General features: G+C 43.8%; 1 protein-coding gene across 5 annotated transcripts; it reads right to left on the bottom strand.

Moving 5' to 3' along the window:
- TAF2 (TATA-box binding protein associated factor 2) lies at positions 50,374-143,260 on the bottom strand. Of its 5 annotated transcripts, XM_018058152.1 has the most exons (28): positions 142,888-143,260; positions 142,216-142,270; positions 132,576-132,736; positions 119,779-119,897; positions 117,902-118,043; positions 116,224-116,455; positions 113,481-113,665; positions 112,379-112,492; positions 111,261-111,360; positions 109,419-109,504; positions 106,141-106,276; positions 103,349-103,503; positions 102,580-102,694; positions 102,165-102,274; positions 100,515-100,580; positions 98,953-99,205; positions 96,936-97,076; positions 94,269-94,379; positions 91,304-91,497; positions 90,167-90,306; positions 86,164-86,233; positions 82,995-83,104; positions 75,411-75,640; positions 73,952-74,107; positions 73,370-73,475; positions 70,891-71,013; positions 51,630-51,905; positions 50,374-51,579 (listed from the first exon to the last, which is right to left on the bottom strand). In XM_018058152.1, exons 1-27 carry the CDS (start codon positions 142,968-142,970, stop codon positions 51,643-51,645), a joined length of 3,756 nt encoding a protein of 1,251 aa, XP_017913641.1. In that variant the 5' UTR covers positions 142,971-143,260; the 3' UTR covers positions 50,374-51,579; positions 51,630-51,642. The 5 variants fall into 5 exon arrangements, with proteins under 5 accessions (XP_017913641.1, XP_017913640.1, XP_017913642.1 ...); XM_018058151.1 differs by having other exon boundaries at positions 50,374-51,905; XM_018058153.1 differs by lacking the exon at positions 73,952-74,107 and having other exon boundaries at positions 50,374-51,905.

The following is a 144,179-nucleotide window of genomic DNA, read 5'->3' as shown; positions in this document are numbered from 1 at the left end:
CCTGAGAGAGGAAAACATTAGGGATTAGAGTCCAGCTCTTCCTGATACCTTGCTCTTTCACGGCAGGGATTTTTCTCCTTTTGGTTAAAATAGCAGATTTTCCGAGTGTCCATGTCGATCCCAGACTCCCTCACCATCTCCTCCCCCCATTCTTGCCCCAGCAACCATAAGTTCATCCTCTAAGTCGGATATGTACACTCTGCTAGATTTAGAATGGGTAGCCAACAAGGTCCTACACAGGGAACTCCGCTGAGTGTTAAGTGGCAGCCTGGATGAGAGGGGAGTGTGGAGGGTAAATGGAAAGATGGATTTGTGTGGCTGAGTCCCTTCTCTGTCCAAATGTCACAGCACTGTTAATCAGCCATACTCCAATATAAAATAAAAACTTTTTAAGAAATTAATAAAAATCAAGAGACCTAAAAATATAAAACAACAGATTTTTGAACATGATTAAAAAACTAGAGAAAATGTGAACGATTATTTTGTTCATTAATGGTTTTTCCAGACCAAATGCTAGCCCTCAAGCACCCCTGAGTTGGAGCCAGAGGACATGAACACAGACCAAGGCCAGTCTGCAGTGTGGCTGATTCCATTCCTGTCTGACTCCCTGTCCGCCTCACACCCACCCTGCAGGCTCACGTTTCACCCGCGCCAGGCCAACCAAGGGCCTGTAAAAATTTAACTTGGTGCGATTGCACAACTGTGAAAGCTCAAGCTGCTTTTCGGGATAATGAACGAGATTCTTCAATTGCCTCGTGAAAAAGTTTCCAGGGGGAGGCCAAACAGCACAAGCTGTCACAAACGTCGGTGTCCTCAGCACAGGTGAGGTGATGATACCTCAAAAGGCCGAAGGGGACACGCATGTGGGCCTGCGTGGGGGACTCAGAATCCTGTGCTGTTCCTCTGTCTGCTCCTTTGCTGAGTTTCTATTGTTAAGAATCCTTTTGGAGGGGATAGATGTGTCTGTCGCTTTGAATCAGGCTTACATACACGCATATGTCCCCGCTTTGTACTTCCTTCCCCTTCAGGCCCCCACAGAGCGCTGAGCAGGGCTCCCTGTGCTCTCCTGAAGGTTCTCACAGTTATCAGCTTACACATAGTATCAATACTACGCAGGTATCCATCCAAATCTCCAAATTCCTCCCACCCTCCCACGTTCCCCCTTAGTTCATATATTTGTTCTCTACGTCTGTGTCTCTATTTCTGCTTGGCAAATAAGATCATCTATACCATTTTTCCAGAGGCATATGGCCAAACTCATCAAATTATATACATTAGATATGCACAGATTTTTAATATCAATTATACCTCAGTTCAGTTCAGTCGCTCAGTCGTGTCTGACCCCATGAATCGCAGCACGCCAGGCCTCCCTGTCCATCACCAACTCCCGGAGTTCACTCAGACTCACGTCCATCGAGTCAGTGATGCCATCCAGCCATCTCATCCTCTGTCGTCCCCTTCTCCTCCTGTCCCCAATCCCTCCCAGCGTCAGAGTCTTTTCCAATGAGTCAACTCTTCGCATGAGGTGGCCAAAGTACTGGAGCCTCAGCTTCAGCAACATTCCTTCCAAAGAAATCCAAAGAAATGGACTGGTTGGATCTCCTTGCAGTCCAAGGGACTCTCAAGGGTCTTCTCCAAAACCACAGTTCAAAAGCATCAATTCTTCGGAGCTCAGCCTTCTTCACAGTCCAACTCTCACATCCACACATGACCACAGGAAAAACCATAGCCTTGACTAGATGGACCTTAGTCGCAAAGTAATGTCTTTTGAATATGCTATCTAGGTTGGTCATAACTTTTCTTCCAAAGAGTAAGCGTCTTTTAATTTCATGGCTGCAGTCACCATCTGCAGTGATTTTGGAGCCCAAAAAAATAAAGTCTGACACTGTTTCTACTGTTTCCCCATCTATTTCCCATGAAGTGATGGGACCAGATGCCATGATCTTCGTTTTCTGAATCTTGAGCTTTAGGCCAGCTTTTTCACTCTTCTCTTTCACTTTCATCAAGAGGCTTTTTAGTTCGTCTTCACTTTCTGCCATAAGGGTGGTGTCATCTGCATATCTGAGGTTATTGATATTTCTCCCGGCAATCTTGATTGCAGCTTGTGTTTCTTCCAGTCCAGCATTTCTCATGATGTACTCTGCATAGAAGTTAAATAAGCAGGGTGACAATATACAGCCTTGACATGCTCCTTTTCCTATTTGGAACCAGTCTGTTGTTGCATGTCCAGTTCTAACTGTTGCTTCCTGACCTGCATACACATTCCTCAAGAGGCAGGTCAGGTGGTCTGGTATTCCCATCTCTTTCAGAATTTTCCACAGTTTATTGTGACCCACACAGTCAAAGGCTTTGGCACAGTCAATAAAGCAGAAATAGATGTTTTTCTGGAACTCTCTTGATTTTTCCATGATCCAGCAGATGTTGGGAATTTGATCTCTGGTTCCTCTGCCTTTTCTAAAACCAGCTTGAACATCAGGGAGTTCACGGTTCACGTATTGCTGAAGCCTGGCTTGGAGAATTTTGAGCATTACTTTACTAGCATGTGAGATGAGTGCAATTATGTGGTAGTTTGAGCATTCTTTTGCATTGCCTTTCTTTGGAATTGAAATGAAAACTGACCTTTTCCAGTCCTGTGGCCACTGCTGAGTTTTCCAAATTTGCTGGCATATTGAGTGCAGCACTTTCACAGCATCATCTTTGAGGATTTGAAACAGCTCAACTGGAATTCCATCACCTGCACTAGCTTTGTTTGAAGTGATGCTTTCTAAGGCCCACTTGACTTCACATTCCAGGATGTCTGGCTCTAGATGAGTGATCACATCATCATGATTATCTGGGTCTTGAAGATCTTTTTTGTACAGTTCTTCCATGTATTCTTGCCACCTCTTCTTAATATCTTCAGCTTCTGTTAGGTCCAGACCATTTCTGTCCTTTATCGAGCCCATCTTTGCATGAAATGTTCCCTTGGTATCTCTGATTTTCTTGAAGAGATCTCTAGTCTTTCCCATTCTGTTCTTTTCCTCTATTTCTTTGCACTGATCGCTGAAGAAGGCTTTCTTATCTCTTCTTGCTATTCTTTGGAACTCTGCATTCAGATGCTTATATCTTTCCTTTTCTCCTTTGCTTTTCACCTCTCTTCTTTTCACAGCCATTTTGCTTTTCTGCATTTCTTTTCCATGGGGATGGTCTTGATCCCTGTCTCCTGTACAATGTCACGATCCTCATTCCATAGTTCATCAGGCACTCTATCTATCAGATCTAGGCCCTTAAATCTGTTTCTCACTTCCACTGTATAATCATAAGGGATTTGATTTAGGTCATACCTGAATGGTCTAGTGGTTTTCCCTACTCTCTTCAATTTGAGTCTGAATTTGGCAATAAGGAGATCATGATCCGAGCCACAGTCAGCTCCTGGTCTTGATTTTGTTGACTGTATAGAGCTTCTCCATCTTTGGCTGCAAAGAATATAATCAATCTGATTTTGGTGTTGACCATCTGGTGATGTCCATGTGTAGAGTCTTCTCTTGTGTTGTTGGAAGAGGGTGTTTGCTATGACCAGTGCATTTTCTTGGCAAAACTCTATTAGTCTTTGCCTTGCTTCATTCCGCATTCCAAGGCCAAATTTGTCTGTTACTCCAGGTGTTTCTTGACTTCCTACTTTTGCATTCCAGTCCCCTATAATGAAAAGGACATCTTTTTTGGGTGTTAGTTCTAAAAGGTCTTGTAGGTCTTCATAGAACCGTTCAACTTCAGCTTCTTCAGCATTACTGGTTGGGGCATAGACTTGGATTACTGTGATATTGAATGCTTTGCCTTGGAGACGAACAGAGATCATTCTGTCATTTTTGAGACTGCATCCAAGTACTGCATTTTGGACTCTTCTGTTGACCATGATGGCTACTCCATTTCTTCTGAGGGATTCCTGCCCATAGTAGTAGATATAATGGTCATCTGAGTTAAATTCACCCATTCCAGTCCATTTTAGTTCACTGATACCTAGAATGTCGACATTCACTCTTGCCATCTCGTTTGACCACTTCCAATTTGCCTTGATTCATGGACCTGACATTCCAGGATCCTATGCAATATTGCTCTTTACAGCATCGGACTTGCTTCTATCACCAGTCACATCCACAGCTGGGTATTGTTTTTGCTTTGGCTCCATCCCTTCATTCTTTCTGGAGTTACTTCTCCACTGATCTCCAGTAGCATATTGGGCACCTAATGACCTGGGGAGTTCGTCTTTCAGTATCCTATCATTTTGCCTTTTCCTACTGTTCATGGGGTTCTCAAGGCAAGAATACTGAAGTGGCTTGCCATCCCCTTCTCCAGTGGACCACATTCTGTCAGACCTCTGCACCATGACCCGCCTGTCTTGGGTTGCCCCACGGGCATGGCTTGGTTTCATTGAGTTAGACAAGGCTGTGGTCCTAGTGTGATTAGATTGACTAGTTTTCTGTGAGTATGGTTTCAGTGTTTCTGCCCTCTGATGCCCTCTTGCAACACCTACCATCTTACTTGGGTTTCTCTTACCTTGGGCGTGGGGTATCTCTTCACGGCTGCTCCAACAAAGCACAGCCACTGCTCCTTACCTTGGATGAGGGCTGTCTCCTTACCACCGCCCTTCCTGACCTTCAATGTGGGATAGCTCCTTTAGGCCCTCCTGTGCCCGCGCAGCCACTGCTCCTCGGGTTGCTCCTTCCGGCCGTAAAGGTGTTTTTAAAAAAAGAAACTGCTTCCTCACTGAGTCAAATCATGGTCAGCAAATCCACTGTTCTCTCTCTGACTAACGTGGGCTTCCGGCGAGAAAGAGTAAGAGACTCCAGTTCCTGCCTGGCTCCCCTCAGGCTGTTGCTTAGCTTCTCTCTGCTCACGACAGTGCTGATTCTGATGGATGCCACTCCTTAAGACCAGGCCTCCGCTTCCTCTCAGAAAGACCCTGACAATTCCTCTTGACTCCAGTTTGGAGTCTTCAATCTCCCTTCCAAACTGCGGTTGGACAAATCAGCCTAAACATCGAACCTGAGCTAATGCCTCTGCTTGGTGCCCTGCAAGGCTTTCCACTGCTGCAAAATGAAGTGTCAACTCCTCAACCTCACTGAGTGATAATCTGGTCAGAGTTGCTGGCTGTTGACAAAGGTTTCAAGCTAAGGATTCTAGTTAGCTGGATCCTGGTCCATGTTGCCCAAGCCAAGCCGTGCGCCCAGCCCTGGCCATTCTGCCTCAGAGCCAGGAAGGGCTGGGGGTGCCCCGAGGACCTGCTGCTCCCTGCTGGCGGTGTATGCTTACTAGCCCCTCTGCCTGCTTCCTTCTTGGCCTCAGCATGGTGACCCCGCCTACTTAGCATCACGGAATTCCCCTCTGTCTTGCTGTTGACTCTACCCATGTTCTCTTTCACATTATTTTCTTCACCTGAGTAAGTTTTTCTCCTTAAATGGCACCTTCCCTGACCCTCTTGGATTAGGTTAGGAGTCATCAGCATGGAGAAGACTCTTGAGAGTCCCTTGGACAGCAAGGAGATCAAACCAGTCAACCCTAAAGGAACCCTAAACAAGTCAATCCTGAATACTTATTGGAAGGATTGATGCTGAAGCTCCAACACTTTGACCACCTGATGAGAAGAGTTGACTCATTGGAAAAGACCCTGATCCTGGGAAAGATTGAAGGCAGGATGAGAAGGGGACAACAGAGGATGAGATGGTTGGATGGCATCACTGACTCGATGGACCTGAGTTGAAGCAAACTCAGAAACCCACTGGAACATTCAGGCAAGAGATGATGAAGATGTAGACCTGAATTATGGCAACGGAGATAAGAAAGCAAATTTTTTTTTAATTGCAGACAAAAAAATCACTTGGACTTGATTAAATATGGTTATAAGGAAGGGAGAAGAATCAGAGAAGGTCCCAGGGTTTCTAGCTTCAGCACCTGGGTCACTGGCAGTGTCATCATCTGAGCTCAGAACTATGAAGATAGTGACTTCACTTTAAGATGTATTCAGTGTAAGATATGGACTTGGCTAAGAAAAGGACTTACCTCTGTATACAGTTTTGGTCATACCTCATACATAATAGGTGCTTAAAACACTTCTTGAAGGGAATTGAAGCTGCTGTCCATCCTACCTGTAGAATTTTCAGTATCTACTTTCAATTGTCTTTTGTCAGATTCCATACAGACTCATCCAACCATAATGCTCTCATGTCACCCATATGACAAGCTAAGAAATCTCACCCCCTGGAAACTATGACTAAGAAGTTTTACTGCAATAATAATTTTCACTAAGTGGTGGAAGGAGTCGGGGACAAGGGGTATTTACGAGAGCAACCACAAATCAGTCCAGGCCTACACTTGGCTTTCGATTTCCCTACAAATTTCAGAGAAGCCATAAAAAACTGGAGCGAAATCTGGTTGGTTGATTAGAAACATGTGAAGGAACCCCAACCAGGCACGTGTTTCGCATTTCCTACTCCAGAGCTTGCCAAGTATTCATCTGCGTCCTCCCGGTGTTATTCCAGAAAGCGTCACCGCTCCAGCTGGCCTTTTGGAAGGACAGGGCTGGGTCAGGAGCGCACCCACAACCCGGGCTCCCCTGGAGACGGGAGGGCGAGCCACGTGGAGGGGGGCCGCTCTCCCCCCGTCTCCTCAGCCCTGCTTCCCGGGGCTCCCCTGGGGAGGACAGGACGAGCCACGCGGCCGGGCAGACGGAGGCCGCTCTCTCCCCATCTCCACGCGGAGGGGGGCCGCTCTCTCCCCGTCTCCTCGCCCGGCTCCCCTCCGAGGACGAGCCACGCGGGGGGAGGCCGCCCCCCATCTCCTCGCCCGGCTCCCCTCCGTCCCCTCAGCCCGCCCTGCTCACCTCGACGGCAGGAGAGAGCGGGAGCTTGGAGACGCGCGCCCTCGAGGGAGAACTCGGCTGCTTCCGTCTCCAGCTCTCCCTCCCGGAAAGCAGATTCCAGAACTCAACGGGAATACCCAGAAAGTCCCAAGTTTGACACCGAACTCCATCACCCGTCTGGGGTAATTTACTTAATCTTCTGAGCCGTGAAAGTGTTAGTGGCTCAGTCGTGTCCGACTCTGTGCGACCCCATGGAGCCCGCCAGGCTCTTCTCTCCATGGACTTTCCAAGCAGGAATACTGGGGTGGGTTGCCAAGCCCTTCTCCGAGGGTCTTCCCCACCCAGGGATCAAACCCGATCTCCTGCATTGCAGGCAGACTCTTCACCATCTGAGTCTCTGAGCCTTAGATTTCCACGTTTCCAAAATGAGGATAACATGACTTGCTTTGAAAGGTAAAGAATAAAAGAGGTAACTCATGTAAAACACGTACATGCATGTGACATGAACACCCCTGTCTGGTCCCTTCTTGCCCTTCCTCTGTGGGGTGACGTGCCCGAGCCAATGAGGAGCCAAGACTGTCATCAGCAGAGTCCCCACCACCCTAACCCTCTGACATCTGGTGGGAACTGGCCGGTGTGCAGCTGCTCTGAAGAGGGCCCAGGTTCATCTAGTCCTCCGGTGGCTCACAGAGCAGATGGGATGAGGACGCACCTGGCCTCCCTCAGATTAAAGTCCTCCCAGAGCACAGACGACAGAAAAGTTAATTTTGCCTGAAAGTGTCAGATCAGAGCTCATAAAAGAGGCATCCTTCCAAGTGGGCCTTAATGGATGAGGAACAATTCTCCAGGAAGGAATCAGAGACATTCATGCAAAAAAAGATAAAGGAAGAAAGACACTGAGGTGATGATGTGCTCAAGAAACCATAGCTACGGCTATGGTAGGTATGGCTAAAGGAGCAGCAATGTCAGGGGAGGGTTCAGTTCAGTCACTCAGTCGTGTCCCACTCTGCGACCCCATGGACTGCAGCACGCCAGGCCTCCCTGTCCATCACCAACTCCTGGAGTTCACTCAAACTCGTGTCCATTGAGTCAGTGATGCCATCCAGCCATCTCATCCTCTGTCATCCCCTTCTCCTCCTGCCCTCAATCTTTTCCAGCATCAGGGTCTCTTCCAATGAGTCAGCTCTTCGCATCAGTTGGCCAAAGTATTGGAGTTTCAACTTCAGCATCAGTCTTTCCAATAAACACCCAGGACTGATCTCCTTTAGGATGGACTGGTTGGATCTCCTTGCAGTCCAAGGGAAATGAAGACATCTTAAAAAGACTAGCATCATTTCATTTGGAAACATCCATCAAAACTGCAAAGAAAGGGACTTCCCTGGTGGTACAGAGGATGGGAATCCGGCCGCCAACACAGGAGACACAGGTTCCACCGCTGGTCCAGGAAGATTCCATACACTGAGGGGCAACTAAGCCCATGAGCCACAACTCCTGACCGGGCTCCAGGGCCCGTGAACCATAGCAACTGAGCTCACGCGTGCCTGCTAAAGCGTGTCAGTCCTGTCTGACTCTTGGTGACCCCACGGATCATAGCGCGCCAGGCTCCTCTGTCCATGGGCTTCTCCAGGCAAGGACACGGGAGTGGGGTGCTGTGCCCTCCTCCAGGGGATCTTCCTGACCCAGGCTTCGAGCCCACCTCTCAGGACTCCTGTGTTCTTTACTGAGCCCCCACTGAGCTGCAATTACTGAGGCAGGGCGCTGGAAGCCCCTGCTCCGAAACAAGAGAAGCCCCCCTCACCGCAACAGGAGAAAGCCCGTGTGCAACAAGGACAACTCAGCGCAACCAAAAGTGAATAATTAAAAAACTGTAAGAAGAAATGAAGACGAGCTTTCCATTCTTCTCTCTCTTTTTAAAAAAAGACTAGTGTGTAAAATGGGAAAGCGGGGTTTGGGAGAGTCCAATATGAGTTAAAGTATTCAGTGAAGGTAAGAAAAAAATACACTGAAGACAATTACAAGACAGCGGATCATAAGATTTCAAAGCTCATTTAGTCAAAAATGTGATGTTCATTGGAAACACCTGTGCAAGCTTTTTAAAAACATTTGTATACATCTATCTATTTATTCCCTCATTTTTTTGACCAAGAGAAATGCTGGGAGACAGGGTGAGCAAGGTCACCTATGTCTCTTTACCAGGTTTCCAAGCCAGGCGGGGCTTCTGGACGTAATCCTGAAAGTCATGCAGGGTCATTAAAGAGATTTGGAATTTCCCCTACTGAATTTGATAGCATTGTGTATTTAGCTTTTTTTTATTCTCATTATGAAAGCCACATACATTTAAAATATTCTAAAGGATATAGTAAAAAATGAATCCTCTCTTTATCCCAGACCACTGGGTTTACCCTTGCTCCCGAGTTAAATCTTTATTCTCTCTTCTTCCAAAAATTTTCCATATAAACATTCTTATAAGTCTTCCTGCGGATGAATATTTATATACTGTTCTCTGTACGTGCTTCTTTCTCGCTTTACAGTGAATCACAGAGATCTTTCTGTTTCAGCATATGTAATTTCACCTCCTTTTTTTAAAAAAAATAGCTGTATGGTATCCCACACATTAGATTGTTGCCTCATCTTTTATTGAAATAATTCTCAGTGTGTAAATATTTAAGTTGTTCTCAATTGTTTATTATTACAAACAAAGCTGCAATCCGTCCTTGTACTTTTATCTGTGCAAACATATGAGAGTATTCCGGTAAAATAAACGACTAAAAGGACAACTGCTGGATCAAAGGGTGTGTGCTTTTAAACTCTGAGAGCTATTTTCAAGTTGCCCATTAAAAAGAAGTACCTCCTTACGTTCTCACCACCAGAGCATGACTGTATCTGCCTCCACGTACCCTTGACTTTACTGTTATCAGACTTCTAACTCTTGCCCGCTCTAAGTTAACCTTTTTAAAATTTCCTTGTTTGGACTTACATTTCTTTAACTGAGTGAAGATGAGCAAGCGCTCTCATGTTTATAAACCATTTGTACTTCTTTTTCTTTTCCTGTGAACAGTTTTTTAAATTTTCCTTGCCAAACTCTCTATTAGTTTGTGGTCTTTTCCTTGCTGATTTATAAGACTCTTTATATACTAAGAAAACAGGTAAGTTGACCACAGTGTCATTCACAGCTCCTGGGCTCCAGCCAGTTCTTAGAAATGTCTCTTCCACTCCAATATTATTTTAAAATCCAAACGTTTCTTTCATACTTCTAGGACTTCCTATTTTATGTTTACATTTTTAATCAATCAAGAGTTTGTTTTGCTATAAGGTGTCAGATGTAGAGGCCTTCCCCGGTGGCTCAGTGGTAAAGAATCCACCCGTCAATGCAGGAGATTCATGTTTGATCCCTGGGTCGGGAAGATCCCCTGGAGGAGGAAACAGCAACCCACTCCAGGCCGGTTGCCTGGGGAATTCCATGCACAGAGGAGCCTGGTGGGCTACAGTCTGTGGGGTCACAAAGAGTCAGACGTGACTGAGCACGCACACGTGTCAGATATAGATTTGATTTTTCATTTTTTGTCTTTCTCTGAAAAGATTTTACCTTCATTCTTACAAATGTACCTACTTACAAAACAGAAAGAGCCTCACAGACTTAGAGACTGCATGTGTTGCTGTCTGTGCACACTGCTGTATTTAAAATGGATAACTGACAAGGCCCTGCTGGAAGCACGGGGAAGCCTGCTCCGTGTTATGCAGCAGCCGGGATGGGAGGCGGGTTTGGGGGAGAGTGGATACATGTGCATGTACGGCTGAGTCCCTGTGCTGTCCACCTGAGATTATCACAACATTGTTAACCAGTGATACCCTATTACAAAATAAAAAGGGTTTTAAAAATGCAGAAAAGAAAAAAAAAGATTTTACCCTCATTTCAATTTATTAACATGATAGAGGTGTGAAGCTCCCTTCTACTTTTATTGCTTCCTCTGTTTTCTAACCTTCGCTCCACGGTCTCTTTTTATCTTCTTTGATGCAACTGCTTTTCTTCTCGTCTTTTTTCTTTTAAGCCATGCAGCTTGCCACTATCTTAGTCCCCCAACCAGGGGGGACTCCTGCCCCCGCAGGGGAAGCAGAAAGAACTAACCGCTGGAAGATCAGGGAACTCCCGTGCATTTTTAAAGGTTTTTTTTGCTGTGGACTATTTTTAAAGTCTTCATTGAGTTTGTTGCAATACTGTTTCTGTTTTGCATTTGGGGTTTTTGCCCTCAGGTGTGTGGGATCTTGGCTCTCTGAACAGGGATCAAACCCGTAATCCTGAGCTGGAAGCTCAGAGTCTCCACCACTGGACAGCCAGGGAAGTGCCCCCTCTCCATTTTTGTAAGGGGCACTGTCAGATAGAAGAACGAGGAGTCTGCCTGGCACACCGTGGAGGCTCTCTGTCAGCAGAGCTCGTGTGTGTGATTATATACACTGTGTATGTGGGTTGGCCCCGATATCATTACCCCCTACCATCTCTACTGTGCCCCTGTACCCTCTCATCCTGAGAGTCCCTGTAGAGACGCCCCATCTGTAGGCTTGTCTTTTCACTCCACTCCCCACAACACTCCAAGGAGGAGACTGGGACTTAGATACCTCCTCAGTCTGCCCGGAACCCCACGCGACTCTCTCAGCCACAGCTGGCTCATTAATGACGTCCTGTCCCCTTTTAAAGACCACAATGGACACGTGGGGCTTCCCACGTGGCCCAGCTGGTAGAGAAGCCGCAGAAGAGGCAGGAGACTCGAGTTCCATCCCCGGGTGGGGAAGATCCCCTGGAGGAGGAAATGGCACCCGCTCCAGCGTTCCTGCCTGGAGAATCCCGTGGACAGAGGGCCCTGGGGGTCTGCAGTCCACGGGGTCGCAAAGGTCAGACACAACTTTGTGATTAAGAGCTCATGCCTATGGAAATGTGAACTTTCCGCAGTTTTCTTTCCTCAATTAGATTCAAGTCTTACTGTGTTTAGCAGTTATTCTTCAGAGTTTGAGGTTGGGGGTATTTCCCAAGTTCTTTGAAGATAAAATTTTTCTTCCTTTTTTTTCCTTTCAGTTGGTTTGAGAACAGCGGTCCCCAGACCCCAGGCCCCGGATGAGCACTGGTCCCTGGCCGGGTGGGGACCGACCGGCGGGGCGGGGGTGAGTGAGCGAAGCTCCATCTGCCTTGCAGCCGCCCCCCACCGCTCGCATGCCGCCCTGAGCCCCCTCCAGTCAGACCAGCATCTGCTCACTCACCCAGGCCTGTCCGACTCTGTGACCCCGTGGACTGTAGCCCGCCAGGCTCCTCTGTCCCTGGGAGCCTCCAGCCGAGAATACTGGGGTGGTTGCCGTGCCCTCCTGCGGGAGATCTTCCCGACCTCCGTCTCCTGCATCAGCAGGCAGGTTCTTTGCTGCTGCGCCCCTGGGGAAGCCCATAAATAAATAAATAAGCATTAAAACAAAAAAGAATTGTAAAGGCCGGAAGAAAGCAAGAGACGGTGGCATTGTGGAAACCACAAGAGAGAAAGGGTGTAGAGTCAGCAGCATCCAGCATCGACAAGGGTTACAAACACACACCAGATACAGCTGGCCGTTGGGTTTGGCAACTGGCAACGGCGATCTGGGGAGGAAGGAAAGAGGGTGGGGGGAGGATGGCAAACTAATGAGTGTCTGACAGACCCAGGCGACGACTGCTGCTCAGTCGCGTCAGTCGCGTCCGACTCTCTGCGACCCCATAGACGGCAGCCCACCAGGCTCCCCCGTCCCTGGGATTCTCCAGGCAACACTGGAGTGGGCTGCCATTTCCTCCTCCAATGCATGAATGTGAAAAGTGAAAGTGAAGTCACTCAGCTGTGTCAGACTCTTCGCGACCCCGTGGACTGCAGCCCACCAGGCTTCTCCGCCCATGGGATTTTCCAGGCAAGAGTACTGGAGTGGGGTGTGTTTTGCATATATCGTTCCAGTTAATCTTCACAAAAATCCCCCAAAAGAGGAAATAGACGCCAACAGACATTAAGCAACCCTTGCGCCATCCCGGAGAAGCCAAGGAGACAGCTAGGTTTACACATGAGTCTGTCCTGCACCAAAACACCATTCTGTTTCCACTCTATTCATTTCCAGGTCAGATTAGAAGCAACTTAACAAATGCTGGTGAACTAGAAAATGTAGCATGTTTCAGATCCTAGTTTCCTGGTGACGTCTCAGAAAACCGGTGCTGGATCCCTTTTACAAATTCTGACTGTCTTGCAAAACGCGATCACTGTCCCCAGGGCTGTGTTGGTGTAACGCTGCTCTACCAGCTCTTCTCGTAAATCGGCCAGATAGCACGGACCTCATTCCTGGCCTTGGTAACCATCCCAGAAAGGGTAACGAAACCAGCAGAGGTCACAGAGTTAGTGCTGCAAGAAAGGCGATTATGCAAATATCTTTATTTTTCCCTGATCATTCTTCAAAACAATAAATTGGAGGGTAATTGCTTTACAATGCTGTGTTGATTTCGGCTGTACAACAATGTGAACAAGCCCTAAGTGTGCCTATGTCCCCTCCCACTCAGCCCCTTCCCACCCCTTTAGGTCGTCACAAAGCACTGGGCTGGGTGCCCTGTGTTTTGTTTGTGTGAGTTTAGCCTTTTTAGATTCTACACATAAGCGAGCATTATGTAGTCCTTGTTTTCCTGTCTGATTGATTTTGTTGTTGTTTTCAGCCACTAAGTTGTGTCTGACTCTCTGCAACCCATGGACTGCAGCACGCCAGGCTGCCCTGTCCGTCACCGACTCCCGGAGTTTGCCCAAACTCACGTCCATCGAGTCGGTGATGACAACCAAGCGTCTCATCCTCTGTCGTCCCCTTCTCCTCCTGCCCTCAGTCTTTCCCAGAATCGTCAGTTCTTCACATCAGGTGGCCAAAGTGTTAGAGTTTCCGCTTCAGCCTCAGTCCTTCCAGTTTCATAATACCCTCAAGTTTGCAATGGAATGTTATTCAGCCACGAAAAGAAAAGAAATTCTGCCATTTGCAACAACTTGGGTGAAACCTACTCATTCTCGAATAGAAACGTCTCCAATCTGAGTTCTGTATGCGTTCTCATTCCCAGTTAAATTGTCCACAGATGAATATGCAAGCTTTCTTGACCTCAGAGCTTCTGTTATCATTGCGCTTTCTCTGTGTATCATCTCTTGCTTGGATTCTTCTCTCTCACAAGACACTGGCGCTGTTCAGCGCTCAATGCAGTGCCTGCCGCGTCGTGAGCACTCAGTGACTATTTGCTCTACTGAGTTGCTTTTTCCAGGCCCAGGTCACTACAGGTGGCTTTATAACCTCTTTGCCTCTGTTAAAAAGAGCCTAAAAACCCCAGAGGTGGGGTATATAACTCAACTTGACTGTTCAACTAATTCGGTACCAACCAACCAACCAATGAAATTGGCTAGAATGGGTACCAGCAACTTTACAGTTCCTCAATATGGGAAAAAGATATGTTTAATAGACATATTTATAAGGGGAACATAGTTAAAGAATCTGTGTGCCATTTCCTATCTGGGGCATCTGGCCGGCAAACACAGAGCATCCTACAGGTAAAGCCATTTCCCACGGGGCTACAGGACCAAGGCCCTCACATATAGACTATTCTCAGCGATGAGTCCCCAGACCAACTCAGTTAGAAGGGAAAATAGCTCCTTGTTTGGGCACTCTGGCGACTGAAGCTTATAAGGCATGCATCCCCCAGCTGATAGATGGCATATCTTTCACTAGACGTGTTTTGGGGCATATATTTTCTCAACAGGGAAATTAGTAAGAGAAAAATAACAGTAAACACCATCATTTATTGCCCATCGCACTCGCGCCAGGACTGTGGCTGAATTCTCCCAACAGTCCTACGCGTCATGTTCGTTACCCTAAGTCCCACACATGCAGGTGTTGACAGAGCCAGAATACAGTCAGATCTGTTTATTATTAATTCTACAATCTTAACGTGAAGACTAGAGATCATGGACCTTCCCCTAATTAGAAAAAGTAAAAAATACTGAAATATTGCAGTGAAACCTCTCTCTTTAGAGCTCGGGGTTTTGAATACTCTGCCAGCTTTCTCCCTGATCTTTCTTCTCCTCCAGGAATCCCTGATATTTAATTGAATTCTTATGGTGTTCTAGAAAAAGACCACAGTTCCCATCTTCCTTTGCAGTTAGCTTTGGCCATAACTAAATTTTGACTAATGTGATACAAGCAGAAATGGGGTATGCAATTTCTTTGAAGTATTCTCAAAAAGAAGGGGGCAAATCATTCTTCATCAATCCCCTCCATTCTGCTGGCTAGAATTTATGTCATCCCTATAGTTCCAGCAGCCGTTTTGGAATGGGAGCCGTAAGCAGCAGGGCGATAAGAAAGGCGTCTAGACCAGCTGCAGCGTGGGGGGCTGGCTTCCACCCACAGACCCTCGAGTGCGGGGTGAAAACACGTCTCTACTTGTCTAAGCTGCTGCCCTTTATTTCCTGTTTCCCACAGTTGGGTCTAGTTGCCTCATGCCGTCCTATGTATTATGAAATCTTTCTCGTATTGTTGTTGCACTTTTTTCATGTTCAATATTAAGTTCATCGAGTTAAACTGGTATTGGGTGTGCTAAACACACAGGTAGAGATGACCAAGAGCGGACTTCCCTGGCCAGCCAGTGGAAGGACTCCACACTTCCAACACAGGGGTGCGGGTTCAATCCCTGGTCAGGGAACCAGGGTCCCACACGCCAGTTAGTGTGGCCAAAATTTTTTAAAAAAGAAAAACGAGAAATGACTAAGGTGCAGTGCTACTTCCAGGAAGCTTCCATTCAGAAGAGGCGAGGAGGGACTTCCCTGGTGGCCCATGGTCAGGACGCTGAGCTTCCAGGGCATGGGGTAGGGTTCAGTCCCTGGTCAGGAAACTTAGACACCAGGCTCTGCTCAGCTGAAAAGGTATTTAGAAAAGACGAAAGAAGCTGAGGAGAGGAGACATGCCCCTGAGACTAAAGCAGATGGAAAGCCTGGCCTGTGAGCAGAAAAGTCTTATGTACACTGTATTTGAGGGTGTTTGTAATGTTTATATTTAGTTCCCTGCATGGATGAAGGAGAAAGCACAGAAGGAGTGCTTTTCCTGAGGCCTTTTTGCTTTTTACCCTGGCGTACCGCAGGTGCTCAACAGTTTGGCTGATAAACACAGTCCTCAGTCGGTCCACTGCACTGAAGCAAAAGTGGAGCGCTGGCTGGGGTCTGGTCGGCTGTCCAAGTTCCATCCCTTCATCCTTCTGTGCAGAAGGAAGACGAAGATTCCTGACGAGGCGCCCCAGGCCCCCTGTCCCTTCTCCGGGGAGAGAGAGAGGCAGGGCCCTGTTCCTCCCTGGGCACAGCACACTCGCAGGCTGTCCTGAGAGGTCGTGGCGGGGTGCTCCTCGGGCCTGAGGATACAGCTGTGGGCTCTGGATCCAGCTCCTGTCAATTTCCTGTGCCCTCAGTTTCCTGGGCCATGAGTCCCTTAATCAGCAACAATGAATTAATCAATTATACCAAGAAGATTTGATCCATACAAGATGTATTATTTAAAATAACCCCAATCTAATATTGCATGCAAACAATTAGGATTTTTTTAAGCTACCATCATGTGATAATCTAAAAGTTGGCTCAGGGTGGAATTCTGCATTATCTTTCATCTTTCTGCACAGGCGCTTGCATGTCGTGCCTAAGGTCATAAATGAAAAGGGCCTCTATGGGAACAGAAGTGCCTTTAGCAAGCACAGCGGATCCTGTTGATAAGCATAGCCAACACGCTTAATGTCGTGTGGTTCCCCTTGATCCCAAGTCAAAATGCTTCCTTTTATCCGCGTCCAAACAATTTGTCTATGTCCACTGGAAGACAGGGATTCAGCACCATCCATCCCCTCTTTTAACACGCTTGAAATCCTCTTTACAGTAAATCTCTGCCTAAAGCCAGCAAAGCATCATGTTTTTTCCCCTTTAGAGCTTTTACAATGTGTACACATTTCCAAAATAAGACATTCTACGTCAACTCTAGGCTGTAACTAAGGGCTTAGTAAACAAAACAGTCAGGGCTGGTGAACAGAGTTCAGTGCCAAAAAATTTAAAAATCACTGTCTTTATCAAACAATGAGACCCTGAGTGAATGCAAAGTTTCAAGGTTTTGGATTCTTCAAGCTGGTTTTCATTTTGGTAGAAGAACTTGTATTTATTTACCTATTAAAGGTAAACTGTAACAAAATAAACACCCCCCAGCTTCTCCCCTTCTTGAATTGAGTCGACTGTCTGAAACTTCACATTATGGGCTGAATTTTGTCCCCTCAAAATTCACATGCTCAAGTGCTAAGTCCTCAGGCCTCAGAATGGGACTGTATTTGGAGATGGGGCCTTAAAGGAGGTGACAAAGGTCAGACAAGGACAGATGGGTGGGCCCCAATCCAACATGCCTGGTGTCATCGTAGGAACAGATCAGGACACAGGCCGCACAGAGGGATGACCGTGTGGAACCAGAGAGAAGGCGGCCGTCTGCGAGCCCAGGAGGAAGGCCTGCGAGAAACAGCCGTGCTGACACCTTGACTCTGCACTTCTAGCCTCCAAAACGGAGGAAAAATAAAGCTCTGTGGTTCAAGCCACTGAGTCTGCAGTGCTTTGTTATGGCAGTGGTGATAAACTAATACACTTTGAATATTCTGACTCAGATTTACACGAATGGTGAGTCTCCAGAGTCTCTCGGAGCTTAGCACATTGCCTTGGACATAATAAATACCCCATCTGTGTTTGTCAAATGAACGAATGAATTTAAAACTGGAAGCAGCACTCACCAGACTTCCTGTGCTTAATCCTCTGTGTGGTGATGTGTGGGAATGAAGACACTGGGCTGCCCTCTTACCCTCCCCTTTCCCCCTCAGTCTCAGCCCAGCATTTCCATCTGGGTTTGTTCAGTCTGTGATGAGAACCAACACTCTCACTGTGTTGTTTGCATACATGTTCTAGATTCATCTAGAATTAGATACACTCACACCCCAAAGATGGTGAAGGACATGGAAGCCTGGCACGCGGTAGCCCATGGGGTCGCAAAGAGTAAGACAGGACTCAGTGGCTGAGCAACAGCAGCAACACCCAGAGTCATGACGTGACCTGAGCCTCTTGCACGCGGTCTCACACGATGCTGGAATAGCGGCGGAAACGCAAGAATCGATATCCAAGCGCGAAGGGAATGGATCCTTGGATTAGTTCCAAGGGAACTAGTTTCAGAGTTGAGGGACTGGCAGGACGGGAAAACTCACCCAGCTCTCTGGGCTGTATTCCGCCATCCCATTACTTCTCTTTAGGCTTCATGAGCTGAAAATTCACTGGCCTCCTTCCTTCTGGTCCAAACAGGAAGAGTCTCACTTGCAACACGTCTCTTGAGGAACTCTTCCCTTCCCACCTTGCATCTATGAGCACATCTCCATGGGGCTGTGTAGCTACGTGAGAATAGGACCCATCTCACATTAACCTTTGCGTGTGGTGCCAGGCCCACAGAGTTTCAATCGAGCTGCTGGTCTTGTTTATATGGATGAACAGGGACTTCCCTGGGGGTCCGATGGCTAAGCCTTGGCTTCCCAACATGGTGGGGAAGATTCGCTCCCTGGTCGTGGAGGTATGATTCCACGTGCCTCGAGGCCAAAACATGAAATAGAAGCAGCATTGTAACGAGCTTGATAAAGACTTTAAAAAACGGTCCACACCAAAAAAAAAAAAAAAATCATTAAAGGAAAATAAAATTGATGGATGAACAAAGATCTATTCAAATATAACAACATCCATTCAGCCAATTACTTGCTCAGGGCATTGTTGCTCAGGCACTGAAGCAGGTGTGCTGAGTGAGAAGGGCCGTCAAGGAGCTCCAGGCCATGGGAAAGCGGTCAGGGCGAGGGACAGCACGCGACGTGGCGTCAGTCACAACGTGTGTGATTGTTAATGAGAACACGGCAAAAGGGAAAACCAAGCTATAGCAGCGTAAGGACTCCCATCTACTTCTCTCCCCAGCCTGGCTGCCCTTCGGCTTCAGTGCTGCTGGTGGTGGTGACGGCTTCGTCTCCAAAGCAGGTCTGACTCTCTGTGACCCCATGGACCGCAGCCCGCCGGGCTCCTCTGTGCATGGGACTCTCCAGGCACGAACCCTGGAGTGGCTGGCCATTTCCTTCACCAACTTCAGCACTCCTGCAGTACATGACTCCTTACAAAGAACATATACTCAACGTGCAAATTTTTGTAAGTCCCATTGCTTGAACATTTTACAAGCCCAGCTTAAGTTTTACTTATCCTCTTGGGAAGATATTCCCAGATGGCCCCAGGGCTGTATTTTCTCCACACCTTCCTGACGGTCTTCACCACTCACTAGCAACGACTCCGAGCCCACCTGCGGGGGCGCTTCAGTCTCGCACTTGAACTCCTGCGTGAGCCATGCGCTGCTTCTGTGCTTACACCTGCCTTAGAGACCACGGCTTCTTGAAGGCAGGAGCCATACAGACTCACAGAACGCTAGAAACAAGGGCTGCAATGGTGATTTGATTCAGCTGCATCTTTTACAGATGAGAAAACCCAGGGTCAAGGATGTCACCAGTCAGGCCCTTAGGAACAGAGAGGCTTAGCGGAAGGGCGAAACTGGAATCCAATATCAAACTACCTGAGACACTCTCGGGAGGCTGATGGCCCTGATCTCCTTTCCTGATCTCTTCCTGGGCGCTTTCTTTTGGCTTCTAATATCCTCTCTCTCTCTTGAATCTGCTCCCTATAAAACAAAATAAAGAAAAATTTTGTCCCTAAGGAAAAGCCATCCTTCTGTGTGTGTTTTATGTGTACGTAAGTGCGCATGTCCATGGCAAAGTACTATAGACACTTAGGGTTTCGTCAGGCTGGGATTCCCTCCACATCCTTTGGAATCAGATGGCCTAGCTTCAAGTCACGGATCATTCTCCAGGGTGAGGATTAATTCAGGTCGTCTCCAAGTCTCAGTTTCCTTATCTGAAAAATAAAAATGAGCATACCTACCTCTTTTGATTTCTTAAAAGACCAGACTTTTAAAGCATTAGTATAATGCTTGGCAAAAAGTAAATGCTCACGACACTTACAGCTCTTCTGAAATTAAATGCCACCCTTGCTAGGACTTTGATTTGAATCCCATGAAAAGTAGAGGAAACCGCTGTAGGAAAGCCCATGATGTGTTGAATCACCATGGAAACTACTCACAAGCACTCACAGTTCAAACCTCAGCACTCATTTATTTATTTTTTTAAGTGTTAAGTTACGAAACTCCTTCCTTTCCAGTTAGAACTGAAGACTACCAGAGATGCGCCTTAACTTGGTTACACTGGTTCTCTCAGAAAGTACTTCAGGGCGTTTATTTTTGTTTTCATGTTTGGAGGACATGCGTCAAGGTGAAAGCACTATTCATCACATCCATTGCCCTTTCCACTTGTGTACAAAAACAGGAATCCATTAATTTCCTTCAGATCCCAACCAGTCGAGTCCTCCTGGCAGCCCGGAAGTTTCTAAGGACTTTCCTTTGTCAATGATGTCATTAAAAGCCTTGCAAGTTTCCTTCCTCCTGCTTGTCTTTCTTAAGAGCAGAACATTCAATTTATTGCCCTTTTTCTTCCCTGCTGGATAAATAAAAATTTATGGTAAAACTATGGAAAATAACCCCCATGACTGTCTTCCTTCAGGTCTGCCAAAACAAAATGAAAGGTCTCCACAGAACTTACGGAGCATGCAAACGAGTCCTACAACGTGGGCCTGTGGGTTAGCGCGAGTCTGGGTTAGAGCAGATTGTGGCAAGGCTCTCTCGCTGGAGATTTCTCTCATGGACTGATGATCTTGTAGGGAGCTGCTAAACCCTTTTCCTCTCCCACCTGAAGCTCCAGACAATTCAGAGGTGCTCACGGTGGTACTGTACTGAAAACAACTGGAATCAAGGGACCTGTGTGTTGCTACCTGGGAGTGATGACTTTGCTAGTGTGGAATGAGGAGTGTGGAAGGGGAAGGAAGGCGATTTCTCCTGCTGCTCCTGTGTCCCCATCTCAGCCGGGTGGTGTGGGCATCCTTTGCCTGGTAGGGAGAGAGTTCCAGGATAAGCTCTACAAAGACGATGAGGTACAGTGGGGGATTTAGTCTTTGAGGGCAATTATCAATATGTAAGCAAATCTCTCATACATTTGACTGCTTAAAGCTTCATGCAGTTCACCCTCAGGTCCCTCCACCAGGGCAGGGACTCTCAAAAATGTGATCAGATCACTCAGATGTTTGCTAAACATACAGATTCCCAGGTCTTGCCTCTGAAAGACGGATTTGGTGGGGCTCAGAAATCTGAATTTTTGCTAAGTGATCTAGGTAAGATTTGTGGTACAGGTGCTCAGACCACACTTAGGAAAGGGCTTCCCAGACAAGTGTGGCAGGCTTCACGCCTCCCCTCACAGATTGCACAAGCCCAGGTCCTCACCCTCACTCTTGGCAGCCTGTCTCCCTGGAAATGAGCCTCTTGACGTGGCAGAGCGGGTAGCAACTGGAAATCTCTCCTGGAAAGACTTTTTATTTTCACGGAGGACCAAGGGTTCACTGGTTTAGGAAAACACCTTCACGTGAAAGGCCGTTGTGACCATTTCAGCAGGTGAGGGGGCCCCATGGGGGGCTGAGCACGTTGTTGGGGAGCTCCACTCAGGGGTCGCAGCAGGCCAGCCCCCCAGGCAGGGCGGGGCAGAGAGGCCGCTCCAGGCAGTCTGTCTGGACCCCGGGAACCCCGAGGGAGCCCAGTGCCCGGCCCTGGGCATTGCTGCCTGTCTGTCTGGGGATCTCAGGCTTCCCCTCCTTAAGGCCCACCGTCTCTCCGGAGAAGCCACTTCAGCTTCACACGGAAGGTGCGCCCCTGCTCACGGTCTGCCCAGCAGCGCTGAGCCTCAGGCTGGGCTCGGCGGCGGCGGCTATGCGTGGGTTTCCTCTGCAGCTGCTCTTGTTCTGGCCCCCCTGGGTCTCAGTTGCCGCACTCACGGTCTCCGACCTTCCGACCTTCCGTGTGGCTTGCAGGATGTTTAGCTGTGGCACGTGGGGTCAGTTTCCGGACCAGGGATCGAACCCTGGCCGCCTGCGCTGGGAGTGTGGCGTCTCAGTCCCTGGACACCAGGGAAGTTCCTGCAGTTTGTGTGTGTGTGTGTGTGTGTGTTTAATTGGAGGATAACTGCTTTCCAGTTCTGTGTTGGTTTCTGCCCTACACCAGCAGGAGTCGACACAGGCGTCTGCAGTCCCCTCCCTCCGGAACCCCCATCCCCCACCCCTCCACCCCCCAGGGGGTCACGGAGCAGAACACCACTGATCCCTGGAAAGCCCAGGAAAGGGGAAAAGTGACGGCGTCCTCTGTTCTGTGCTTGACTTTCCCCCGGCATTTGACGTAGGACACGAAAACTACTGAAGATTACTCCCCCTGCACTGAAGACACCTAAACTCATGATTGGTTAACACGGATTGTACAGATGTGATGTGTTGCTTTTGCACATCAAAGGCTGTTAAGATGTGCAGGGTTCCAACTGGTGTGCAGAAGCACCCACTAACTCCCACACTGAGCTGAGTATTGAAAACCCATATTGCAGTTTGAACTTTCTAACAGCCCTGTCCTGGGTAGGAGATGTTATTGTGCTCATTTGAGAGACAAAGAAAGAGAAGTTTCAATGACTTGATGAAGTCACACACCTGGAAAAGAGCTGGAATTTGTCCTTGTGACTTCAATGCCCATATTCTTACCATTATACCATGCTGCCCCTCCCTTAAGCATGTTAAAATTTATTTAATTACGAGGGACTAACTTGCAAGTCCCCAGGCCTGAACTGCTGGAGTGGACCCTCTATAAAAGCCTTAAGTACAGAAAACCTACACTGCATGGCTACGTCAGAGACAATACTTCTCCAGAATTGTGAGCATAATTTAATCAAAACCACACTGTACCCAAAGAGCAAACAGATATTCACAAAGTGTTTAACACTCTGGAGAAGGGTACACTGCAACATAAAACCCATCCAAGCAATATGCTTAAAACCGCATTTGCAAACATCATTCTGTATTCAACCAGAAACAGGATGAGTTTTAATTCCAGGGCATTAGTTCAGATCTGTTCTAGATTTGAGCTGATGGAAAATCGTTCCCTCCTGACAGCCACTCGGTGGCCGCGTTCACTCTCAGTAAATTGGTGCTCCCAGGAGGCGGTACTGCTGCGCACAGACCCCCAGGCCTGGCCTCTGCAGGACACATGGCAGGGCTGGGGAAACCCAGGACAGAAATCCGCTTCCTTGCAAAACATCCCCTAAAGGGACCCCATGCTTAAGGCAAAACAGATGCTCCCGAGAAACAGCCTCAGGCCCAGGGAAGCTCCCCGAACCCTCCATTTGCCCAGGTCTCCGCTCTTTCCAACCCTCTTCTGCGTCTACGCAGCCACCTCCGCGCAGACACACGCGCGCAGAAACCAGTCGTCCATGACGGACCTCCTCGAGGTAAAACCTCAGAAGGACGGGCAGCCTTGGCATTGGCACCGGACTGGTCGTGTGGGACCCTATCCAAGAGTAACACAAACAGCTGCCCCTGCTGAGCACTGGCCGTGCCAGACCCTGGGCCGTGTGCTTCCTGTGGGTGGGAGGGTGAGGAAATGGAGGCGCACAGAGGGCGTTACTGCCAGGATCCCGCGTCTAGCAAACAGTGGTCCCAGGATGCAAACCAGCTCTGTCGGACTCAGAAATCTGAGCTCTAAATCCCCAGACTACACAGCCTCTCAAGCTACGGCACCTCTATTAAGGCTCCTCTGAAAAATGGGCAAGTTGGACCAATTTGAGATTCCAGAGAGCCAAAAACACAAAAGCCCACGAGGCACTGGGGAGTGCTGTCGTTTGCTGCCTTGACCTACTGTCATTGTTTACTGGAATTTTTAAAAATTCTGAATTCGAGTGCCTTGAGCCAAGACACCACACTTCTGGGCCCATCTGCCTTCGTGCCCGGTCTCCCCTCTGCCTGCTGCCCTTGTCCTCTGGTTTGTTTCCAGCTCCTACTAGCTCTGTACTGCATCGTCAGCTTGACCTTTCTTTGATCTCTGCATGGGGACGGTTACCCAGCCATGAGTGAAGGGTGGTGAAAAGTAGAAACTGGTAAAGCCAGAGCGGGAGGTGCCGAAACTGACGGCTGTGTGATAAGATGGCAAGTTTGGGCTTCCAGGAGGCATGACAAATATTATCCATCTATAGTGCCGGTTGTGGCCTGGTATTCGCAGACTACTGTGTGGAGGATTCGGAGGCCGCACCTTGACTCAGCAGAGGGCCAAGGTTGATTCCCGGGCTCTTATCAGCCACAGAATGCTTTCTCTGGACAAAAGCTTTGAAAGACTTTATTAATGAAACAGGTAAAAGTGAAGTTGCTCAGGCTGAAGCAGCGATGGGCCCCTGCAGTGCCACCCTACTGGTGTCCTTGAATCTCTACAGTCACTGACATACTGTGTTCATGGAAAGCCTCTTATTCCTTAGAGGATAATGTAGAAATCACTGACAAATTACTGAGTCCCCAGTGTCCCTTTACCCTCTGACATACTCTGATCCCCTGAGACATCAAGAGATGAGGGAGGCGCCCAGCAGCATCACAGAGGACGTAAAGGCTTCTGCTTAAAGCCATTTATTTCATCAGCTTTCACGTGGTGGCAAGACGACAATAGCAAAGATGGATCCCATTTCTGTTGTTCCAGAGATATTCATCTGGCAAGCCAGATCCCTTCTATCTCGCCTCTGTGTCCAAGGCTGCTGTCATTTCCCGTGTGGGTGATTGCAGCTGCCTTCTAGCTGACGCTCTGCTTCACTCTCAGCCTCCATAATCTGTTCTCCACGAACACAGAGACTGAACTTCGGAAATGTTACACCAACTCACTTCTCCACTCAAGACCCCATGACAGCTTTATGTTTCACTTGGAATAAGCTTTCAAGTCTGATCACAGCTCCTGCATGAACTCCGTGGTGACATCCTCACCCATTATTTCCTGTTACTCTGCTCTAAAGCAATGGTTCTCCAAGTTTAGATCCTGACACCCATTTTAGACTTTGGAGGCCAAGCTTGCTTTTATCCTATTACTGTGATGTTGTTTTCATGTCTATGTTCTCAGAGAACAAATATTTTGTTGATATGGTTCCAAATCCCACATTGCAACTTCCCTTTAAAAGACCATCACTTGTTGAGTTTTGATGCAGTATCAAAGAAGCATAACCACAAACATCTAAAAGGGCTGTTTAAATTCTCTTGTATTTTCCAACCGTGTATCTGTATGAAGCCAGGTTTTCTTCATATACTAAAACCAGAACACCACAACACAACTAACTGGACACAGAAGCAGCTATGAGGCTCCAGCTGTCCTCCAGCAAGCCAGACATTGAAGAGATTGGCGAAAAAATGCAAAACAACATTTCCCTTCTCATTAAAATGCTCTTATTTTGGAAAATATAGCTATTTTAAATAAAATATTATTTATATTAATGCGACATGTTTATTATCATACTTTTAAATGAATCAATACCTATTTTTAAATGTCCTCATTTTTAACTTCTAATATGACAAATATAGCTAGAATCCATACAACCAAAGCTTTTGGGAATCCTCAATAGTTTTTAGGAGTGCAACAGGGTCCTGAGACCAAAATGTTTGAGAATCACTGCTCTCAACTTATTGTCCTGTTCTTCCCCATGCTCAAAAGAGATCTATTCTAAGGAATGGGCCCACGGAGAAGTGCGGGGTCTGGAGACTCAGGAGAGAAGAAGGTGGATGCTCCAGTCTGAGTCTGAAAGGCAAAAGGAAACGGAGGGCCCAGCTAGAAGACGGCCAGGCTGAGAGAGAGCTCTTTCTTGCTCAGCCGTTCGTTCTGTGCAATGACGTGGATGACACGCACCCACTTAGGGAGGGCAGTCTGCGTCACTCTGTCGTTTGACCCAAAGGTTAAGCTCATCCAAACTCCCTCATAGATGCCCGTGTTTACCTGAACATTTGGGGAGCCTGCGGCCCAATCAAGTTGACGTAAAATTAACCTTGACTCCTTCCTTTCTCCAGTCACCGCTCCAGTGTTACGTGGTCAGGTATCCCCTGCGCCAGCCTACGCAAACTAATACCAGCACACACATCCCCTCTATCCTTGACCATCTTATTTTCTTAGCATGTTAACACCATTTATAAAGTCTGTGTCTGTTCTTTTATTTCTTCTTCCCTGTCTAAAATGTAAACTCCTTAGACTAGCGAACAGTTTACGTCCCTGTTGCTCAGAACTGGTACATAGTAGATCTCAAGGAATATTTGTTAACTTAGCGAATAGCTACGTCATACGACTTATTTAGATTAAGACCATAATTAGGATTTGAGGAAGCAGTTATTAGGGAGAAAGTATTGGACTGCTCTGAAGTGAACTGTGGTGTGCACATGTCAAGCATAGTTCTTGAAGCAAGGCAGATGATTATTTCACCTAAAATGTTGAAACTAGACCTAGAGTCTAGGGGAGGCTGGCTGCTCTACTTTTCAAGGTCCTCAGGGGCTCTACAGTGTGGCCCTTGCTTCTTGATCCAAAACGGTGGTTTGAGACCCAGCTATGCGTCTTCACTCCGAAAGAAAGACAGAAAAAAACTAGTAAGAAAAGTGAGAGATGACATAAGCAGATGGAGAGATAGTCCATATCCCTGGGTAGGAAGAATCAATACTGTGAAAATGACTGCACTACCAAATGCAATCTACAGATTTAATGCAATCCCTACCAAATTACCAACGGCCTTTTTCACAGAACTAGAACAAAAACTTTCACAGTTCGTATGGAAACACAAAAGACCCCGAATAGCCAAAGCAGTCTTGAGAAAGAAGAATGGAGCTAGAGGAATCAAGCTTCCTGACTTCAGGTTATACTGCAAAGCTGCAGTCATCAACACAGTGTGGTACTAGCACAAAAACAGAAATACAGACCAATGGAACAACATAGAAAGCCCAGAAATAAACCCACGCACCTTTGGGTACCTTATTATACAACGGGGCAAAGACAGCCTCTTCAATAAGTCATGCTGGGAGAACTGGACAAAACTACACGTAAAAGAATGAAATTAGAACACTTCCTAACACCATGCACAAAGATAAACTCAAAATGGATTAAAGACCTAAATGTAAGACCAGAAACTCTAAAACTCTTAGAGGAAAACAGGCAGAACACTTGATGACATAAATCAGAGCAAGATCCTCTATGACCCACCTCCTAGAGTAACAGAAATAAAAGTAAACAAGTGGGACCTGATTAAACTTAAAAGCTTTTTCACAGCAAAGGAAACTATAAGCAAGGAGAAAAGACAACCCTCAGAAGGGGAGAAAATAACAGCAAATGAAACAACTGACAAAGGATTAATTTCCAAAATACACAAGCAGCTCATACAACTCAATACCAGAAAAACAACCCAATCAAAAAGTGGGAAAAAGACCTAAACAGACATTTCTCCAAAGAAGACATAAAGATGGCTGGCAAACACATGAAGAGATGCTCAACATCGCTCATTATTAGAGAAATGCAAATCAAAACTATAATGAGGTATCACCTCATACCAGTCAGAATGGCCCTCATCAAAACGTCTACAAACAATAAATGCTGGAGAGGGTGTGAAGAAGAGGAGTAAAAATGCTAGGAATAAAACCACCATATGACCCAGCAATCCCACTCCTAGGCATACACCCTGAGGAAACCAAAACTGAAAGAGACACATGTATCCCACTGTTCACTGCAGCACTATTCACAATAGCTAGAGCGTGGAAGCAGCTTAGACGTCCATCGACGGATGGATGGATAAAGGAGCAGTGGTACATACACACAATGGAATATTACTCGGCCATAAAAAGGAACGCATTAGAGTCTGTTCTAATGAGGTGGATGAACCTAGAGCCTATTATACAGAGTGAAGTGCATCAGAAAGAGAAAGAGAAATATCATATTCTAACACATATATACAGAATCTTGGCATATAGTACTGAGGAATTTATTTACAGGGCAACAATGAGAAACATAGAGAATAGACTTATAGAGAGGGGAGAGGGGAGGAGAGGGTGAGATGTATGGAGAGGGTAACATGGAAACTTCCATTACCATATGTAAAGTAGACAGCCAGCGGGAATTTGCTGTGTAGCTCAGGAAACTCAAACAAGGGCTCTGTATCACCTAGAGGGGTGGGATGGGGAGGGGAAGGGAGGGAGGTGCAAGAGGGAGGGGATGTATGTGTACCTATGGCAGATTCATGTGTAGGTTTGACAGAAAACAGCAAAATTCTGTAAAGCAATTATCCTTCAATTAAAAAATAATTTTTAAAAAAGTGAGGCAAAGGGTACATAACAGATACTTTAAAAAGAAGATTTTCAGAAGCTGTCATATAAGAATTCTATATACATTCACTTTCAGCTTTAGTCAAATGGCTATACCTGGTTGCAAATGAGTCTGAGAAACATGCCTTTAATCTGGGTAGACAGGTACACAGCTAAAACACTGGGGCAAAGAGAAAGGGAAGTGGGACTCCCGCTAGTGGTCCAGGGGCTGAGACTTTGTGCTCCCAATACAGGGTCCTGGGTTCAACCCCTGCTCGGGGAACTAGACCCCACATGCCTCAACTAAGGCCCAGCATAGCCAAATAAAGAAATAACTAGCAGGGGAAGAACAGATACTTGGGGGACCGTCAGTCTCTGCTACGGCAGCTGTTGCTTTTGAGGCTGCTCAGTGGCTCAGCCGTGTCCAACCCTCTGGGGCCCGTGGACTGCAGCCTGCCAGGCTCCTCTGTCCATGGGGTTTCCAGGCAAGAGCACTGGAAGGGGCTGCCATTCCCTTCTCCAAGCTATTGCTTCAGTCTGCCCTCTTCTTCTGGAAAAGGGGCTCCTCCTTTACCATTAGGGAACGTCCTCACCCTACAGCGTTTCTTGGGGCCTTGGCAAATTGGTCTAGATGGCGCTTCCTTCACCAGACGTGGAGACGTGCCTCAGAGTCTGCATACCCCGCCCCTTCGGCCCCTGGACTGGGCAGAGGTGAGCACGCGGCCAGGCAGGCCCGGATACGCACCGCCAGACAGGGCGTCCTCCGAGAACCACAGATGCGTGGCAGAAGCAAGCAGCTTTGTCCTGGGGTTGCTGAGCTGGGATTGGTGAATCCAGGGCTGCCAGCATCCCCTGTACCTTGGCCAAGTCCCATCTGCAGCAGGGAGAAGCAAGGCTGACCCGAGGCAAGCCGCCCCACAGGGTGGAGTGAGTGAGTGAGTGTTAGTCGCCAAGGCGTGTCCAACTCGCTGTGACCCCAGGGACTGCAGCCCACTAGGCTCCCCTGTCCATGGGATTCCTGGGCAGGAAGACTGGAGTGGGCTGCCTTTCCCTTCTCCAGGGGATCTGCCCCTCCAGGGATCGGACCCGCGTCTCCGTGTCTCCTGCGTGGCAGGCACTCTTTCCCGTGTGAACCACCAGGGGGGCCTGGAAGGCGGAGAGATGGCGTCATTTGTTCTTTGACCTGCTGGTGCCCGAAGTCTGACGTCTCAGGCTCCTCTTTTGCTAAAGCTGGTTCTGGTTGACTCTCTGTCCCTTGCATTTGAAAGGCCTAGAGACTGTCTCCTTGAGTGAAGTCAGTCAGAGAAAGACAGATGCATGATATCGCTTATATGTGGAATTAAAAAAAAATGGTACAAGTGAGCCTATTTACAAAGCATAGGTAAGAGTCACTGATGTAGAAAACAAACTCGTGGTTACCAAGTGGGGAAAGGGCAGGAGGGGTAAACTGGGAGCTGGGATTTTGTAAACAGCCTCTTCCATTTAGCATAATGTTTGCAGTGTTCACAATCCTCGTTTCCGGAAGCTTGCTAGTAATATCTCTTCTTTATTTCTGATTTTAGTTATTTGAGTTTCCTCCCCCTTGGTCAATTTAGATAAAGACGTTAACTTTGTGGACCTTTTCAAAGAGCCAATTTCTAATTTTCTTGATTTTCTCTATTTTTTTCCCCTATTTTCCACTTTATTTGTGCTCTAGTGTTTACTCTTTCCTTCCTTATGCTTGATTTGGGTTTAGAAGGTGAGATATTAACATGAGCTCTTTCTTCTTCTCCAGGCAGGCATTTAGATGTAAATCATCCTGTAAGCAATAGTTAGCTGTGTCCTGTAAGCTTTGGTATGTGAGCCTCCATTTTCATTTATCTCACAGTAGTTTCTAATTTCCATTATTTATGAGTCTGTTATTTCATTTCCACTTATTTGTGGAAACTTCTTTGTGTTTACTGATTTCTAGTTTTACCCCACTGCATTCAGAAAACTATGAATTCCACCCTGTAAATTTATTGTGACTGTTTTATGGTTGAACATATGGTCTATCCTGAAGAATGTTCCATGTGCACTGGAGGAGAATTTGCATTTCACTTTTCAGGGGGATGGCCATTAGATCTGGAAGGTTTACAGCGCTGTTCAGGTCCTGTCTTTACTCCTCGGTCTTTTGCCTGAAGGCCACGTGCCCTACTGAAAGTGGGTGTGTACGGCCCCACCTTTACCGCTGAGCTGTTTCTCCAGTTTTCCATTGTGCTTCATGTAGCTCGGGCCTTTGCTGTTCGGTACATGCACACTTATAACCATTATATCTTCCTGATGGATCGAGCCCTTTATCGTTATAAAGTGTCTCTATCTCTAGTAACAGAAACTTTTGCTCTAAAAGCTCTTTTGCCTAATATCTGCACAGCCACTCAGCTTTTTAAATTGACTCCAGCTTCCTGTTTTGCATGTATTTTTAAAAAGATTTTTTGATGTGGGACATTTTAAAAATCTTTATTGAATTTATTACAATATTGTTTCGTTTTCATGTTTTGGTTCTATGGCCCTGAGGCACATGGGATCTTGGCTCCCTGACCAGGAATTGAACCCACGCTCCCTGCATTGAAAGGCAAAGTCTTAACCACTGAACTGACAGGGAAGTCCCTACCTGGTATTTTTAGCCATCCTTTTACTTTAAACCTATTTCTAGCTTTGAATTTAAACTGTGTCTCCTCTGGGCAGTATACAGTCAATCTTGTTTTTTAATTTTTAATCCAGTTTGACATCTCTGCCTTTTGACTGGATTGCTTAATTCATTCACATTTGTTACTAATACAGTTTTTGTTATAGTTTTTGTTACTGATATGGTTAGACGTATATTTGTCATTTTAATTTTTGTTTTCTCATCTTTTTTTTTTTTTTCTTTATTCCAAAATCACTGCAGATGGTGACTGCAGCCATGAAATTAAAAGACGCTTACTCCTTGGAAGAAAAGTTATGACCATCCTAGATAGCATATGGAAAAGCAGAGACATTACTTTGCCGACTAAGGTCCGTCTAGTCAAGGTTATGGTTTTTCCTGTGGTCATGTATGGATGTGAGAGTTGGACTGTGAAGAAGGCTGAGCGCCAAAGAATTGATGCGTTTGAACTGTGGTGTTGGAGAAGACTCTTGAGAGTCCCTTGGACTGCAAGGAGATCCAACCAGTCCATTCTGAAGGAGATCAGCCCTGGGATTTCTTTGGAGGGAATGATGCTAAAGCTGAAGCTCCAGTACTTTGGCCACCTCATACGAAGAGTTGACTCATTGGAAAAGACTCTGATGCTGGGAGGGATTGGGGGCAGGAGAAGGGGACAACAGAGGATGAGATGGCTGGATGGCATCACTGACTCGATGGATGTGAGTCTGAGTGAACTCGGGAGTTGCTGATGGACAGGGAGGCCTGGCGTGCTGCAATTCATGGGGTTGCAGAGTCGGACACGACTGAGCGACTGAACTGGACTGGTTCCTCCTTTAAGGTTTCCTTTTGCATTAAGTGTAACATTTTATTTCCTTTAATTGTTTCCACTATAGTTTTATGAGTTATTTTCTTAGTGGTTTCTCTAGGGTTTATCATATATATCTTATCAAAACCTAGGATAACTTAATTCCAGTGAGATATAGAAACATTATTCTTAACATGCTGCTGCTACTGCTGCTAAGTCGCTTCAGTCGTGTCCGACTCTCTGCGACCCCATAGACGGCAGCCCACAGGCTCCCCCGTCCATGGGATTTTCCAGGCAAGAACACTGGAGCGGGTTCCCATTTCCTTCTCTGATGCAGGAAAGTGAAAAGTGAAAGTGAAGTTGCTCAGTCGTATCCGACTCTTAGCGACCCCATGGACTGCAGCCCACCAGGCTCCCCCGTCCATGGGATTTTCCAGGCAAGAGCACTGGAGTGGGCGCCAAAACATAACTATTTCTTATTCCCTTTTTGGGGCTTTTATTGTTGTACATATCACATCTATGTATTACTACAAAACCAACAACATGGTGTTATATATGTGCCATAATATAACTATGTCTATTAAAGAAACTGAGAAATGAAAGCAAGCATATACGCACGGAGCTTGATACAGTCGCATTCGTATTCACCACTCCGGTTCTCTTCGTTTGTTCCTATGGATTCAGACTGTGCTCTAGTGTCTTTCCCTTTTTTCAGTCCAGCCTGACTCCCACCTACTCTGATTGCGCTGTTATGTTAGATGGATTCCATTTCTATATGTTTCAGGCCTGACAATTGCTTTTTAAAATCAATTAGGAGTAGAAAGGAGGGGACATATGCATTTGTGTTTTATGATTACATAGTCACTTTTAGCAGCGTTCTTTGTCTCCCATGAAGGGGGTTTGCACCACCGGCTGCAGTCACTTGCTTTCAGCCTTAAGAACCCCCTTTACTGCTTCTAGTAAGGTGAGTCTGCTAGCAACACATGCCCTTAGCTTTTATTGAAAACTGTCCTTATTTGACTTCATTTGTGAAAGCTTTGCTGAACGTAAGATTACTCTGATAGTTTTTCTCTTCAACACTCCGACTATGTCATACCCGTCTTCTCGCCTCCGCTGTTTCTGAGAAGTCAGGTACCGGTCTTGGTGGGATTCCTTTACATGTGAGGAATCCCTCCTCTCCTGCTGCTTTCAGATTCTCCCCTTTGCCTTTGTTTCAACATCTTTCCTGCGATGTGTCTCCTTGTGGGCCTCTGTGTGTTTTCTGCTTGCAGTTCATTGGGCTCTTGAGATGCAGACTGACTTTCATCAAACTTGGGGTGTTGTTTCCAGCCATTCTTTCTTTTGATATTATTTTGTTCCCTTCCCTCCTCTTCCCCTGGGACGCCCATTATCTGTACATTTATGCAGAATGGTGCATAATTCTCTGACACTGTCCATTTTTCTTCATTCATTTTGTTATCTGTCCTTTGGGTTGCAAGGTCTCCATCGATCTAACTTCCACTTCACTGATTCTTTCAAATGTGTTGGTCCGTCTAGTGAATTTTTCATTCCAGCAACACTTTTCAGCTCCAGAGTCTCCCTTTGCTTGCTTTTCTAGCTCCCGCATCTTCACTCACATTGTTCGATGAGACTGTCGCCACAGCCTCCTCTACTCCCTCAGTGTGGTTCCTGCAGCTCTTTGAACGTGTTGACAATGGCTGCACAGCAGACTTTATTCAATTTGGTATCTAACCTGCTCACAGCTTACGCACACCGGTTTTCTTCTATGTATGAGTCCTACTTCCGTTTCTTCCCATGGCTTTTTTTTTTTTTTAATGGGACATCCTAGGTAATACACGGCAGCAATTCTGGATGCAGATTTCTTCCCTCTCCTCCGGGGGCTTTGTGTGTGCATGTGAGTGCACATGTCTATTTGTGTAGTGGCTTGGCTATACTCTTTTAATGAAACCTGTTTCTCCTTTCCCACCCGCACCCCCACAATGTGAGGCTTCGGCATGAACACAGTCATCCTGGGGTGACGGTGGTTTGAGCAGGGCTCTCTTTGACTTTCTTTCCCTCTGATCTATGTAGTTGTCTGTCTCTTTTTATATCACAGTTGGCTGTTAGGCTCCGCTAATTACATGGGATTGTTCTCTTCTTTTTGACAATATCCTGGGACATAAACTGCTCCTCAGTGTTGTTAGGTAGGTAAGATAGGGAAAAGGAGTCCAAAATGGCGGTGGCTACAAGACAAGGAAGGGAGAAGCCCGCGAAAACGGTCCGAGGACCGGAGTGAGGACCTCAGGCAAAACGAACACCACCCTGGCTGGCCCAGTTGACACGGGACAGGCCCAGGGGCAGAGAAACATACAAACAGAGGAGCCAGGGCCAGCCCGCTCTCTCCCGCGCGCGCTGCGGCGCTCTTCTCCTCGTGTCTTTGGATCGATGTGCCCTCACGCCTCGAAGATGGATTTTCCTGCTATCTTCTAAATAAAATAGAGCTGTCACTCTGGGCTGTAACACTGACTTGTCTAGGAGCTATAACACGGTCTACCCAAGGCCTGAGAGCTGTGACGCGGCGAGGGGGCTTTCATGTCCCTCACTCCAAATCTTAGTTGCGACGAGACAAAGAACCGAGGAACATACCCTCGCGAGACAGTTTCATCTAATCAAATATCATGGATCGTCCGAGGCAAGGCTTTGAGGTGTTTTTCTCACATCAGGAAGGCTCTTAGAAGCTCTTTCTCTGATTCCTTCTGATAAAGCAGCCGGGCCACCGGTTAACTTGATGCTCCCAGAGCTACCCGCCCCTTACCTTCTCGCCACCGTCTCCATTCCTGGAGGACACGGCACGCCTTCCAGTCCTGCCTGGAAAACCCCATGGACAGCGGAGGCTGGCCGGCTGCAGCCCACGGGTCGCAGAGAGTTGGACACGGAGCCGCTTAACTTCCTTAAGCCTCCGTCGTTTTAGAAAGTGCCCTTGGGCTTGAATTTCCCCTTGTTCTGTTTCAAATAAAGTCAAGGCTTTTATGGGAGCGCCTCAGAGCGCTTTGTTCCTATTCGCCCTGGGCAAACTCTCTGAGGCACAGCTCCAGGCGTGGCCCGGGACTGGTCTGCCTCTCCGAGCCGGACACCTCTGCTCTGCGCGCGGCGGCTGGGCGAGGGGAGCAGCCCCTGGCCTCAGCTCGCCTCCTGGGCATGGTCTTCACCCGACGAGCTGGCTGCGGTGGCAACGACTGGGGCTGCATTATTTATTCCCCGGCTGCCGGCTCAGCCTAAAGCTCCCACCTTTACTCCGGGGTGGGGGTGCGGGTGGGGAGGAGCCGAGGCTGCGGCTGCACCCACCCCTCTCCCAGGGCTGAGCTCTGACCCGAAGCTGGCCGGGGCTGGGGTGCTGCCCCCCGGCTTGGGAGGCCGGGACGCTGTCACCGAGGGCCACAGCAGCCGCAGGCGACGCCTGAAAAGGAAGCATGGGAGACGGTTTCACCCGCACAGAGTGAAGGTTCTGTGCGGGGGAGACGGGGAGGATGGGTATTACTAGGTGGGCGCCTAACCAGTATTGTATTGGGTTGGCCAAAAAGGTTATTTGGGTTTTTCCGCAGCATCTTACGGAAAAACTCAAACAATTTCCTGGCTAAATACATCATAGTGACAAGATTCACAGACAGCCTTGCGGACCCCGAAGCCGGCGCAGTAACAATGCAAGGAGCCAGCCGGGCAGAGGTGTTTAACCGGCTCCATTGCTCCCGGACTACTTTCGTACACTCCTTAAGATTCACGTCCTTTTTTCCTTTATAGACATGCCTCAGCTGGAGCCCCTGCAGGAATAACTGGAAAAAGAAGTGAAGCAGCAGCCAGCTCTTGTGTTAAGTCTTCTGAATCATCAGGCAGTCACCTAAGACGCAGCCGAAGGACATCTGTTTTAACAAAAAACCCCTCTGTCTTCAATAGGAAACCAGTCATGAAGCTCCATTGTTTGATTAAGCATGGAAACTAAATGCTGACCTTTTAGGATAATAGTTGGCTCCTCTTGGAATGGAAAACAACTGCATGAGAATCAAAACCTGATGTGTGAAGTGTCCCCTCAAAGCAAGATAGTCAAAAGATGTTAGAAGTTTTCGCCAGGAAAACAGACATCTCTATTTTTTCAGTTAAGAAAAATACTTACCATTGCTAATTAAAACCACAATATTTAGAAATGAGGCCTCCCCTACCGCATGAAAGGAGCTGGTCCCATAGCTGCAAGGTGTGAGGGACATGTGAGCCCTGGTGACCTCACATAGGATAACTCTGCATAAACGACTGTGAACAGAGGTGTCTGGAGAGCAGACTGTTAATCCACGCCAGGACACGCCTGTATTACATTAGCAGAAAACGCAGAACACATGCTTGCACGTCTGCTCAAACACAAATCGAGCAGAGTATCACCGGCTTTGCCTCCTCAGACTGGGCGCAAGAGCAGAAGAGGAGTTCCATGGAGGCACTGACGGCCGTGGCTGCGACACCTGGGAAACTGAAGGACTGTCGGCTTTGATCTTGACAAGTAGGAACCTTAAGATGACAGTCATAACAACGGTCTGTCGGCCAACCAACAAACCACCTACTGTGGTCAACAGCATTTCGAAAAAGGCCTTTTCATCAGCAAGCTACTAGGATGGACACGCTTACCCTCCAAGCCCGAAAGGAATGAGCTTCATTAAGACTTCACCCTCTCAGCTCATGTGCAGTGATCAGCACTGATGAGCCACAGGGCCAGTCCTGGCATTGTTCTGTCCCTGGATCTCAATGGTAAGACAGCTCTCTGGTACAGGATTACAGGCAAGGTCCAGGTGCTTTAGCAGCACACAATCAAAAATCTTCCATCAGATTTGAGAGCAGATCTGTAGTTAGAGAACTTGGCAAGGTGTCCCCTAGATCCCTCATGGCCTAGGGATACAGACAGTCCCCAACTTTCAATGGTTCAACCTTTTTTTTCAACTTTATGATGGTGCAGAAGTCATAAGCATTCAGTAGAAATCGGACCTGTGTTCTGATCTCATCTCGGCCAGTGAGATGTGGTGAGGGCCAGCAGGGAGCCTTGACTCAGCGTCAGCCACGTGACCGTGGTGGTAAACGACCCAGACACTCACCATCACCCTGAGCTCGGATGACCACACTTGTTTTCACTTTCAGCTCAGCGTTCAGTAAACTACATGAGTTATTCAATAGTAGGTTTGTGTTAGATGATTTTGCCAAACTGTAGGCTAACGTTAAGTGTTCTGAGAATGTTTAAGACAGCTAGGCTATGATGTTTGGTACGTTAAATCCATTCGTGCCTATAATATTTTCAACTTAACTATGGGTTTACTGGGACATAGCCCATAGTAAAGCAAGGAAAATCTGTCTCAAGAGTTTAGCTTTAGACTCCAGGTTAAAGCTCCTATTATTCCATTTGTTTATTTATTGTAACTCTACTTATAGAACCGAGCCACCCCGAGAGCAGGGCCCTTATTTTCTCCACGAGATCTCATGCCCAGCAGGCATCCAGTGATACCTGCTGACTTGACGAGACCCTGATGACTATAGAGTCTGCAAAAGTTCAAAAACGAATTATAGTGGCTGATGAGCATCATAGGGAGCTGGTCGTAGGAAAAAGATGAGTCTGTCCAAAGAGACAAGAGTTTACAGTCAACTGAGAATGTTCACGTTCGCACCTCTAACTACATAATGTCTAACACATATGTCCGAGCAGATGCAGAGAGTCTATAGTTGAAACATAAGTTCTTTTTAGAAAGTGCAGATAAAACTAATAAAGGCTGTTTATTTCAAGAATGGAAATAAGGACTTTATAACCTGGGTTTCTCACACAGTGTGTAAACGTGCATTTTCTGTATAGTGAAAGTGTTAGTCACTCAGTCGTGTCCGACTCTTTGTGATCCCATGGACTGTAGCCCGCCTCTCCAGGCTCCTCTGGCCAAGGGATTTCCCAGCAAGGATACTGGAGTGGGTAGCCATTCCCTTCTCCAGGGGATCTTCCCAACCCAGGGACTGAACCTGGGTCTCCAGCACTACAGGCAGATTCTTTGCCACTAGGGAAGGAGTGACAGAATCATCACAGGAGTGGCAGGAGACGGTCTTAGCCAGACTTCTCGTCTTTCAGGAAAACAGCCCCACTGCAGCTGGGTGATATATTTGAGGCCCCAACACTAGATACTCTAGCTGGGATTCGGAACCCAGGTTTCCAGTTGTCTAGAACCAGGATCCCTGCACAACATTACTCACTCTCTGGCTGATGAAATCACCTTCTGCTTTCACGGCCAGTTCAGTGCAACCTGAGCCCCTGAAAGTGAAGTGCCGGCAGGGACTTGCAGCGACAGCAGATGGTCATTCGCAGGACAGGCACGCGACCTACGCCCTCTGACTCACCGTCCAACAGGAAGGACCTCACATGGCCAGGGAACACGTTGTAGAGGTAACAGTTTATCTTGAGAAATACATGTTTTTTTCCAGACCTTTTCAGCCTGTCCCATCGGCCGAGCCCTTTCCTCTCTCTCCACTGTGTTCATAGTAACTAACATGTGCTGGTCACAGAGAATATCCGTACAGTCAACTAGCTGAAAAAACAAAGCCCTCTAGAGCCCGTTTCTCAATGTTTGAAAGTAAGAAAATGAAGGAATATATTTGATGCAGTTCTCCTTTGTACTGAACCCTGCACGTCAGCCTGTATGCTGGCGTGCAAGCTTGTAACACTCATGCCAATCAAAATAAGGAAGTCACCTAAGGGGACACCCATCAGAGTCACTCTCGACAATGTTCCAAAGAGATGCCGTCATCACGAAGCACTGATGGACACACTAGGAGCCCGTGAACCACAAGCACCGTATGAGGTTCACATCCAAGAGAAAGGTGGGGGCGAGGGTTAGTGCTGAGCGCTGTGATCTCTGAGGACAAGGACTGCCGTCTTATCGGCAACGTTGTCACAAGCCTAGAGCATGGGAAAGGAGTGGGTATTCAAGAATACTGTCGGCCACACATACACCACCCAGGGTAAAACAGGTAACTAGTGGGAGCTGCTGTGTAACCCGGGGAGGTCAGCTTGGTGCTCCATGACAACCTAGACAGGTGGATGGGAGGGGGAGGGGAGGCTCAAGAAGGAGGGGAGATATACATAACTACAAAAATGCTGTCTAAAGGGTGAAATGCAGGAAGGAAGGGAGAAGAGAAGCAGGTACGTTGATTCACTTTAAAACACGACACAGATGACTGTTTGAAAAGTATCTGCAAAGGAATTCCATTTATCCTGATTTTGTGTCATCCGCATTGAAAAAACAAAGGTATATCAGGCCCTATGAACTATGGAATAAAGAAGAGGGCGACAGATGATGAGCTGGCTGGATGGCATCACCGACTCAATGGACAGGAAGTTGGGCAAACCCCAGGAGATGGTGAGGGACAGGGAGGCCTGGCGTGCTGCAGTCCATGGCGCTGCAGAGAGTTGGATGGTCTTGGCGGCTGAGTGGCGACCGTCAGGGAAGGAGGAGGGGAGGGACGTGGGGTGGGGGATTAAGCGCAATACAAACTATTACGCAGAAAAGCAGTCAGAAGGGTTTACTGTGCAATCCAGAGAGCACAGCCAACACCCTTACAGATGGAGCATGACCTTTAAACGTTGTGAGTCACTGTATCGTGCAGTTGTGACATATAATGTTGCACCTCAACTACACTTCAGTGAGAAAGAAGTTAAAATGTCATTAGCCATCCAAAAAAAATGTGGCACTGAAAGCAGAAAATGTGTTTGCAAGAAGCCTTGAGAAGAAAGGATTTTATCTTGTCAAAGAAGCAACCACAATTTTTCTTAAAAGAATCAAAGAAAGCAACTCTGAAGAACTCTTCTTCTCACCCTTTTATTTATTGTCTCCTTCTGGCCCTGGGTCCCACACAGTAAACATCTGTGTCCCCTTAAGATTTCAGCTCCCCTGCTGAGCAAGGGGCCTGCTGGCTTCTAGCTTTACAGTTCGCTTATTCTTTTGCAAAGAGGCGGCCAGAGGAAGGATAATTTAAACAGCAAGGCACCAGGACTTCCCTGGTCCAGTAGCTCAGACTCCTTTTTCCCCTGCATGAGGCACGGGTTCAGTCCCTTGGCTGGGGAAGTTCACATGCTATGTCATCAAAGACAAAAGAAAAAAAAATTTAATAAAATAAAGGAAGGCGCTGAAGAAGAGGGATAAGCAAGTGAAATGTACAAGGTCAAAGGTCTATAGCAGAGGCCTTTCAAGTAGGGCGCCCTGTACTGCAAGGCGCATGCGAGACCAGAGGACTCGTTAAAACCGCTGCTTCTATGGATCTGCGCACAAATGACAGAGACTCTCACTTCAATCCTATGTCAGACACGTGAGGTACTCTCAGCAGCAAGGAGCTGGGGACGGTGGTCATCCTGGGCCTCACCGATTCCTGTGTTTCGACATATTGCAGTTGAACCAAATACCACAAAGTAGACAATGGTCTTTCAGAGAGTCCTGCCAAATGGACTGAAGACAATACACGTAGCATAAGCACCAAGAGCTGAAAAAGAGCCACGCCCACGCTCCTTTCACAGCATGAGCTCTTCCAACACCACATTACCGGACGGAAACGCGGTGGCTGACTGTGTCGGTCAGCGCTGTCCAGCACAACTCACTGGGATGATGGAGACGCTCTAGACCGGCCATGCCTAACAAATTACCCAACACCTGAAATGCAGCTGGTGCAACTGAGAAACTGCGTTGTAATTTTTCATACCTAATTTAAATACTCTCATGTCCCAATGGCTACTATACAGACAGTACAAGTCTGAGAGAGAACACACTCAGGCTGGAATCCAAATGCTTTTCCTTACAAACTGTGACCTCCTGCTTAATGTTTCTACACCTCTATTTCTTCATCATAGTCATAACAACTATCTCATATGGTTAAAATTAAACTAATGCACAAAGGTACTTAGACTACTGCATACAATATAGAAACTTTATTATCTCCTAAGCAGATTAGAGAAGAAAAAAATTATTAATTTGAAAAATGGAGAAACAAATACTTCTCGCTAATGAATCTTGAACAAAGCTTACATTTGAGATATTAAATAGTTTCTACAAGACTACCGCAAGTTGTGGGACATCTACAAAAATTTTATTTCTTCGTTATCTTATGCATTCTTGTATACATCTTATAATGAACACTGTAGATATCAATACTACTATATAAACTATGTAATTTCTTTGTGAATGATATAAATAATTATTGAAAAGACAAAGACTGGCAGCATGAATAAAAAAAAAAATCACCAACCAGACCGAACTATGCTGCTGCTGCTGCTGCTGCTGCTGCTAAGTTGCTTTAGTCGTGTCCGACTCTGTCCGACCCCATGAATCGCAGCACACCAGGCCTCCCTGTCCATCACCAATTCCCAGAGTCCACCCAAACCCATGTCCATCGAGTCGGTGAAGCCATCCAACCATCTCATCCTCTGTCGTCCCCTTCTCCTCCTGCCCTCAATCTTTCCCAGCATCAGAGTGTTTTCAAATGAGTCAGCTCTTCGCATTAGGTGGCCATAGTATTGGAGTTTCAGCTTCAACATCAGTCCTTCCAATGAACACCCAGAACTGATCTCCTTAAGGATGGACTGAGGGGGTTGGATCTCCTTGCAGTTCAAGGGACTCTCAAGAGTCTTCTCCAACACCACAGTTCAAAAACATCAATTCTTCTGAACTCAGCTTTCTTCAGTCCAAATCTCACATCCATACACGACCACTGGAAAAACCACAGCCTTGACTAGACAGACCTTTGTTTGCTAAGTAATGTCTCTGCTTTTCAATATGCTGTCTAGGTTGGTCATCACTTTCCTTCCAAGGAGTAAGCATCCTTTAATTTCATGGCTGCAGTCACCATCTGCAGTGATTTTGGAGCCCCCCCAAAATAAATTCTGTGACTGTTTCCACTGTTCCCCATCTATTTCCCATGAAGTGATGGGACCAGATGCCATGATCTTAGTTTTCTGAATGTTGAGTTTTAAACCAACTTTTTCACTCTCCTCTTTCACTTTCATCAAGAGGCTCTTTAGTTCTTCACTTTCTGCCATAAGGGTGGTGTCATCTGCATATCTGAGGTTATTGATATTTCTCCGCAATCTTGATTCCAGCCCAGCGTTTCACACGATGTACTCTGCATATAAGTTAAACAGGCAGGGTGACAATATACAGCCTTGATGTACTCCTTTTCCTATTTGGAACCAGTCTGTTGTTCCATGTCCAGTTCTAACTGTTGCTTCCTGACCTGCATACAGATTTCTCAAGAGGCAGGTCAGGTGGTCTGGTATTCCCATCTCTTTCAGAATTTTCCAGTTTGTTGTGATCCACACAGTGAAAGGCTTTGACAGAGTAAATAAAGCAGAAATAGATGTTTTTCTGGAATTCTCTTGCTTTATTGATGATCCAGTGGATGTTGGCAATTTGATCCCTGGTTCCTCTGCCTTTTCTAAAACCAGCTTGAACGGGTTATAGAACTTGGAAGTTCATGTTTCACGTATTGCTGAAGCCTGGCTTGGAGAATTTTGAGCATTACTTTACTAGCATGTGAGATGAGTGCAATTGTGTGGTAGTCTGAGCATTCTTTGGCATTGCCTTTCTTTGGGATTGGAATGAAAACTGACCTTTTTCCAGCCCTGTGGCCACTGCTGAATTTTCCAAATTTGCTGGTACATTGAGTGCAGCATTTTCACAGCATCATCTTTTAGGATTTCAAATAGCTCAACTGGAATTCCATCACCTCCACTAGCTTTGTTCATAGTGATGCTTCCTAAGGCCCACTTGACTTCACATTCCAGGATGTCTAATTCTAGGTGAGTGATCACACCATCGTGATTATCTGGGTCATGAAGATCTGTTTTGCACAGTTCTTCCGTGTATTCTTGCCACCTCTTCTTAATGTCTTCTGCTTCTGTTAGGTCCATACCATTTCTGTCCTTTATCGAGCCCATCTTTGCATGAAATGTTCCCTTGGTATTTCTAATTTTCTTGAAGAGATCTCTAGTCTTTCCCATTCTGTTGTTTTCCTCTAGTTCTTTGCATTGATCGCTGAGGAAGGCTTTCTTATCTCTCCTTGCCATTCTTTGGAACTCTGCATTCAAATGGGTATATCTTTCCTTTCCTCCTTTGCTTTTCACTTCCCTTCTTTTCACAGCTATTTGTAAGGCTTCCTTAGACAGCCATTTTGCCTTTTTTTGCATTTCTTTTTCTTGGGGATGGTCTTGATCCCTGTCTCCTGTACAATGTCATGAACCTCCATCCATAGCTCAGCAGGCATTCTGTCTATCAGATCTAGGCCCTTAAATCTATTTCTCACTTCCACTGTATAATCATAATGGATTTGATTTAGGTCATACCTGAATGGTCTAGTGGTTTTCTCTACTTTCTTCAATTTAAGTCTGAATTTGGCAATAAGGAGTTCATGATCTGAGCCACAGTCAGCTCCTGGTCTTGTTTTTGTTGACTGTATAGAGCGTCTCCATCTTTGGCTGCAAAGAATATAATCAATCCGATCTCGGTACTGACCATCTGGCGATGCCCATGTGTAGAGTCTTGGAGTTGTTGGAGGAGGGTGTTTGCTATGACCAGTGTGTTCTCTTGACAGAACTCTATTAGCCTTTCCCCTGCTTCATTCTGTAGTCCGAGGCCAAATTTGCCTGTTACTCCAGGTGTTTCTTGACTTCCTACTTTTGCATTCCAGTCCCCTATAATGAAAAGGACATCTTTTTGGAGTGTTAGTTCTAGAAGGTCTTGTAGGTCTTCATAGAAATGTTCAGCTTCTTCAGCGTTACTAGTCGGGGAATAGACTTGGATTACTGTGATATTGAATTGTTTGCCTTGGAAACAAACAGAGATCATTCTGTCATTTTTGAGATTGCACCCCAGTACTGCATTTTGGACTCTTCTGTTGACCATAATGGCTACTCCATTTCTTCTAAGGGATTCCTGCCCGCAGTAGTAGATATAATGGTCACCTGAGGTAAATTCACCCATTCCAGTCCATCTTAGTTCGCTGATTCCTAGAATGTCGACGTTCACCCTTGCCATCTCCTGTTTGACCACTTCCAATTTGCCTTGATTCATGGACCTGACATTCCAGGTTCCTGTGCAATATTGCTCTTTATAGCATCGGACCTTGCTTCTATCACCAGTCACATCCACAGCTGGGTATTGTTTTTGCTTTGGCTCCATTCCTTCATTCCTTCTGGAGTTATTTCTCCACTGACCTCCAGTAGCATACTGGGCACCTCCCGACCTGAGGAGTTCATCTTTCAGGGTCCTATCTTTTTGCCTTTTCATACTGTTCATGGGGTTCTCAAGGCAAGAATACTGGTTTGCCATTCCCTTCTCCAGTGGACCACATTCTGTGAGACCTCTCCACCATGACCCGCCCGTCTTGGGTGGCCCCACGGGCATGGCTTGGTTCCATTGAGTTAGACAAGCTGTGGTTCGTGTGATCAGATTGCTAGTTGTTGCGACTGTGGTTTCAGTCTGTCTGCCCTCTGATGCCCTCTCTTAGCACCTACCATCTTACTTGGGTTTCTCTTATCTTGGACGTGGGGTATCTCCTCACAGCTGGTCCAGCAAAGCGCAGCCGCTGCTCCTTACCTTGGATGTGGGGAACTACTGTTTGTCAAGAAACTTCAAAAGTGGCCATACTCCAGTGTGGTAAAGAGAGGAGAATCTAAATAATTAGATTTTGCTTTGTTAAACAGTAATGATGTTTTTAATTAAATAAAACCTGACAATTAAGTTAAATAAAAACTGTCAAAGTTTCTAGAATAGCTGGTTGTGAAAAGCATATTTTGGTGACAAAATACTTCACACAGTAAAAATACCAGGGTAACACTGAAAATACCTATGGAATAAATAAATTTTCTAAAATTCACAGGAAAAAAATCCACAGTCCAGTAAGTTTGGGAAAGAACAGTGTTAAACACATTTCTTTACGACAAGACTTCTTGGATCTTGTGGTAAGCTACTGAGGGTCATAGTGAGTCTCAGAGGAAACACGTAGTTTCTCAACTGTACCCAATCATAAAATCTCCATTTTCTTATAGCATCTAATTGGAAACTTTAAAAAATTTGCTTTTTGGGACTTTCTTGGTGGTGAAGACTCTACGATGCCAATGCAAGGGGCCTGGTTCAGCCCTTGACCAGGGAACTTGATTCCATACGCCACAACAATGACTGCAGACGCCATGTGCTGCAAGCAAGACCAAGCACAGCCAAACAGACACACAAATAAATTAAAAAAAAAAAAAAAGTCATTTTCAAAGGCTAGCTCCTCAGCCTTCTCTTCTTTAGAAGGATTTTTTTTAGAAACCGTATTCCTCGTGTGTCTCATAGTTTTCCGTCTTTGGGTCTTTGACCTCTCAAATAGCCCTCCATGAAGTGCATGTATTTTCTTCTAAAATCACAAGGTGAGGAAAATAAACTTTTATAGCTCTTCATGAAGTAAATAATCAAGGTCATAGAAGTGATCGAAAATACTCAGAGTTTAGGGTTACGACTGGATCAGTACATTTTCCCTCTTAGCAAGTAGTTGCATCTATCCTTCATCCAGTTACACCATTGTCAGCATCCTAAATCACCACTGTACACTGTCTGAACTAAGAGATCAACACTGTTACGTTAACAAGACGCCAGAATGTATCTAGATTTCACCAGCTTTTCCACTAATGTCTTTCCTGTTGCAAGATGCCATCCAGGAAATTCCGCTGATTTATCGTCGTATTTCCTTGGTCTCCTCTTGTCAGTCAGTTCAGTCGCTCAGTTGTGTCCGACTCTTTGCGACCCCGTGAATTGCAGCAGGCCTGGCCTCGCTGTCCATCACCAACTCCCAGAGTTCACCCAAACTCATGTCCATTGAGTCGGTGATGCCATCCAACCATCTCATCCTCTGTCGTCCCCTTCTCCTCCCACCTTCAATCTTTCCCAGCATCAGGGTCTTTTCAAATGAGTCAGCTCTTCGCATCAGGTGGTCAAAGTATTGGAGTTTCAGCTTAACATCAGTCCTTCCAATGAATATTCAGGACTGATTTCCTTAAGGATGGAATGGTTGGATCTCCCTGTGGTCCAAGGGACTCTCAAGAGTCTTCTCCAACACCACAGTTCAAAAGCATCAATTCGCTCAGCTTTCTTCACAGTCCAACTCTCACATCCATACATGACCACAGGAAACACCATAGCCTTGACTAGACGGACCTTTGTTAGCAAAGTAATGTCTCTGCTTCTTCATATGCTATCTAGGTTGTTCATAACTTTTCTTCTAAGGAGCAAGCGTCTTTTAATTTCATGGCTGCAATCACCATCTGCAGTGATTTTGGAGCACCCTAAAAATAAAGTCAGCCACTGTTTCTTCTTCCATTTCCCATGAAGTGATAGGACCGGATGCCATCATCTTAGTTTTCTGAATGTTGAGCTTTAAGCCAACTTTTTCACTTTCCTCTTTCACTTTCATCAAGAGGCTCTTTAGTTCCTCTTCACTTTCTGCCATAAGGGTGGTGTCATCTGCATATGAGGTTATAAAAATTTCTCCCAGCCATCTTGATTCTATCTTGTGCTTCTTCCAGTCCAGCATTTCTCATGATGTACTCTGCATATAAGTTAAATAGCAGGGTGACAATATACAGCCTTGATGTATTCCTTTTCCGTATTTGGAACCAGTCTGTTGTTCCATGTCCAGTTCTAACTGTTGCTTCCTGACCTGCATACAGGTTTCTCAAGAGGGAGGTCAGGTGGTCTGATATTCCCATCTCTTTCAGAATTTTCCAGTTTGTTGTGATCCACATAATCAAAGGCTTTGGCATACTCAATAAAGCAGAAATAGATGTTTTTCTGGAACTCTCTTGCGTTTTCGATGATCCAGCAATGATCCAGATGTGACAGTCTATCACAATTATTTTTCATAAGTTTAATCATTTTCAGGAGACTTCCCTGGTGGCTCAGATGGTAAAGCGTCTGTCTATAATGTGAGAGACCTGGGTTCGATCCCTGGGTTGGGAAGATTCCCTGGAGAAGGAAATGGCAACCCACTCCAGTAGTCTTGCCTTGAAAACCCCACGGACGGAGGAGCCTGGTGCAGGCTACTATCCATGGGGTCGCAAAGAGTGGGGCATAACTGAGCGACTTCACTTTCAGTTTCTTCACTTTCAGTCTGGGTTTGTGTGATTATTTCCTTTCCCTCATATGTAGCCTGGGTAGGCTGGGGCTGTGGCCTTTAGATCAGAGTGTATCTCAGCACAGAACATGATGTGGGCGTGCCTTAGCACTGGGTTGCCAGGGTCGCTTGGTGAAGGCAGTGTTGGTCGCCCTTCCTCACTGAAAAGCAACCACTGTCCTGTTTCCATAATCTGTTCTTTAGAGATGAGTCACAAAGACCAGTCCATAGTCAAGGGCAGGGGTGCTGGAGGTTGAGAACTTTGAAAGCCAGTTCTGCTAGGACTGGAGTACATTCGACACGGAAAGTTTCATTCATTCACAGTAAACTGGAAACTGAAGAGTCAGGAGAAGAGGATGGGAAAACAAAGTCACTTTCCGCTATTTACCAGACCAAGATTTCACTGTAAGAATGATACTTTGATCAAAATGTCTTTTTAGGGAGTTTACAAGACTTGGGTAGTGAAACAGCTTCTCTATTCTCCCAAGAATCATCCAAAAGCCGTAAGGAGAATGTGAAACGAACTGTAAACTTCAACTTCTAAGAAATTAGAAGAAATTAGGAACACAAATCCGCAACACATGAAGAACGACCAAATGCAGAGAGAGGGAAGCGCGGGGCAGGAGATGTTGACAGAGACGCCCTCCCCTGCAGCTCTCAGGCAAACTTGGCATGAGAAGTCAGACCAAAGACATCAGAAAATTTAATGCACAGACATTAGAAAAGAGGTCATACAACTAGCCATCCTTTACGGATAGGAGCATTGTCAAGTAAAACCCAAGTAATGCATTTAAAACATGACCCATGGGTGTATGGCACAAACCAAAACAATATTGTAATTATCCTTCAAATAAAAAGAAATAAATTAAGGAAAAAATGCTGAATATTTAGTAATGTGGCTGTGATGTTTAATTTTACACGTCAACTTGATGAGAGATGCCAAGAGACGCATGACTAGCTGGTTAAACATTATTTTTGGCTGCGTCCAGGGGGGTCTCAGGAAGAGACCAGCATGTGAATTGCTGGACTCAGTGAAGCAGAAGGCCCTTCAGTGTCGGTGGGCGTCATCCAAGCCGGTGAGGCCTGAGCAGAACAAGAAGGGGAGGGAGGTTAAACACCCGCTCCGCCTGCATGTAGGAGGTCTGGCACCAACCATTGGGCCCCTGCGTGTACGAGGTCTGGCCCCGACTGTTGGCCCCTGTGTGTACGAGGTCTGGCCCTGACTGTTGGCCCCTGTGTGTACGAGGTCTGGCACCAACCATCAGGCCCCTGCGTGTACGAGGTCTGGCACCAACCATCAGGCCCCTGCGTGTACGAGGTCTGGCCCCGACTGTTGGCCCCTGTGTGTACGAGGTCTGGCACCGACCGCCTGCCCTCTGCGTGTACGAGGTCTGGCCCCGACTGCCCCTGCAGTCCTGGTTCTCAGGCCTCCACACTGGACTGCACTCTACACTGTGGACCCTCTGGCATTCCAGTCTTTGAACTACACCACTAGCTTTCCTGGGTCTCTGGCTAAAAAATAACAGGTTACACAACTTGGCCTCCATGGTCATCTGAGTAAATACTTTTTAAACATATACGTTGTTTCTCTGGAATTGATTAATACAGTAACAAGGCACAATATTATAATAAAAGACTAGATAACCTTATAATGAAAAAAAACACTACTTACCGAACACCAAATGAAAAACAGTACTTCATAATAAAGCTCAAAAGAAACAGTATATTAATACTAATAGACAGTTACACTGATATCCCTAATTAGAATAATCAACACTAAGCTATCAATTCTAAGTTAACTCCTGATTTAAAACACAGCCAATATCAACCTACAAATGCAATTTCAGGGAAAGGCCGGGAAGATTCAAATATTAACACAGAAACAAATCCACAACAATGGCAAAATTACAGGAATGGAAAATCTATCAGTGGAAGCCAGGGGGTGGAAGACGGGAAAGCTGAAACAAAAGAGCGACGTGAGGGAGTTTGGAGTCATGGGCCATGGTGGCTGGACACACAATTTCAGACATTTGTCAAAATCCACAGAAACGTACACTACAAGGAATGAGTTCTACTGTATATAAGTCAGTCAACCAGAAAAAAATGTCTAACCCACAAGAATAGCCAAGAAATTCTGTAAGAGAAAATTAATGAGACAGAACTTCAAAACATCACACGTTACAATGATCTGAACAGTGTGGTGCAGGCCCCACGAAACCCGCTACAAAGCCCCCGAGTGAGCCCAAATGTATACAACGCCTGCAAGTCAGAGAGTAAATCTGGAGTTTTAAGCACGTGGTATCGGGTATACCATATTGGAAGGAAATAAAAAGCGGGTCCTTACCTCCTACCTTCTATCAAAATAAATTCCAGATCGACTCTACTTGGATAAGGGATATAAATCTGAAATTCAAGACTTTAAAGCCAAGAGAAAAACTGGGAGAATTCTTTTATAATTATGGAATAAGAAAGACCTTTGTTGGCACAATACAAAATGCAGTAGCCATAAGTGACTGTTGAAGACCTCCAGGGACTTCCCTGGTGGCTCAGGGCTGGACCCCAGGGTCCCAATGCAGGGGCTGGGCTCGGCCCTTGGCCAGGGAACAAGGTCCTACTTGCCCCAACCAAGATCAAAGATCAAAGATCCTGCATGTGGCAACTAAGAACTGCCATAGCCAAATGAACAAATTAAAAAAAAAAACCAAAAACCTACATAAAAACTATACAAAGATAAAAATTTCTGCAAGTTTATCAGTAGTTTTAAAAACAAAGCTCTATACATGTAATACTGGCCACAGTAATTGCCTCTGGGGGAGAAGACTAAAGAAACTTACACTTGAAGTTTTATTATTTATATGTAGTTAACTATAAAAATGGAGAAGGCAGTGGCACCCACTCCAGTCCTCTTGCCTGGAAAATCCCATGGACGGAGGAGCCTGGTGGGCTGCAGTCCATGGGGTCGCGAAGAGTTGGACACGACTGAGTGACTTCACTTTCACTTTTCCCTTTCATGCACTGGAGAAGGAAATGGCAACCCACTCCAGTACTCTTGCCTGGAAAATCCCAGGGACGGGGGAGCCTGGTGGGCTGCCATCTATGGGGTCGCACAGAGTCCGACATGACTGAAGCAACTTAGCAGCAGCAGCAACTATAAATATGAATTTTCATTGTTTATATCTATCCACCAGGTTAAAGAACAGAAAGCTCAGCATAAAAAGTGTGCCTCATGAGAAACATCCAATGTAGATAGCCAATTTAGAAAAATGCATAGCAAACAGCTCCTAGCACCATGCTTGCTATATAAGAGGCCACTAAATTATATTACTCATTGCTGACTTCATACCTCACATAGTTATTTTGAAATGTATCCTCCAATCATCTGAAAATACGTCTCTTCTGCTGAGAAAACTCTGTCCCCTCTGCCTACTGAAACCATTCTTCCTAACAGGGCCATCTCAAATCCTACCTATCCAACAGCTCTCTTCAAACTTGTGAACAGGTATATTATATACACACAGAAAGAGAAAGGCAACAGAAGCTATGAGAAAACACAACGGCAAAATGATCGATTTAAAAAGTTATTTATTAAACAAGTATATTTAAGCCCAACATTACCAAATCCCTTTGAAACATCTATTCTGGGAAGAAGTATTCAGTCACACTTTCTAAATGATAAGGGGAATGATTAAAATAGAACAGGTATGAGCAACATTTTTAGGCAAACAACAAAGCACATGGTAAATTTGGAAATTAAAAAACCCACACAAGCATTCAAACTATTGAAGTAGGAAACCAAAATGTTTCGTATGTTTTTTAAATACTGCTGGTATACTCACGCTGAGGGTCAAAATGTCTACATTTACGCTTATGAACAGCATATAAACACCTTTTTAAGGTACCATCGTTAAGAGAAATAATTTTAGAATATGTATTGGGTGTATTAATTGTGCACATTTGGTAAACATGTTCTACATATGAATGTATTCACTTATACTTAATGAAAAAAAGGAAGTTATAATTTAAACATCTTGATTTGAGAACCGTGGATTTGGTAGTTTTGTTAAAGTCCAACAACATAATGACCAAATGTGCTATCAAAAGAGCCTTTTTTTTTTAAGCTGCCTCTGAAAACTTCAGCATTGGCTTCTACAGTTAACAGATACACACAAAAACACGCAACAGAAGAGCCCTCTAGAAAAGGCTCCAGCATTCAGTAGTTCCAAATGGTGCTATACAATCTTTCACTGGAAACAGTGGTTTTACCACAGGCTTGGCAGTAGCTTCTGTTTAAAACATAACTTTGTACCATCGTATCAATCAAAGGCTTTAAAACATAATTGACTTTGGCAGTGCACACGGAGACCATGATGCGATGGGGGCTGCCCGTGCACACGAGGCCCTGAGGGAGGGTCTGCTCTGTGTGTGTGTCCAGGAAGAGACCGGATGAGGTGGTTTACTCAGGACGATAAAACACATTTTCCTAATTAGGTTTCAACTGCATAAATAATATAAATCAAATATTTAGAACTTGAGTCTCTACAAGAGGTGACTTTTTCTATCATCTTCCCAGCTGATGAAGGGCTGGGTCTGTATACTGTTCTGTATGCAGGGGAGCGGCCCCCGGCCCGTCTCAGTCTGCGTGCTGTCCCGTCTCAGTCTGCGTGCTGTCCCGTCTCAGTCTGCAGTCTCAGTCTGCATGCCGTTCTGCACGCAGGGGGAGCGGCCGCCGGCCCGTCTCAGTCTGCGTGCGGTCCCGTCTCAGTCTGCATGCCGTTCTGCACGCAGGGGGAGCGGTCCCCCGGCCCGTCTCAGTCTGCGCGCGGTCCCGGCCGGCTCAGTCCGACAGGGGCGGGGAGCGCGCGGACCTGCCGCCGGCGGGGCTGGGGAAGGCGAGCGGCGCCCGGCCCCGCTCCCGGCCGTCCCGCTTGTGCTTGTGCCTGTGCTTGTGCTTGTGCTTCTTCTTCCTCTTCTTGTGCTCGCGGTGGTGGTGGTGGTGGTGCTCGCCGTGCCTGGAGGACGCGGGCTCCTTGCCAAACACCGACAGCGGAGCTGCTGCGGCCGGATGGACACTCATCTCCAGAGGGGGCTGCTCTTTACCTTCAAGGTGAAAAACACTCAAATGAATTCCTGTTGTAACAAGGAAAGGGAACTCAAAGGGAGCTGGTGGCGGGACAGAAAAGATGACGGGCTCCTCAGTGTTCACCGCGTCCATGGAAAAAACTAGGAATGGGAGAAGTATCCAACTGAGACATCCAATCAGTTACACAAACGTTAACTTTTCAGCACTGTGAGAAGGCAATATTTCAATTCCTTGCAGTCTATACAAATTATGACATAGACCAGTGTGCTATCAAACCATCTTCTGGAAATTAACACTTAATAGTTCAAAGTACCATGAAGCAACATGACCAGACGTGTCTCTTACAGATCAAGACCGACGCTGGTCAACGGAGACACAGCTCTGGAACCGCAGCTCTGCTCTGGGCTCGGGGCTGGGAAGGGCAGCTCTACAGGCAGGCGTGGTCCCCCTGCGCTCTGCAGACACAGGGCTGCTGGCTAATCAACCACAAGCGAAGCTTTGCAGCAACCCTGCCTTCGGCGAGCCTAGTGGAGCCCTTCCCACCAGCATTCGCTCACTGTGTCACTGCCACGTTTTGGTAATTTTTACAATGTTTCAAAATATTTCCATCAGTGAAAAGACTGACTTGCTGAGGGCTCAGATGGTGGTTAGCATTTTTTGACTGAGGTATGTACACTTTGAAAGATACAACCCCAGTGCACACTTAACAGACAACAGTATAATAAAACATAACTTTCAGATGAAATGGGAAAATTCAGCATGTATTTTATCCCACCTAAAAATGGAGCAAACGTCTTTGAAGGTTCTTTCTGTTTCCAACGTTCTATGATCTATAATAGCGAGTAATGTACAGAATTTCCTGCTTCCTCCAGACCGTGCAATCCTGGGGCCATGCCCAGAGAATCCTCTCTCTGTGTGTTATCCTGGCTAATGGTACCACTTTACATGCAGCCAACTAAGAAAAGGGGCTTCCCTTTTCTTAGGGAAGTAGCTCAGTGGTAAAGAATCTGCCCGCAATGCAGGAGATGCGGGTTTGATCCCTGGGTTGGGAACATCCCTTGGAGGAGGAAATGGCAACCACTCCAGGGACAGAGGAGCCTGGCGGGCTCCAGCCCATGGGGTCACAAGAGTAGGATGCGACTTAGCAACTAAATTACCGCCACCAGGAAAATAACGTGGAAGAATCATCTCAGGGCCTCTCCCTTGTAGACTAGTTGGCTACCGAGTCTCGTTTATTTTTACTTCCCAGAATCTCTTAAATCTGCCCCTCTATCCTGTCTGTGCTAACTCAGACCACCTCATCTCACTTGGATCAGAGTGCTCGCCTACTAACTGGCTTCTTCGCCTGAAGTGTCTTACACTTGAATCCACACCTTACACAGCTGCAGAGCAGTGGTTCTAAACCAGGGGCGACCTTTCTCCCCAGGGGCTGTCTGACAACGTCTGGAGACACTCTGGTTGTCAGAATTGGAGTGGGACAGCCCCCAAATGCAGACAATTCTCAGGGCCCAAAATGTCAATGGAGCTGGGGTTCAGAGGCCCTGCTGCGCAGCTCTGCTCCTAAAAACCCTGACCGTGATTACTTGTCTAAGAACTCAGGCAGCTCTACTGACAGAACAAAATCCTTAAGACTTCAGTGCGGGAATTCCTGTGCGAACGTGTATATATATCCACTTTAATATGTATATACATATGTACACACACACACATATATATTTACCCAAACTAGACCAAGTGTTTCACTAAAATGGACTCTAATGCAGGAGTTTCTTTTCTTTTTTAAAGCATAAATTCTCAGAGCTAATTTTGATCCAATTCAGCCCCAAGCCATGTTTTTTGTTTTGTTTTGTTTTTTAACCCAAAGCAGCATCACCAGAGAATTTTTCTAAAGATCAACTTTTAGCACTATGTTTACTGACAGTTTATAATCCGAATCTTGAATCTATCTTATCTTTCACCATTCCTTTCTATATGCTCTAGACTAGCCCTTTCACAGCTCTGTGTGTGTGTCTGTAAATGCTATCCCTGGGCTTGGAATGGCCTTCCCTTATTTCTGGCCTGACCTGCATGTTCGTGTAAAAAGCAGCAGGAACTACATGGGGACTGGGAGCGGCGGTGAACTGGCCCTGATCTCAGCTCTCCTGGAGTTTAACAGACTCGCAAAGAGAAGCAAGCATCCCCGGGAGGACCAGCAGAAAGACAGAGGCAGAATCAAACAGGCGCACAGCTGGAGACCTCAGTTAGCAGGGCAGCCGGAGCGAATCAGGGACGCACTGCTGCAAGGAAGTCACATTTAAACTGCAATCTGAAGGAGGGGGAAGGAGAGGAAAAAACATTCAGGTTCTTCAGTGATTTAAAACAGCTCAAACATCATTTTGGAAGAAAATTTTCACCAAACTTCCCCAAAAGAATTAGCTTCTACAACATAATACAGATGAGGAAATTAAGACCCAGAGAAAGTAAGCAACTTGCCCACGGTGGTGCTAGGAAATCTGAGCCACAAAACCTAACAGCCCTAGGGCAGGGCCAGGGCCGAGCTCGGGGCCACTGCGCACACCCGCCTCTCTCTGGCCCCTCCCACGAGACGCAGCTCCTGGAGGGCGGGGCCTCACCGCTGTCTCTCAGGGCACCGCGCAGTATCCAGCATCCTCCACTTCCCCACACCTGCTCAGTGAAGGAATTAGTGTCACAAATTCATGTAACTGTTGTGTTTCTTTTTAAACAGGATGTCAGGTGAACTCAGCTGACAAAATGCAATTTAAAGGCCACTGATTTTGAAGGGAGAGGACTAAGCGAAAACTATTAGTTCAGAAACAGAAACAAGCTGTTAAAGGCAGTTCATTAAGCTGGTACTGGCGACTGTGCTTTCTTTGTGCCAGGTACTACTCCAGCATTTCGGGACAAGTGGATGGGCTTACATTCCTGTCCTCACAGATTATCCACACCCCGTACTACCACAAAATTAGTTTTATATTCATGATGTTTTGAACGCTAACACTAACAGTAACACAAAAAAGGAGAGAGATTGTACACAGGAGCTAGTTTGGGGACCTGGTACTTTTGAAATAACTGGTGCCCAGAAAAAGAAAAAAATTTGAGAGATATCTGATTTACAGTTAAATATGCTACTATATACTTTTAATTTTCATTTCAAATGAACTACATAACTATATTCTCAATTCTACAAATATGGGAATACAAGTCCCTACCTAACAGAATACACATAACCAAGTGACAGGGGAAGTAATAAAGCCTCACAGATTCCTTTAACCCCTATCCATTACTTAGCCAGGCTACGTCAACAGACTGCAAAGCTTCCCAGCTGGCAGTCTGCACTGCTTGGAGTCTGAGGTCCTTTTCTCCACCGAGAGACATTTTACCATCCAATCCTAACCTGCCAAGCTACTTGGATTGCAGAAAAGCCACTGGTTATACCAGGAACTGCACTTCCCAGTGGAGGCGACTGCCAAGCGTACAAGCCAGAGTCTTCCTTTCCAGGGGACACTGTTAACCACTTCAAAAGTAAAGCCAATCTCTTGTTTGGAGGTCTTACAACCCGCATTCAAGATACACCGACTATAGATCTTACATTTCTTGCATATCAAAACCACCAGATATCATCTCGTGCCAGTCAAAATGGCCATCATAAAAACATCCACCAACAATAAACGCGAGACAGGACGGGCACAGCGTGTGAACCCTCCTACCTTGCTGATGGGGACATAAACTGGCACAGTCACGATGGAAAACAGTATGAAGGTTCTTTAAAAATCTAAAAATACAGCCCTCCCACTCCTGGGCACACACCCACGGGAAACGCGGTCTGAGAGGCTGCGAGCACCCATGGTCACTGCGGCGACGTCCACAGCAGCCAAGACAATGGAAGAAGCTAAGTGTCCTGTTCCAGAGGAACACATCAAGACGTGGCGCGCACACGCGCCGGAGTATGGCTCAGCCGTGGAAAGGAAGCCGTGATGCCGTCTGCAGCAGCGTGGAAGGACCTGCAGGCCATCACACTGAGTGGAGTCAGCCAGACAGAGAAGGAGAAAGACTGTGTGACACAGCTTATTCAGAGACTCTAAAAGGGACGATACCAAATGAGCTCATCACAAAGCAGAGATAGGCCGGGAGACTTAGAGAGCAAACTTCCGGCCGCCGGGGTGGGGCAGCCGGGACGCTGGGGTGGAAGGCGATCCTGCTGGGTTCGAAGTAGACAGCTAACAAGGGTCTGCTTGGGCAGCGTGGGGAATTCTGCCGACACCGTGTGACAACCTGAATGGGAGAAGTGAAAGAGAACAGATACGCGTATGCGTGTGAGTGAGCCACTCTGTGGGCATGTGAGACTATTGCAGCACTGTGAACCGACTACCCTCTAGCGAAAAATGAAAAGTTAGAAAAATCAAACACATCTTGCATTTCTCTTGATTAGCATAAAGTCTATTAAGGAGACAATGGATTAGCTAGATCCAAGGATAAAGGTGTTAGGAACTAGGGCTTCTAGGACAAATGGCTGATTGCAGGTCTGGATAGAATATTTACAAGATGAGCCTGAAACATCAGGTATAATAGTAGAAAGGAAGTTAAAAGTCTACTCAAAAATTTAAGAGTCAACTTAAGGGTTTCTCACCAATCGGAGTTGGAAAAATTTGAATTTGATAAAGATAATAACTTCTATGACTAGAAGTGATTGGTCACCACTGGAGGATGTTGGCCAATTTACTCTTTTGAAACTGACTAAATACACAAAGAGAATCAAGTCTTTTTCTTTCCTTGGCTATATGAGCTATACCAATGGATAACAACAGACCACCCAGCTTCACAGGAATAATCAACTTATAAATAAAAACAGAAAGATGAATTAGAATGTCACAATCTTGCAATCCTTAATGAATTAATGGACTGATGCTTTGAATGTATTAGTGGATAATCTCATATAAAAAGTCAACTAGACACTGTACACTTCCAGATGGAAGAACATACCACCATCCATAAACCTGAATCCAATTAAGCTTCCAGATACAACTATAAAGTTAAAGGAAATATAGAGGACTCTAGTATTTTAATTATATCACAATTAGCAAAACACAGACTTGAAAACTAAAGATCAAAACCCTGGTGTTTACAACAAATACATATTGTAAAGGGGGGAAAAGAAAAAAACAACGGACTGGAAACTTCTAATTTTAAAGATGTAAAGGATGTATCTGTCAATTGCTTCTGTGGACAAGGATTCAAACAAATACAGCACTAAAAATAAGGGCATTTATGAATGACTCAACTGGAATGTACATAATAACTGAATATTTAATGATACAAAAAACCTTTACATTTTAAAGTACAAGAATATTATCATGGCTATCAGTTGTTAAAGCCCTTATCTTTTACAGATACACACAGAATTATTTATCCATAAAATATGTAAGATTTGTTTCAAAATTATTGAGAAGGGTAGAAATGGGGTGGCTATAGCTTAAACAAGACTGATCATTTCTGTAGCTAAGTAAAGGTTAGAGGAGGCTCTTTATACTAGTCTGACAACTTCACAGTTCTAATAAAATCATTTTTTAAAAAGAACAAGTTACAACAAATCAGCACTATCTGTAAAAGTGTTAAATGCTCATACTTTTAATTTAGAAAGTTCATTCCTAGAAACATACCCTACAAATGTGCTAATGCATAAGTGCAAAGAAATATATACAAAAATATTCATTAGAATAGAACGTCAGATAAAACCTAGTATTACTCTATCATCATACTAACCTTTAGCTCTTAAGTTTTCATTTATATAGACAATATATATTTTTTATTTGTTTAATTTCTTTTCTGAATAATTTTTACCAGGTCTAATTCAACATGGTAAGAAAATACAACTTCTCTCTCATGTGAACCCATCTAACAGTCAGATTTGAGCTTACTTTCATACTAGCATCATGATGTAATAGTTACTCCACAGAATCGCTACTGGAAAAAACGCGTCTATTACCGTCCCCATGACATGGACAGTAACACGCACAACTCCACATACCCATCATTTTAGGGGTTTGCAGGATGCCTCAGCACTTGTCCTCTCAAGGTCAGGCAACATTCATTTAAAAGCTGATGAAGCCCCTTTAAACTAAACCGCTGCTACTCACCCGAAATTAACAGAACACTGCAAGCTGCCTAAACTCCCACAGAAACCAGAAATTAAAACCAAAGTTAATGGCAGCACTTTAGTGACGTAAAACATGTCTCTACTGCAGATAGACTCTTCAGGAAAAGAAGATGAAAGCAATTCACAATACCGTAGTCTGCCCACTGCAAGTTACAGACAAAGAACACAACAGATGGTCAGCTTTGTTGTTCCATCTAACATAAAATCTTTCCTAGAGGCCTCAGCAGTTCACTGTGGATAAGGGTTAGCTGCAGTCAATTTAACAAATGCAAAGCAAACAAAAAAGGTATTTAAGACAAACCTAATGTAGAGGCTTTCCAGCCCATTTGATAAAAGTGCTAGTAACAGTGAGTAGCCTGCTAATTCCATTAAATTCATCACATTCGGTATCTATTTACATTTAACACAAAACCTGCAGTTTCTGTTAGAAGTCTGAAGTCTGTTCTTCGGGCTCTTCAAATTTTAAAAGAAAGTGTAGAATTGTATAATAATTTAAAGAAAAAAATCCAAGTCTTTTTTTAGTTTCAGAAGAAAGAACTCTAGCCTTTTTTAAAAAAAAAAAAAAAAGGATTTCTGAACCAGGACAGCGCCTTTCTGACTGTTAGGTAACCAGCAACCCCTTCTCAGCACTGCAGGAGCTCTGTTCCTCCCTCCCAGCAGAAACCCACCCCAGGGGTCCCCTCAGCCCCTCCTGCCACCCACCTCCCCTGCTCCCAGGGCAGCCCCAGGGGAGGGAGAGGAGGGGAGGGGGCGTCGGGGGAGGGGCGTCGGGGGAGGGGAGGGGAGGAGGGGAAGGGGTGCTGGGGGAGGGGAGGGGGGAGGGGAGGGAGGGGAGGGGGAGGGGAGGGGAGGGGAGGGGGGAGGGGAGGGGAGGGAGGGGGAGGGGAAGGGACCCTGGGGGAGGGGAGGGGGGAGGGGAAGGGACCCTGGGGGAGGGGAGGGGACAGGAGGGGGCGCCGGGCCGAGGAGAGGTGTGCACAGTGCACCCAGCCCCGCAGCCCTCCTCCGATTCCCTCCCCAGCTCGGGAGAAGGTCAAGTTAAATGACAATGAACACTCCTGCTGCTCCTCAGTTCTTACCCCAAATGGCAGAACTCACCAAACATGCTCTACCCCTGCCCTAAAACATTCCCCCGCAGGGATGGGGGAGCCTGGTGGGCTGCCATCTACGGGGGCGCACAGAGTCCGACACACTGACGCGACTTAGCACCAGCAGCAGCAGCAGCCTGTGCAAGGAAAGGGAAACCGGCTTTGGGGGGAGGGGTTGGAGAGCACACCTTGACCTCTGCTCTCCTTGGCAGGGTCCATCCCTCCCAGATGATGTCTGCACACATCCCATCTCTCAGCAGACATCTGGGGGGCCAGCCCTAGGGCGGGCAGCTCAGAAACAGCAAGCAGCGTCTTAAGCGCCAAAGCAGACCGCCCGGCGCAACACAAAAGGGACCGCGGGAATGGAAAGCAAGTCCCGGCCTGAAGCTGCCTCTTTTTCTGAGAGAAGCTGGAAATGTGAATCTTCATCTGCAATTTCATTTTCAGTCCCCTACTTCAAAAAATTTTTGTAAGAATTCTATAGCCAAATAAAAGGTGCCTTAGTTGGATGAGCTTGAATAAAGCCCTGCAAACCCACCTGTGAACTTTTATCTAGCATCACCAGAGATTTAAGAGAGCTCCCAGGGCCCCTCACCACTACCAGGAGCCTCCCTGCCAGAGCCCTAGGCCACGGTGGATGCCACAGCAGGAGGCCCCAGCCTCTGCTCCTCTCTCACTGCCCTCATCCTCTGGGCTGGGTTAGAGCTGTGCTGCTCACATAGCAAAAAACAGAAGAGCTTTATGACCCGGATAATCACGATGGTGTGATCACTCACCTAAGCCTGGCATCCTGGAACGTGAAGTCAAGGGGGCCTTAGAAAGCATCACTACCAACAAAGCTAGTGGAGGTGATGGAATTCCAGTTGAGCTATTTCAAATCCTGAAAGATGATGCTGTGAAAGTGCTGCACTCAATATGCCAGCAAATTTGGAAAAGTCAGCAGTGGCCACAGGGCTGGAAAAGATCAGTTTTCATTTCAATTCCAAAGAAAGGCAATGCAAAAGAATGCTCAAACTACCGCACAATTGCACTCATCTCACATGCTAGTAAAGTAATGCTCAACATTCTCCAAGCCAGGCTTCAGCAATACGTGAACTGTGAACTTCTTGATGTTCAAGCTGGTTTTAGAAAAGGCAGAGGAACCAGAGATCAAATTGCCAACATCCTCTGGATCATGGAAAAAACAAGCGAGTTCTAGAAAAACATCTATTTCTGCTTTATTGACTATGCCAAAGCCTTTGACTGTGTGGATCACAATAAACTGTGGAAAATTCTGAAAGAGATGGGAACACCAGACCACCTGACCTGCCTCTTGAGAAACCTATATGCAGGTCAGGAAGCAAGTTAGAATTGGACATGGAACAACAGATTGGTTCCAAATAGGAAAATGAGTACGTCAAGGCTGTATATTGTCACCCTGCTTATTTAACTTCTATGCAGAGCACATCATGAGAAACGCTGGGCTGGAAGAAGCACAAGCTGGAATCAAGATTGCCAGGAGAAATATCAATAACCTCAGATACGCAGATGACACCACCCTTACGGCAGAAAGTGAAGAGGAACTAAAAAGCCTCTTGATGAAAGTGAAAGAGGAGTGAAAAAGCTGGCTTAAAGCTCAACATTCAGAAAATGAAGATCATGGCATCCGGTCCCATCACTTCATGGGAAATAGATGGGGAAACAATGGCAGATTTTATTTTTCTGGGCTCCAAAATCACTGCAGATGGTGACTGCAGCCATGAAATTAAAAGACGCTTACTCCTTGGAAGGAAAGTGATGACCAACCTAGACAGCATATTAAAAAGCAGAGACATTACTTTGCCAACAAAGGTGTATCTAGTCAAGGCTGTGGTTTTTCCTGTGGTCATGTATGGATGTGAGAGTTGGACTGTGAAGAAAGCTGAGCGCCGAAGAATTGATGCTTTTGAACTGTGGTGTTGGAGAAGACCCTTGAGAGTCCCTTGGACTGCAAGGAGATCCAACAGTCCATTCTAAAGGAGATCAGCCCTGGGATTTCTTTGGAAGGAATGATGCTAAAGCTGAAGCTCCAGTACTTTGGCCACCTCATGCGAAGAGTTGACTCATTGGAAAAGACTCTGATGCTGGGAGGGACTGGGGCCAGGAGGAGAAGGGGACAGAGGATGAGATGGCTGGATGGCATCACTGACTCGATGGACGTGAGTCTGAGTGAACTCCGGGAGTTGGTGATGGACAGGGAGGCCTGGCGTGCTGCGATTCATGGGGTCGCAAAGAGTCGGACTGGACTGAGGAACTGAACTGAGTGCCCTTTCTCTTGGAAACACTGTTACACATAGTAGCTGGGTTTGATACTTCTATTCTTCTGTATAGTGTAAGTTAAAAAGGGTTTTCGTTGGCTAGTTTGGGAACGTTACCTATCAAATACAACATGTCTACCGGAAACCTGTTTTTAGAATTCCAAAGGAAAATACAAGTATGAGTTAAACTTTTGGAACGCTATCATTTGCAGTATCAATGTTTTCTAAACTCTGATAACGTCACTGATGAATTTTAAGACGTGCTCAGTGGTCACTGCCGCTTCACTGGTGCTAGAGGGTGAAGAACATGCCTGCACTGCAGGAGAGCCTGGTCTGACCCCTGGGTCAGGAAGAATCCCTGAAGGAGGGAACGACTACCGACTCCATCATTCTTGCCTTAAGAATTCCATGGACAGAGGAGCCTGGCACGCCACAGCCCATGGGGTCGCAAGGAATCGATCACCACTGAACGACTAACCGTTTCAGCGGTCAGAGCGCAGAGCACAAATATATTTAAGGGAAACTCCAAAGGCAAATTAAAGGCCATATTCAAAATGAAGCTTTACACATCAGCCCATGTAACACCCTGGTGGCGTAAGGGGCCCGACCCTGAAGCCACCAGGGCCACAGCGGCAGCGTTCTCCTCCTCCTCACGACGATGCTCTTACCGCCTCTCCAGTCTTCCCACGTGATGCTACGAGAACTGGAACTGTAAAGAGACTCGAAAAAAGGTGAAGATGAAGCAACATGAAACGGTGACACAGAGGTGCACTGGTGGACACAGAACGGCGTTAAGATCTGCTTCTATACATAGGCTAGTACGCCACGTCGCTAGGAAAAACCAAACAAACATGCTTGGATTTTTCACTAGAATAAGAATTTATTAGACAGAATTTATTTTCCTAAAGGCATGGAAGGTAGGTGAAGTGTCACTCTCCAATTATATCAGATTGAGGTTTGAAATGCCCTAAGCGTTATCATTTTAAAAGATGTAGAAAAATTTTCATGTCTGATAAACTCTTAATAAGTATAAGAAAGCAAAATTACTCTAAACCCCAAACAAAACCAGAGAATACAAAATTGGCAAGGGAGGGCCAAGCACTGTCAAGATTCATGTATTAAAGGTAAGTGCTGAAGTCTTCAGCTAACTTCCTTCTGAAATACACTCTGTGAGCAACTGTTTCAATAAATGACGACAGCATACAGAGAGACATGGCTGCCAGCAGCCTGAGGCCTCAGAGAGCGCGCGCGCGCGCGCACACACGCGCACACACACACACGCACACACACACACACACACACACACACACACACACGGGCAACCAGCAGCCGAGGCCTCAGAGAGCACACATACACACACAGAGAGGCGGCCGCCAGCAGCCAGGCCCTGAGACCCCTGGGCTCTGCGGGGCCACTTCTGTTCAATCTCCTACTCCTCCCAGCTGGCTCCTGAGCTCCTCAAGGCAATAAACAGTTCCTCTTCTGTTTACATGATTAAAAACATGGTTTATGTAAGCAAGCTCCATCGGTTGGCATTGGGAAGCCTGACTAATGACTTTTGGAAAAACTATTTTTTTAAAAATGATTTTGCTTATGTATCTTATTTTTACTCCCTGTCCCTCCAAAATCTGAAGGCTGAGTCTCTCTTCATCAGCATCACTTGTTTACTCTATTTGGACGACAATCTTCATTTTGTAAGAACAAGAACAGAGTAAACAGAAGACAATGTAAAACAGTCAAACTGGGGAATAATCACATCGAAACAGAATTCTTTTGGAAACCTAAGTCCAATAAGTATGAAATAATTTAAAAGACAAAATATGTTAGTCTTCTAGGTATATATAGCATCAAGTCCTCATGACTGATCATGCATGATCAACTGTAAAAACTGTCATGGGGAGGGTGAGAGGAGAAATAAGTTGACTATTCTATAAAGTTATAAAGGTATAGATTTGACAGTTTCTAGGGAAGCTGACATCTTTCAAACTAGAATATTCTCTGAAAGAGCACTGCAAGGAAGGAGTAAAATGTTACATCATAGGTCTCTTTAAACAGCCTAACGCAGCGCTGGAGCGACAAGCGGCCGAGAGGAGATACCCCACGTCCAAGGTCAGAGACACCCCAGTAAGACGGCAGGCACTGAGAGATGGCATCAGAGGGCAGACAGACAGAAACCACAGTCACAGACAACTAGCCAATCTGATCACACAGACCACAGCTTGTCTAACTCAATGAAACCATGAGCCATGCCCTGTAGGGCCACCCAAGACGGGCGGGTCATGGTGGAGAGGTCTGACAGAATGTGGTCCACAGAGAAGGGAATAGCAAGCTACTTCAGTATTCCTGCCTGAGAAGCCCATGAACAGTATGAAAAGGCAAAAAGATAGGACCCTGAAAGATGAACTCCTCAGGTTGGGAGGTGCCCAATATGCTACTGGAGATCAGTGGAGAAATAACTCCAGAAGAATAAAGGGATGGAGTCAAAGCAAAAACAATACCTAGCTGTGGATGTGACTGGTGATAGAAGCAAGATCCGATGCTGTAAAGAGCAATATTCCATAGGAATCTAGAATGTCAGGTGCATGAATCAAGGCAAATTGGAAGTGGTCAAACAGGAGATGGCAAGAGTGAACGTCGACATTCTAGGAATCACCGAACTAAAATGGACTGGAATGGGTGAATTTAACTCAGGTGACCATTGTAACTACTACGGTGGGCAAGAATCCCTAAGAAGAAATGGAGTAGCCCGCATAGTCAACAAAAGAGTCCAAAATGCAGTGAAGTGAAGTGAAGTCGCTCACTTGTGCCCGACTCTTTGTGACCCCATGGATAGTAGCCTGCACCAAGCTCCTCTATCCATGGAATTTCCAAGGCAAGAAGTACTGGAGTGGGTTGCCATTTCCTTCTCCAGTACGTCTCCAAAATGCAGTACTTGGATGCAGTCTCAAAAATGACAGAATGATCTCTGTGCGTTTCTAAGGCAAACCATTCAATATCATAGTGATCCAAGACTATACCCGGAACAGTAACTTTGAAGAAGCCGAAGTTGGATGGTTTTATGAAGACCTACAATACCTTTTAGAACAAACACTCAAAATAGATATCCTTTTCATTATAGGGGACTGGAATGCAAAAGTAGGAAGTTAAGAAACACCTGGAATAACAGGCAAATTTGGCCTTGGAGTACAGAATGAAGCAGGGCAAAGGCTCACAGCATTACGCTAAGAGAATGCACTGGTCATAGCAAATACCCTCTTCCAACAACACAACAGAAGGCTCTACACATGGACATCACCAGATGGTCAACACCGAAATCAGACTGATTATACTCTTTGTAGCCAAATATGGAGAAGCTCTATACAGTCAGCAAAAACAAGACTGGGAGCTGACTGTGGCTCAGATCATGAACTCCTTATTGCCAAATTCAGACTCAAATTGAAGAAAGTAGAAACCACTAGACCATTCAGGTATGACCTAAATCAAATCCCTAATGATTATGCAGTGGAAGTGAGAAATAGATTTAAGGGACTGGATCTGATAAACAGACTGCCTGATGAAGTATGGACAGAGGTTCATGACACCATACACAAGAGAGGGATCAAGACCATCCCCATGGAAAAGAAATGCAAAAAAGCAAAATGGTTGTCTGGGGAGGCCTTACAAATAGCTGTGAAAAGAAGGGAAGCGAAAAGCAAAGGAGAAAAGGAAAGGTATATCCATTTGAATGCAGAGTTCCAAAGAATAGCAAGGAGAGATAAGAAAGACTTCCTCAGTGATCAATGCAAACAAATAGAGGAAAAAAACAGGATGATAAAGACTTAAGAGATACCAAGGGAACATTTCATGCAAAGATGGGCTTGATAAAGGACAGAAATGGTATGGACCTAACAGAAGCAGAAGATATTAAGAAGAGGTGGCAAGAATACACAGAAGAACTGTACAAAAAAGATCTTCACGACACAGATAATCACGATGGTGTGATCACTCACTTAGAGCCAGACAACTGGAATGTGAAGTCAAGCGGGCCTTAGGAAGCATCACAATGGACAAAGCTAGTGGAGGTGGTGGAATTCCAGCTGAGCTGTTTCAAATCCTAAAAGATGATGCTGTGAAAGTGCTGCACTCATTATGCCAGCAAATCTGGAAAACTCAGCAGTGGCCACAGGAGAAGAAAAGGTCAGTTTTCATTCCAACCTCAAAGAAAGGCAATGCCAAAGAATGCTCAAACTACCACACAATTGCACTCATCTTACACGCTAGTAAAGTAATGCTCAAAATTCTCCAAGCCAGGCTTCAGCAATATGTGAATTGTGAGCTTCCAGATGTTCGAGCTGGATTTAGAAAAGGCAGAGGAACCAGAGATCAAATTGCCAACATCCGCTGGATCATCAAAAAAGCAAGAGAGTTACAGAAAAACATCTATTTCTGCTTTATTGGCTATGCCAAAGCCTTTGTGTGGATCACAACAAACTGTGAAAAATTCTGAAACAGATGGGAATACCAGGACACCTGACCTGCCTCTTGAGAATCTGTATGCAGGTCAGGAAGCAGCAGTTAGAACTGGACATGGAACAACGGACTGGTCCCAAATAGGAAAAGGAGTACATCAAGGCTGTATATTGTCACCCTGCTTATTTCACTTCAATGCAGAGTCCATCATGAGAAACGCTGGGCTGGAAGAAGCACAAGCTGGAATCAAGACTGCTGGGAGAAATATCAATAACCTCAGATATGCAGATGACACCACCCTTATGGCAGAAAGTGAAGAGGAGCTAAAAAGCCTCTTGATGAAAGTGAAAGAGGAGAGTGAAAAAGTTGGCTTAAAGCTCAACATTCAGAAAACGAAGATCATGGCATCTGGTCCCATCACTTCATGGGAAATAGATGGGGAAACAGTGGCAGACTTTATTTTGGGGGGCTCCAAAATCACTGCAGATGGTGACCGCATCCATGAAATTAAAAGATGCTTACTTCTTGGAAGGAAAGTTATGACCAACCTAGTGAGTGAATGAAGTTGCTCAGTCATGTCTGACTGTTTGCAACCCCATGGACTACAGCCCACTAGGCTCCTCCGTCCATGGGATTCTCCAGACAAGAATACTGGAGTGGGTTGCTATTTCCTTCTCCAGGGGATCTTCCCAACCCCGGGATTGAACCCAGGTCTCCCGCATTGGAGGCAGACGCTTTAACCTCTGAGCTGTCAGGGAAGCCTTGACCAACCTAAACAGCATATTAAAAAGCAGAGACATTATTTTGCCAACAAAGGTCTGTCTAGTCAAGGCTATGGTTCTTCCAGTGGTCATGTATGGATGTGAGTTGGACTCTAAAGAAAGCTGAGCACAGAAGAATTGATGCTTTTGAACCGTGGGAGAAGGTTGGAGAAGACTCTTGAGAGTCCTTTGGACTGCAAGGAGGTCCAACCAGTCTATCCTAAAGGAGATCAGTCCTGGGTGTTCACTGGAAGGACTGATGTTGAAGCTAAAACTCCAATACTTTGGCTACGTGATGCGAAGAGCTGGCTCATTTGAAATGACCCTGATTCTGGGAAAGATTGAAGGCAGGAGGAGAAGGGGATGACAGAGGATGAGACAGTTGGATGGCACCACTGATTCGATGGACATGAGTTTGGGTGGACTTTTGGGAGTTGGTGATGGACAGGGAGGCCTGGCGTGCTGCAGTCCATAGGGCTGCAAAGAGTTGGACACGACTGAGCGACTGAACTGAACTGAGCTGAAATGGCATGCTGCTGCTGCTGCTGCTGAGTCGCTTCAGTCGTGTCCAACTCTGTGCGACCCCATAGACGGCAGCCCACCAGGTTCCGCTGCCCCTCGGATTCTCCAGGCAAGAACACTGGAGCGGGTTGCCATTTCCTTCCCCAATGCATGAAAGTGAAACGTGAAAATGAAGTCGCTTGGTCGTGTCCTACTCTTTGCGACTCCATGGACGGCAGCCCACCAGGCTCCTCCGTCCATGGGATTTTCCAGGCAAGAGCACTGGAGTGGGGTGCCACTGCCTTCTCTGGAAATGGCATAATCGGGGACAATTTTTACCCCTCTTCTCTACGATTTCAAAGTTGTATATAATAGGAGCATATTATTTTTGAAATAGCAAAAAGTGTAATTTTAAAGTCTTTAAGTCAAAGTAATTTTAAGGAAGAAATATGAAGCTGGAGAAAGCAGGCTCTGTGACTTAAGAGTACACTCCAAAGCGACAGTAAACGAAATAGTACGGTGCTGGCACAAAGACAGAAATATAAATCAATGAAACAGGATAAACGCCCAGAAATAAACCCTTACGCCTACAGTCAATTAACTTATGACAAAGGAGGCCAGAGTATACAATGGAGAAAAAAGATAGTCTTTTCAATAAGTGGTGCTGAGAAAACTGGGCTCCCTATAAAATAATGAAATTAAACCATTCTCTAATACCAAATACAACAGCAAACTCAAAATGGATTAAGGATCTAAATGTAAGACCAGATACCATCCCACGTTGAAGGTTAGGAAGGGCGGCGGTGAGGAGATACCCCTCATCCAAGGTAAGGAGCAGCAGCTGCGCTTTGCTGGAGCAGCCGTGAGAGATACCCCATGCCCAAGGTAAGAGAAACCCAAGTAAGATGGTAGGTTTGCAAGAAGCATCAGATGGCAGATACACTGAAACTATACTCACAGAAAACTAGTCAATCTAATCACACTAGGACCACAGCCTTGTCTAACTCAGTGAAACTGAACCATGCCCACAGGGCAACCCAAGACAGGCGGGTGATGGTGGAGAGGTCTGACAGAATGTGGTCCACTGGAGAAGGGAATGGCAAGCCACTTCAGTACTGTTGCCTTGAAAACCCCGTGAACAGTAGGAAAAGGCAAAATGATAGGATACCAAAAGAGGAACTCCCCAGGTCATTAGGAGCCCAATATGCTACTGGAGATCAGTGGAGAAGTAACTCCAGAAAGAATGAAGGGATGAAGCCAAAGCAAAAACAATACCCTGCTGTGGATGTGACTGGTGATAGAAGCAAGGTCCGATGCTGTAAAGAGCAATATTGCACAGGAACCTGGAATGTCAGGTCCATGAATCAAGGCAAACTGGAAGTGGTCAAACAAGAGATGGCAAGGGTGAACGTCTACATTCTAGCAATCAGCGAACTAAAATGGACTGAAATGGGTGGATTTAATTCAAATGACCATTATATCTACTACTGCGGGCAGGAATCCCTCAAAAGAAATGGAGTAGCCATTATGGTCAACAAAAGAGTCCAAAAGGCAGTACTTGGATGCAATCTCAAAAACGACAGAATGATCTCTGTTCATCTCCAAGGCAAACCATTCAATATCACAGGAATCCAAGTCTATGTCCCGACCAGTAATGCTGAAGAAGCTAAAGTTGAACGGTTCTATGAAGACCTACAAGACCTTTTAGAACTAACACCCAAAAAAGATGTCCTTTTCATTATAGGGGACGGGAACGCAAAAGTAGGATGTCAAGAAACACCTGGAGTAACAGGCAAATTTGGCCTTGGAATGTGGAATGAAGCAGGGCAAAGACTAATAGAGTTTTGCCAAGAAAATGCACTGGTCATAGCAAACATCCTCTTCCAACAACACAAGAGAAGACTCTACACATGGACATCACCAGATGGTCAACACCGAAATCAGACTGATTATATTCTTTGCAGCCAAATATGGAGAAGCTCTATACAGTCAACAAAAACAAGACCAGGAGCTGACCGTGGCTGAGATCATGAACTCCTTATTGCCAAATTCAGACTTAAATTGAAGAAAGTAGGGAAAACCGCTAGACCATTCAGGTATGACCTAAATCAAATCCCTTATGATTATGCAGTGGAAGTGAGAAATAGATTTAAGGGCCTAGATCTGATACATAGAGTGCCTGATGAACTATGGAATGAGGTTCGTGACACTGTACAGGAGACAGGGATCCAGACCATCCCCATGGAAAAGAAATGCAAAAAAGCAAAATGGCTGTCTTGGGAGGCCTTACAAATAGCTGTGAAAAGAAGAGAGGCGAAAAGCAAAGGAGAAAAGGAAAGATATAAGCATCTGAATGCAGAGTTCCAAAGAATAGCAAGAAGAGATAAGAAAGCCTTCTTCAGCGATCAATGCAAAGAAATAGAGGAAAAGAACAGAATGGGAAAGACTAGAGATCTCTTCAAGAAAATGAAAATGACAGAATGGCCCTGGACAGAGCACTCTGGGGCATATATCACAGCACCATCTTTCTGTATCCTTTCCTAGAGTAATGGAAACAAAAGCAAAAATAAACAAATGGGGCTTAAGGTTTTGCATAGCAAATGAAAAGACTACCTACAGAATGGGAGAAAATATTTGCAAACTATGTGACTGACAAGGGATTAATTTCCCAAATATACAAACAGCTCACATAGATCAGTGTCAAAAAAACTAACAGTTCAGTTAAAAAACCGGGCATAAAATCTAAATAGACACCTGTGTGAAAAAGACATACAGATGGCCAACAGGCACATGAAAAATGTTCAAGATCACTAATTATTAGAGACATGTAAATAAAAACTAAAATGAGGTATCACTCCACTCCAGTTGGAATAACCATCATCAGAAGTCTACATACATTAAATGCTAGAGAGGGTGTGGAGAAAAAAGAACCCTCCCACAGTACTGATGAGAATATAAATTAGTAGAACTACCATGGAGAACAGTATGGAGGTTCCTTAGAAAACTAAACAGAGTTAACATATGATTCAGCAGTCCCACTCCTGGGCATATATCTGGAGAAAAGCATAATTCCAAAAGATACATGCACTCCAGTGTTCATTAGCAACACTATCTACAGTGACTAAGACACAGAAGCAACCTAAGTACCCAGTGACAAATGAATGGCTAGAGACGTGGACTGCAATGGACCACTACTCAGCCATGAAAAAGAGCGAAATCATGCCATGTGCAGCAACACAGACGGCCCCAGAGATGGCCACACTGAGTGAAGGAGGCAGAGAGAGACCAATGCACGATATGATTCATGCGTGCGGTATATATACCGATACACCAATGAACTTATTCACAGAACAGAAACAGACCCACAGACATAGAAAACAAGTTTGTAGTTACCACAGGGGAAATGGGGGAAGGCAGAGACTAGGAGCGTGGGATGAACAGACACACTGTGACACAGAAGACAGATAACCGGCAAGGACCTACTGCGTCCACAGCACAGTGACCAACTCCCAGCACTCTCTAACAAGCCATACACTCTGGAGAAGAACGCATGTACATTTACCAGAAACAGTGTGCTGCACGTCTCTGAAGCTAGCAGAGCACTGCGGATCAAAAGTAATTCAAAAATATGCATGCAGCTTGTATTTGAAGAAAGAAGTCTGTTGGATAGTACCGTAATGAATGCCCTCAGAGCTGTAGTTTGATAAAGAAACTTTATGAAGCTCACAGCTTCGCTCTTGAGTAAAGTGATGACGACAGCAACTGTGCGTTACCTGTCCCCTTCCGTGGGAGCTCCATGTTCCACTGAGGCTTTGTGGTGGGCGTGCCGTCACAGCCTGCTGAGTGCTGGGGCGTCAGAGCAGATCGCGAGTTAGCTGGACGATATTTGGAGAGCCCTAAGATGCAAAAAGAGGAAAACCAGGGATTTCCTTCTTTACTTCCCCAAAGAAGAAAACAGTCTGCCTTAAAACCAGTCTCAGTTCAACAGTAAACTCTGATAATAAAAAGAACACTGCTTTCAAAGCTGCTGGAGCTCCCATCGGACCTGCTCCTTTGTCGGGGCTCTAACAGACTCGCGTCCGAGAAGAATGAACGTTCAGGAAGGACCGTCCACCTGGCTGAGCTGCTCAGCATGCAAACCAGAGCCTATGTTCTGGAGCAGAGCCGTGTCACGCGCGGTTTTTACTATTTATGTGGAACTTTGCATAGAGTTAAGCATGCCTGTTCTCCCCGAAATTTATTAATAAATTCCATTATAATATTTAACTAACAGATCAAAATAATCTAGGGATTATAAAGATATTTGAAACATGAAATGTTCTAATGGTGAAACATGAAGAGCACTGTCGTACCAGGATACCCAGGTTCCAATGCCAAATCATCCAAAAATTAGAGATCCAGTCCAGGTAAGACAGTTCTTTGTGTCTCATTTTCCTTTGTCAAATGGAAAACTGGATTTGGATCTAGCACTGAGTTGGCTATTACTTGGGTATGTCATCGAGGGCAAATTATTTAATATATCTCTGCTTAAATTTACTTATCCATAAATGGACAGAATAGAAAAATAATTGTTAATGATTTGATTATGATTATGAAAGCCAAAGAATTCATCATCTTTCAGTTTTCAAATAGAACCAGGTTCATATTCTCTCCGATGCCAGTTCTCAAATTCCACTGGTTCACCCCAGGTTACTAGAGAGTAAAAAGTAATTCAGGTCTTACAAACAAAACTAAACAAAAAACCAAACAAAAAGCATACCCCGGTGGGTAAGGGAGAGTTGCTCAAATATAACATGTTTTAAAAAAACCATTCAAACACAAAGATCACAAAAGATAACCACATCCAGCATGAAGTATAAATAGGATTTTCCAGTAAAAAGAAACAGGAATAGTACCTACTCCTAACACATAAAGAAAAACAGTCATATTCTTAATTAAAGAAATATATCATAAACTTGACTATAATGAGAATCATAATCAATAACCATCTAAAATGGTAATCATAGTTAATTATCAAGTTGCCACAATGGCAATAAAACAGCATATGGAGCACAAAGCATGATGGCAGACGTCGATGGATTACGGCCTTATGCAGCGATATGGGTGAGTGTCAGCAGCCTAACGTTCAGTGAAAAAAAGCCAAGTCATATTGAGAGTCACACAGTTTTCACATAATTCAAAAACTAAAGGCAAAGTAAACATACAGATCATATATCTGTGTGGTACACTGTACAGAAAAGCAACAGAACATTGAAGGAAAAACAGCTGAGACACCATTTACTTACTCGCAATGCACAGGTGAAGAGCATCAGGAGAGAGGCACAGAGAGTGGCCGGAGAATGGAGAATGCCGCGGGTTAGCGGTGGGTGGCGGGCCACCAAGACCTGCTTTACTACTTACTGTATTTCACAGCCACAAGCAAGTTACACCAAAGCTTCATTTTTGAAAACCTGAAAACGCTGATGATGTGAACTAGGCATAATCTCTTCAGAAAGCGTTATGGTGGTAACACCAAGAGCATGAAAATCCTCTGAAGATAAGCACCTTACAATGAAGCTAAAATTAACCTTTTTACCAAAAATATATTTAAGGGATTTATCCTAAGCATAATTTGACAAAAAAGGAGCTTCTGTATGAAGACACTCAGAGAGAATTACTTGCATAAAAATAAAATCTGAAACAAATGCCTGCCCACAGGGAAATAATAAGGTAAATTAAAGTGTATGAACTCAATACTGTCTCAGGTAATATTTTCAATAGAAAAGATTATGATGTTTGAGAGATGTATGCAAAAATCTATGATATGACAAATTACATGGAGCAAGCAGTCAAGAAAATAAAGTAGTTGCGTTTTGGGCTGCATTAGTTGTAGTCAAGAAGTTTTATATATAATTACAGTTGCATTATTTTTTAAAAAACAGATCTCTTATTTTGAGATTAAGTCTAAACTTCAAAAAGCAAAGAAACAAAAAACAAATTAAAGCTATTGGAGGGAATCTGATGAATGGATTTTTTCAAAAAAACAGATCTAGAAGTAAGCCAAATATTTAAAAAGAAACAAAACAAAGTAGAAAATCAAAAGAAATACTTTATTCCTTTGCTGATATGTGTTATCTGATACAGTCTAGCATTTCACACTGGCTGCCTCTAAACTTTACAGTTACTCTCTTGACAATAGAGCGACACCCCCTCAAACAGTGGCATCGAGCGGACTCTCTCCACCACCCGGGTGAACGCAGTACACCACCTTACCTGGAGTTGACGGCCTTTCAAGCATGTTTAGATGATGGGAAATGAATGCCTGGCTATCATGAACAGTATCCATGTCAATCTCTTCTTCCTCTTGAGAACTTGAAAACTGTAACACAAAACAAAAGAGGAAAGAAGCCACTGTATCACTTTCTGCCTGGATTTCTGCTCTCAGGAGAAGCAGCAGAAAAGCCGCAGGATACAGCCCCAAAACATTTAAAAGGAAAAGTAGTCTCCTTCCCCAAAAGCATTAAGAGAAAGAGAAGATGATGCGGCCCAGCCTCCAAAGAAGCTGACTGGGATGACTGAAGTGCACCAGCGGCTGAGGCCTGCCCTGCGCTGTGGCGAGAAGCAGTGAGCTGTGCAGGCTGTGCACACAGAGCTCCTCCCCCAGACAGAGAAGACGCGTGTGGCGACAGAAGTCTGACCGTCGGCTGGAGCGTCTTAGATGGACGTGTGAGTTCTTTTACGACTTAGGCTGTCCCACCTGTTCCTGCGAAGGGAAAGCCACTGCGAGTAGTCACAAGGGGGTAAAGAAGGTGAGCGCCCTACGCTGCTCATACAGGTGTAGCCTGTATGTCTTACTCTGATTTTGAGTTTGACTTTACTGCTATCCTCATTCTTCTCCAGTATTTGACCAGGCTCTAGTGGGGACCCCAGTGGTGTGTCAGCCTTCCTCTTCACTCCCTGCTGATGAGCTGACATATTACATGAGGCTTCCTTGGCAAGGTGATCATCTTCCTGTGGCAATATTCAAGATCAAAATTAGATTCCTAAAGACAAGTAGCTCATGTCATAGCTGAAAACTAAGACCTACAGCAACCATGCAGATTAGAACCTGCCCAGTGCCTGAAAGTTGTCAGCAACGGGCTAGAAACAAACCTCACCCGCCCCTGTCTGCTGGTCTTTCTGGGAGGAGAAGGGAGGTATGAAAGGGAACTTTTAAAACTTTCCCCAGAGCATATATCTTTTGGTGTCATTTTCTCCTCTTGTCCTAAAGACTCAAAGTATGAAAGTGGATAAATCAACATATATGGACAAGAATTATAAATATATTCATTTCCACTGGCTTATAAACAGATACAAAAGAGCTCTTTAACGAGACTTTTTTTTTTCCTATGAAAAGATTTGTCTTACTTTTTCATAACCCGAACTCTAAGATACATTTTAAATTTACAAAAATAAGTATGATTATATTTCAGAAAATCTAGGTGAATAACTTCTTTTAAAGGACTACTACTAACTAGCATAAAGAGAATTTTAAGTTTTAAAGTGTCAAGACACCAGTAGGGCATTGCCAGGCAAGTGATCTGGTCTAAACATCGGTGAACAATGAGGCCTGAAGCACTGGGGATGCTGTGTCACCAATGAGCAAGAGGCTCCTGGAAAACGTCCTTTAAATTACAGTATGAAGGTCTTTCTACAATAAAGTCTCATAATTTCATAATGCATAGTTGGAAATAAAAGATTTTGTAAAAGCAAACACATACATATATACATAAACTAAAAAACACATAACGCATTTCTCCTCCCCCAGTGAGCAGCTTACATGTTCACTGGGCCATTCATCATTATCCACTTATTTACTAATGATTCAATAAGCAGTTGTCAGGCACTTCTCAAATGTTTAGAATGAGGCTATTAATGCAAAGTAGCAAAAAAAGAGATAAAAGTCAAGGTCCTGTGTTCAAAACAGCCTGCCACGACAGTGTACAGACAAGTTCGGTTAATACATAATTGGTTGAATGTTCAATTTTCTACTACTCAAAGGAGACACTTTATGCTCAAGCACCGAAAGTCACTGTCATCACAAGAGCAGTGAGTGGCCTGGCGTCACAACATCTGCACGCTGCCGTTACGCAGCCGTCAGCAGCGCTCCAGAAACCATCAAGTGCTAAGACAGTGTCAGCCAGCACTTCTTAAAATGGTGCGAGAAGCTGTGAGTGGCTCTAAAATCCTCTAGCTCTAAAGAAACAATTCTCTTCTTTGGAGCTCTACATAATAAAACTATTGCTACTTTTTCCACATGGTGTGTGCTTCTTACAGGGTTCTGGAATCCAGCTAGCTGTGCGTGGCTGCTTGGGTTCACTGCAGCTTCTTGGTTGCCTGCTATGGCCTCTGGAATGATGGTTGGATTCAAGACAGCTTTTTTCTCTTTCAAATTAAGGACCAAGCCAAGTTCTGGCAAGGGTAAGCAGGAAGGTCTACTGAGGCCAAAAAGCGTGAAGTACAAGTCCACAGCCCCACACCGCAGCCTCCAGTCGTGTGAAGTGCCTAGGAAGTAATCAACAGCAGTAACAAAAGGTCAGTGTGCACATCTATCCATACATGTTCAGATGTCCAGAACCTGTACAAACGGAAGGGAAGAGAGGATTATGACGCCTAAAAGGAGCCGCCTACTGACGAAGGCCCCAGTGGCAAGCCTTCTACTGTAAAGATGCTTCCTACCTTAACATCAGGTACCTACACACTGTCACAAAAACCATAAATGTTTCAAGGAAATACTGAATTTTACAACTGAAAAAATCTAATTATTTCATTCTCCTATGAAATAAAAATTAGACACCTACCACATGTAAAATCTGAAAGTAATAAATCTGAGCACTGGAATTTGTTTCCAGGAGTAGCGTTCATGAGGCTACTCCTCATGAACGTTCACGGTGTGCCATCTTCGTAACATGCTATTAAAGAAGCAAGTCAGACAAGGCGAACAGGGAAAGAAAGAGTGTGGAGCAGTCAACCAAGGAGGCGGAATTAAAAGGAAGATTTAAAGCCAGAAAAAAAAACCACTATTTTTGGAGTATTAGACTTATACTGGGCTTTCCTGGTGGCTCAGATGATAAAGAATCTGCCTGCAATTCAGGAGACCTGGGTTCAATCCCTGGGTTGGGAAGATCTCCTGGAGAAGGGAATGGCAACCCACTCTAGTATTCTGGCCTGGAGGATTCCGTGGACAGAGGAGCCTGGTGAGCTAGTCCATGGGGTCCCAGAGAGTCAGGACTGGCCCACATTCATCCATTCTCTGTTCACCTGGTCCAATTTTCTTCTTTAATAGCATGTCAGGAAGATGGCACACCAAGAACCGTCACAAACCCTGCTGAACGCTATACTGGAAACGAACTCTAATGCTCAAATTTACTACTTTCAGATTTTAAATATGGTAAGAAACCCTATTTGAAACAACACAATTCTAACCTAGATTTATTGCAGAAGAAGTGTTTGTTCAAAACCTACATATTTGTGCTCTTCAAAAAGCAGCAAACCACAGGGATGGCCACAGGCTGGTAACGGAGATGGGGACATGTACTGGCCAGAGGAGGACTGCATCTGCAGAAACTCAGCCCAAGGCGGCCGAGAGACTTCTCAGCTTCTCTGATGAGTATCCCTGTTTTCACCTCCGAAATCAGGGTTGTGGTCTCAGAGGATACCTCACCCCACAGCAATGGCAGACCAGAGCATGGGAACGCCAGAACTCTTCCCACTTGCCTTTCAGTCCCCCAGGGGGACGTTCCAGGTAGACACTGCCACCACACAGCACTGCCAAGATGAGATTATCACCTAGGGTTAGATAATGACTATGGTTTCTAGCCAGAATTTAAAATGACCTAGATAATTTAAAACGGGTGAGAAGAAATATTCTTCTAGACAAGAAAAATAAACCATATAAATAATTTTGGCCAAGAACTAGGGTTTCAGAAGACTACCACAACGTTTTAAAAAAGAGGAACTAAAAGGAAAGACATTGCTACAGTGAATTCAGGACTGTTAATTATATTAAGTTTTGTGGTTTTCAACAAATATTAGAATAAATAAATAAATTGCAATCAAGTAATGATTTTGATGAGATATACTCTAACAGACCCTGGGTCATGCAGATTCCCTAGAGAAGGAAATGGCAACCCACTGCAGTATTCTTGCCCAGAAAATCCCATGGAAAGAGGAGCCTGGCCGGCTACAGTCTGTGAGATGGCAGAAGAGTCGGACATGATTTAGCAACTAAACAGCAACAGTAACAGGTACCTGTCATATTAACTAGGTGCAAGGAAAACCCACATGGGTGTGTCCTTTCAGTTGTCAGAGGAGTTACAATTTTACAGAGTTCACACTATATATACTACTCTGCATTAGGCACTTCGCACATCAGGAAACAGCTGTCAGTCTTCCTTGAGACATCTTCAATTCTGCTACCATGTGGTAAGCTAACAACAGATACACAACACTGCTGGGAGCAGAGAAAGAAGCAAGAGTTCTGAGAAGCACGAGAGAAACCAGAAACGGGAACAGTGCAGAGTGAAGGGAAGGAGTTTACACTAGAAACCCATTTCCTTCTCTGGAATATCCATACCTGGACACTTTAATGGACTGAAACTACCCCATGTCTTGGGGGCTCTCGTTACCCTCCTCCTCAATGTTTTTCACACATGGAAAGGTTCCACAAACGACAAGGATCGGATTCCTGGACCTTCATCACAGAGGCTGGAGGGACTCAGCCCTCTGAAGAACGGAATGAAGGCTGCCGAAACAGCAAGCCCTCCATGTCTACCACTCAGGGGCAGAGCAGGAAAAGACGGCCATCTCAGACACTCTATCAGTAAAGAAACCAGAACGGCTTAGGGTGCATTTACAACTGGAATAAGGCTAAACCTTGAGGGTGAAGATTGCCCAGTTATGTCGACTGCAAATAATGAGTCTGGAATCTTCAAATACTGCAGATGACTTCGAAACCAGTCATGCAACTCAGTATGAACTCTTAAAAAGTGTTTTTAAAAGAAGCATTATCTCAGTTTTAAAAAGCAGGTGGGAAATGTATGTTCTGGTGAGTGGGGGCACCCTGTTTCCTGAGGGTCAGCTAAGGACCATGAGACGGCACGGGGCATGAAGGCTGCTGAGCGTCCCCAGCCCCTAGAGCAGGCGCGCTGTTACTTTGTGTTTCTGTGTGGGCTTTGGGTTTGGGCTGGTAAAGGTTTCGGCAGGCCTTTAATCTGCATGGAGGAAGCAGCACTACTCTATTCTTACGGGAGGACCTTTGCCAGGGGGCCGGCGTCAGGAACTCCGCCCATGGCAAAGGTCATGAGGAACGAGGTTTGGCATACGCAAAGGCGTGATCAAGCCTCAGGAAACCCCCTGTTCCCGAGCATCTACCCCAAAACCAGAGTCTGTCTTATGCTCTCACCTACACCTCTGACTTTACAGGGGGCTCTCCCCCAGAACCGTTTCTCTCAGAGAAGGAGTAAACGTGCAGCTCCAAGGCAATAAAAATTCCCGGGTGTGACAAGAGTGTTTCAGCTTACGGACTCCTCTGAAGGTTATCTAGCCCGCCTGTATAGGTTTGTCCGGCCACATGTGACTGTTTACAGCCTCCCACCCTGAGAGGCACGAGATGTTTTAGACTTACTAAAGGCAAATTCTTTTGGGGAGGTGGAAATTATTAGTATAGTGGGTTGGTTAGGAATTATATTGGTGAAGGGTTTTTCATTTGTTGTGCCAATAATTGCTGCTAATTCCCTACCCTGGGTGGGACAAGGGTGTCTCAGGTCAAACCTCTCTGCTGACAGACTAGCTTGTGTGACAGGATTATCCATACTGCTGCCACTAGGCACATGATTGTTTACCACCTCTCAACCATAAACAGCACAGAGAGTTTCGGAGTATTTTGAGAGTCTTAATTAGCATAGGGCTTTTCTTCTTGTTGAGTCAATGATTGCAGCCAGGCCTCCATATCCTTAGGCACCTGGGAATATATTAATCAATGTATTTGGAATATAGCAAGGGAAATATAGTAGTTTTTAAGGTTAGCAATACTAGACTTTTTGAGTTAATGGATTTTCTCTTTTATAATAGATCACTGTACTTTGTTATAAATCACTGTGTCCTTGCTATGTAAGAATGTAACTTTATCATATCTTAAGACTAAATAGATCTTAAGGGGAGCATTGGTGAAAGGATTTTCATTTGTTGGGCTGATGTTTGCTGCTAAATCTCCATATTCCCTGCCCTTATAATGAATATAACTAGCACACAAGAGAAATAAGCATTAATCTTTAAGCATATAGGAGAAATAAGTATTAACCTTTAAGATTAATCATGTTAACCTTGGGTTAAATAAATTCCTTTCTTGATTGTAACTCACTACACCCTCACCCTATAGGAATGTAACTTTATTTGGAGGGTGGTGCCTGGTTTAAGAAAAAACACCCTTGGAAAAAATAAGTTTTTGGTTATCAGAAAGAAAGGATCATAAAATCCCTAAGACCTTTTTATGTGAAGCACCTGATTTTGATAAAGGTCAGGACTGCTGACCCCCGCGTGACTCTGTATTCATCCCTATGTGTAACAAAAGGTATATAAGCAAACCCCAAAATAAAGAAATCGGATCAGTTTCCGGAAAGACTGATACCCCCATGTCGTTTCTTTCTTGCTCCCTGTTTCTCTAGCTGAATTCCCATCTGGAGCATGGATGCTATTCCACGCAAACCAAGTTATTCAGCCTCTTTTTCTCCACTAATTTTCCTACTACACTATCCGTTTCTAATCTCTCATATATCTGTAATTAAATATGTATTTTTCTAAAGACGCCGACACTGTCCCCACCTTCGAATTCCCCGGACCTACCTAGGCTGGACCCCGGCAGACCTTGACTGCACCTGAGTTATAAATATTACAACTTAAGGCTGACAGGATGGAGCTAAAAAATAAGCAGTGCTTCTGTTAAAATTGTAAAACAAAAAAAAAATGAGAACGTTGTATTTCAAAACCATGGAATAAAGTCTTAGAATGGCTGTCACTTTACAGCGGCAGTGAGCGGCAGAGTCAGAAAGACGGACGGGAAGACCGGGACAGAGCTGGCCGCGCGGCGTCATGCCCGTGGAGCCTGCTGTGCGCACTCTCAAGCTTCTGCCGTCAGTGCGGGATGACGAGTTTACTGCAAAATGTCCTCGGGCTTCCCTGGCGGTCCAGGGGTTAGGACTTTAAGCTTCCACTGCAGGGTCATGGGCTCAATCCCTTGTCAGGGAATCAAGATTTCATAAGCAAGGAAAAGAAAAATGTCCTGAAAATGGTGTCTTGATCAGCTTTAAAAGCAATCACCTCAGAAAATGAAGGAATGATCTTTTCTAAGATCAGGTTCGTGAGGATTTGTCTCAGACACTTTCTGATTTGAGCAGAGGCCATCTGCCCTGAGCACTGCCTCTCTGGCTCAGGCAGGCAGGGCAGGTCCCAAAGCTTGACCCCGAATGAGAATACAAGGCAGCCTGCTACCTGGGGGAGAATCAAGAGTCAAGGCGGGGCGGGGGTCAGGGAGGGTAGGTACAGGAGCATTCCTTGCCATTTAAGTGATTGAGTTGGGAGGGGTAGCTGGCAGATTAAATAACAGTCTTCAGAATGCTGCAACTGAGTAAAAACCAGCAACTCTCTCAGGCAATCCTCTAATCAGTCTTCCCTGTCTAATGCCCAATGTTCTCCAAAAACATTAAAAAGAAAAAAACAAAAAACCTTCTTAATTATTTGAGCCATTCCCACTGTTCATACTGTTCTGTTCCCATTTATTTATACATCTGAAGAACAAGAGTAAAAAACTGTTTATGCCAATGGCTTCACTGATCTGTTCTGTTTAGATTATTAGCACAGAGAATTCCAAACCAAAGCAGTAACTGTACTTTATTCTGAACACTAGCAATAATAAATACTAGACATCAATCAGAGCTTGAATTTGTATAACCACAATCTTCCAAAGGAGTTCAAACGTTTTAACACAGATTATCCCATTAATCTTAAACATACACTTATTCTGCCCATGAAACCTTCCCTAAGAAGTGACATGCGACTTCTTCGTACTTCATTATGACTGTCTGTCAAGCTGCACTCCCTCACAATCATGGAATCCTGCATTCTTGGTAAGAATATACTCAACACAGTACAGTTCATGTCCCATGCTCGTGCTGCTGCTGAGCCGCTTCAGTCGTGTCCGACTCTGTGTGACCACATAGATGGCAGCCCACCAGGCTCCCCTGTCCCTGGGATTCTCCAGGCAAGAACACTGGAGTGGGATGCCATTTCCTTCTCCAATGCATGAAAGTGAAAAGTGAAGTTGCTCAGTCATGTCCGACTCTTTGCGACCCCATGGACTGCAGCCTACCAGGCTCCTCCGTCCATGGGCTTTTCCAGGCAACGATACTGGAGTGGGTTGTCATGTCACATTTTAACTGCTGAATGATCCTTTACAAGTTCCTGAATTGTGTGCTCATTTCTTGGATCTAAATGATGGTAATCGGAACATCCTTTTAGGTAACCACAAATAGCAAAATACATCATGTGAACCCCAGCAATCATTCTTCTAGGTACCAGGGAAAACATGAGAATAATAATTTGGCAATAATGATATAAACTGGGTTATGTGCTATTCTATAAAGATTTTGAGGACAAGGGCCATTTTATTTTCAATTTTATATTTCAATGAAATATCTACTATGGTGCCTTTACTTGAGGGTACTGTACTATGATTATGAAACTCAGGGACACAAGGCATACAGCCGCTTAACATTTCAATGTTAGTAAATAAAATAATTTTTGAAAAAGAATCAGAACTTGTTATCTAGGTGGGATTCAGTGAAGTAGTCACTAATGAGATAGGCAAGCAAGTTATCTTCCAATACTTCAGAGAGAAGGTAAAGCGGAGTATTTATTAGAATGAATGCCCGCTGCTCCCTCACCATCTATCTGTAGCAACTTCTCTCTAAGCCAAACACTTTCAGCCTAGCTTTAGATTGAATTTTAAATCAAAACCAATATTACAATTTCAACATATCGGAGATATAAGGCAAATTTTCTTTACGTATGTATCATAGTTACAATCCTACAGGAAAAGGTTAGTGATTCAATTAAACAGCAACGTCAAAGAATATGAACAATTTACAAAGCAGAAGCTACAGATAAATCGCCCAGACATTAGAGGCGCTCAACGCAGTGTCATTAGCATGTTAGCCTAACAACCTTTCCGAGCACTTAGTATGAACTAGTTACTGCACTTGATAAATAATCACTCATTTAATTTTCAGTTTGCAGAAGTACCTCTATTTTAAAATGAGAAATTCATGGGCTTAGACAAGTCACACTGAGAGCAAGTCATTCAGCTGAGGTTTAATCCTCAGCACACTGGTTTCAGAGCTCATGCCTAGGAGCACTGACCGCCTCCTGACTGCACTCAGATAATGTAAATTAAAACCGTGACGATGAGATGCCATGGTCTCCGCAGCGCAGAAAGCTAACACTATATACCGCCCTGAAAAGGGTCTGCGAGGAACTGGTTACCTCTGGGAAAGGCCACTTAGGAGGACTAGCGAAACGAGAAAGACTTATTTTCAACCCTCTGTAACCTTCTGAGATAAAATAACAGTAATACTGTGCAAGTTCATGTTGACAGCTCTTTAAACATCTGAGACACTTTCACTAAATTGGTATTTTCGTTTCCTCAACTACCCTGTGGGGCAAGGTGTATGGCTATGCCCTTAGCAAATGTTATCACAGCCACCACTGTAAAGGCAAGTACGGTAAGCGGTCTCCTTAAAAAAAAACCAATAAAATGAAAAACTCCAATAATAAAAAGCTTTTTTAAAAGCCACTGCTCTCTTACCAGAATTCATAAGTTTCCAAAGTTGATCTACCAAAGCTTCATTGCATAAGGGAGACTCCATGCTCTTAGTAAAGGGTGGGTTTTTAGTCAACATATTTAGAATTTTATGTCTGAAAGATAAAGAAAAATTAAATTTTTGCTAACCGTGAAATAAAAACATTTGAAAACTATCTCAAGTTTCTCCATCTTATTTTATCCCCTCTCTTCTTAGACTAACGACTTTCTCAAACATTTAAAAGGGATTCAACAGCTTCAAGTTTTTTTCTACATACAGTTGTCACTACAGAGATAAAATCACTTTTCTTTAACATATGAATTAAGTTAAACATATATATGATTAGAAGGGGCAAATATATAATAATACATATAATATACATAACAACCACTTGCTTAACACATATTTAATTAACCATATACAAAGCATCATACTAAATGCTGTCCATACAGCGGCAAAAGATGACACAGTCTCTGTCTTTTTAAAATTTATGTTCCCATGGGGGAGACAGCAGGTTAAAAAAAGCTATAAAATTAACATTTATATACACGGGTAAAGGAACAACTGTAGGAATTTATGGACAAGTATTACTTGATGAACCTAACCTGGAGCAGGGAATCAAGAAGGTATCCTTATAGAAATGATGTTCAACTTAGCTCTAAAGAATAAAGGGGTAATTACAAGTAATTAGTTTCTTTTCCTCCAAATTTTAAGGTTTCAGCCCCCAAATTCTGCAGAGCTTTATCTAACTCTAGTGATCTATCTAAATCAGTAACCCTAATATATATAATAACATAGAATTTTTAATGTTAAAAGAGAGAAATTTTAAAAATCTGTATTTTTTAAAAGGATCAGTTCTTATTAAAGGCCATTTTACTATTAGGAGTTTAAAAATCAACCAAAAGCCATAAAAATAAAATGCTGTATTTGAGGCAGGAGAGATGAATGTCACTGATGTTAAGAGAGACAGAAATAGCAGAAATAGAAATGTTTGCCTATCTTTAAGACTAAGAATCCTATTCCATTAACAGCAGAACACAGCAGTTCTATATGATGGTTACTCTGTGAGTGTAAATAATAGAACAGATTGGAGGTTGTCAGAGGGGGTGGTGGTGACACGTGTGAACGGGGTCAAAGGGTACAAATCCCCACTTATCTTATGAAATAAGTCATGGGGGGATAATGTATAGTATGGTGACTACAGTTAGTAACGACTGTGTTGCATATTTGAAAGATGCTAAGAGAACAGATCTTGAAAGTTCCTATAAGAAAAAATACTTATAATTATGTATGGTAATAGATGTTAACCAAACTTATGATGGTGATCATTTTTCAAAATATACACATAATCAATATGCTATGCACCTGAAACTGTCAATTATGCCTCAATAGAGACAGACAGGAAGGGAGGGAGGAAAGAGAAGGTAACGATGATAGGGAGAAGGACAAAGTTTCTATTCAAAGTATAAAAACCACAGAAAATACAGCGACTGATGTCCCAAGACACCAAATAACACACGTACAATGCCGCTAATGTGGTAACACTCCTATCCTGTAATCATTCACTGCTATTAAAGCTTTTTAACGATGTGCTGAACTTTTTAAACTGTAACTATGAGCTAGATGATATGAAGTAAAGCCTAAGAGGCTCCCTATTGCTGATATAAATAAGCCATATTGATTATGAAGTAAACATGTCAAATATAATCATGAATATATCTTTAAATAGATTTTCAGTTCACAGTATAAATAAGTGCTCTTGAAACTTGAATATTAAAAGCTCCACAACATTTCAAAAGCAATCTGATTGTATAGTATCTAATTTAGAAATACAACTTCAAATATTATATAAAATGGTCTTCAAAACGCAGTTTTGAGATCTCAGAAGTGCCTTAATGTTAGTTCCTGATGTGACTTGAAAACATAAATGAACACATGATAAGCTACATTTATAATTTCTGTCCCTACTTGCTATTACCAGCATCTTATAAACTTTCAAATGCATGAGTGCTACTAGAGAACAGACGAGGCTGGCTTCCTGCCGACTCTCTTTCATGTAAGCATGTACTTCAGAACGGTGATTATGAGATTTTTATCCACATCAACCTGATCCTTCATATATATATCAATCCAAGGACAAATTATTTCAAATACAATTCAGATCACAAATCAAGAACCATGAAATAAAAACAGCAAAACTGTACAAAGAATATTTTTTAATAAGCATTGCTTAAAAGATTGAAATACACAGGTGCCTTAACCAGGAACCTACTACAGCTAACCTGAAAGACCTGCTGCTCAAAGACCTCTCCGTTAGGAGCCGGAATCGCCTGCGCATGCCTCACATCCAGACGGATTTCAGTAAGGTCAAAAGGCAGAGTGCACCTGTGTGCCTTTTCAGAAGAAAATGCCTGCCAGACGATGTGCAACCTGGAGCAGGACGATGCTGCTGGGTCTATGTTCCTGTTTCTAGTTGGAATGGCTAAAATCTAAATTACTTTTCACCTTTCAAATTTCATTTTATGCAATTGAATTATTACAACAAAAGAACACAAATTTGAGTCTATTAGGTATAAAGAAAGGAAGACAGAAATAGTAAAAAGTTTTAATCCTGCTCAAATACACTATAAATATCCTACTTTGCAAAAGAAAGCAGCAGAAATGAACAAAATGAAAAGAATACAAAAATGAAAATAGTTACTAAGTCAGGACTGGAATTTTAATTTCCCTTATTTTCTAAATTTTTAACAATGTTGTATTATAGTTTTTTATCTTAAATCCATTTATTAAAAATTAGGATTTTATTTGGGCAAGAAAAGGAACAAATAGGACACACCAAAACACTGCTCTTATTTACTTTTAAAATAGTGTATCAATTGATAAGGAGGTTTTATGATTTTTTTGATACATAAGGAATACCCCATGTGTATTAAAAAGGGTTACATAAGGTTTTCTTTAAATTACAATAGAAATCATGTGTAAAATTCAGGGAATTAACTTACTATATCTTTTAAAGTATCTTTCCAAAGGCAAACCAAATAGAAAACGACATGAGTACCAGGATAAGGTACTCCTATATTTTCAAAAACTAAGACTTAACTCCATGTCTAATTTTCTGAAATTACTTACTTCATGATTTATAAAAACAAAATATTATAGCACAAAAAAACTAACCTTACATAGGGTACAGGGTCATTCTGAATCATGTTAAGTAGCCACTGTAATTCTTCATAACTCCTGTCCACTGAAAATAAAAACAGGGAAATGTATTTGTTGTTAATTATAACAAATAAAACAAGTGACAAACAAGGAGTCCACACTCACTATCTAGGACTCTGTCTCAGCCAGATTTCTAATTAGAAATGAGGGACGCAGGCGATCTCTTACGCTTCTACTGCAGCAGGCTACTTTGCAAACTTTACAAGTATTGTGCTATCTATGCAGTCAAAACGTAAAAAACAGGACCAAGAGTGTATTTTCCACTTAGGCTCAAATCAATGGCCAATACAACATAAAACAAAAGTGTCATTTATTAGAGCCCTAAATCAGAGATGAATAACTCTAAGGGGAAACGTGTTTAAACAGAAGTGTTTCTAGGTGCTCAGATAAGATTATAGAGCTTTGCTATTCAATGGTGTCTCAGTTGAATCACACAGTGAACTGCTGCTGCCCAAGTGGTTTCTTTCATTCAAGAGCAGCCTTAACTTTTCAGCACAACATAAAAAAACAGCTGTAAAACCAGTACTATAAGTATAATTAACTTTAACAAAATTCACTAGCTATTTCCATTTACCTTTTCAAAGAGTAGTATATCTATGATTTGAAAACCTTTATTTTCAGAATTTAATTTCTAATATTTTTCCATTCCTTTCCTCTTCTAGTGAACTGGATTTATGGTACACCTTTAAACATCTTTCAATTAAATCATACTTAAATATTAACATTCTACTTGATTTCAGGTAACGCTAATTAATGAAAACTTCCTCTTCATGAGACAGTGAACATTATTTGAATACCTTGGCTGGGAATAATGGCCTATTTAGTGAATCTCAAAATTTCCAGATTTCACAAATTGGTAAAAGTCAAAATAAAACGGAAAACTGACATAGGATTAAATTTTTTTCTTGCTAAGAAATACATAAAAAACATTATCTTTACCAGCATTCTTTGAAAAAAAAGGAAATTTTAACCCTAGACAAAAGGGAAGAGCAAACGACAGCCTTTGTTAAACTTGGGCCAACATGTACAAGCCACACACTATTGTTCTTACCTGTTATAATTTCCCCTGAGAAGCAGTGTTCCTATTGAAATTTACACCAAAATGTAAGGATTTGCCTATATTTTCTTCTACTTAATGTGTAAAATTTAAGCAATCCTCTCTTTACACAGTTAGATAAGAAATTACCATAACTTCTTTATTCCCCACATTTTAGTATAACCTGGAACTTTAGATTTATGTATTTCTTATATTTGCATATTATTTTTTAAGAACTATGTTTTGAAATTTGCATTAAATTTTACATGTTAACAAGAATTTAAGCTTAGCTCTTTAGTTTACAGGCACAGATGCCCGGCATTTCACTGGGAATTTCCTATCACACTCTCTTCAGTCTTGAGTTATTATTCTGGCTCACCTCCAGATCAGCTGAAAAGCATTTTGGGAAAAATCTTTCCAGCACTCCAAGGCACGCAGAACTTGCCCGGCCAGGGGTCAAGCCTGTGCCGCCTGCACCGAGGGCGCGAATGGGGGCCACGGGGCCACTGAAGCAGCCCAGGGACTCTATTGTTAAAAATGTTACATACAGGATACGGTCTTCCAGGCCTCCAAGGGTACATGAATAACAGTCTAGCAAAGCAGAGAATTCTAGATCATAATTTTCCCTAGACGTTATGTTGGCCTGTGCTGTCTTTTGAATTCTTCATACTCTGAAGAATTTATAGGCTACATTATTCTTTTACCTTGTACAATAAACGGGTTCTGACGCTTCTAGGAATAGTTCGAAATTTACAGACTTTTTCTTAATCTTAAAATTTTAAATTTCATCAGATTCTAGCTTAGGTCAGTTCATTTACACTCTTTCAAAGTATCCTATTATTTCTTGGATAATAGGATATAATATATCCTATTATTTTCTTCCACCTATTATTCTTCATGACAATTAAAAAAAATATTTTATCTCCTTAACGTACTTTCCACTCTGTATTTTTGACAATGTTCTGAATATGTAATATTCCCTTATTCACTTTTTTCCTTCTTTTTTTTTCCGGCTTCACGAAGCCTTGTTTACCCCCCTCCTGAAGCCCCCAAGTGACATCTACTCCCCCTCCGTATTTATTTACTGGCTGTGCTGGGTCCCCGCCGTGGCATGTGAGATCCAGCTTCCTGAGCAGGGATGGAAGCTAGGCCCCTGGGCTAGGAGCACGGGGTCTCAGCCTCTGGACCGTGGGGGAAGTCCCTGACTTGCCGGGAGCCAGCACAAGTCCGGCCCGTGGCAAAGGTCATGAGGTTAAGGGGCCCGACAGGCAAAGGCGAGTCGGGCCTTAAGGGAGCCTCGCTGGATCTGCTCGAGCATCTGCCTCAAAACCAGTCTGCCTGCTTTACTGTGTTATGCCTTCCACCAGCTCCTCTGACATTAACAGGGGGCTGTCCCCCCACCACCTTTTTCTGGAAAAAGTTAATTTAGAGCTTTTATATAATAAGTCTCCTGGGCATAAAAAGAGTGTTTCAATCCAAAAACCCCTCTGATGGCTTTCTAGCCTGCCTGCCGGACTCTTACAGCTGTGCATGTGATTGTTTGCAGCCTCTTGACCGCAAGACGCACAGGAAGCTTAAAACATCCTAGGAATGTAGGGGCTTCCGAGGAGTCAAAATCATTAGAATAGGACTGATTAAGGGTTTCATTTGTTGAGCCAATACTTGCTGCCAAGTTTTATATCTTTTATTTGTAGATATAGTTGGTATACAGAAAAACAGGTAGTAGCCCTGGCATTAGCAACACTAGATCTTTGAATTAAGTACTTTCTTTGTCATAACCCACTGCATCTTTGTTCTACAGGGATGTAACTTTATTTAGTGCTTTGAGGGTGATGCAGATTAAAGAAAAAACACTTCAAGGGAAAATGAGTTTTCTGGTTGATAGACATTATCTAGGAAAAGAGCCATAAAAATGTTAACAGGCCCCCTGGCCAGAAGATGATGTAAAACTACCTAAGACCTTCTGTATACGGGAAGGTATGCAAAAAGAAAGCCTGGTCTCAATAAGGGTCAGGACTGCTGCCCCTGCATAACTGCATATTCCATTATTTCTTTATGTACAACTTGGGATATATAATATATAAGCTGCTTTTGAAAATAAAGTTGGGGGTCTGGCACCGATGCTTGGCTCCCCCATGTCGTCCTTTTCTCCCTTTTCTGGCTGAATTCCCATCTGGAGGGTGGAGGCTCACTGTGTCTACTTATTTGTCCTGGCTTCTAAGACCCACTCGAGAGGGAGCCCAAGGCGGGGCACCCTCCACTATTCAAGCGGGTGCCGGTGGCCTGCGTAGGTGGTGCCAACTCCTTGTCTTGGAGTTTTATCGGTTTTCCACGTAAACCAAGTTATTCAGCCTCTTTTCTCCACTTATTTTCCTACTACACTATTTCCTTCTGATCTCCCTCCATATCTTTAATTAAGCAATTAATTCCTCAGACGCTGACGCCGTCCCCGCTTCGAATTACCCTGGATCCACTGAGGCTGGACCCCAGCACCGACTGTTAGCTTTCCTTCGACTTTTGCAGAGAAAACTTCTGACACGTACAAAATGTTTTCTTGAATCCTTATATAATTAGAAATTTCTTCCAAGGTATCTTGAAATAACATGTTGATTAAGGCTACAGAATGATGCACAGACTTTTCAGAAAGACCAAAGGTATCTATTTTATTCTACCTATTTTATGCCATCCAGCCATCTCATCCTCTGTCGATTTAATATCTATTTTAAATTTTATCTATTTTATTCTTTTCTCCCATTTACAAGTTCTTATATGAATTCTATATTTACCAAAAATTATAAATCAGTGAGTTAATTAAAAATCAAGGTATCTGTATGCACATACTATGAAAATCCTAACGATTAAATAATAAATAGTAAACCATTCTTTCTAAAATGATATAAGCATACATTTCTGAAGCATTACCTTTAGTGTAATCAACCACCGCTTCCAAAGCTGCTATTCTGATGTCCACAAAGTGGCCATACTCTGCATAAGATCTGAAGAGAGACGGGTCACTGGGCACATGCCCGTTCTTCTGAAGCACTCGTATGGCTCTCAGACAGCTGGGAGAATAGCGTTTATAGTTAAACACTTTTGTTACAGTACTCTGAATTAAACTTATTTCCTAGGAATTTAAAATAATCTGTAACAATAAACTGAAAAACTGATGTAATCTGAATCCTCTTTTTAATTTCTGAACACTCAGCTTTTATAATCACCCTAAAAAACTCTACCTTGTAGCTCAGTTGGTAAAGAATCCGCCTGCAATGCAGGAGGCCCGGGTTCAATCCCTGGGTTGGGAAGATCCCCTGGAGAAGGAAATGGCAACCCACTCCAGTATCCTTGCCTGGAAAATCTCAAGGACAGAGGAGCCTGGTGGGCTGCAGTCCATGGGGTCGCAAAGAGTCGGGCACGACTGAGCAACTAACACTTACTTACTAACACTTAAAAAAGTATTAAAGCACACTTCAAAACTTTGGAAATCCAATTTCAGGTATCATTATAATAGGAACACACTACAGCAAAATGTATTTAGCATGAAATATAACTTAAAGTACTCTTTCTAAAAGTTTTAGTGATACAAATATAGTTTATTCACTAATATATATGGAAAGCTAAGACTATTTATATTGCTGAATCAGTAAATCAACAATTTTTTTTAGCAAACTCCTAATGAAATAGATAAAACCTGTTGATAGTCATGCTACAAAAAATCTGAGAGAAGCAAAAAATCTTAAAAGAAGCCTAACAATAGAGGGATGTTTAAACTATATCCAATGGGGTAAAAGCTTATGCAGATATCAAATACAATGCTTATGAGTAATTTCTGATGACACGAGGAAACATTCATGACGTAAGTAGAATATAAAAATTATATAATATGTCAAAAATTAAAAATTGATATAGTTATCACAGGAAAAAATTTAAAAGACCTTCTCCAAAAGAGTAATAATTTACCCAAGGATGGTAGACTCATAAAAGATATTTTTTAATGAAAATAAATTTCTCTAATTATAAAAGCAAGTAACTTCAAGAAGCAGATATGAAGAATCATTATACCTGACAGTGATGGTGTGCCTGTAACTTGGAAGAAGTTTTTCCATGTTCAAAAACCTAGTGATTTCTTCAAGAATGAGTCGCACGTCCGGATTTAAGTTATCCAAAGTTCGGACTTCATTATTCACGCTGACTGCAGGCGTAACAGAGTTGGCAAGGGCATCAATCATCTCTGCGCGGTAATAGTTATCTGAAAACTAAACCGAGGAACAGTTACCAGACAACAATAAACTTACACTGCTCTTAAAAAGTGAATGGAATAAAACATAGTAACTTTAAAAACACAATTTATCTGCAAAGACAAGCAAGTTTTCAGGTAAGTATTCAACACTGTCCTTTGGCATAGAGTCACACATCAGAAAAAAAGAGTGAAAGAGACTTACTTAATAGTAACATACTAGCTACTAGGACATGGAACAGCAGACTGGTTCCAAATAGGAAAAGGAGTACGTCAAGGCTGTATACTGTCACCCTGCTTATTTAACTTACATGCAGAGTACATCATGAGAAACGCTGGACTGGAAGAAACACAAGCTGCAATCAAGATTGCCGGGAGAAATCTCAATAACCTCAGATATGCAGATGACACCACCCTTATGGCAGAAACTGAAGAGGAACTAAAAAGCCTCTTGATGAAAGTGAAAGAGGAGAGTGAAAAAGTTGGCTTAAAGCTCAACATTCAGAAAACGAGGATCATGGCATCTGGTCCCATCACTTCATGGGAAATAGATGGGGAAACAGTGGAAACAGTGTCAGACTTTATTTTTTGGGGCTCCAAAATCACTGCAGATGGTGACTGCAACCATGAAATTAAAAGACGCTTACTCCTTGGAAGAAAAGTTATGACCAATCTAGACAGCATATTCAAAAGCAGAGACATTTACTTTGCCGACAGAGGTCCATCTAATCAAGGCTATGGTTTTTCCAGTGCTCATGCATGGATGTGAGAGTTGGACCATAAAGAAAGCTGAGGGCCGAAGAATTGATGCTCTTGAACTGTGCTGTTGGAGAAGACTCTTGAGAGTCTCTTGGACTGCAAGGAGATCCAACCAGTCCAGACTAAAGGAGATTAGTTCTGGGTGTTCACTGGAAGGACTGATGTTGAAGCTGAAACTCCAATACTTTGGCCACCTCATGAGAAGAGCTGACTCACTGGAAAAGACCCTCATGCTGGGAAAGATTACGGGCAGGAGGAGAAGGGGACGACAGAGGATGAGATGGCTCGATGGCATCACCGACTCCATGGACATGGGTTTGGGTGGACTCCAGGAGCTGCTGATGGACAGGGAGGCCTGGTGTGCTGCAGTTTCATGGGGTCGCAAAGAGTCGGACATGACTGAGCGACTGAAGAACTGAACTGAAGACACTAGCTTAGCTGACGAATGTTGACTACATGTAAGGCACTCTCATAGTAATCTAGCCAGATATGTCTAAAAAGAAGACTGCAGTTCACAAACTCTGCTGTTAATACAGAGTTCTGAATCAGCTATTTCTGTGTTCCACTCTCATCTAAGACATCTAACCAAGGGTCACCAGATTTCTGCAGAAAGCATCAACATAAAGAGAGACCGGAACAAAGGGGGGGAAAGCAGCTTGGAGGAAATAAGAGTATGCAAAGAAAAGAAAACAAGTAGAGGGAAAAAAATTCAAAAGTTATCATTAACACAGTCTGAGAAATAACCAATGACATGACTTCCAACAGCATAATACATGTTTAAGAGAAAGAAATATGCAGGGAATCAGAATCAAAATTAAATTGGAACATAAAATGGAAAAATAAAAAACTCAAAATTTTGAGCGAAAAAGTTAAAAAATAGGGAAGAAAGCACAAGGAAGCTGGAGGGCTGGTGTAGAAGACAACAGGAGTTGTAGCAAAAGAAGCAGAGAAAATGGAGGAAACTATCCCCCAAAATGAACAAAAATTTCTAAATCCATATCCCAGGCAATTCCCAGAAGACTAATTTAATTGAAAGCAATTCAGGTTGGCTTGATTTAAACTCAGCAAATCAGATGTTCTGGCCTAGAAATTTGAACATGGAGCAAGCAAATTAATTCTATCGGCAGGGTCATTTGTATTCAGAGATTACTTAAATAATGTTTGTCAGTTTTCTGCAAGAATATTTAGAGCGCCATTGTCACTGTGGATAGCTACTTTCTCTCCAGAAGTCTGTGTATGCATTCCTCCACTCCGGCAGTAACAGACCCAGCTGTGGGCTTGCTGGATTCCCCGTAGGGTGAAGCCTTGCGGGCCCAGAATCAGACTGCCATACACACAGCGGTTCTTCCGCAGCTTTTGCTTGGCTCTGGCCGCCCTGTGCAGCATGTCGGTTCTTAGTCCCCAGCCAGGTACTGAGCATGCACCCCTGTAGTTGGACTGTGGAGTCGTGACCACCGGACCTCCAGGGAAGTCCCAGATATCTGCCTACTTTAAAGGAAATGCGAGATGGCAACTACCATGCCTTCCCTTTCTATTTAACATGGTATACTGCCTGGCATAGCATATATTCTCAAAAACACTTGCCGATTGTTAGAATGATAATGAGTAAGGTGAAGTAACTTTTGAAGCATGGCATTCAATAGCTATTTAGTAAACTGTGAATAAAACACACATTATAGTTAAAAAAAGAGTCAAATTCATCAATGAACAAGTGATCCAAGAGGAACTGTTTCCTGACAGAAGAAAAAAGGAGTAAGAATGAAACTGGGCTGTCAGGCTTCACCAAGACAGAGGTCAGCTGAGTTCCCGGAATCCGACGCGCTACTCTCCACACTGTAACAGGTATGAGGAACATTTAAAAATCAACTAATCTTGGTTTCCAGATATCTGGTTATTATAATAAATCATATTTGTATGTTTCTATCTCTAGAAATTTCAAGTCCCATGGACACAACAATGATTTCACAGTCTAAATATTTCTCTGAAAACAAAATATCACTGGCTAGTTTTATTAATATTAAAGTAACATACCTTATTTTTTCTGTTGTCATTGTACTTGATTAAGTCTAAAATAAACGTTAAGACTTCTTTGGGACAAAGGTTGTGAACATCTCTCAATAAGGCCATTGCAACTGGCATAGTCTACAAAAAAAAAAATTGTTTTCAATTTTCATCACTATAATTCAATGCAGTGCACACTGAAAAAGGGCTGCCCTGGGGCTGACACAGTATCTGGGGGGAGTTCAGGCGTCCAGCCCCCCGGCTCCTACCCCTCCCACAGGAACAGGCCTCAAAGGCTCTAGCAGAAGAGCTAAGCAGGAACCCCAGGGGGGAGCTGCAGAGCTGGAGGCCCTGGGCAGCCCACCTGCTGGGAGAGGGACACGTCACGCACACCCAGCTCTGTGATTCACAGAGGAAAAGGGATGTATGGGCTTCAGCATTAGACAGGCCCTATCGAGCCTGTACTCGATACCCCGTCTACGGGGGGTTGTCCCCGCCAGCTGCTCCCTGAGCACCGCCGTCAGGGCTAACCGACACAGTGGCTAGAAGCACAGGGCGCACAGGAGAATTCAGCCCCTGGTCTCGAGACACAGACTCTCCAGTACCATCTTTCTCAGCCTAAGGAAAAATGGTAGATTACCTGAAATCGAACTTTCCCCTTTTCAAATTTTCACAGGCAGCTTTTCTAAGGAGGTGGAAGCCTGACCCACGGAGGTAACCTCTACCAGAACAGCAGCAGAGCAAAGCTATTCCAACTCAAGGTAGAACCACAGACAATGGGCATCAGAGTCCCCAGTACAGAGACTGGGACTGTTCTCTCTTCTGATTAAAGTAGCCATACCCTCTAAACTGGTGGACGGAAGCAGCGTGGCTCCTTTGCTAGGCTGAAGGAGCAGAAGCAACAGGATGCTCAGTGCTACAACAGGTGTTACCAATACCGGAAGAACTGAGCGGAAGATGCTGCTTCACAGAAATGGGACTTACGTCTAAGCACGAGTCTTCATTCTTTTTTCTGGCACTACAAGTATTATGTGAAAGGTGAACTGGTCTGAAAGCACTGGCTTCTCCAATTTTTCTGACTGCAAACCACACTAAGAAATATGTTTACATCCCAACTGAACACACACATACACACACACAGTCACATATACAAACTAAAAAATAAAACCAAAACAACTTATACCTACCCTTATTACACGTGATGCACTCTGATACTGCCTATTGCTTTATTTAAAAACAAAAACAAAAACGCTTACAAATAGATTTCATGACTGCCTGACTAATGGGTCTCAACTCTCACTCTGCACACTGGCCCAAGGCCCATGGAAGAACAAGGGCACAGCGAAGGGGATGTGCTTGGCAGGCTTGGAAGTTAACTTGCTTCCAGGCCATACGTTAGTGGAGCGGCAGTACACAGAGAGCTGAGCAACACGTTCGAGGACTATAAGAGGCTCAGCTATTAAAAATAACAAAACGCCTCAGACTCCCTTGATCACATCAACACTGGCTTTCCTCAAGCCCAGGTCTCCTGCGTCTGCTCTGCTGAGGACGCCCTCTACAGCTGTGCCATGCCTTCCACTCTCGACGTGGGTCTCAGCGTGCTGGGCAACCCTTCCACATTCCCCTCCTTCACACACACACCGCACCCTGCTTCACACCCCCTCAACACCTACCACTTCACTTAATCTGGTTTCTACCTGCTTCAGGAAATGGAATGTTTCCATCTTTTCGAACATTAGCCTTTCCGCAATGTCCTGCCCACTCCTACCACCACCAGGATCTGCCGTCTTGTCCTCTCCATGTTTACTTGCTTCCACGTGAACATCTCTCTCCTCCACTGGCTCTCTTCTCTGTGCCAAACAGGCCTCAAGCTTTTCTCCTTCTACACAAAACCTGAAATGCCCTTTCTCAGCCTTGCTTCATCCTTAATGTGTCTCCTTTTCTCATCCTCTTCAGCTTTACTCCTTCTAGTTCAATCCAGTTAATCTAATCTCTGCGTTCCTTATTATTAAGTTACTCAAAATATTCTACAAGTGATTTCCAAGTTGCCCAAACACTGACCACCCTGCCAATCCCACACTGCTTCCTAAAACAGTGACTTCATCACACCACCACTTGTTAAATTACCATTTATAAACAACTTACTATGTGATAAAAATATAGTGTAAAACTCTTCACATGCTTGATATTATTTAATTCTAAAAAAGATAAACTTTACAATTGACTAAACCAAGGCTTAGAGTTAAAAGACTTGCCCTCTTGCAAACTGCTAGTAAGCAGCAGAGCCGGGGCTAGCCTGGAGCCGCGTGCCACACGGTCTCAGGCCCAGAAGCATCAGAGGGACTCGCGTGCGCCTCCATCCCCCAGGGACCCAACCGAACAATCAAAGCATCCATTTCCCACGTACACCTCCATCCTCCAGGGAATCTTGTGCCTCCATCCCCCAGGGACCCAACCAAAGAGTCACACTACCCATTTCTATTGACTTCAGTATTAATGTGGACAATGAGTCACTTGCACACAGTTCATAAAACCAAAGAATAATCAAAACTTTGGAAAGTATTTCAGAAGCAAAAAGAGAAAAAAGACAAAATATTTGTAAGAAAGTAAATAATATTTGAAGAGTCCCCAAGGTAAATGAATACATACTGATATTGGCATAAAATAATTATAAGAAAACTCGAAGGGAAACTGTACCTTCTGTAGAAAGTAACTTTGAAAGCTCATAAAGTTGTTTGTTTTCACAATGTTTGGACAAGTTTTACAACAAAACATCCTAGTAAAGAGTGACTTCATAGCTGGTGGTCCTGTCCATGTGCTCACCATTGAATTTGCAATCTGTAAATAATTAGAAAATAGAATAATTTCCGTCACCACAGCAAATGTATTTTTAAATAAATAAAACAGCTTTTTGAAAAGTTATCAATATATTGGATTCATTTCCAAGGATTTCAATTCTTAAAACTTTAATATATTTCAGCGTTTCACTATCATTTCCAAGAAAATATATAAACTCCCCCCTCCTAAAATTCTATGTATGCATAGTAACTATTTTCTACTAGTTAATCTCTAAATTGGAGCATTCTTTTTATGCTTTAAGAAACCTTATTTGCAAAGACGTCTAAGTTCATCCATGCAGGCAGATGGGCTCTAATATTTTAACTTTATCAGGTAGAAACGTCACCATGGACTTTAAATGAGGCATTTAACTCTACGCTGATCGAAAAATAAGGCAAATAGAGTCCTACCGCTTAAGTCTGTAAGAACACATTGCAAAGAAAATACACCTTGTTGTTGGTACTTTGAAAGTGAAAGTTGCTCAGCTGTGTCCAACTCTTTGTGACCCCATGGACTGCAGCCCGCCAGGCTCCTCTGTCCATGGAATTCTCCAGGCCAGAATACTGGAGTGGGTAGCCTTATCCTTCTCCAGGGGATCATCCCAACCTAGGGACTGAACCTAGGTCTCCCGCATTACAGGCAGATTCTTTACCATCTGAGCCACCAAGAAAGCTAATTTAAGTGTGTATAAAAACCATAGCTGAAAAGAATGAAAATATAATTAACTTTAACAGAGGCAATAATTTTACGGATTTGCCAAGGATTTACGGAGAAGGCAATGGCACCCCACTCCAGTACTCTTGCCTGGAAAATCCCATGGACGGAGGAGCCTGGCAGGCTGCAGTCCATGGGGTCACGAAGAGTCGGACATGACTGAGCGACTTCATTTTCCCTTTTCACTTTCATGCACTGGAGAAGGAAATGGCAACCCACTCCGGTGTTCTTGCCTGGAGAATCCCAGGGACAGGGAGCCTGGTGGGGTGCCATCTATGGGTTCACACAGAGTCGGACACGACTGAAGCAGCTTAGCAGCAGCAGCTAAGGATTTAGCCTGTGAGAATCACAACAACTTTATAGAAGCAATAAAATTACACCCTCAGCAGGTGATTATCCAAGAAAAGCACATTTTCCCTTACATATCTGAGTAGATAAAGCAGTCTAACTGCTATTTACCATCAAAGGTGAAACAAATATAAATCATTATAATCTGCTGAAATACTGGACAAGTGGATATAGCAGTGAGGAAAGCAAGATAGTAAATACATGGGAATGAACTTATCATCAAGATGTTTTTAAAGACCTGGAACCCAGTATTTTTGGTCAAATATCTGTTAACGCTTTTTGATTTTCATTTGTTCTATCGTCAGAATGTTTCTTTTCTCTTTCTTTGGTATCTAAAGAAAAATATTTACTTTTCTTAATAAATTAACTTTTGTACAATGTTAAATGATAGAATCTATCATTTTAAATTCTATATCCCTATACTGAATACTAAGCCCTAACCAACAAGAAACCACCACCACAGTGGGAAAAAATGAATGAATGAATGAATTCCACGTACCATAAGGTAAAACATCCCTCACACCAAGGAACTGCTTAGTCTCTGCTTTAACGACGTGCGCGGCAGTTCAGTAAAACGGGGAAACTTCTCTTTGGTTTTAAAACCTGACTTTCAGTTTGACAGGCACAAGCCTTGAGGGCACGACTTATTTTCAGGTCAGAACAGGCTCTTTCAAATCAGCCTTGTAAAACAATGCGGCAAGGGAGACCAGTCGCAGCCAGCGAGACGGCAGGCTGCGGGGCAGTGCGGCTGCTCTGCAGGCTGTCTCTCCGCGCGCGGGCCGCCTCGCCCCCTCTCCCCTGCGCGAGGCCTCACCTTTGCGAGGCAGAAGCAGGCGGCCATGCGCACGCGGTAGAAGCACTGCTCCTGCTCCAGGACGTCGGTGAGCGCGAGCCGGGACGCGGGGGTGGGGAAGCGCTCCAGGGCCGCGATGGCCTCCTGCTGCGCCACCACGTCCCGCTCGTAGCGGAGCTGGTACTGCCACATGAAGTCCGCCTGCTCCGAGTCCGCCCGCCGCAGCACCGCCATGTCCGGGTCGATCCGGATCCACAGCAGCGGGGAGTCGGCGCTGGAAGCAGAGAGCAGGCGCGTTTCCCTCTTTCCCACTTCACATGTTTACAAAGCAAACACACGGCGCTTATTAACCAGACTTCCTTCTCCATGCAGTATTCAAAGCTGCCTGGAGTTATACTATATTTGTGGTTCTTAAAAAATAAATCACACCGACAACTTTCCCAATATATTTCGTATGTCTAACCTGTATCAATCTTGCTGAAACAGAAAATTCCACCTGAAAATAATAATTTGGGGACTTTATTAGTGATTATACAGTGTGCAAAGGGAAAATGGGACCAAACTTCTTCCTTTCCTAAAGCTTAACACTTGACAGTGGTTACAAGTGCCACTCTTTACTAGAAAGCAATCTGTGACTAAAGTTACTTCTTATTAACTTACCAAGTTAACCTGTTCCACTGGCTTTCAATATTTTTAAAGAATGCTAGTCTCATGATCATTATCAAATAGAAAGTCCTGAAATCATAGTTCAGAGGCGCAGCACAAATTTATCCTCAGGTAGTTCTCAAAGTCTCAAACACAGGTTTTAAAAATCTAGTCTCTTTTAACAAAAGAGCACTTGAAATATCAATACAATTCAACAAACACTACTGGGCACTTAATATAGGTGAGATACTTGAAAAGATTATCTAAGCTGTGTAATAAATAGCAGTGATATCTGATACCCAAGTCAGTAAACAGCTACAGATATTTTCTATCTTTATAAAGTATCAGTATTTTTATAAAATACACAGGCGTTAAAAATGCGCACAGGCACAGCACGCAGAGGCAGCGCGCAATCTGAGCTGCGTCACATTCAAGGCTGAAGCCTGTCAGTCAGTAAATGTCACCACAAAACACTCAGAATGATATGTGAAGTGCTTTTTGCAAAGATAGGCAGCCTCAAAGTGCCCTGAGGCTCTGTCCAAAGACAAAGAAAACTAGTATTATCTGAGAGTTCACTGGAAATGCAAGCTGTCAGGACTCGCAAGTGAAATGCTGGATCGGAAACTAAATTCTAAGGAGATCCCCAAGTACTGTACATGCACTTCAGCTTGAGAAGCACTGCTCCAGAGGCCATCCGGGAAGCAGGAAAGCTAATTCAAGGCTATTTCCTCTGACTTTTATCGGGGCCAGGCTAGACTTACTTTTCTCTCTTTGATTAGTTATAATTTTATGTTCGATCTGTTATCAACGTAAAGTTTCTTTTGCCTTTTGAAAGTTTTAAAAGCACTAATTTCAGGACATTCACATTTAGATGTAAGCTACACGACAAATGAGGATGCAGAAAATACTGCATCTTTCAGTTTAAGTAACTAACTTACTCCATTGCAGAAAGATCCATGTCAACTTCTTCACCATTCATCAGTGGAATTTTTTTCTTCTTATTCCTACATTTAACAAAAAGTAAATTAGAAAATTCTGACATTTCCAATTTTGACAAGAGATAAAGAGCAGCTGGAAGTTCAAATTAAGAATTGCATGTAGTGTTGAAAGATATTCTAAGGAGGAAGAGAGGGAAAATATCATGGAATTTAAACATAACAAAACCTATCTACTTTGAAACTTAAGAGAATGAAGTAAATGATATTAAAAGGTCTTCCTGATCAATGCTTAACAAAAGTCAGAAATATCTAATTAAATGTCAACTTAAAACATACACATATTTCTAAGAACTGGTACCTGGAAATTTTATACAAGAAGATAAGAGATCTACCAATAAAGAAATGCTTTATTAAAAAAAACAACACAGGCCTGAAATGAGCAACGAAGAATTCTCAACATGTGCCGTACATGCAAGGTGCTGTCCTATATGATATGAAGATGTTGACTGCAAAATGTCCTCACAGTACGAACTGACGTGCATAACTAATTAATATGCACAAGCTTTATGATGAGCCAAAGCAAAAGCAACTGCCTCTGTGCAAATCTCTCCTGAATAATTCAATCCTCTGGACACCACACTAGATACATGGTCACATGGGGACAAACACAAGCGGGGAGAGAGAGCACAGCCTTCCTGCTCCTGCCAAACAATAAGCAGAGGGCACACTGTCATCACAGGGAAAACAAACCCAAGGAAATAGGGTCAAAAGGGGAGCAGCCAGACGCCCCCATGTCAGAGGGGGAGCAGCCAGACGCCCCCGTGTCAGAGGGGGAGCAGCCAGCCGCCCCCCGTGTCAGAGGGGGAGCAGCCAGACGCCCCCAACGTCAAAGGCGGACAGAAGAAGAACGATCTCCTTTGAACTAAGAATGTTCACAGGGCATGATTACAGGGAGACTTAGAAGCAAGTTCTCTAAAGGACTTAAAATCAACCGGGATGCTCGTCTGTTTGAGATGACCTAAGTGCAGTCATGAGTAAAAAACTTTTGTCCCTCAAATTCTCACTCCTCCAGCAAAGAACAAAAACGTTCTCATTTTTCACTAGTCACAGTATGTGCTAATGGCTGAGTTTAAAAAAAGTGGTAAAGAAAAAGCATATTAAATAAAAAATGAGCTATTGCTGGCAGTGTGCCTTAGAAAGACATCTACGGTGTTCTTAAGGTCACAGCGACACGGAGAAAATGGAGAGTAAAGTAGACACCGGAAGAGAAGGCAGGGGCGTTTTCATGACATATGTGCTCAGCTCCTTTCTTGAGAGTCACTGTTCATTTCCCCCAAATTTTCTATAGCTATTATCCAATGAGATAAGTAAGAACAACCCTAAGCAATCTGTCCTAAATTTTTCCTGGCTCCCAAAACTCAAACTTCCATTCCACCTCCCCTTGTTCCTACAAAGTAAGGATTCTCATACTTAAATTTTAAAATTAACTGTTTAATTCTAAGGATAAAAATGTTGTCAAGAACAGAAGGTGGATAAGGAATCTGGTAATACTAACGTGAAGTAAAATGGGGGAAAAAAGATACTAGATAACATGTCCTCTATCTAAAAAATCAGATATACACTGGGGGTTTTATCTTGGACAGTGCCTACCTTCTGCTTTTGGAATGGCAAGGTATATCATGCTTAAGGCTGTTTTCTTCAATTTGCAATGTATGATTGAAGGATCCATCTAATTCCTGTACTGTCACTTTAAGTGGTCCCTTTAAAAAGAAACATACTGTTCAAAGATAGTGCTAGGAAAAAGAAGAAAAAAAAAAACCCCCACCAAATCACATGTGTTCTTATATGTAAGGAACATTCACCAAGATATTAAACAACACTGTATAAGATTTGCATGTGGAGACACAGAAGGGAAGCTGGTGCCAGAGGAGGGGGAACTGGGGGACTGTCTCCCCAAGACCTCTAAAAGTAGGCCCTCCCTCCCGTCACCCATAGGCCCTTCCTTTATTTAAACTGGGCGGAAAGTGGTGCAGAAAGGCCATTTTGGGAAAAAAAAAAAACTTACCACATATTTCTGGGTTCCAGGAGATGTATAATCTTGTTTTATTTCCAGTTCCAAGACATTTCGCTTCCTATTAAAGGCAAAACTTCCATAAAATTTTACCACTCCGCTCTGGTCTCTGAAGAACTAACTGTAAAGGAATCTTTGCATACTGGAATAAACACGTACTAAACAAAATAAATTATTCATTAGGGTAGTAGTAATTTTCAAAAACATTCCCACCAGTTCAAAGCTTGAGAGTGTACTCCACTGTAAACCAGGTGGCGAAGCATTTAAAATTCCCGTAAAAAATGTTTTCCCAGATTTAAAAAAAGATCCTGAAACATGAAGAAACTAGTTTTTTTGAAAGAAGCAAAACTACTCTACAGGGTTAATAATATAGAAAGTGCTTTGAAATGAAAAAATGTAACCACCGAAAAGTTCCAAGATGCCACGCAGGCTGTGCCAACTCCCAGCCATGTCCAGGAGTCACGAGACCGCTGTATCTTACAAGTGGCCCTACAGGCCTGTCTGGTGGGCATTCACCTCCCTGATCATCAAGCGTACGCCGCACTCACACGCTGAAAGGCACTTTAAAGGAAGCTACCCTTACGAATACAGATGTGTAGGGACGTGTGTGCCTCAGGGACTAGCTGGCACCTCAGAGGAAAGGATTTACGGTTCCTGGTCACATCTACCATTATTTGCCTCCTTTTATCCCCCAAAGCTCTTCCTTCTTCCCCTTATACAAACAGTCTTCCCTCCTTCGCTCAACTACTACAGAAAAGGATACACCCACTGCTTTATTAAAGGCTGGATGTCTTTGCCAGAGACGTTTGAGATGGATTTCAAAAATCCAGATGTGGAAACCAACATCTGACTCCACATATGTGACTGGAACTTCTGAGATGAAGCAGTACTAGCCAAACTTAGCAGTTTATTGAAAACCTGTAAGAAAGTATCATTTAATGTGTCTGTGTAACACAATTATACATCGTTTTCAATTCTGTACTATTCCCACTTTGCAATGTAAGTTTATTATAGACAATCACAGAAGACAACAATTTCACATCTTACTTCCAAGACTGTTTTAGTTAAAAACTATGAGCAGTAAAGCATGAGGAGATTTAAACAGCCAGACTACAAAACTATTCTTCTAAACATGACTGAATTTTAACGATGTCCTGGCCAGACGGTGACGCTGTGTTTTTAGGAACTATAATGATACACATCTATAATGTACTGTGCCGTGAGCTTTAAGAAGTTGAGCACGCCACTCTAAGAGTGGACTGGCTCTTTATAGACCACCTCTCACTTGATATTTTTGTTCTTCAAAGGCAAGGTGAAGGATAGAGGATTCAAGAAACTTAATTTTGAGGCAAATTTAAAACGTTTTTTTCAAAAAGATTACTAAAAAGTTATTTTTCATTTACCTCTAAGAATATCACCAATGGAAAAAAAATGGCTAAGCATTTATAATACAAGTGTTTCTATTACCTCAACTAGAACATCTCAACAAGTTCCACTAAAACTTGCTTAAACATAAGGGAGAACTTAGCAACAGAAAAAATTAACATCTTTTAGATAAATTTGCTTTTTCCTGCTGAAAATATCTCTAAATGGCCCTTCATCTTTAACATTCTAAATAATGCCAAACACAAAATCCTAGCATAAGTAGGTTTTACTTTTAACCTCACATTTTAGTTTTATCTTCATAAAAATCCTGCACTGCATGGGTCAAGTACTGATACCCACTCTACATCTGGGGAAACACAAACAGAAAGAACAGGTTAACTGGCACAAAAACAGAAATACAGACCAATGGAACCACACAGAAAGCCCAGAAATAAACCCATGTGCCTATGCTACTGCTAAGTCGCTTCAGTCGTGTCCGACTCTGTGCGACCCCATAGACGGCAGCCCACCAGGCTCCCCCGTCCCTGGGATTCTCCAGGCAAGAGTACTGGAGTGGGGTGCCATTGCCTTATCCATACACCTATGGGTAGCTTATTTTTGACAAAGGAGGCAAGAATATACAATGAGGCAAAGACAGCCTCTTCAATAAATGGTGCTAGGAAAACTGGACAACTACACGTAAAAGAATGAAATTAGAATACTTCCTAATACCATACACAAAGATAAACTCAAAATGGATTAAAAACCTAAATGTAAGACCAGAAACTCTAAAACTCTTAGAGGAAAACAGGCAGAACACTCGATGACATAAATCAGAGCAAGATCCTCTATGACCCACCTCCTAGAGTAACAGAAATAAAAACAAAAGTAAACAAGTGGGATCTGATTAAACTTAAAAGCTTTTGCACAGCAAAGGAAACTATAAGCAAGGAGAAAAGACAACCCTCAGAAGGGGAGAAAATAACAGCAAATGAAACAGCTGACAAAGGATTAATTTCCAAAATACATAAGCAGCTCATACAACTCAATACCAGAAAAACAAACAACCCAATCAAAAAGTGGGAAAAAGACCTAAACAGACATTTCTCCAAAGAAGACATAAAGATAGCTGGCAAACACATGAAGAGATGCTCAACATCGCTCATTATCAGAGAAATGCAAATCAAAACTATAATGAGGTATCACCTCATACCAGTCAGAATGGCCCTCATCAACACGTCTACAAACAATAAATGCTGGAGAGGGTGTGGAGGAAAGGGAACACCCTTGCACAGTAGGTGGGAATGTAAACTGATACAGCCACTATGGAAGATGGTCTGTAGATTCCTTAAAAAACTAGGAATAAAACCACCATATGACCCAGCAATCCCACTCCTAGGCATACACCCTGAGGAAACCGAAACTGAAAGAGACACATGTATCCCACTGTTCACTGCAGCACTATTCACAATAGCTAGAGCGTGGAAGCAGCTTAGACGTCCATCGACGGATGGATGGATAAAGGAGTTGTGGTACATACATACAACGGAGTATTACTCAGCCATAAAAAGGAACGCATTCGAGTCTGTTCTAGTGAGGTGGATGAACCTAGAACCTATTATACAGAGTGAAGTGAGTCAGAAAGAGAAAGAGAAATATTGTATTCTAACACATACATATGGAATCTTGGAATATGGCACTGGAGAATTTATTTACAGGGCACCAATGAGAAAGAGACATAGAGAATAGACTTATGGATGTGGGAGAGGGGAGGAGAGGGTAAGATGCATAGAGAGAGTAACATGGAAACTTACAGTACCATATGTGAAACAGACAGGCAACGGGAATTTGCTGTGTGGCTCAGGAAACTGAAACAGGGACTCTGTATCATCTAGAGGAGTGGGACGGGGAGGGGGAAGGAGGGAGGTTCAAGAGGGAGGGGTGTATGTGTACCTATGGCTGATTCATGTGGAGGTTTGATAGAAAACAGCAAAATTCTGTAAAGTAATTATCCTTCAATAAATAAATTTAAAAAAAAAAACAGTTTACTTACTGGACAAACAGCTAATTAGTAACTGAATTCTAGCTATAAAGCCAGATGCCCTGATTCCTATTCTACAGAATAGTATTCAGATCATATGCATATAGAACAGACCCTTCTTTGCAACTGTTAAGCTCTTTAACACTTACCTGCAGCATGAACTCCATGCTGATCCTGTTTTCAATCAGTCTCATCACAAGGTGAGCTTTGCACTGGAACATGGTGTAGTACTCCCAGGAGAGCGTATGTGGATGCTTTATGGAGAAGTGCAGATGGGACGCTGGACTAAGAAAACAGATTCTCTTAGTGTAACAACTCTGAATGGAATAAATAATAAATTTCACGGCTACATCAAGACACTAAGTCAAAAACTTCATGGGAATATCTGAGAAATTTCCTTAGCATGAGACCAATGAAGACTAGAAAACATCTAAAAATAAACTTAACTATAAATAAATTATCAAGTTTTATGAAAGGACATTAAAAAAATTTTGAATAAATGGAAACATCTCCTAGGCAGGAAGACACCTAGCGTAAATAATTCAATGTTCTCCAAATTCATTCATAGTCAATGCAACTGCAATCAATGTCCCCAGGTTAAAGCAGACACAAAAAACCAGTCAAGATGGATCACATATCTAAAACAAAAACAATGATAAAAGTACTTGAAAAAAATAAAGGAAAAAATTTTCTTGTCATTATCTTGCGACGGGAAAAATCTTCATAAGGAAAAACGTAAAATCCAGAGGACATAAAGACCAGATTGACCATGTAAAAATGAAAAATTCTGACATGATGAAGGAGGTTATCAGTAAAAGAGAGGAACAGTCAGCAGAAGGTTTATGACACCTATGAAAATCTGAAGTGTTTACACATTTTTACTATTTCAAATACTGCCACAGTGACTACCTTTTAATACATATGCAGGTACTTCTCTATGGCAAATATCTAGAAGAATAATTTCTATATGATAACAGAAATTGAACAGCTGAATCTAAAAATTACTCATTTTAGAATTTCGATTGGTACCAACAAATTACCCTTCAAAATTAGTGTTACCAAATTACTGTCTCACAATCAGCATGTAAGACTAGTCATTGAAAGTGAAAGAAGTGAAAGTGAAGTCGCACAGTTGTGTCCGACTCTTTGCGACCCCGTGGACTGTAGCCCACCAGGCTCCTCCGTCCATGGGATTCTCTAGGCAGGAGTACTGGAGCGGGTTGCCATTTCCTTCTCCAGAGGATCTTTCCGACCCAGGGAGCGAACCCGGGTCTCCCACACTGCAGGCAGACACTTTACCCTCTGAGCCCCCAGGGAGTCATTACACTTCCTTAAAAAGTACAGCATGTTGAAATTTCAAGTATTTGTTAAACTGGTATTTGAAAATTTGCCTTTAAACCTCACTCATTACTTCTGAGCTTATGCACAGCAATATGGAAAGGCCGCGTGAACCCCAAGGTCTAAGGGAATGGCAGACACAGCACGCAAACGGGGCAAAGGAGACTCACGCGCGGCTCCCAGGTGGCTCAGCGCTGAAGACCCACCCGCCAGTGCAGGAAGAGGGGGGTCAGTCCCTGGTCCCGAAGACCCCCTGGAGAAGGAATGGCAACCCACTCCAGGATTCTTGCCCTGGAGAACCCCATGGAGCCTGGTGTGTAGTGCATGGGATCGAAAGGAGTCAGACACAACCAAGCAACTGAACAACAACAGAAGATGACGCGTAGCCCCGAGGACTGCTTGCCAAACGCAGGTGCGGCCAAGCTTCCAAAAAGACAGTACACGGTGATGCGCACAATTAAACCCTATTCTGTGGCTGCCATGCACACTTAAAGCCAAAGCCAGAGAGGCCTGGGAGGCAGTATGCCAGATGGATAGTTCCGGTCATCGCCAAGGAGAGGGAGTGGAAGGAGTCAGACGTGGTGAAAGAGGGCCAAACAAGCTCTCTCCTGACTCCACAGGCTTCTAAACTGTGCCGTCTGAATCTCCTCAAAGGGCGTGCATTCACCTGCTACTCTTACACGTGGATTGTGAAAATCAAACATGCAGAGAGGACTAAATAGACGGGCAAGGCAACGCACAAACATTCAGTGTGAATAGTAACTGCACACAGTGGGGAGGCCCTAACTACAGCCAGGAAGCTGCCAAATAGCAGGCGGTCAAGAGAACAAAGAGAAAGGAGCTAACATTTGAATGAGTGCATGCTATGTTTAGCGCTTTATCTCAAGGAACCCTTATGATTAAGGCAGATCATCACTGTTTGACACATTAAAAAACACATACACTCAGAAAGGCTATACAATTTTCTTAGCTCACAAAAATCAGTAACTATAAAAATCCAAGTTTCTCTAACTCCAAACTCCTATGCCTTCCCAATGACTTAACCTTGTCTCAGTGACCTTAACCTTGTCTCATGCTTCAACGAAAGACGAGACTACTGGCAAACAAATTCCAGTTTCTTAACCTTTGTTGTACTTTTAGACACTTGGGTAGCCTCATTAATCCTACAGACCACAAGAGAAAAACTGCTTTTAAATGCACAGAAAGTATACAAGTTTACAAAGGAAACCAATTATAATGAAATAGTTATCAAAATATTTTTTAAAACTATGACATTACCAATATAAGTGCTAGTTTACTAATAACAAGATCTAGCAGTGGTCTACTGTTGCAATTCTAACGTAACGAGTGTAAAACATCTCAAGATATCTGCTAACAATTAAAATGTGATAGGAAAACAGTCATAATTTCTACATTGGCAAAGTCACAGCACTGTCTGCTATCTACAGACAGTTTATAAGTAAAGGAAACATAAAATTTCAGTTAATAGTAACAACACAGAGAACACTGCCCATCCAGTTCAGTTCCTATTCCGTTAGTGACTGTACGGATCCTAGACAAATAAGGACTCCTGCTGGCACCATCACGTTGCTATGAATGGCCATTTCCTTCGCAGTGACTTAGGAAACAAAAAGAGAAGGAAGTAAAAGGGAAGAGCAAGCAAGCGTCTACAGAGTCGGCCATTTAGATAAACAGGTACAGGGGGGCTGTGCTGACGACGAAACCGTCTACTTAGACTTAAAAAATCAATCAGTGATACGTCAGCAAAATATTTGTTCCATTATTTTTAAATTTCTATGAGAACAGTATGACGTATTAATATTAGCATTAGGAAATTAACATGAAAAAGAAAAAAAAGCACTGGTTTCTAAAGTTCTTTTTTTAATGCAAGGGTTTCTTAATGTTTAAGCCCACCTACAGCCACCACGTGCAGCAGTGATGGAAGGAGTGATGGGGGTGTCGCCAGGGCCTGTGGCCTCCGGACAGACCACGTCTGCGGCCTGTATGGGCCTCACTGCACACACAAGTGACTCTAAGACTGATCTCGTAAAGCAAAGTTTGTAACATCATCTCTGAACAATAAACGTACTTATCCTTCTCTTTTCCTCCACCAAATATGGGATGTAATAAAACTCCACCAGTTTTTAGTTCATACGCCACTATTTTGTCCAGCTCCTGAGGATGTAAAAACAGAGGCCAATGAAAATTATTTTCCATATTAAACTTGAGACCTAAACTGTGATTTCTAATTTCCTGGAATCAGAACGTAAATTTCCGAAAGTAAATGAAATCTGGAGAGTAGTTGTGTTCTCATCAACGAAGCAGACTGCACAGCTGGCTGAGACGGAGCCACATAGCCGTCTCTCCTGTGGGACCGCGGGGCGGCCGGCAGCCCAGCCACGTTTCCTAGCGGCTCTTCCCAGCCTCTCTGACCCGTTCTTCAAGTTTCTCTCTTCCTTCTCTGTGTTTTGCTTCTGGTGAGGATTTAAGCAAGTAAAAACAAATAGGGATAAAATTATCTCAGGAATCTGTGATTTTAAAACTCTACTTTCTCTAATATGACACAGGTCAAATTGAAAAAAAGAAGTTTCAGTGGAAAAAAGAGACACCATGACTGCGCTGAAAATCCGCCACTGGTTCAGAGAGCACTCAAGCAGGACAGAGTGGCAAAACCCAGTGGAGCAGCGCAAGGCCAGGTCCGGAGCCCGGCGCGGCAGCCCACTGCCTGTGCAGCCTCAGCCAAGCAACTCCGCTGTGCCTGTTTCCTTCTCTGTGAAACGCAAACAGTGGCAGAGTAGTTAGGAGTTAAGACGGCGATTTATAAGATGCTTGTGACTGACAGTGCCTGGAGTGCCATGAATGCTGTGTGCCACGTCTCCCCCTTGGTTAACAGGTTTTGAACTCAAAAACGGACTTGTACAGTTGTAGATATATGGATTGTTTCCTAGTCCTCAGTGCTTGAAATTTTTTACAATTACTTTTTAACTTACTTGAGTTTAGGTTTAGATGACCAAGGTATACAAAATGAGAAAGAGGGAGAATAAAAAGGGCCCATCTAATGAGGCTATTAAAGGCGACACTGTTTCCAACTGAGAAGGGAGGAGATAAGGGGATAATGAAATGCATGTGAACAGAATGGGCAAAATACGATCGTTTTTTTTTCTGTTTGGCCAAAATCTTTAAATAATGGGAAAAGATGCGAGAATGACAGAACGTCAGTGTTCTGCAGGACTGGGCCACGCACAGTGCGCACTTCCTGCGACCCGGGTGCTGCGCACACTGCGTGTAGGACGCCTCTAGTGCCCGCCCACGGCGCAGATGCTGCCACTGTTCACTCTCCTGATACAAGAGGCTTGGAGAGAGCGGCCCGCGTCATAAAGCTTGGGAGTGGACGAAAGCAAAGTGAACGGCAAACTGGCTCCAGCATCTGGCTTCTGAGCCTAACCAATTCAGAAAGCACGGCTCCTCTGTCCATGGAGTCTTCCAGGCAAGGCTGCTGGAGTGGGCTGCCAGTTTCTACTCCAGGGGATCTTCCTGACAACCCAGGGATCGAACCTGCATCGCTTGTGTCTCCTGCGCGGGCAAGAGGACTCTCCACCCCTAGCACCACCTAGGAAGCCCTCAGAGATTAATGCCACAGGATTCCATTAAAAATAGTGACTGTGAGGAGCAGGACTATATCTAACAGCTGAATTGATGTTTAAGGAGCTTAAATATTCTCATTCTTAGCAAAAGTCTTTGGAGGCCAACAATGGCAACAGAAACTAGATAAAACAGATAAGTCTCTATAAAATGATTCTTTTTCAGAAAAAATCAGGGGCTTTCAATTAACAGTAAGTATTTTATAGTTACTAAAAATAAAGGGAAATCTGGAGAACACGAGCACGTCTCACTGACTCCTACGTAGATAAATGGGTCCAGCTGCTCTCACCTCTTTAATCCAGTGGCGGTATTCATTAACACCGAAAGTTTTTTTCATCCAAAGACCATAAATATAACCAGAAATTCCTTTCAATACCCATTCATCAGACCTAAGCAAAAAGCCAAATAACAACATATTATTTAAATATAAATAAAATATAATAAATTTTATTATTTTAATAAGAATTCTTCAGATAAGGCCAAAGAGGGCAACAGAGCAAGCACAGCAAGCACTTCTCTGCCTGTTTAAAGAAGGCACAAGTCCTGGACCTGTTTGGTGCCCACTCCCTCCGGCCACCCCTTGCGAGTCTCGGGGCTGCTGCTCTGGGCTCCCTCTGGCAGAGCTCCTCCCCTAGGCCCGCCCACACCGCCCGCTTCTGAGGAGCCACAGGTCTAATCGCTGATTTCTTAGCTTCTTGAGAGGAGAGACAATGACGCCATCCACTCAGGTAAATATTCACATCTATCTATTCATTCGTTCAAACACTCTGTCTACATGTTCCAGAGACTATTCTTGAGCGAAACTATGTGTCTTAGGAAATTATAAATTAAGAGGCCTTACCCTCTGTCCTTCACCCTCCAGAAAGAAAAAACAAAAAGAAATCAAGACTTACATACTATCAATATATGTTATAATTGTAGGTTATAATCTTAAGGAAATTTTGTCTGTTTCTTCAAATTTACCTCAGGTTAATCAGAAAGAAAACAAAAAGTATTTTATTTCTCACATTTTTCAAGTGAATTATTTCAAAACCAGGCACTAACAGGAAACCCCTACAGCACTGTCAGCACCGTGGAGGAGTGCACTGAAAGCTGGCATCAGAATCCTGACCACAGTTCTCTGCACACTCAAGTCCTTGTATCCACAGTTTGCTCCATTCTTTAAGGAACTGCTACTATCAAAACTCTTACCTTATTGAAAATTACAGAACTGATTATACTGACATATTGAGGAAATGGCAAAAACATTAGGATAAAATTTATACTCATTTTTCTTTAAACATATACAGAATAGTGTCTGTTAATTATCTGCAGTTGGAACAAAGTTCAACTTACACTGCAGGAAAAGAAAATAAAAACAAACTTTTCTGATTCTTCTCAGGAGTTGTAAACTTTGAAATTACTCACCAAGACATTCTGGATATGAAACATCCAAAAAACTGCTGGGCCAAAGACTGGGCTAAACACCTTCTGGTCAAAGGCGTCTCATCTATAATCATAGCACTGTGCAGCAGATTCGTGCTGGAATTTCAAAGAGCAGACAGCTAATTATAACCAAGAAATAAATAACTATTCAATCAAAATAAAATAATCACACTTTTAAAATGATGGAATTCAACTAAGATATAACAGAGAAAAAACAGAATACTCTCCCCAACAGCTTTTACGTCTTTTCAAATTTTAGCTGAAATCCATGTTTTAGTAACTTTTGTTTAAAGTAAGGGCTGTAATGTTCCCCACCAATTTCCGTGAAAAATATAAATATTCTTTTTGGGGGCTAGGCAGTTGTAGCAGCAATCAGAAATTGATATGTTCATCAGAGACTAGTCATTTTATGAGGGGGGTCTTCTAATTTCAAAAATCTTTTCCTAACAATACTATTAACTTTTTGTCCTATAATATTTACTTTCAAATACACTGACCCATCAGATCTTCTAACCACTCTGAAGAACGCAGGAACACTACTATTATGTCCATTTTACAGAAGAGAAAATGGACACAGAAAAGAAAATTACTGATCCTGAGACATAAAACTTCCAAACTGGGAACTTTTCAAGGAATAAAATAAGGGAGGGAAATAAAGTGGGTAAGAGAAAAAAAGAAAATAAAGTTTTTTCCTCCTCAGGTTTTTTTACGTACAAATTTCTGATGATATTAGTAAATTTTTATATGGTGCTAGGACAAAAACTCCACTAAACAGCCATATAGTCCTTTGTATATTTGTTTAAGTGCATAAGCAGAAAAGAGACTAAAACAAACACGTAAACTATTAGCAGCAGATAATTCTGGATAAAGATATTGACTCTTTGGGGCTATTTTGAAATTTTATTTCAATTTCTTTATTTCTTTATTTTCTACATTTAAAAATTTAAAAAACACAGAATTTCTACAAAGCCATTCATAGCTAAATTGAAGGAAAAAAGTTCAAAATGCATCTTAAAAATGATCACAAAATAAATAACCTTCACATCATGAACCTAATTTAGTCATTTCAAATTTGGATACAGACCTAAAAATGCTCATGGAAGCATAAGCAGCCACTTCAACATAAGCTTCATCAATGAATACAGTCTTAAAACAGGAATATGGGTATCGACATGTAAGAATTTCTTCATAAAATTCAAAAACTTCATGAAGATACGATGTGGTATGTTTAAGCAATGGCAGAAGTTGAGGTAAACAAAAATGAGTAACCTGAAAACAAAAAGCAGGGAAGATCATTAAATAAGAGTTAACTTACATCTTAAATTTCCTAAATATCTCAATTATAAATGAAGCCGCATTTAAGTCCCTCCCCTCCCCCTCATTTTTACAACAAACCCATGGCACTGAGATAAAACACTGGTATGCAATTAGTGACTACCATTATTATGTTTATGAAATAGTCAATGCATCAGAATTTAATTCATGATAGATTTTATGTCTATGAAATGCTTAGGTTAGATCCAATGAAAATATAATTTTGGTTACAAATTAAAAGTTTCTTCTACATATGCGTACAAAACAAAAATAATCTAAACTTTCGAGACTTACTATAAACCTGCCTTTTACTCATAAATCTAACCTAGTGAATACCGCACGTCACAGTACTGTCTTATAGAATTAGAAGCTGACTATCTTCAGGACACACAAAGAACAACATGAAAGCTGCAGGGAAGGCTTACTGGCAGTGAGGAGATAAGGAATGCAGGCAACAGAAACCATAATTCGGACTTTCTTCCACTACATCCCACTTTGGACACAAACACTCATATATTACACACCGTCGCACTGCCCCTTATTATGACTCTGTGCATAAGAGTAACATCAAAAATGACATCATCACTCTGATCAGCAGGCCCCCCAGGTGGCTCAGGGGTAAAGAATGCCTGCCAACGCAGGAGACGGGGGTTTGATCCCTGGATCAGAAAGATCCCCTGGAGGAGGGCATGGCAACCCCTCCAGAATTCTCACCAAGTGACTCCCATGGACAGAGGAGCCTGGTGGGCTACAGACTACGGGGTCGCAAACAATTAGACAAGACTGAGCAACTGAGCATGCAGGCACTCTGACCAAAGTGATCCAGAAAGGTTTTATGAAGACTAAATCTAAGCTAATCTTTTAGAACTGGACAAAAGTTTGACAGGTATGGACAGAAAAAGAGGACATTGCAAATGGAGTCAAAGACGGGAAAATACGGTTTGGTTGGAAAAAATATAAGTAAACTATGTTGAACAAACATAAATAGAAAAGAAATTAGGAAAAAGCTAGAAAGGACTGCTGCTGTTGCTGCTAAGTCACTTCTGTTGTGTCCGACTCTGTGCGACCCCATAGACAGCAGCCCACCAGGCTCCCCCATCCCTGGGATTCTCCAGGCAAGAACACTCGAGTGGAGTGCCATTTGCTTCTCCAATGCATGAAAGTGAAAAGTCAAAGTGAAGTCGCTCAGTCGTGTCCGACTTAGCGACCCCATGGACTGTAGCCCACCAGGCTCCTCTGTCCATGGGATTCTCTAGGCAAGAGCACTGGAGTGAGATGCCATTGCCTTTTCCCTAGAAAGGACTATTGGGGTCAAATTCTAGATGCTCTTGAAAGCCATGCTAAAGAGATCTGATGACTGCAGGATGTGGAGGCAAGGAAAGCTTTTAACATACAATAAAAAACTACTCTTCTAGCAACATTATGAAAGGACAGATTAGACTGCCCTAAGTGGAGGGTGAGCGAGCGTGGATCATCAGTGCTCAGGGCCCAGCTGCACTGTGACGAGCACTCTCAATGGTACACAAACAAAACAGAAAATACTATTCATCAGAAAAAGACTCTCTTTTAAACAAAACTACATGATAGCAAACCTACTGGTAATACAAGAGAAACTTTACTTGAGAGAGAAAGACTAAGTCACAGGCTGTAAGTATTAAAGAAAAATATTTCTTGACTGACATTTACGTTTCTCCCATCCGATGGCTCAGTGGGAAACCAAAAATTCTTCCAAAATACGAACCAGGTACTAATCAAATTTTTATTTTAAAGTGGATCATTTACCAAAAAATGGTAAAATTCACTGCATCTTATCAGTGAATACATGTTTAAGAGTCATTGTTAAGATACCAAAAGCAAACCATTCATAAAGTATCTTGAATATTTTCCATGAGTGATTTTATAAACCTTGTCAATTAAGGGATTCATTCAAATGTTACTTTAAACCTACACAGAGACTATGAGGGTCAATAACAAATGAATCACTTTATACCCAAGAGAAACGTGATGCTTAAGGAGGCCTAACAGCACGACAGGGTTTATCAACTGGTCCCTGATTTACGATCAGACATGTGGAGGGAACTGGAGGAAACCTCAGTGAGCTCACTGACCCAGGCTCCAATCCTGCCTGCCTTAACCTTTCTCTTCCCTCTACATATGCTAAAGTTAGAATAAATCTTGCTTTTTAATTCTGAAACTGCAATATTTCAGGTTCTGGAGAGGGAACTAGAACATTCATAAACTCAAAGTAGTTCTACAACAGAATCAGTTATATAAATCGACCAATACTCTAACCAAGTTACTTGAAGCTCTTTTGGAACAATAAGCCCTCTGATGAAAAAAATACAAAAATTTAAAGAGTTTATATCATTATACATTTCAGATTAAAAAACCTTCTCTCTAGTGAGAGTTCTCGTAGCTGAAAAAAGAATTAAGAAAACCTTGGTATTTTATTCGTATTCTCCCGATCAGGCTTGAAAGAGTAGGAGAGGAGGGAGCAAGAAGCCACCGTCTACCTCGTGCATATACGGGTCCACGAGGATTTCAAAAGGTCCAATGGCCAGGGAGATGTTGGACGCGGACGTCGGGATGGTGAGCATGTAATGGAAGGTCTTCTTCCTCATGTCATGGGTGTACACGGTCTCCACCAAGTCTCCATTGGAGACCGCCACCATGGCGGCGTCCACTGTGAACTCTAACTTCCACGTGCATAACTCAGAGTACGAATCAACACATGGGAACCAAAATCTAGAAAAAAGATCAACAGTACAGAAAATGTTGAAAATGTAAACTATACTGTTCCTCCCACATGTAAGTTATTTTAACATTTACAGAATGCATACAAAAAATTTCTTTTAGATCTCTGCACACTAATGCTTTCTACTGAGCAACGTGAAAAAATGTGATTAACAATACAGCCCTGTCTCCAAATATTACTTGGCAATATTAATAAAATATATCATGTGGTACCTCCAGTTTAAACCCTGAAAAGAAGTAACCAAATCTGAGTTTCTGATGCTTTAATTACAAATAATTTTTACTTGTATGTTTAGTTTTTATGTAGCATTCATTTTTAAGATTGAAAAATGCTTACAATAAAGTTTTAAAAAATACAATATTCAGAATCCATTCTATACATCAGGAAACTGCTTCTCTGGAATATGTGATGCACTGTATAAATTCAAACAGCGCTGATAAAGCTAGACATTAAATTTCTAGTCAATGTTCTACTCAGATCAGGTTTTACTGTGTACCAGGGTCTGTACTTGTTACTGAAATACAAAGAAGGATAAGACAATATCCCTGGCTTGGAGGAGTTAATAGTCTGAAGGGAAAACAAAGAGAATATTTCAGTAACGTGGTTACAGAGCTACGAGAATGAACTACAATTACATGGAACAATAAAGGTACATCTCACTACCACAGTTATACAAGAAAGGCAGATACAAAGAGCATGATACATATGCTTCCACTTAATAAAGTTCAAAACCAGGTGCAACTAATCCATGGCATTCTGGAGCTCAGGATGGAGGTCACTCCTCAGGCTATCAGGAGAAGCAGTGAGTGCAAGTGGGCAGACGTGGTGACCCTGCAACGCTGATAATGCTACAGTTCTTTTTCTCGACGTGAGTGTGAATTACAGGAATCTGTTCACTTTGAAAAGGTACCAAGCTTTCTATTTACAATTCATTACTTTTCCGTACGCTGTTTCACTTCAACACTAAAGTTTAAAGAGTAAAAGAGCAGCGACGGCTTCAGAAAAGCAGGCTGAAGAGGAGCAGGGGGGAGGACACGGCTGAGGAGGGGCCCGGGGGAGGGGGTCCAGCAGGGAGCACCATGCTGCATGTGCGCACACACAGAGAGGAGTAGGGGGAGGACAGGGCTGAGGAGGAGGGGGGGGGTCCAGCAGGGAGCACCGTGCTGCATGTGCGCACACACAGAGAGGAGTGGGGGGAGGACAGGGCTGAGGAGGAGCAGGGGAGGGGGTCCAGCAGGGAGCACCGTGCTGCATGTGCGCACACACAGAGAGGAGTGGGGGGAGGACAGGGCTGAGGAGGAGCCCGGCCCAGCAGGGGGCGCGGCCCAGGCCCACACCCACATCCAGTATGGAGCACCCGTGCTACATGTACACACACAGAGAAACACAGCTCAGAACATGCAGTCAGCTGTGATGCCTAAGAGCGCGTACTCTACCTTGTGGAGTTTTGATACCCACAAGAGAACACATGAGCACCTCTCTCTGCCATGCTTCCCTCTACACTGGGTACCACGAAATGCAGACCTCCTTTTGGCTGATCCAAAGAAAAATTGATGTGTATCTTTAGGACCTTTAACTCTGCAACAAATAAGCACATACACAGACATATAAGTACATATCAGGTCACAGTGGTCGATGTCATAGGGGTAAAGACTAACACGGAACATGAAGTGGGAACCAAAGGCTGAGTGTGACCTAGAAACACCACACTGTCTAACCCAGTGCAGGCGGTTACCATCTCTCTGCCTACAGGAGCTCGGCAACCTGCTTCTCCTGGCGTCCTCAGTGCAAGCAGGAAGGCGCTCAGGCCTGTCCAACTCTGTGCAACCCCAGGGACTACAGTCCACGGAATTCTCCAGGGCAGAATCCTGGAGTGGGTGGCCTTTCCCTTCTCCAGGGGATCTTCCCAACCCAGGGACTGAAGCCACGTCTCCCGCACTGCGGGCGGTTTCTTCACCAGCTGAGCGCCCAGGGATTGGTGTCCTTATCTCCACTCAGTTCTAGTTGCTACTAGCTGTGGGCTCTCAAAACATAGATCATACCATATTCTCCTCTCAACATTTCTGACAGTGCTATACTGTCAAAAGAAAAAAGTTCAAAACTACCACCTAGGACACTTACGGTCTTCCAGACCCCATTCAAAACTCACTTTTCAGGTCTGTCCACTTACTATGCTCCCACAAACCCTGCTAATCCTGCCTGTGGCTTTGAGAATTAGGAGCAGGGAGTGGAGTAGGTGGGAAGGGGACCCGAGAATTCACATTACGCAGCATCAGCCATTATGCTCTATTTCTAAGCAACAAATATGCACTGCATCCCCAAGACTGGGCTTCCTACGTGGCTCAGTGGTAAAGAATCCGCCTGCCAGGGCAGGAGACGCAGAAGACTCGGGTTCAGTCCTTGGGTCTGGAAGATCCCTTGGAGAAGGAAACAGGCAACTCACTCCAGTACTCTTGTTTTGAAAGTCCCATGGACAGAGGAGCCTGGTGGGCCTCCGTCCACGGGTTGTAAAGAGTCAGACACAACTGAACACACACACACACATATCCATCATTCACAAGATTAAAAAAAAATGTTTCTTTTAATTTCCCCCAGAACATGACAACAATATGGACTTTTTCCAGTCCCTGAAAATACAATGACCTTCCATGCCTTTCCCCTAAATCAGGCAATATCTCTAAAAATATAAACTCCTCCCCCCACCACACACACACACACCCACAAACTATCCAAAAAAAGCAAAAACAAAACAGAGTACTTTACGTCCTTATTTTGATTAATTTTATACAGCAAAATAAAGGTAGGCAGAGATGTATAATAATTAAAACAGCTGTAACTTTATACAGGAAAAGAAAGAATTAGAAATAATACGAGTGTGCAGAGTGGGTGCTAGAAACCCCAGGTTCTAGCCTTGGCTCCGCTCCTTATCAGTCACATTTAGCAGGTCACTTCCTCTCTTTAGACTTCAGACTGCTCTTCTGCGAAAGGAAGAAACTGAATAAGATGATTTTTCAGGATCCTTCCTCTTACAAAACTCTGTAATTCTAAACTGACTTAATATCATATGGGTTCTCTTCCGTTTGTTTTTTTAAAATGACTTTCACTTTAAAAACTACATTGAAATGAGTTGCTTTTTGTCACAGCACTTGATTGCTGTTTTCCTATTAGCCAGTTATCTTTATCAAAAAAAAGCTTCCAACTCCTGTGTATCTCAGCTGATTGTAACTTAAATACCATGAACTTTCATGAAAAGCTCTTAATTACTGAATCCACCATGATCTAACTGTACAGTCAAATGTTCTGGACACTTTACCATCGACGTGTTTCCACAGCTCTGATGGAACCTTAATGCACAGCTCCCCATTCCCTGCGTCAGGATCCACAGCGCTAACCGCAGCCGCGTAAGCGTTGGAGAAGTAATTGAGATTTCTCCTGGGGAGAGGGGAAAGAAGAGAGAAAGCCAGGCTTAACAATAAGACACACATTTCACCAAATGTTTTCTTAAATACTTGGCACCACTTGTTTGTAAGCATTATATCATCTTCCATAAATCACAGGAATGCTTTCGAGCCAAGTTAACCGTAGATTTATTGCCCAAGACAAAAACTTATGCAAGAAGGCCAAACCAGTCAATCCTAAAGGAAATCAACCCTGAATATTCACTGAAAGGACTGATGCTAAAGCTCCAACACTTTGGCCACCTGATGCAAAGAGCTGACTCACTGGAAAAGACTCTGGTGCTGAGAAAGATTGTGGGCAGGAGGAGAAGGGGACGGCAGAGGAAGAGATGGCTGGATGGCATCACCGACTCGATGGTCATGAGTTTGAGTGAGCTCCGGGAGTTGGTGATGGACAGTGAGGCCTGGATGCTGCAGTCCACGGGGTGGCAAAGAGTCGGGCACAACTGAGTGAACAACAGCAGAGAGTGCAGTGGCATACACAGTCTGTTAACAGAGTCTGTTCACCGACGCTATGTGTTTATTGTGACTATCACATCCTTCATAAAGCCCTGATACAAATGCAAAGAACACAGGTAGAATTGAAAAAATAATTATTATCTATCTGGCAAAAATGTGAATGGATTCAACAAGCTTTATAATCTGACAGAAATTCAAGATGTTTAAAATGAGTCAGGATTAATTCCTCAGAATACACCACTGCTCCTCCTCACGCCACAGTGCACGACAACGTAAGCTCTATGAAGCAGGGACGTTCATGTGGTTCACTGTTATAAGCTCTAAGAAGGAGGGAACATTCATGTGGTTCACTGTTATATCCCCTAAATGCCAGGGACTTTCAATAGGCAGGCTTAGTAGCTCAGCCGTGTCCCACTCTTTGCAACCCCACAGTCCACCAGGCTCCTCTGTCCATGGGATTCTCCAGACTAGAATAACTCGAGTGGGTTGCCATGCCCTCCTCCAGGGGGTCTTCCCGACCCAGGGATCCAACCCATGTCTCCTGGGCTGCAGGTGGGTTCCCTCCCACGGAGCCACCTGTTCACTGGGTGCGTGGCCTTACTTCCCACTGGGTGAAAGCCATAAACTGAAGACTTGTGGAAACGTGAAAACACTGTTCTCATCTGATTTTCTGATTTTTTTCCATAAAGTAACTCATATACATGCATATTCACACACACACACACACACACACCACATTTCCTCACTGCAATCAGTGAAAGTAACACAGAGGAAATGGAACAAAGGGCAAGGAACAGCAAGAGCAAGGAAGCAAGGTCAGACACGACCTTGTGAGGCACACTGCCGTGACCTGCACGCCAGTCATCCTTCCCTGAGATGACTCCACCAAGCACAGTCGGGGACACCTCACTAACTGAACGAAGCTTTAACCCGGTTAAAAGACAAGGTTCACGTACTCTACAGAACGACTGTAGGGAAAGCAAACCAGGAGGAGCCATTAAAGAAAGTGTTACACTCCCACACCCTCAGCACGGCAGAGGCCACTCCTCCCGCACCTGCAGCTCTCCGCTGACCAGGAAGGAGGTCACACCAACCACGGCTTTCAAAGCTACAGAGTATAACGCTCTGAAAGTGGGAAAGCCGACTTCTCGGGACTTTTAACACTGTCTTTCTGTTAGATAGATATGTGAAATAAAGGGCATGAAAACTCCAGGACCATCTTTTCTCTTTTAATTATCATGCAGTAAAAGTAACTCTCTCCCTTTGGTATGCAATTCTGTGAATGTCAGCGTGTGTAGCCACTACCACGAGTGGGATACAGGACAGCTCCGCCATCCCCCAGAGTCCCCTGTGCCAAACACATGGAATGCTAAGGATGTATTTTTGAGGCTGCCTTTCATCTCACTCAGTATGTCTTTGAAACTCATCTAAGGTGTACACGTACCACCAGTCTGTCCCTTATTATAATGAACAGTATTCCACTGTAGAGACTGTACCACAGATTGTTTATTGTTTATTGACTCATCCACTGAAAGACAGCTGGGTTCTTTCCAGCTTTGGGCTATTAGGAATAAAACTGCTACAAACCACTGTGTATCAGTTTTATGTGAATTTAATTTTCATTTCTGCAGCACAAACAGGCAAGTGGGGACTGCTGAGTCACATGGCAACTGTAAGTCCAGCTTTATAAAGGTCTGCTGAGCTGTTTTCCAGAACAGCTGTCCCACTCTGCGTCCCCATCAGCAGCACAAGACAGTGCCAGGAGCCCTGCACCCTTACTAGCACTTAGCTAACACACTCTGCTAGTTAGAGACTACTTCGGACATCTACAGGTTGTAACATCTCTTCAATAAAATTTCAAAATCACAAAATCTGAAAGCCAGTTATTTGTGAAATTTAAAAATAAAAAAACTCATTGTTACAAAAAAGCTATATTTAAACATTATATATTAAATCACTCTTTTTTTTTTAATGGAAAATTATTCTCACTTTGTCTCATTTCCTGAGAAGAGGTAAAGTGGTCCAAATAAAATGGTGAGTCACTATAAATGGAATCTGTTGGAAAGCCAGTTTTGAGGAATAATCTCATGGCTTGGATTTTACTATTTCCTTTCATAATACAAACCAAACGTTTCCTTTCATAACAACCCAATAAAAGCCAAAAATTACAAGGCAAGATTATAGTAAGTGTTTTCAATTTCCAGAATGATAAGGCTGTACAATACTAACATACCCCTGGCCTGTAACCACCACAGTGCCAATCCCCAGGCTTCCTTAGGGAAACAAAGCTTAAAGAGGAGTGACGCTATACAGGATACTGAAGAACAAGTACATTAGGGTAAAATCAAAAGAATTTTCTCCAAGAACCAATTATAAATATCTACATTGAATTAAAATAATCTGTTCTTTGTCAAGAACATGTACTTTTAAAAACTGAATGTGCAGATTCTGCAAAACTTAAGATTCAACTGTTTGTAAACTTTATCTCCATTAAAAAAAAAATTCATGAAAGCAAAATATATCACATCAGCAAAGTGTATATGCTCTAAGTATTCAGCTCCATGAATTTTCACAAAACCAACAGAAGCAGCAATGTGAGCAAGGGCCGAGCCTTTCAGCAGCCCCCAAAGCCCTCCTGTCCTCACTAGCCGGGCCCTGCTTCTCACTGGCGGGGGAACCCAGCGCTCTGCCGACAGTGGGGCAGGCCAGCAACTCCACACACCTTCCCGTGGGTGACTTGTTCTATCCGACGTTACATTTGTGAAATCCATCCACGTCTCTGCACTTAACTGTCGGTCCTTCAGTCTCATCGTTTTTAGAGCCCCAACAGTGAATCTCCTGTTCTAGTGCGGACAGGTCTTCAGGTTCTTTGCAGCTCTGACGATTACGACGCTGTCGAGAGCACTGCTGTGCCTCCCTCGTGGTGGACAAGCTGGGCACGCGCGCGCAAGTGGGACTCTTCATTCACAGAGCACAAACACTTTTGATCTCAGTTCACATTTCTATTAACTGTGTCTGAAGAGTAATTTCACTATATTCTTGTCAACATTCAATGTTCTCGTCTGTCCTTAGTTTTGACAGTTCACAGACAAAATAAAAGACTGACAGAAAAATTCATTTTCCAGAAACAGAACCAATATCAAAATTAATAAAAATGAGGGACGTTCCTGGTGGCCCGGTGGTTAAGACTTCACGCTACCCATGCAGGGGGCACAGGTCTGATCCCTGGTCAGGACACTAAGATCCTGAACGCCGCATGGCACAACCAAAAAATAAAATGCCTCCTTAAAAATGATCGAAAGAACATCTGATATGATGCCATGAAATAAGGTTGCTCAGAGATAACTACTGCAACAAGCTTTTCTATGAAAAGGCCTAGGGGATTCCACTGATAACAAGTTAAAACCTGAGTGAATTCAAAGTGGCTACACAAGAAATGTCCTAAATCATGATGGTGTGGTCACTGACCTAAAACCAGACATCCTGGAGTGTGAAGTCAAATGGGCCTTAGGAAGCATTACTTACTATGAACAAAGATAGTGGAGGTGATAGAATTCCAGCTGTTATTTCAAACCCTAAAAGATAATGTTGTTAAAGTGTTGCACTCGACACGTCAGCAAATTTGGAAAACTCCACAGTGGCCACAGACTAGAAAAGACCAGTTTAAGGCAATGTCAAAGAATGTTCAAACTACTGTATAGTTGCGCTCACTTCATATGCCAGCAAAGTTATGCTCAAAATCCTCCAAGTTAAGCTTCAGTAGTATGTGAACCAAGAACTTCCAGATGTATAAGCTGGGTTTCAAACAGGCAGAAGAAACAAAGATCAAATTGCCTACATTGGATGGATCATAGAAAAAGCAAGAGAATTCCAGAAAACACTGACTTCTGCTTTATTGATTATTCGAAAGCCTTTGACTGTGCGGATCACACAAATTATGGAAAATTCTTAAAGAGACAGGAATATCAGACTATCACACCTATCTCCTGAGAAACCTGTATGCAGGTCAAGAAGCAACAATTAGAATCAGCACACTGGTTCAAAACTGGGAAAGGAGTATGATAAGGCTGTATATGGTCACTCTGCTTATTTAACTTATATGCAGAGTCTATCATGAGAAATGTTGGGCTGGATGAAGCACAATTTGCATGACACCACTCTAATGGCAGAAAGCAAAGAGCCTCTTGATGATGGTGAAAGAGAAGAGTAGAAAAACTGGCTTGAGAAATGTCTATTTAGTTCTTTGGCCCATTTTTTGATTGGGTCGTTTATTTTTCTGGAATTGAGTTGCATAAGTTGCTTGTATATTTTTGAGATTAGTTGTTTGTCAGTTGCTTCATTTGCTATTATTTTCTCCCATTCAGAAGGCTGTCTTTTCACCTTGCTTATATTTTCCTTTGTTGTGCAGAAGCTTTTAATTTTAATTAGATCCCATTTGTTTATTTTTGCTTTTATTTCCAGAATTCTGGGAGGTGGATCATAGAGGATCTTGCTGTGATTTATGTTGGAAGAGTGTTTTGCCTATGTTCTCCTCTAGGAGTTTTATAGTTTCTGGTCTTACGTTTAGATCTTTAATCCATTTTGAGTTTATTTTCATGTGCGGTGTTAGAAAGTGATCTAGTTTCATTCTTTTACAAGTGGTTGAACAGTTTTCCCAGCACCACTTGTTAAAGAGATTGTCTTTACTCCATTGTATATTCTTGCCTCCTTTGTCAAAGATAAGGTGTCCATATGTGTGTGGATTTATCTCTGGGCTTTCTATTTTGTTCCATTGATCTATATGTCTGTCTTTGTGCCAGTACCATACTGTCTTGATGACTGTGGCTTTGTAGTAGAGCCTGAAGTCAGGCAAGTTGATTCCTCCAGTTCCATTCTTTCTCAAGATTGCTTTGGCTATTCGAGGTTTTTTGTATTTCCATACAAATCTTGAAATTATTTGTTCTAGTTCTGTGAAAAATATCGCTGGTAGCTTGAGAGGGATTGCATTGACTTTGTAAATTGCTTTGGGTAGTATACTCATTTTCACTATATTGATTCTTCCAATCCATGAACATGGTATATTTCTCCATCTATTAGTGTCCTCTTTGATTTCTTTCATCAATGTTTTATAGTTTTCTATATATAGGTCTTTAGTTTCTTTAGGTATATTCCTAAGTATTTTATTCTTTTCGTTGCAATGGTGAATGGAATTGTTTCCTTATCTTTCTATTTTCTCATTATTAGTGTATAGGAATGCAAGAGATTTCTGTGTGTTGATTTTATATCCTGCAACTTTACTATATTCATTGATTAGCTCTGGTAATTTTCTGGTGGAGTCTTTACGGTTTTCTATGTCGAGGATCATGTCATCTGCAAACAGTGAGAGTTTTGCTTCTTCTTTTCCAATTTGGATTCCTTTTATTTCTTTTTCTGCTCTGATTGCTGTGCCCAAAACTTCCAGAACTATGTTGAATAGTAGCGGTGAAAGTGGGCACCCTTGTCTTGTTCCTGACTTTAGGGGAAATGCTTTCAATTTTTCACCATTGAGGATAATGTTTGCTGTGGGTTTGTCATATATAGCTTTTATTATGTTGAGGTACGTTCCTTCTATTCCTGCTTTCTCGAGAGTTTTTATCATACTTGGATGTTGAATTTTGTCAAAGGCCTTCTCTGCATCTACTGAGATAATCATATGGCTTTTATTTTTCAATTTGTTAATGTGGTGAATTACATCGATTGATTTGCGGATATTGAAGAATCCTTGCATCCCTGGGATAAAGCCCACTTGGTCATGATGTATGATCTTTTTAATGTGTTGTTGGATTCTGATTGCTAGAATTTTGTTGAGGATTTTTGCATCTATGTTCATCAGTGATATTGGCCTGTAGTTTTCTTTTTTTGTATTATCTTTGTCAGGTTTTGGTATTAGGGTGATGGTGGCCTCACAGAATGAGTTTGGAAGTTTACCTTCCTCTGCAATTTTCTGGAAGAGTTTGAGTAGGATAGGTGTTAGCTCTTCTAGAAATTTTTGGTAGAATTCAGCTGTGAAGCCGTCTGGACCTGGGCTTTTGTTTGCTGGAAGATTTCTGATTACAGTTTCAATTTCCGTGCTTGTGATGGGTCTGTTAAGATTTTCTATTTCTTCCTGGTTCAGTTTTGGAAAATTGTACTTTTCTAAGAATTTGTCCATTTCTTCCATGTTGTCCATTTTATTGGCATATAACTGCTGATAGTAGTCTCTTATGATCCTTTGTATTTCTGTGTTGTCTGTTGTGATCTCTCCATTTTCATTTCTAATTTTATTGACTTGATTTTTCTCTCTTTGCTTCTTGATGAGTCTGGCTAAGAAGACATACAGATGGCTAACAAACACATGAAAAGATGCTCAACATCACTCATTATTAGAGAAATGCAAATCAAAACCACAATGAGGTACCATTTCACACCAGTCAGAATGTCTGCAATCCAAAAATCTGCAAGCAATAAATGCTGGAGAGGGTGTGGAGAAAAGGGAACCCTCCTACACTGTTGGTGGGAATGCAAACTAGTACAACCACTATGGAAAACAGTGTGGAGATTCCTTAAAAAATTGCAAATAGAACTGCCATATGACCCAGGAACCCCACTGCTGGGCATACACACCGAGGAAACCAGAATTGAAAGAGACACATGTACCCCAATGTTCATCGCAACACTGTTCATAATAGCCAGGACATGGAAACAACCTAGATGTCCATCAGCAGATGAATGGATAAGAAAGCTGTGGTACATATACACAATGGAATATTACTCAGCCATTAAAAAGAATACACTTGAATAAGTTCTGATGAGATGGATGAAACTGGAGCTGATTATACAGAGTGAAGTAAGCCAGAAAGAAAAACACCAATACAGTATACTAACACATATATATGGAATTTAGAAAGATGGCAATGGTGACCCTGTATGCAAGACAGCAAAAGAGACACAGATGTGTATAGCGGACTTTTGGAATCAGAGGGAGAGGGAGAGGGTGGGATGATTTGGGAGAATGGCATTGAAACATGTATACTATCATGTAAGAATCGAATCACCAGTCTATGTCCGATGCAGGATACAGCATTCTTGGGGCTGGTGCACGGGGATGACCCGGTGGGATGTTGTGGGGAGGGAGGTGGGAGGGGGGTTCATGTTTGGGATCACATGTACACCCGTGGTGGATTCATGTCAATCTATGGCAAAACCAATACAGTATTATAAAGTAAAATAAAATAAAAATAAAAAGTTAAAAAACAAAACAAAAAAAAAGAAAAACTGGCTTGAAACTCAACATTCAGAAAATTAAGATCACGGCATCCGGCCCCATCACTTCATGGCAAGCAGAAGGGGAAAAAGTGGAAGCAGTGACAAATTTTACTTTCTTTGGCTCTAAAATCACTGAAGCCATGAAATTAAAAGACGCTTGCTCCTTGGAAGGAAAGCTATGGCAAACCTAGATAGCATATTAGAAAGCAGAGACATCACTTAGCTGACAAAGGTCTGTAAAGTCAAAGCTATGGCTTTTCCAGTAGTCATGTACCGATGTGAGAGTTGTCCATAAAGAAGGATGAATGCCGAAGAAGTGATGCTTTCGAACTGGGGTGCTGAAAAAGACTCTTGATTCCCCTGGACTGCAAGGAGATAAAATCAATCACTCCTAAAGGAAATTAACCCTGAACATTCATTGCAAGCACTCTTGCTGAAGCTAAAGTTCCAATACTTTGGCCACCTGATGTGAAGAAGTGACTCACTGGAAAAGATCCTGATGCTGGGGCAGACTAAAGGCAAAAGGAGGAGGTGGCAGAGAATAAGATGGTTAGATGTATCATCAATTCAATGGACAAGAATCTGAGCAAACTCCGGGAAATAGTAGAGGATGGAGGAGCCTGGTGTCCCCGAGGTCGCAAAGAGCTGGACACAACTTAGCAACTGAACAACAATTTGAGAAGCCTAATGAATGTCAAGTCACTAGAAACACTGAGTACAGATAAGAACAAAATGGTTCTGCTGCTGTGCGTGTGCGATTACAGGAAGTCCAAATAAGAAGAACCCTATTTAGTTACAGGGTTACCACATGTAAGAAAACACAAGGCCATACGAAGCATTCGTGAACGGCAGAGGGGACGGTTCACGGCCTTGCAGACAGCTTTCCGTGAGGAATGACCGAGAGCACTGAGGTGCGACAGACTGGGAAAGAGAAAACTTACAGGAAAACAACTGTTAATTAGGACAAGTTTCTGAACATTATAGCAAAACAGACGAACTCAATGTAATAAACAACTTTCTAACATCCAGAAATAATGAAAGGGGTGTTTTAAAACACAGTGAGCTCAACAGAAAGTGGAACAGTATAGGGAAAAATTCCTCTTGAAGTTTTGACTAAACAAACCCCAAAGTTCTCTCCACTATGACAACTTAATTCCAAGCAATACTCCTACAACAACTGACAGTGAGGCACTGTGGATGAGTTAAAATATAAAACTATCCATATTACCTAACCATAAATAATCAATAAAGGAATCAACCACTTGTACCATATGATATCAACAAAATAGCAACACTTAAAATCTCTGTACACAGATGTCTATATAAAAATACAGGGCTGAAAAAATATACACAGGACTTAGAGAATCTAAAAAACAGAATTAAAATATCAATTCTCATCAGTTTAGAATTGGCTTCAGCCGCTCAGTCGTCACTGCACTTCTGTCTGCAGTCAGCTTTGGGATCAGCTTCAGCCACTCAATAGACACTTCTGTCTGCAGTCAGCTTGGGAATCGGCTTCAGCCACTCAGTCGTCACTTCTGTCTGCAGTCAGTTTGGGAATCGGCTTCAGCCGCTCAGTCGACACTTCTGTCTGCAGTCAGCTTTAGAATCGGCTTCAGTTGCTCAGCTGTCACTCTGTCTGCAGTGAGCTTTGGAATTGGCTTCAGCCGCTCGGCCGTCACCTCTCTCTGCTGAGTCAGCTTTGTTTCTACTGTCACTCCTCAGTGAAAACGAAGACAGGAGACAGGAACTAAACCGATTCCTGAAACTTAGGAAAGTGGAGACTTTTCGAGAAAAATAAACAAACTGTTCTCAAGGTAGCAAAGCCTACCTGTGGAAGGGGAGGACCAAGGAGGGGACATGTCAGCCACTGCAGGCCGCGCACGCACAGAAACAGTCTCTGGCAAAAACCTACATTTCCCTTTTCTAAGAAGAAAGAGATGCAGCAAACAAAAACAAAGAAAAAGCCGCCAAGAGACAGCGTCCATGGACGCAAACTACGTCTACAACGTAAGCTCAAATAGAAAATGTATCTGGAGAAACTTCAAAGGCTTATTTTCCTGGCAGACAATAAGCCAGAGAGAGACAGAGGGGGGAAGTCTTACATGTTACATAACCAACAGGGTTTCTAGTTGCTAGGACAGGTAATTTAACGTGTCAGCTAACGTTTACTTGGATAAACTAGGAAGAAGTGCCTTTTAATCTCTTATCTAAATGTTTCCCTCCCTTATATCTCCCCTGCAGTTCAAAAGCGCTACATCTCAACCAAGGTAAGCATACTCTTGCCATGAGAAATAGAAGGGTTTGGCACCTTAACTGTAAAACAAACGAGAAGAAAATGTGATGAAGTAGCATATTACTTCTCTGAACTTCAGGACATTCTGGTATGTACTCAAGATCAAGTTTAACCACTGAGTTTTAAGTTTAATTTTCAATTTCAAATCTACTCTATTCGATTTCTGCTTCAGCTTTAGTAGAAATTGTATTGCTTCATTCAACAATGAGAGTTACTCTGGAAACAAGAGAGGTAGTGTAAGTATCTAGGAACATGCTAAAGATCTTAACTACCTGTCATTCCCAAAGTCTTTAAAAATCAACAACATCATCACAAGAGATCGTTTTCACACCTGAACTACCTGTGAACAAAGTCTTCTTTAAGAATAAGTATCATCAATAAATACATATCATTACAAGAGATCATTTTCACATCTTAACTGCTAAGCAATGTTTCTTCTGAACCACTGGTGTGCTTCTGTCCTGTTTTAGGAATCTTAGCAACAATAGCATTTCCCTCTTTCACATGGTAACCAGGAATCTCAAAACCAAACCTACAGTTCTCCTCTAGTAACTCAGGTGTGGTACACACCATCCTATACTTTTCTCGCTCTTCATGCTAATTTCATTAGCTACTTTAAAAAACTACTGTCGAATAAAATTCTAAAACCAACCTCAAACCCTGTTTTGAACAAGTCAGAGAATAAACAAACACCAACAAAAACAACTGGCGTCTCTCTTAAAAAGCAAACAGGGCTCTAGACCCAGGCAGGAAAGCAGGGGCTGCCCTGAGCACTCCAGTGACCATGGCTAGGAGTGGTGGCGCCACTGAAAAGATTCAAATGTGCTCTGTCCTTTCCAATCTCCCAACTGAGCCTTTGAGAACGCTCTCCTTTACGACTCCCTTTTCTTTCTTTATCATACTAAAAGTGAAGAGGCATCTTCCCTGTCACTGGAGAGAAGTTTTGGGGGATATCGTCATCTCAAAATTAACCAAGGAAAGCTCGCTTCCTCGACAGATCTGGAGCCCACTGCTCCCACCACTGCGCTGTCAGAGTTTCTTCTTTGAAACCTGAGCAGCAACAGCTGGTACAGCAGCCGTGCAAGCACTGTGCTCTGTGCCCAGCAGATGGAGGAGCTTCTCACCCGTCACCAAGAGCAGAGACCTACACTCGGCTCAGTACTCTGTACCAGCCTACAGGGGAAAGGGACTGAAGAGACGGTCCACGCGCAGTGCATGCCCTCTGCTGCACACCTGAAACACGGCCCTGTACGCCGACTGCAGGAGCCCGCTCTTCCTGTGGAAACCAGCAAGAGAGCATCTCAGGGGGAGCCTGCTGCAGCGGCCTCCAGTGCTCTCCGAGTCCTACCGTTCTTCAAGAACCCTGGTTGGATGGGAGGACAGGAGGCCTGGGGTCCTGCTCTGCATCCCTGGGGCGATTCATTCACTCACTCGCTCTATAACTCTCTGCTGAATGCCAGGTGGTGTGCCAGCCTCTGAGGAGACAGCAAGGCACAAGGCACAAGGCACAAGGCAGGTCTGCAGTCTGACCCTTGCTCGCGTGGAGCTCACTGGAAAGCAGTGCATTCGGACAATGCAACCAGCAACTGGCACAGAGTGTAACTGATGTTACGGTGTGGGAAGCACAGGATAAAGCTCAGGTTCCTAGCTGGTCAGTTAGATGGATCTATGAGGCCTTTCTACTTCACAAGGGGTGACGAGCACCACACGGGACGATGGGTTTGCAGAAGCTGTGCGACGCTGTACAAGGTGTGAAGAAAGGTAGCACGCAGATGCTCTCCACCTCTAGACTAGTTAAAATAGCACCGCGACTAAAAGGAGCTTATAATTTATTAAAAAACAAGAGTTTATAGTTTAGGGCACTCTACCCCCAAATACTGAGAATCAAAGAAATGATACAATGCACGTTATCAAAACTTTGAAGAAACAACTGCCTTCAAATGTACTTGACAGCATTTAAACCAGCACACACCTTACTGGCGCACAATCAAGTAAAATGTTAAAAAGAGCCGTAAGAATAATAAGCAATCCTATTTTCCTAAGGAAATAATTCAAAGTAAAAGAAAAAAAATCTAGAAAACCAGACAATCCACACTATACTGAGTAAATGGAATATTGCCTGACCATAAAAACAATAACAAAGTGAAAAAAAAGTATTTAAATGAAAAATGTAGAACATAACGCTGATCATTAAAAATGTGTCTACTGATAAAATCAGAAGTAGCCTAGACAGATGCAGTAAAGTGAAGGAATTAGGTATTTCAGACTATTTTATATTTTCTAAAGCTGTCAAACATTTCATAGAATAAAGTAGTTTCTGCTCTATAGATTACAGTATCCCCTAATTCACTAAAGATTAATATCTATGAAACAAATTATTAAAAAAAAACAAGAGTAGAAAGCTGGCTAAGAAAATTTATTTAAAGTTCTCTGATAAAGGAAAATTAATAACTTACTATGTTGACCAGAGCCAGTAAAATTTCTTGAATCAAATGGGCAAAGTGGCAGAAGCAACAGAAGTTATATAATTGCAGAAAATAAATTGGGAACCAGAGTCTAATAATAATCTAAGAGAACTATGATGAGAATATTGATCCTTCAAGAAACATCAACATTCACAAGCATGTGACTCACTGTTTCGATTCACTGTGACAAACTTCCAAAGTTGGATCATTATAAATAAAGGCAGCTTCTAAGTCATTGATCCTCACTCGGTATATTCTACATTGCTTGCTGTTCAACTTGATTCTATTTAAGTTTGCAACTGTGGGAAATATAGTCAGTTCCACAAATCCCTGTAAAGAGAAGGAATAATAATTTCATTATAATTAATACTGGTATACTTTACAACATATTTCTTTGATTTCTACTTATACACATACTATACTCCAGAGACAGAATCTCAAACAGGCACACACACACAAGTGCTCTAACTTCACCTCAAGTGCAGCTGTCTGAGTGACTAAATGGGTGTGAATTCTGACTTTATCATCCTGGTGTTTCACATTCGCTATCAGTGAAAATAAAACCAGATGCTAGAAAAAAAAAGTAAAATGACTCAAATGTAAGAATTTTATATATAATATAAAATTCTCAAATATAAGAATTTATAGACAGACTAGAACCCAAACAGGGAGGAAGGGGAAAAAAAAAAAAATCCAAGAGCAAAGAGAGACTCAAAATCAGTTCAGGGAGTAAAAGAAAACTGCCCCTGGGGACCTCCTTGGTGGTCCAGAGGTTGAGAATCCACCTCCCACTGCAGGGGACTCCTGTTCAATCCCTGGCCGCGGAACCAAGACCCTACACACGACAGGACAACAAGGTCCAAGAGCCCCAACTACTGAGAGCACACACTCTGCAGCCCCCGAACCACAACAAGGAGCCCGGCACCGCAATTCCACGTGCCCCATCTAAGACCCGATGGGGCCAAGTATCAGTGAATGTTGTTTATAAAAAAGAAAAAAAACAGCCTCAAAACAGGGTAAAAACTATACCACCAAAGCTAACAAGTATGCATCTCTGCTCATGGGAGGTAAATCGGGACACGTGAGGCAGCAAGAGTTACAAGAAATTCAGGCAAGGAGGAAAAAATCAATTGCAGCCTCCAAGAGCAGCAGACACTTCACAGTGCTGGATGATCTTCTACCAAGCAGTCCCAAAGGCCATGCAGTTCCACCGCCTCAGCCTGGCGGTGAGCAAGCTATCAGAAGCAGGTACAAAAGACACGAGAGACAGTTACATCCACTGTCCACTACCCTCCTGCTCTGAATCAAATGGGACAGACAGACCAGTGAAACATGGAATGTGTGTCCAGTGAGTTTAATATTCTCGGTTGAAAACACAAAATATGGACGGGCACGAACCAGTAACATTTCAAGGGTTGAAAATCTCAGGAATATCTAAAATAAAACTCATGCAATAACCATAGAGAACAAGATTACAACAATTAATTATAAGGGCTATTATTAGGCACTACTATATGTTACACTGGAATCCCATCACCTCCACTAGCTTTGTTCATAGTGATGCTTTCTAAGGCCCACTTGACTTCACATTCCAGGATGTCTGGTTCTAGATGAGTGATCACACCACTGTGATTATCTTGGTCGTGAAGATCTTTTTTGTACAGTTCTTCTGTGTATTCTTGCCACCTCTTAATATCTTCTGCTTCTGTTAGGTCCATACCATTTCTATCCTTTATCAAGCCCATCTTTGCATGAAATGTTCCCTTGGTATCTCTAATTTTCTTGAAGAGATCTCTACTCTTTTCCATTCTGTTGTTTTCCTCTATTTCTTTGCATTGATCGCTGAGGAAGGCTTTCTTATCTCTCCTTGCTATTCTTTGGAACTCGGCATTCAGATGCAGTTGAGCTATTTCAAATCCTGAAAGATGATGCTGTGAAAGTGCTGCACTCAATATGCCAGCAAATACGCTGGAAAACTCAGCAGTGGCCACAGGACTGGAAAAGGTCAGTTTTCATTCCAATCCCAAAGAAAGGCAATGCCAAAGAATGCTCAAACTACTGCACAATTATACTCATCTCACATGCTAGTAAAGTCATGCTCAAAATTCTCCAAGCCAGGCTTCAGCAATACATGAACCATGAACTCCCTGATGTTCAAGCTGGTTTTAGAAAAGGCAGAGGAACCAGAGATCAAATTGCCAACATCCGCTGGATCATCCAAAAAGCAAGCGACTTCCAGAAAAACATCTATTTTTGCTTTATTGACTATGCCAAAGCCTTTGACTATGTGGATCACAATAAACTGTGGAAAATTCTTCAAGAGACGGGAATACCAGACCACCTGACCTGCCTCTTGAGAAATCTGTATGCAGGTCAGGAAGCAGCAGTTAGAACTGGACATGGAACAACAGACTGGTTCCAAATAGGAAAAGGAATACATTAATGCTGTATATTGTCACCCTGCTTATTGAACTTATATGCAGAGTACATCATGAGAAATGCTGGACTGGAAGAAACACAAGCTGGAATCAAGATTGCCAGGAGAAATATCAATAACCTCAGATATGCAGATGACACCACCCTTATGGCAGAAAGTGAAGAGGAACTCAAAAGCCTCTTGATGAAAGTCAAAGAGGAGAGTGAAAAAGTTGGCTTAAAACTTAGCATTCAGAAAACGAAGAGCATGGCATCCGGTCCCATCACTTCATGGGAAATAGATGGGGAAACAGTGGAAACAGTGTCAGACTTTATCTTTGGGGCTCCAAAATCACTGCAGATGGTGACTATAGCCATGAAATTAAAAGACGCTTACTCCTTGGAAGAAAAGTTATGACCAACCTAGATAGCATATTCAAAAGCAGAGACATTACTTTGCCGACTAAGGTCCATCTAGTCAAGGCTATGGCTTTTCCTGGGTCATGTATGGATGTGAGAATTAGACTATGAAAAAAGCTGAGCGCCAAAGAATTGATGCTTTTGAACTGTGGTGTTGGAGAAGACTCTTTGAGAGTCCCTTGGCTTGCAGGGAGATCCAACCAGTCCATTCTGAAGATAAGCCCTGGGATTTCTTTGGAAGGACTGATGTTGAAGCTGAAACTCCAATACTCTGGCCACCTTATGTGAACAGTTGACTCATTGGAAAAGACTCTGATGCTGGGAGAGATTGGGGGCAGGAGGAGAAGGGGACGACAGAGGATGAGATGGCTGGATGGCATCACGGACTCGATGGATGTGAGTCTGAGTGAACTCTGGGAGTTGGTGATGGACAGGGAGGCCTGGCGTGCTGCGATTCATGGGGTCGCAAAGAGTCGGACACGACTGAGCAACTGAACTGAACTGAAACTGTGAGCAACTGTAGAAAGACCTAAATTCCCTTAACTAGCACATCAGCAATCCAATGACCAATCGACATGAATGATCCTGGATTAGCTGAAAGACTGTAAGCAAAACTAAAATGAAGTTGCTCAGTCGTGTCGGACTCTTTGGGACCCCACTGACTGTAGCCTACGGGGCTCTTCCGTCCATGGGATTTTCCAGGCAAAGGTACTGAAGTGGGTTGCCATTTCCTAAGATAACATCCAAAGTGAACCAGAAAAGATTATGGAAACTGCTGTCAAGAAGTAGTTGCATGAGACAGAATAAGCTTTGGCTCTAAACTAAGGTTGACAGTAATGAAACAGTGAGTGGAGTACACTTCGTCACGACAGGGAAAGCCCAGCCCCCTTGAGTCATCAGGTCTCTGACACCACCTAGAGCCCCAATCTGCACCTGCCTGCCAGGCACAGACCCACTGACTGGCCTGCAACCCTGCAGCCCCAGCTCTGGCAGCCCCAGCACCAGCAGCCCCAGTGCCGGCAGGGCAGCCCCAGCTCCGGTAGCCCCAGCTCCGGCAGGGCAGCCCCAGCTCCGGCAGGGCAGCCCCAGCTCCGGCAGCCCCAGCTGGCGCAAGATGCAGCCTCCAGGGCTGCAAACCACCCCCTCTTCCTGCTCTCGCTCCTGCCCCAGCACCTCACCCCGACCGTCCGTCCTCCTAGAGTCCCTCGCACTATTTAAGCTTTTCTAAAGCTCCTTTACTTCCCTGCCTTAGATGAAACATCTCTCGATACCCCTTTGAAAAGAAGCTATAAATTCTTTTATTCAGGCTTTCCCGCAGCACAGGTTGTGAGAGCGAGGGCAGAACGGTGTCCTAGAGTTCCTAACGCCCCAGCTCCACTACTTAGTAGGTGGAAGAGCATGAGCTAAGTCTCCCCAGCTCTCCATACCTCAGTTTCTGGTGGTGGTGGTGTTGTACGCAGTCATGTCTGACTCTGCAACCCCACGGACTAAGGGCATGCCAGGTTCGTCTGTCCATGCAATTTTCCAGGCAAGAATACTGCAGTGGGTTGTCATGTCCTACTACACAGGAGCTTCCTGACCCAGGGACTGAACCTGCGTCTCTTGTCTCCTGCACTGACAGGAGGATTCTATACTGCTGAGCTACCTGGGAAGCCCATACCTCAGTTTCCTCATCTGCAAAACAGGAACAGCAATACTACCTACCTTTTGGTTTTATTGTAACTGAGCAATTTAAAACAAGGAAAGCCCTTAAAATCACGCTGGCATCCAGTGAAAGCTTTTGTTATTCTTCGTAGACTCTGCTTCTTCTCCTATGTGCTCATGCTGCACTGAACACCATCATTCCCCGATATGCGCTGGAAGCTCCCACTTTCCCTTTCTGCCTTTCTAACCCATCTCAGCCGCCACGCTGGGCCATGGACGTGGACACAGCTGATCCGGCAGGAATGCTGCTTCTCAGCTCCTGCATTTCCGCTCCTACCATCTTCGCAGCCACTCTGGGACAGCAGTCAAGGTCACACATGGGGAGGCACCCCGTCACCGCTCGGCACAGCCCCGACGCAGACGCTTCACACCCGAGTGTCCACAATGCCTGCCCTCCTGCCAGCCCTCCTGCCACCCCCGTGGCCCACTCCTGCTCCTTGGCCTCCTCCAGCCTCTCTCTGAAACCCTCCCTGGCATTTTCAGGGCTGCTGTCTTCCTTGGCCGTCTAAGAGCCTTACCTTGACCCACTCTCCCGTCGACTATCAAGCCTCTCGCCCTCCGGCTACACGCGCCTGTCTCCTCCCCCCGTTTCGAAGAGTCCCTTCCACTCCTCTGCTAGAGGCCCCGCTCTGCAGCGCTCTCAGAAGCTATGCTCTATTAACTACCTTCTCCTGTAACTACAATCTCTCCTTTCACAGGACTTTCCCCCACGCCTACGAACATGTCAACTCTCTCTTATCTTTCTCTTAAATCTTAACTTCTATGTCACCTCACATAAATTATTTTTGCCCCTTTCCTGGAGTTAACTCTATTTTGGTTCAGAACTGACACTAATCCCTGGAGTCCCAGAACTTTACAACAGTTCACTAGGCAGACTGGAAGTCAGGGTGTGCGTGTCGTGTGTGCGTGCGTGCATGTGAGAGTGTTGAGGGGATGCGGAGGGGGGTTGCTTTTGCCAGACAGTGCAGCTTATGCTATCTTAGTCCCCTGACCAGGGATTGAACCTGGGCCCTCGGCAGCAACAATGCCGAGTCCTAACCACTGAACTGCTAGGGAATGCCCCAGGCTGGTGACCTCTGGAGGTCAAGTAATAAAGCGGTTTAAGGGGTTCCCACATCTATCTCAGGGTAGGCCTGGTGTTTATTATGCAGTCCAAACATACAGGATACATTTCAGTAACTGGCAAACCTCACAGTCATTCTCTGATCTCTCTGAGTGAGGTCTACAGTGGAAGGACTGAGTGGACACCAATGGGCCACCTTTCCCCCTTCAACACAACCTTCAAGACAACCTGGCACCTCTGGGAATGGCAGAGATCAGCGCCCCCAGAGACGTGGACGACGCCTACTCCCCCTTCATTTAACTCAGCTATCTGGCCAGTGCAAAAGCCACGCGGGTCTTGCAGAATGATCGTGAACTATCGCAAACTTGCCCACCACAACCACGTTTGCAGAAGTCATGCTCCGACTGCAGCAAATCAGCACAGCTCCTGGTAGCAAATATTGCCATGAATTATCAAGCAATTTTTTCCACCCTCAATTCCCATCAGGAAAAAAAAAACAGAAGCAGGCTGTCTTCTAGATATGAGAACCCCGTCACTATCATCCAGTAACTCTCTCAACTTTCTGCTCAGTCAAAACGAAGTTCAAAAGTCTCCTGACCGCAGGATAGCCCAGAGTGAGTTACACTGGTGTGTTATACCGACAGCACCTCATTATCCTGGTGAGAAAGGAAGAGCAGGTTCCCGATTCGCCTTACTAGAAAACTCGTGGACGGCAAAGGCTGAGAGTTAAATCTCACGGGCATTCAGGGGACTGTCACATCAATAGAGCTTCTAAGATTCCAGTGGTCTGAGGCACGTAAAAATAAACCTAAAGTCAAAGTTACTGCACTTTGCACTTCCCACCAAGAGGGGGAAAAAAAGACGGCAGGAAAATTGGGAGGCTTCTTTGCATTCAGAAAGTAATCTATACATTCAGGCATATCGCTTACTAGGCAATCATTAGGACTTCTGGAATCATCTTCTGGAAGAGGTCCAGAACAAGACAGAGCTCTGCAGCGGGTCCAGGCTGTGGTCCAGGCGGCCCCACTCGGGCCATATGACTCAGCGGAGCCAGCAGCACTGGGCTGTGCCCAGCAGACAGGCACGCTGCACTGGCTCTGGCTTTCTCCAGCAGGATGACACTGCACTGCCACTCCGGGGTTCCAGAGCAGACCCGCGACCTCCTCTGCCAGCAACTATTTTCATGTGCAAAGCAACTGCTGCTTTGCTACAAGACCCTACAGCAGAGGCCGGACACATGACCATGGGCCTTCCAGACACTTCGGGCAGTCTCTGTTAGCCTGAAATGGCCATCATGACCTGAGTGCGTGCAGCAGCTTGGCACCTTTTAATGGAAACACCGCCTCCGGACCAGGCCCAAGCAAGCTCCTAAGGCACAAAAAGCAAACAGCATGCGCCGCTGACTCAGAACCCAAAGAGACTTGCTTCCGTCGAATCTCTACTTCCCCTCAATCCACACCCATGACCTCATGGAGAGTTCCCCATGTTTAATAACAAGACAAAACACAAGCCTGAATTATGAATAAGTCTGTACAGCATGCTAGCACAGTTGAAAATGGATGGTAACTGCCATCAGAACTCACTGAAGTGTCGTCCTGTAAGAGCGGAAGAAAACCCTACTGTGGCCAGGACGCCAGCAAACAGAACAGGCAGTACGGTGTTTACAGAAGCAGAAATGGACCAAGTCCATGTCTGCAGGGGTCCAGGGGCGGCTGCTAGGTTGGCCAGCTGGTTAGGACTGTGTAAAGAACAAGACTACAAGACTGAAAATAAGAGGGTGATGGGAAAAGGAAGTGTACACATGAATTTCTCAGAGTAGGTATAATATGAAAATATTATCACATAAATGACCAACAGAGGCATCCTCAGAGACTGTGGAGGGGGCCCTCAAAAATCAACTGGCAAGATTATCTATCCAGCAGATGTCCACAGACTCTTTCCCTAGCTACTCTAATACACAAAGATGTCATGGTGGCAAGAACGGAGGCTACACAGGAACCCAACAACGTGCTCTGCCCTCAACAAAGCCTGATCTGGTCACCATCAATGCTGAGTGCCCGCCTCCCCACAGCAGAGGATCAAAATAAGTTTCTAGCAAGGCATCCTTCCAGGAAGGATCAGTTAGTCACTCAGCAGGAAAATGACTACATTAGACAGCTGGTATCGTAGAGGGGAGACAGTAATTTATCCTTATAAAAACACATACTCTAGATTTTCCTTCCCTGTTAATACAATTTACTTCCAAAAAGCCATCCATGTCAACATACTATCCTATACACACTTCCATGTGTATAGAAAAGTGTGGCAGAATTTACACATAAATTTTACATGTAAAATTAATTTTGTCCTCTCATCCAGAAGTGGCCAACATGATCAACTGCTGAAGGCTTAGCTACAGCACCAACTGAGACCTCCAACAGGGGGCCATCCTAAACCAGTGGCCGCTATTGTAACATTAGGTCATCTCCGCAGAGCCACACAGACCTGGGAGCCAAGGGGCAAAAGCGGGAGTGACTATGCTCATTACTGCTTCAAAAAGCCACTGAAAGGATTTTGCTTCCTGTCTTGCAGACTTCAGGTTCGGGGCGTTCAGAAGCCTAGTGGCCAAAGAAGGAACGCATCCACTAGGGCACGGAGCCACGGCTTTATTAAATTGGAAGCTGAGACTAAACCACTTCAGGCTCCTCATGCCACTGAACCAACAGGCACAGAAAGGGGTCACTGTCCTGGCTGAAAGACTAGCAGCAACTGAGATTCTGTTACACAACAGAAGCAAGAATTCCATTTGCAATTCAGGGGGTTCAATGGAAGGCCTCTGAGGTCCTCTTGACAAATAGCCCTAATCAATGGAAAACTGCAACAACCCAAATGAAGTCAAAAGCAGCAAGGATGCAAAATGAAGGTCTATGACAGACCAAAAGAAATGCTGTCAAAAGGAAAGAGAAAAATGGAATAGGTGGAAGAAAGCTGTGTACATCAACTTTGACCTCAATATCAACTGAAGAAAGCAAAGGCTATAGTAACTAATTTTCACATTCTTTTACCCATCTTTCTTCCATTACAGGCGATAGCTAATATTTCAGGTGGGAAAAATGCTGAAACTGCTATTTCTTCACACAAGTGGATTACTTCAGGGATCAGCAAACTTTTTCTTAAAGGGCCAGAGACTAAATAGATATTACAGGCCTCACAGTTTCACAGCTATTCCACTTTGCCATTGTAGCTCCAAAGCAGCCTTAGACAGTTTATAAATAAATGGGTGTAGCTGTGTTCAAATAAAACTTTACTTACAAAAGCAGGTAGTTAGCTAATGCCACAACATAACTAATGCTACAATAGCTGATGGGACTTCCTTAAGCTGGGAACACTGTCATCTAAACAGAAGTGTTGAGAGGATGATCTGGGGGCAAAAGGGGTTAGACTGTTGTAGATATCTTCCTTTTGCCCTTCCTAATCTGCCCTCTAGCCCTACTTTCTATCCAAGAAGATGCATTAACTGGGCACTAGCCTCCGGCTGCTGGTCAGGGTGGTCAAACAAGAGGCACAAAGAGGAAACGGAAAACAGAAGAAAAGGGAGCTCTGCAGATTCATAACCCTGGGTCTTAGGCTATCAACGGCATTTCTAGAACAAATATATCAATCCACATAGATATTTGCATATATATCATATATGGATACATATATGCACATTTATCAACCCATAGGGATATAACAGTCCATACATCTAAACTGGCCAGGGGACGGGGGGCGGGGAGAGGGGCAATTACTAGGTTTCAAACACCTTTATCTAGAACTTTACTACAGAGCAATGCCAGGGAAACAAGGTCAGGCAAAAATTAGGAAAACAAAAGCAGCCTCTGAACAGTCAAGCTAATAAGTCAGTTTGTGTATCAGCCTTAATTTTTTCATAGAAAAAAAATCTCACTGTGGACTTATTCTTGTTTCACAGACAAATCTAAAATGTTTGGTAATGTAGACTTTCGTATTCCACAACATACTAAGAGAAATAAATTTTTATCAGAAAACAGGAAAAAAGGAAAGGGAGAATTGAGGTGTTGGCCAGTATAGTAGTAAGGCCATGGCTCCTGAAGTCGTACACGTTTGAATTCTAATTGCTATCCGTTCTCAAAACCCATGACCCGGAAAGTTTCTAAGTATTGTAAAGCATGCTGTTGTTATCGCTTATAATTGCTGAGAATATACTTACCACGACAGATTTTCTCTGGAAGTTTATGTTGTTGATGCAGACGACCTGATGGGTTGTACATTAAAGAATAAAGAAAATATTTCAATTATCAAATAACGTATAATTCGATCCCAGTGTGAACAAGAACTGTGTTCTAAGCAACTCAAAATCATATTTATCTTTCATGCTAAAACCCTAGAAACTAGCGTAACTTGTTTATTTAAAATTCAGCAACAGCCACGAAAGTAAATTTTTTTGGACAAAAATATAATTTAAGAAAAAGGTACATTAATCTGAAAAGGGCAGTAAATCTGCTGAAATTACATTGTCATTGAAAACATTTTCTCCCTACAAAACTGTGGGCGGCTTCCAGTTTCCCACTAGGCTTTCCAGGCCCACTAAGTTTCAAGCGATCAGTGAAACTGATTAATTATAACTAAGGAAAACCAAACCTAGAAGTGTTAGTCGCTCAGCCGTGTCCATTCTGTGACCCCATGGACTGTAGCCCGCCAGGCTCCTCTGTCCATGGGATGCTCCAGGCAAGAACACTGGAGTGGGTAGCCTTTCCCTCCCCCAGGGCATCTTCCCACCCAGGGATCGAACCTGGGTCTCCCGCACTGCAGGCGGATTCTTAACCGTCTGAGCCACCCGGGAAGCCCCAGAAAAAAGGGAGATAAAGAAAAAAATACTTATAATTTATACGGCCTTGGGCTTTCAAAGCCCTTGTCTCCTTTCTTCCTGTTCATTCTGGCGGGGTCAGAGCCAGTCGGCGGCATCGGGGGCCCCGCGGAGCTCGGCTTCCCGGCCTCCCGGGCCGCGGCGGGGCATCACCGGCCTTGGGCACCGGACGCTCCCCGTTCCCGCACGCTCCCAAAAGTCACGGCCCGCGGCGGGGGCGCCCTGGGCACCACGCCCGGCCCTGCCCGATCCGCCGCGGCCGCCCCTCACACTCGCTCTGGGGACTCGGCTCGTCCGTCGTCTCCGTCGAGCGCCTGTCACGGAGACCCTCCGCACAGAAGGGCCCAACGACGCCCGCCAGCCGACATCTTTCTCGGCACCCCTGGCCCCTGACGTCAGCGGAAGTAGGGCGATGCTGAGGCGGCAGCCGGAAGTCTTGTTGTCCGTGGGCGGGGCTTAGCGAGCACCCGGGTTTGCGTTTGCCAATTAATGTGCACACGGCGGCTGAAAACCGTTGGAGCTGAGGAAACTTGACAGATGTTTTGTGGATGACGCGAGGACAGCAGAACGGAAAGGAGAAACATCAAATTTTAGAGGAATGAAGATGTAGCGCAAACACTGAAAAGCATGGGGACGAGGTTTTCAAAGCGCCAGGGGCCGAGACCTAGGAAACCAGGAGGCGTCCGTCCGGGCACTGTGTAAAAAGAACCCTCAACTCACCGGAGCTGTGACTTCGGATGGAAAAGACGAGATTACACCTCAGGGAGTCTAACTCGAATTCACGTCCTCACTAGGCATTGCTGCCTCGGTATTTATTGAAAATTTAATTAAATAAGTGGATTATACAGATGCAGAAATACTGAAACACCGAACTATTTTGAAGTCATCTGCATTTCATGTGCTTGAGAATAAAACGGTTGTAAATTCCAGTGGCAGTTGAATCTTGGTTGTGGATTATTAACTTTTTTTAACTTTGGACCAGGTTTAACCCTTCCACCTGTCCTGATGACAGGTTCATTAGCTAAAATTAATTTGAACTTTGGTCTAAAGGAAAACATACTAGGAAAATAAAGATGTAAAATAACTTTATCAAGCATTCCAAAGCCAGAAATTACTTGTCTTTTTTGAGTATTACCTGTGTCAGTATCCTTCATTATAGGATGATAAACTATTGTTATTCTTCTTCACAGGGGATTAGTACTGAAAAGGGTGTTCTTGAATTACAGACTTTTTAATACCATTTTGCATGGAAGATGGAGAATATTTAGCAAGATAGATGCAACTGGGTTAAAAAGAGGTCACTGGGT

This window comes from Capra hircus, chromosome 14 (genome assembly GCF_001704415.2).
Source record: "Capra hircus breed San Clemente chromosome 14, ASM170441v1, whole genome shotgun sequence".
Classification (NCBI taxonomy): Eukaryota; Metazoa; Chordata; class Mammalia; order Artiodactyla; family Bovidae; genus Capra; species Capra hircus.
This window is presented reverse-complemented; position numbering and strand designations above follow the sequence as displayed.

Excerpts from the sequence above, each read along its gene's own strand:
- TAF2 (XM_018058151.1), bottom strand. The coding sequence starts at position 142,970 with ATGCCGCCGACTGGCTCTGACCCCGCCAGAATGAACAGGAAGAAAGGA. Across the intron at positions 91,498-94,268 it reads ATGACAACAGAAAAAATAAG|TTTTCAGATAACTATTACCG; the intron begins GTATGTTACTTT and ends TCCTCGGTTTAG. Across the intron at positions 71,014-73,369 it reads TGAAAGGCCGTCAACTCCAG|GGCTCTCCAAATATCGTCCA; the intron begins GTAAGGTGGTGT and ends TTTGCATCTTAG.